The sequence below is a fragment of the Sphaerodactylus townsendi genome, linkage group LG16 (assembly GCF_021028975.2).
Source record: "Sphaerodactylus townsendi isolate TG3544 linkage group LG16, MPM_Stown_v2.3, whole genome shotgun sequence".
NCBI classification, from domain to species: domain Eukaryota; kingdom Metazoa; phylum Chordata; class Lepidosauria; order Squamata; family Sphaerodactylidae; genus Sphaerodactylus; species Sphaerodactylus townsendi.
In genome coordinates this window covers 6,012,374-6,153,813 of record NC_059440.1, presented here as the reverse complement: position 1 = coordinate 6,153,813, position 141,440 = coordinate 6,012,374, and the positions used below count along the sequence as shown (strand labels likewise).

Below are 141,440 nucleotides of genomic sequence, written 5' to 3'. Positions count from 1 at the left end.
AATGACACACTTATCGTTTGCAACAGCTTTGTTCAGAATCAGCCCCACTAATTGATTAATTAGTGGGTCAATCGTCTGGCTGAATTGGGCTTGGCTTGCCTCATGAAAGTTCTACTGTTACTGTCATGTGCTACTGTTGGCAGCAGCAAGTAACGTCTTGTGTGCTTTGCTTCCTATTCGTCATCATTTCTGACTGAAGCCTCTTTGGTGTCCCTTTGAGGTATGCGTCCTTTAGATCTAGCCCTGGAGGTTTGAGCTTTGCCCCGCTTGTTTGTGAAACTTGCCTTTCTCTTTCCGAACTCTTTGTCTCATCGAAGCGCTACGTAGAAATGACACAAGGACCAGAACCTCTAAAATTGGGGCATGGTTGTTTTCAGACCTCTTCTAAGAACATAAGAACAAGCCAGCTGGATCAGACCAGAGTCCATCTAGTCCAGCTCTCTGCTACTCGCAGTGGCCCACCAGGTGCCTTTGGGAGCTCACAGGCAGGAGGTGAAAGCAGTGGCCTTCTGCTGCTGTTGCTCCCGAGCACCTGGTCTGTTAAGGCATTTGCAATCTCAGATCAAAGAGGATCAAGATTGATAGCCATAGATCGACTTCTCCTCCATAAATCTGTCCAAGCCCCTTTTAAAGCTATCCAGGTGAGTGGCCATCACCACCTCCTGTGGCAGCATATTCCAAACACCAATCACACATTGCGTGAAGAAGTGTTTACTTTTATTAGTCCTAATTCTTCCCCCCAGCATTTTCAATGGATGCCCCCTGGTTCTAGTATTGTGAGAAAAAGAGGAAAATTTCTCTCTGTCGACATTTTCTATCCCATGCATAATTTTATAGACTTCGATCATATCCCCCCTCAGCCGTCTCCTCTCCAAGCTAAAGAGTCCCAAACGCGGCAGCCTCTCCTCATAAGGAAGGTGCTCCAGTCTGAAGGGGAATTGCTTGCAAATTCCTTTAATATCAGACTTGCTCTTTCCAGAAATAGAGGGAGGCAGGAAGGTCACAGGGGAGAAAGACTTTGTCAGGTTTCCCTTTGGTGACCAGCCTTCCTCTTGCCCAGATTTATGCTTCGCCCCAGGATTCCTAATGAATCAAATTCCAGTCTAACCACAGGCTCCTGATGGCCCTCCACCAAGTGCGCAGCAAGCACATGTTTTGCTCCCAAGTCATCAAAGGTTTTTCTGATGAGATGCTCGATTGGTTCTCTTCCTTCCCCCCCCCTCCCCCCCCAGCCCTTTCGTTGCTGCTTGTTCTGAAAATTAGCGCGGATGCCAACCTGCTGGGACAAAGAACGGCTTGATGACAAGGCTCTTTCTCATCTCCGGCACCCTGATCTGGCTGGCTGCCCTGAGCATGTCGAAGATCGGATCAGCTTCCCTTTTAAAAAAAGAGTGAATTTCTAACTCTTAAAGTTACCCACATGCATACAAATGCCTTTATTGGCATAAGAACATAAGAAGAACATAAGAACTAGCCTGCTGGATCAGACCAGAGTCCATCTAGTCCAGCACTCTGCTACTCGCAGTGGCCCACCAGGTGCCTTTGGGAGCTCACAGGCAGGAGGTGAAAGCAATGGCCTGCTGCTGCTGCTGCTGCTCCCGAGCACCTGGTCTGCTAAGGCATTTGCAATCTGAGATCAAGGAGGATCAAGATTGGTAGCCATAGATCGACTTCTCCTCCATAAATCTGTCCAAGCCCCTTTTAAAGCTATCCAGGTGAGTGGCCATCACCACCTCCTGTGGTAGCATATTCCAAACACCAATCACACGTTGCGTGAAGAAGTGTTTCCTTTTATTAGTCCTAATTCTTCCCCCCAGCATTTTCAATGGATGCCCCCTGGTTCTAGTATTGTGAGAAAGAGAGAAAAATTTCTCTCTGTCAACATTTTCTACCCCATGCATAATTTTATAGACTTCAATCATATTCCCCCTCAGATGTCTCTTCTCCAAATCCAGAAATATAATCCGTTATAATAATTAAAAGGAGGCACAGTTGATTAACGTAAAAAAGTAAGATGAAACAGAATAGAAAACAAAATTAGATAAATACATATATGTTTTGCGGAATCTAAAAATAAAGTATCTTGTTCCTGATGACATGAAGGTTTATAGCACCCTGTAAAAAATTAGCTACACTCTCACCAGATCTGTGAAAGGGCTGTTTAATGAAAGGGACGTCAAAACTGCAATAGAGGAGCCGGCTCTCAGTGCAAGGACAGGGGCTAAGAATGTATTTGTTTGTTTGTTTATTAGATATACTGCCCCATCCCCTAATTTAGCCCGAATCTCAGCATAGAATGAGCAGAAGAATAAAATATGTTGTTCTGTTTCAGTAGTTCCTGAATCACAAGGACAGACTCTTCCTGCATATGGAACTCTCTGGAATCTTCCAGAGAGTAGGACAGATGGCATGGCATTAAAACGAACAAGAGCGTAAGCTCTGTGCTGCCTCGAATTTTTTAAGAGGGAAAGATATTCACCTATTTGGCCTGGTATGCTTGGGATTCCCAGACTCAATGGGGAGTCATTGAGGCAGCACAAACAAGGTTTTGAGCCCTAGTTTCCAAAAATCTGTTTTATGCCTCTGTAAAGAATCAGAATAGGAGCCGCATGGCACAGTGGTTAAGTGCTTGCACTGCCACTCACACGGTCAGGAGTTTGAGCCCCCTGTGGGTCAGATATTCTGGCAGCTGGCTCTTGGCCAACTCAGCCATCCATCCATTCCTTGGTCGGTAAATGAATACCTAGCTCAGTGGTGGCGAACCTTTGGCACTCCAGATGTTGTGGACTACAATTCCCACAATTCCCATCAGCCCCAATTGGCCATGCTGGAAGGGGCTGATTCCACCCCCCCCCCCCCCCGGCCCCTCCCCAAACCCCCCCCCCCCCCGGGCCCCGCCCCCCCCCCAAACCCCCCCCCCCCCCGGCCCCCCCCCCCCCCCCAACCCCCCCCCCCCCCCGCCCCCCCCCCCCCCCACCCCCCCCCCCCCCCACCCCCCCCCCCCCCACCCCCCCCCCCCCCAGGCCCCCGCCCCCCCCCACCCCCCCCCCCCCCCACCCCCCCCCCCCCCCACCCCCCCCCCCCCCCACCCCCCCCCCCCCCCACCCCCCCCCCCCCCCACCCCCCCCCCCCCCCACCCCCCCCCCCCCCCACCCCCCCCCCCCCCCACCCCCCCCCCCCCCCACCCCCCCCCCCCCCCACCCCCCCCCCCCCCCACCCCCCCCCCCCCCCACCCCCCCCCCCCCCCACCCCCCCCCCCCCCCACCCCCCCCCCCCCCCACCCCCCCCCCCCCCCACCCCCCCCCCCCCCCACCCCCCCCCCCCCCCACCCCCCCCCCCCCCCACCCCCCCCCCCCCCCACCCCCCCCCCCCCCCACCCCCCCCCCCCCCCACCCCCCCCCCCCCCCACCCCCCCCCCCCCCCACCCCCCCCCCCCCCCACCCCCCCCCCCCCCCACCCCCCCCCCCCCCCACCCCCCCCCCCCCCCACCCCCCCCCCCCCCCACCCCCCCCCCCCCCCACCCCCCCCCCCCCCCACCCCCCCCCCCCCCCACCCCCCCCCCCCCCCACCCCCCCCCCCCCCCACCCCCCCCCCCCCCCACCCCCCCCCCCCCCCACCCCCCCCCCCCCCCACCCCCCCCCCCCCCCACCCCCCCCCCCCCCCACCCCCCCCCCCCCCCACCCCCCCCCCCCCCCACCCCCCCCCCCCCCCACCCCCCCCCCCCCCCACCCCCCCCCCCCCCCACCCCCCCCCCCCCCCACCCCCCCCCCCCCCCACCCCCCCCCCCCCCCACCCCCCCCCCCCCCCACCCCCCCCCCCCCCCACCCCCCCCCCCCCCCACCCCCCCCCCCCCCCACCCCCCCCCCCCCCCACCCCCCCCCCCCCCCACCCCCCCCCCCCCCCACCCCCCCCCCCCCCCACCCCCCCCCCCCCCCACCCCCCCCCCCCCCCACCCCCCCCCCCCCCCACCCCCCCCCCCCCCCACCCCCCCCCCCCCCCACCCCCCCCCCCCCCCACCCCCCCCCCCCCCCACCCCCCCCCCCCCCCACCCCCCCCCCCCCCCACCCCCCCCCCCCCCCACCCCCCCCCCCCCCCACCCCCCCCCCCCCCCACCCCCCCCCCCCCCCACCCCCCCCCCCCCCCACCCCCCCCCCCCCCCACCCCCCCCCCCCCCCACCCCCCCCCCCCCCCACCCCCCCCCCCCCCCACCCCCCCCCCCCCCCACCCCCCCCCCCCCCCACCCCCCCCCCCCCCCACCCCCCCCCCCCCCCACCCCCCCCCCCCCCCACCCCCCCCCCCCCCCACCCCCCCCCCCCCCCACCCCCCCCCCCCCCCACCCCCCCCCCCCCCCACCCCCCCCCCCCCCCACCCCCCCCCCCCCCCACCCCCCCCCCCCCCCACCCCCCCCCCCCCCCACCCCCCCCCCCCCCCACCCCCCCCCCCCCCCACCCCCCCCCCCCCCCACCCCCCCCCCCCCCCACCCCCCCCCCCCCCCACCCCCCCCCCCCCCCACCCCCCCCCCCCCCCACCCCCCCCCCCCCCCACCCCCCCCCCCCCCCACCCCCCCCCCCCCCCACCCCCCCCCCCCCCCACCCCCCCCCCCCCCCACCCCCCCCCCCCCCCACCCCCCCCCCCCCCCACCCCCCCCCCCCCCCACCCCCCCCCCCCCCCACCCCCCCCCCCCCCCACCCCCCCCCCCCCCCACCCCCCCCCCCCCCCACCCCCCCCCCCCCCCACCCCCCCCCCCCCCCACCCCCCCCCCCCCCCACCCCCCCCCCCCCCCACCCCCCCCCCCCCCCACCCCCCCCCCCCCCCACCCCCCCCCCCCCCCACCCCCCCCCCCCCCCACCCCCCCCCCCCCCCACCCCCCCCCCCCCCCACCCCCCCCCCCCCCCACCCCCCCCCCCCCCCACCCCCCCCCCCCCCCACCCCCCCCCCCCCCCACCCCCCCCCCCCCCCACCCCCCCCCCCCCCCACCCCCCCCCCCCCCCACCCCCCCCCCCCCCCACCCCCCCCCCCCCCCACCCCCCCCCCCCCCCACCCCCCCCCCCCCCCACCCCCCCCCCCCCCCACCCCCCCCCCCCCCCACCCCCCCCCCCCCCCACCCCCCCCCCCCCCCACCCCCCCCCCCCCCCACCCCCCCCCCCCCCCACCCCCCCCCCCCCCCACCCCCCCCCCCCCCCACCCCCCCCCCCCCCCACCCCCCCCCCCCCCCACCCCCCCCCCCCCCCACCCCCCCCCCCCCCCACCCCCCCCCCCCCCCACCCCCCCCCCCCCCCACCCCCCCCCCCCCCCACCCCCCCCCCCCCCCACCCCCCCCCCCCCCCACCCCCCCCCCCCCCCACCCCCCCCCCCCCCCACCCCCCCCCCCCCCCACCCCCCCCCCCCCCCACCCCCCCCCCCCCCCACCCCCCCCCCCCCCCACCCCCCCCCCCCCCCACCCCCCCCCCCCCCCACCCCCCCCCCCCCCCACCCCCCCCCCCCCCCACCCCCCCCCCCCCCCACCCCCCCCCCCCCCCACCCCCCCCCCCCCCCACCCCCCCCCCCCCCCACCCCCCCCCCCCCCCACCCCCCCCCCCCCCCACCCCCCCCCCCCCCCACCCCCCCCCCCCCCCACCCCCCCCCCCCCCCACCCCCCCCCCCCCCCACCCCCCCCCCCCCCCACCCCCCCCCCCCCCCACCCCCCCCCCCCCCCACCCCCCCCCCCCCCCACCCCCCCCCCCCCCCACCCCCCCCCCCCCCCACCCCCCCCCCCCCCCACCCCCCCCCCCCCCCACCCCCCCCCCCCCCCACCCCCCCCCCCCCCCACCCCCCCCCCCCCCCACCCCCCCCCCCCCCCACCCCCCCCCCCCCCCACCCCCCCCCCCCCCCACCCCCCCCCCCCCCCACCCCCCCCCCCCCCCACCCCCCCCCCCCCCCACCCCCCCCCCCCCCCACCCCCCCCCCCCCCCACCCCCCCCCCCCCCCACCCCCCCCCCCCCCCACCCCCCCCCCCCCCCACCCCCCCCCCCCCCCACCCCCCCCCCCCCCCACCCCCCCCCCCCCCCACCCCCCCCCCCCCCCACCCCCCCCCCCCCCCACCCCCCCCCCCCCCCACCCCCCCCCCCCCCCACCCCCCCCCCCCCCCACCCCCCCCCCCCCCCACCCCCCCCCCCCCCCACCCCCCCCCCCCCCCACCCCCCCCCCCCCCCACCCCCCCCCCCCCCCACCCCCCCCCCCCCCCACCCCCCCCCCCCCCCACCCCCCCCCCCCCCCACCCCCCCCCCCCCCCACCCCCCCCCCCCCCCACCCCCCCCCCCCCCCACCCCCCCCCCCCCCCACCCCCCCCCCCCCCCACCCCCCCCCCCCCCCACCCCCCCCCCCCCCCACCCCCCCCCCCCCCCACCCCCCCCCCCCCCCACCCCCCCCCCCCCCCACCCCCCCCCCCCCCCACCCCCCCCCCCCCCCACCCCCCCCCCCCCCCACCCCCCCCCCCCCCCACCCCCCCCCCCCCCCACCCCCCCCCCCCCCCACCCCCCCCCCCCCCCACCCCCCCCCCCCCCCACCCCCCCCCCCCCCCACCCCCCCCCCCCCCCACCCCCCCCCCCCCCCACCCCCCCCCCCCCCCACCCCCCCCCCCCCCCACCCCCCCCCCCCCCCACCCCCCCCCCCCCCCACCCCCCCCCCCCCCCACCCCCCCCCCCCCCCACCCCCCCCCCCCCCCACCCCCCCCCCCCCCCACCCCCCCCCCCCCCCACCCCCCCCCCCCCCCACCCCCCCCCCCCCCCACCCCCCCCCCCCCCCACCCCCCCCCCCCCCCACCCCCCCCCCCCCCCACCCCCCCCCCCCCCCACCCCCCCCCCCCCCCACCCCCCCCCCCCCCCACCCCCCCCCCCCCCCACCCCCCCCCCCCCCCACCCCCCCCCCCCCCCACCCCCCCCCCCCCCCACCCCCCCCCCCCCCCACCCCCCCCCCCCCCCACCCCCCCCCCCCCCCACCCCCCCCCCCCCCCACCCCCCCCCCCCCCCACCCCCCCCCCCCCCCACCCCCCCCCCCCCCCACCCCCCCCCCCCCCCACCCCCCCCCCCCCCCACCCCCCCCCCCCCCCACCCCCCCCCCCCCCCACCCCCCCCCCCCCCCACCCCCCCCCCCCCCCACCCCCCCCCCCCCCCACCCCCCCCCCCCCCCACCCCCCCCCCCCCCCACCCCCCCCCCCCCCCACCCCCCCCCCCCCCCACCCCCCCCCCCCCCCACCCCCCCCCCCCCCCACCCCCCCCCCCCCCCACCCCCCCCCCCCCCCACCCCCCCCCCCCCCCACCCCCCCCCCCCCCCACCCCCCCCCCCCCCCACCCCCCCCCCCCCCCACCCCCCCCCCCCCCCACCCCCCCCCCCCCCCACCCCCCCCCCCCCCCACCCCCCCCCCCCCCCACCCCCCCCCCCCCCCACCCCCCCCCCCCCCCACCCCCCCCCCCCCCCACCCCCCCCCCCCCCCACCCCCCCCCCCCCCCACCCCCCCCCCCCCCCACCCCCCCCCCCCCCCACCCCCCCCCCCCCCCACCCCCCCCCCCCCCCACCCCCCCCCCCCCCCACCCCCCCCCCCCCCCACCCCCCCCCCCCCCCACCCCCCCCCCCCCCCACCCCCCCCCCCCCCCACCCCCCCCCCCCCCCACCCCCCCCCCCCCCCACCCCCCCCCCCCCCCACCCCCCCCCCCCCCCACCCCCCCCCCCCCCCACCCCCCCCCCCCCCCACCCCCCCCCCCCCCCACCCCCCCCCCCCCCCACCCCCCCCCCCCCCCACCCCCCCCCCCCCCCACCCCCCCCCCCCCCCACCCCCCCCCCCCCCCACCCCCCCCCCCCCCCACCCCCCCCCCCCCCCACCCCCCCCCCCCCCCACCCCCCCCCCCCCCCACCCCCCCCCCCCCCCACCCCCCCCCCCCCCCACCCCCCCCCCCCCCCACCCCCCCCCCCCCCCACCCCCCCCCCCCCCCACCCCCCCCCCCCCCCACCCCCCCCCCCCCCCACCCCCCCCCCCCCCCACCCCCCCCCCCCCCCACCCCCCCCCCCCCCCACCCCCCCCCCCCCCCACCCCCCCCCCCCCCCACCCCCCCCCCCCCCCACCCCCCCCCCCCCCCACCCCCCCCCCCCCCCACCCCCCCCCCCCCCCACCCCCCCCCCCCCCCACCCCCCCCCCCCCCCACCCCCCCCCCCCCCCACCCCCCCCCCCCCCCACCCCCCCCCCCCCCCACCCCCCCCCCCCCCCACCCCCCCCCCCCCCCACCCCCCCCCCCCCCCACCCCCCCCCCCCCCCACCCCCCCCCCCCCCCACCCCCCCCCCCCCCCACCCCCCCCCCCCCCCACCCCCCCCCCCCCCCACCCCCCCCCCCCCCCACCCCCCCCCCCCCCCACCCCCCCCCCCCCCCACCCCCCCCCCCCCCCACCCCCCCCCCCCCCCACCCCCCCCCCCCCCCACCCCCCCCCCCCCCCACCCCCCCCCCCCCCCACCCCCCCCCCCCCCCACCCCCCCCCCCCCCCACCCCCCCCCCCCCCCACCCCCCCCCCCCCCCACCCCCCCCCCCCCCCACCCCCCCCCCCCCCCACCCCCCCCCCCCCCCACCCCCCCCCCCCCCCACCCCCCCCCCCCCCCACCCCCCCCCCCCCCCACCCCCCCCCCCCCCCACCCCCCCCCCCCCCCACCCCCCCCCCCCCCCACCCCCCCCCCCCCCCACCCCCCCCCCCCCCCACCCCCCCCCCCCCCCACCCCCCCCCCCCCCCACCCCCCCCCCCCCCCACCCCCCCCCCCCCCCACCCCCCCCCCCCCCCACCCCCCCCCCCCCCCACCCCCCCCCCCCCCCACCCCCCCCCCCCCCCACCCCCCCCCCCCCCCACCCCCCCCCCCCCCCACCCCCCCCCCCCCCCACCCCCCCCCCCCCCCACCCCCCCCCCCCCCCACCCCCCCCCCCCCCCACCCCCCCCCCCCCCCACCCCCCCCCCCCCCCACCCCCCCCCCCCCCCACCCCCCCCCCCCCCCACCCCCCCCCCCCCCCACCCCCCCCCCCCCCCACCCCCCCCCCCCCCCACCCCCCCCCCCCCCCACCCCCCCCCCCCCCCACCCCCCCCCCCCCCCACCCCCCCCCCCCCCCACCCCCCCCCCCCCCCACCCCCCCCCCCCCCCACCCCCCCCCCCCCCCACCCCCCCCCCCCCCCACCCCCCCCCCCCCCCACCCCCCCCCCCCCCCACCCCCCCCCCCCCCCACCCCCCCCCCCCCCCACCCCCCCCCCCCCCCACCCCCCCCCCCCCCCACCCCCCCCCCCCCCCACCCCCCCCCCCCCCCACCCCCCCCCCCCCCCACCCCCCCCCCCCCCCACCCCCCCCCCCCCCCACCCCCCCCCCCCCCCACCCCCCCCCCCCCCCACCCCCCCCCCCCCCCACCCCCCCCCCCCCCCACCCCCCCCCCCCCCCACCCCCCCCCCCCCCCACCCCCCCCCCCCCCCACCCCCCCCCCCCCCCACCCCCCCCCCCCCCCACCCCCCCCCCCCCCCACCCCCCCCCCCCCCCACCCCCCCCCCCCCCCACCCCCCCCCCCCCCCACCCCCCCCCCCCCCCACCCCCCCCCCCCCCCACCCCCCCCCCCCCCCACCCCCCCCCCCCCCCACCCCCCCCCCCCCCCACCCCCCCCCCCCCCCACCCCCCCCCCCCCCCACCCCCCCCCCCCCCCACCCCCCCCCCCCCCCACCCCCCCCCCCCCCCACCCCCCCCCCCCCCCACCCCCCCCCCCCCCCACCCCCCCCCCCCCCCACCCCCCCCCCCCCCCACCCCCCCCCCCCCCCACCCCCCCCCCCCCCCACCCCCCCCCCCCCCCACCCCCCCCCCCCCCCACCCCCCCCCCCCCCCACCCCCCCCCCCCCCCACCCCCCCCCCCCCCCACCCCCCCCCCCCCCCACCCCCCCCCCCCCCCACCCCCCCCCCCCCCCACCCCCCCCCCCCCCCACCCCCCCCCCCCCCCACCCCCCCCCCCCCCCACCCCCCCCCCCCCCCACCCCCCCCCCCCCCCACCCCCCCCCCCCCCCACCCCCCCCCCCCCCCACCCCCCCCCCCCCCCACCCCCCCCCCCCCCCACCCCCCCCCCCCCCCACCCCCCCCCCCCCCCACCCCCCCCCCCCCCCACCCCCCCCCCCCCCCACCCCCCCCCCCCCCCACCCCCCCCCCCCCCCACCCCCCCCCCCCCCCACCCCCCCCCCCCCCCACCCCCCCCCCCCCCCACCCCCCCCCCCCCCCACCCCCCCCCCCCCCCACCCCCCCCCCCCCCCACCCCCCCCCCCCCCCACCCCCCCCCCCCCCCACCCCCCCCCCCCCCCACCCCCCCCCCCCCCCACCCCCCCCCCCCCCCACCCCCCCCCCCCCCCACCCCCCCCCCCCCCCACCCCCCCCCCCCCCCACCCCCCCCCCCCCCCACCCCCCCCCCCCCCCACCCCCCCCCCCCCCCACCCCCCCCCCCCCCCACCCCCCCCCCCCCCCACCCCCCCCCCCCCCCACCCCCCCCCCCCCCCACCCCCCCCCCCCCCCACCCCCCCCCCCCCCCACCCCCCCCCCCCCCCACCCCCCCCCCCCCCCACCCCCCCCCCCCCCCACCCCCCCCCCCCCCCACCCCCCCCCCCCCCCACCCCCCCCCCCCCCCACCCCCCCCCCCCCCCACCCCCCCCCCCCCCCACCCCCCCCCCCCCCCACCCCCCCCCCCCCCCACCCCCCCCCCCCCCCACCCCCCCCCCCCCCCACCCCCCCCCCCCCCCACCCCCCCCCCCCCCCACCCCCCCCCCCCCCCACCCCCCCCCCCCCCCACCCCCCCCCCCCCCCACCCCCCCCCCCCCCCACCCCCCCCCCCCCCCACCCCCCCCCCCCCCCACCCCCCCCCCCCCCCACCCCCCCCCCCCCCCACCCCCCCCCCCCCCCACCCCCCCCCCCCCCCACCCCCCCCCCCCCCCACCCCCCCCCCCCCCCACCCCCCCCCCCCCCCACCCCCCCCCCCCCCCACCCCCCCCCCCCCCCACCCCCCCCCCCCCCCACCCCCCCCCCCCCCCACCCCCCCCCCCCCCCACCCCCCCCCCCCCCCACCCCCCCCCCCCCCCACCCCCCCCCCCCCCCACCCCCCCCCCCCCCCACCCCCCCCCCCCCCCACCCCCCCCCCCCCCCACCCCCCCCCCCCCCCACCCCCCCCCCCCCCCACCCCCCCCCCCCCCCACCCCCCCCCCCCCCCACCCCCCCCCCCCCCCACCCCCCCCCCCCCCCACCCCCCCCCCCCCCCACCCCCCCCCCCCCCCACCCCCCCCCCCCCCCACCCCCCCCCCCCCCCACCCCCCCCCCCCCCCACCCCCCCCCCCCCCCACCCCCCCCCCCCCCCACCCCCCCCCCCCCCCACCCCCCCCCCCCCCCACCCCCCCCCCCCCCCACCCCCCCCCCCCCCCACCCCCCCCCCCCCCCACCCCCCCCCCCCCCCACCCCCCCCCCCCCCCACCCCCCCCCCCCCCCACCCCCCCCCCCCCCCACCCCCCCCCCCCCCCACCCCCCCCCCCCCCCACCCCCCCCCCCCCCCACCCCCCCCCCCCCCCACCCCCCCCCCCCCCCACCCCCCCCCCCCCCCACCCCCCCCCCCCCCCACCCCCCCCCCCCCCCACCCCCCCCCCCCCCCACCCCCCCCCCCCCCCACCCCCCCCCCCCCCCACCCCCCCCCCCCCCCACCCCCCCCCCCCCCCACCCCCCCCCCCCCCCACCCCCCCCCCCCCCCACCCCCCCCCCCCCCCACCCCCCCCCCCCCCCACCCCCCCCCCCCCCCACCCCCCCCCCCCCCCACCCCCCCCCCCCCCCACCCCCCCCCCCCCCCACCCCCCCCCCCCCCCACCCCCCCCCCCCCCCACCCCCCCCCCCCCCCACCCCCCCCCCCCCCCACCCCCCCCCCCCCCCACCCCCCCCCCCCCCCACCCCCCCCCCCCCCCACCCCCCCCCCCCCCCACCCCCCCCCCCCCCCACCCCCCCCCCCCCCCACCCCCCCCCCCCCCCACCCCCCCCCCCCCCCACCCCCCCCCCCCCCCACCCCCCCCCCCCCCCACCCCCCCCCCCCCCCACCCCCCCCCCCCCCCACCCCCCCCCCCCCCCACCCCCCCCCCCCCCCACCCCCCCCCCCCCCCACCCCCCCCCCCCCCCACCCCCCCCCCCCCCCACCCCCCCCCCCCCCCACCCCCCCCCCCCCCCACCCCCCCCCCCCCCCACCCCCCCCCCCCCCCACCCCCCCCCCCCCCCACCCCCCCCCCCCCCCACCCCCCCCCCCCCCCACCCCCCCCCCCCCCCACCCCCCCCCCCCCCCACCCCCCCCCCCCCCCACCCCCCCCCCCCCCCACCCCCCCCCCCCCCCACCCCCCCCCCCCCCCACCCCCCCCCCCCCCCACCCCCCCCCCCCCCCACCCCCCCCCCCCCCCACCCCCCCCCCCCCCCACCCCCCCCCCCCCCCACCCCCCCCCCCCCCCACCCCCCCCCCCCCCCACCCCCCCCCCCCCCCACCCCCCCCCCCCCCCACCCCCCCCCCCCCCCACCCCCCCCCCCCCCCACCCCCCCCCCCCCCCACCCCCCCCCCCCCCCACCCCCCCCCCCCCCCACCCCCCCCCCCCCCCACCCCCCCCCCCCCCCACCCCCCCCCCCCCCCACCCCCCCCCCCCCCCACCCCCCCCCCCCCCCACCCCCCCCCCCCCCCACCCCCCCCCCCCCCCACCCCCCCCCCCCCCCACCCCCCCCCCCCCCCACCCCCCCCCCCCCCCACCCCCCCCCCCCCCCACCCCCCCCCCCCCCCACCCCCCCCCCCCCCCACCCCCCCCCCCCCCCACCCCCCCCCCCCCCCACCCCCCCCCCCCCCCACCCCCCCCCCCCCCCACCCCCCCCCCCCCCCACCCCCCCCCCCCCCCACCCCCCCCCCCCCCCACCCCCCCCCCCCCCCACCCCCCCCCCCCCCCACCCCCCCCCCCCCCCACCCCCCCCCCCCCCCACCCCCCCCCCCCCCCACCCCCCCCCCCCCCCACCCCCCCCCCCCCCCACCCCCCCCCCCCCCCACCCCCCCCCCCCCCCACCCCCCCCCCCCCCCACCCCCCCCCCCCCCCACCCCCCCCCCCCCCCACCCCCCCCCCCCCCCACCCCCCCCCCCCCCCACCCCCCCCCCCCCCCACCCCCCCCCCCCCCCACCCCCCCCCCCCCCCACCCCCCCCCCCCCCCACCCCCCCCCCCCCCCACCCCCCCCCCCCCCCACCCCCCCCCCCCCCCACCCCCCCCCCCCCCCACCCCCCCCCCCCCCCACCCCCCCCCCCCCCCACCCCCCCCCCCCCCCACCCCCCCCCCCCCCCACCCCCCCCCCCCCCCACCCCCCCCCCCCCCCACCCCCCCCCCCCCCCACCCCCCCCCCCCCCCACCCCCCCCCCCCCCCACCCCCCCCCCCCCCCACCCCCCCCCCCCCCCACCCCCCCCCCCCCCCACCCCCCCCCCCCCCCACCCCCCCCCCCCCCCACCCCCCCCCCCCCCCACCCCCCCCCCCCCCCACCCCCCCCCCCCCCCACCCCCCCCCCCCCCCACCCCCCCCCCCCCCCACCCCCCCCCCCCCCCACCCCCCCCCCCCCCCACCCCCCCCCCCCCCCACCCCCCCCCCCCCCCACCCCCCCCCCCCCCCACCCCCCCCCCCCCCCACCCCCCCCCCCCCCCACCCCCCCCCCCCCCCACCCCCCCCCCCCCCCACCCCCCCCCCCCCCCACCCCCCCCCCCCCCCACCCCCCCCCCCCCCCACCCCCCCCCCCCCCCACCCCCCCCCCCCCCCACCCCCCCCCCCCCCCACCCCCCCCCCCCCCCACCCCCCCCCCCCCCCACCCCCCCCCCCCCCCACCCCCCCCCCCCCCCACCCCCCCCCCCCCCCACCCCCCCCCCCCCCCACCCCCCCCCCCCCCCACCCCCCCCCCCCCCCACCCCCCCCCCCCCCCACCCCCCCCCCCCCCCACCCCCCCCCCCCCCCACCCCCCCCCCCCCCCACCCCCCCCCCCCCCCACCCCCCCCCCCCCCCACCCCCCCCCCCCCCCACCCCCCCCCCCCCCCACCCCCCCCCCCCCCCACCCCCCCCCCCCCCCACCCCCCCCCCCCCCCACCCCCCCCCCCCCCCACCCCCCCCCCCCCCCACCCCCCCCCCCCCCCACCCCCCCCCCCCCCCACCCCCCCCCCCCCCCACCCCCCCCCCCCCCCACCCCCCCCCCCCCCCACCCCCCCCCCCCCCCACCCCCCCCCCCCCCCACCCCCCCCCCCCCCCACCCCCCCCCCCCCCCACCCCCCCCCCCCCCCACCCCCCCCCCCCCCCACCCCCCCCCCCCCCCACCCCCCCCCCCCCCCACCCCCCCCCCCCCCCACCCCCCCCCCCCCCCACCCCCCCCCCCCCCCACCCCCCCCCCCCCCCACCCCCCCCCCCCCCCACCCCCCCCCCCCCCCACCCCCCCCCCCCCCCACCCCCCCCCCCCCCCACCCCCCCCCCCCCCCACCCCCCCCCCCCCCCACCCCCCCCCCCCCCCACCCCCCCCCCCCCCCACCCCCCCCCCCCCCCACCCCCCCCCCCCCCCACCCCCCCCCCCCCCCACCCCCCCCCCCCCCCACCCCCCCCCCCCCCCACCCCCCCCCCCCCCCACCCCCCCCCCCCCCCACCCCCCCCCCCCCCCACCCCCCCCCCCCCCCACCCCCCCCCCCCCCCACCCCCCCCCCCCCCCACCCCCCCCCCCCCCCACCCCCCCCCCCCCCCACCCCCCCCCCCCCCCACCCCCCCCCCCCCCCACCCCCCCCCCCCCCCACCCCCCCCCCCCCCCACCCCCCCCCCCCCCCACCCCCCCCCCCCCCCACCCCCCCCCCCCCCCACCCCCCCCCCCCCCCACCCCCCCCCCCCCCCACCCCCCCCCCCCCCCACCCCCCCCCCCCCCCACCCCCCCCCCCCCCCACCCCCCCCCCCCCCCACCCCCCCCCCCCCCCACCCCCCCCCCCCCCCACCCCCCCCCCCCCCCACCCCCCCCCCCCCCCACCCCCCCCCCCCCCCACCCCCCCCCCCCCCCACCCCCCCCCCCCCCCACCCCCCCCCCCCCCCACCCCCCCCCCCCCCCACCCCCCCCCCCCCCCACCCCCCCCCCCCCCCACCCCCCCCCCCCCCCACCCCCCCCCCCCCCCACCCCCCCCCCCCCCCACCCCCCCCCCCCCCCACCCCCCCCCCCCCCCACCCCCCCCCCCCCCCACCCCCCCCCCCCCCCACCCCCCCCCCCCCCCACCCCCCCCCCCCCCCACCCCCCCCCCCCCCCACCCCCCCCCCCCCCCACCCCCCCCCCCCCCCACCCCCCCCCCCCCCCACCCCCCCCCCCCCCCACCCCCCCCCCCCCCCACCCCCCCCCCCCCCCACCCCCCCCCCCCCCCACCCCCCCCCCCCCCCACCCCCCCCCCCCCCCACCCCCCCCCCCCCCCACCCCCCCCCCCCCCCACCCCCCCCCCCCCCCACCCCCCCCCCCCCCCACCCCCCCCCCCCCCCACCCCCCCCCCCCCCCACCCCCCCCCCCCCCCACCCCCCCCCCCCCCCACCCCCCCCCCCCCCCACCCCCCCCCCCCCCCACCCCCCCCCCCCCCCACCCCCCCCCCCCCCCACCCCCCCCCCCCCCCACCCCCCCCCCCCCCCACCCCCCCCCCCCCCCACCCCCCCCCCCCCCCACCCCCCCCCCCCCCCACCCCCCCCCCCCCCCACCCCCCCCCCCCCCCACCCCCCCCCCCCCCCACCCCCCCCCCCCCCCACCCCCCCCCCCCCCCACCCCCCCCCCCCCCCACCCCCCCCCCCCCCCACCCCCCCCCCCCCCCACCCCCCCCCCCCCCCACCCCCCCCCCCCCCCACCCCCCCCCCCCCCCACCCCCCCCCCCCCCCACCCCCCCCCCCCCCCACCCCCCCCCCCCCCCACCCCCCCCCCCCCCCACCCCCCCCCCCCCCCACCCCCCCCCCCCCCCACCCCCCCCCCCCCCCACCCCCCCCCCCCCCCACCCCCCCCCCCCCCCACCCCCCCCCCCCCCCACCCCCCCCCCCCCCCACCCCCCCCCCCCCCCACCCCCCCCCCCCCCCACCCCCCCCCCCCCCCACCCCCCCCCCCCCCCACCCCCCCCCCCCCCCACCCCCCCCCCCCCCCACCCCCCCCCCCCCCCACCCCCCCCCCCCCCCACCCCCCCCCCCCCCCACCCCCCCCCCCCCCCACCCCCCCCCCCCCCCACCCCCCCCCCCCCCCACCCCCCCCCCCCCCCACCCCCCCCCCCCCCCACCCCCCCCCCCCCCCACCCCCCCCCCCCCCCACCCCCCCCCCCCCCCACCCCCCCCCCCCCCCACCCCCCCCCCCCCCCACCCCCCCCCCCCCCCACCCCCCCCCCCCCCCACCCCCCCCCCCCCCCACCCCCCCCCCCCCCCACCCCCCCCCCCCCCCACCCCCCCCCCCCCCCACCCCCCCCCCCCCCCACCCCCCCCCCCCCCCACCCCCCCCCCCCCCCACCCCCCCCCCCCCCCACCCCCCCCCCCCCCCACCCCCCCCCCCCCCCACCCCCCCCCCCCCCCACCCCCCCCCCCCCCCACCCCCCCCCCCCCCCACCCCCCCCCCCCCCCACCCCCCCCCCCCCCCACCCCCCCCCCCCCCCACCCCCCCCCCCCCCCACCCCCCCCCCCCCCCACCCCCCCCCCCCCCCACCCCCCCCCCCCCCCACCCCCCCCCCCCCCCACCCCCCCCCCCCCCCACCCCCCCCCCCCCCCACCCCCCCCCCCCCCCACCCCCCCCCCCCCCCACCCCCCCCCCCCCCCACCCCCCCCCCCCCCCACCCCCCCCCCCCCCCACCCCCCCCCCCCCCCACCCCCCCCCCCCCCCACCCCCCCCCCCCCCCACCCCCCCCCCCCCCCACCCCCCCCCCCCCCCACCCCCCCCCCCCCCCACCCCCCCCCCCCCCCACCCCCCCCCCCCCCCACCCCCCCCCCCCCCCACCCCCCCCCCCCCCCACCCCCCCCCCCCCCCACCCCCCCCCCCCCCCACCCCCCCCCCCCCCCACCCCCCCCCCCCCCCACCCCCCCCCCCCCCCACCCCCCCCCCCCCCCACCCCCCCCCCCCCCCACCCCCCCCCCCCCCCACCCCCCCCCCCCCCCACCCCCCCCCCCCCCCACCCCCCCCCCCCCCCACCCCCCCCCCCCCCCACCCCCCCCCCCCCCCACCCCCCCCCCCCCCCACCCCCCCCCCCCCCCACCCCCCCCCCCCCCCACCCCCCCCCCCCCCCACCCCCCCCCCCCCCCACCCCCCCCCCCCCCCACCCCCCCCCCCCCCCACCCCCCCCCCCCCCCACCCCCCCCCCCCCCCACCCCCCCCCCCCCCCACCCCCCCCCCCCCCCACCCCCCCCCCCCCCCACCCCCCCCCCCCCCCACCCCCCCCCCCCCCCACCCCCCCCCCCCCCCACCCCCCCCCCCCCCCACCCCCCCCCCCCCCCACCCCCCCCCCCCCCCACCCCCCCCCCCCCCCACCCCCCCCCCCCCCCACCCCCCCCCCCCCCCACCCCCCCCCCCCCCCACCCCCCCCCCCCCCCACCCCCCCCCCCCCCCACCCCCCCCCCCCCCCACCCCCCCCCCCCCCCACCCCCCCCCCCCCCCACCCCCCCCCCCCCCCACCCCCCCCCCCCCCCACCCCCCCCCCCCCCCACCCCCCCCCCCCCCCACCCCCCCCCCCCCCCACCCCCCCCCCCCCCCACCCCCCCCCCCCCCCACCCCCCCCCCCCCCCACCCCCCCCCCCCCCCACCCCCCCCCCCCCCCACCCCCCCCCCCCCCCACCCCCCCCCCCCCCCACCCCCCCCCCCCCCCACCCCCCCCCCCCCCCACCCCCCCCCCCCCCCACCCCCCCCCCCCCCCACCCCCCCCCCCCCCCACCCCCCCCCCCCCCCACCCCCCCCCCCCCCCACCCCCCCCCCCCCCCACCCCCCCCCCCCCCCACCCCCCCCCCCCCCCACCCCCCCCCCCCCCCACCCCCCCCCCCCCCCACCCCCCCCCCCCCCCACCCCCCCCCCCCCCCACCCCCCCCCCCCCCCACCCCCCCCCCCCCCCACCCCCCCCCCCCCCCACCCCCCCCCCCCCCCACCCCCCCCCCCCCCCACCCCCCCCCCCCCCCACCCCCCCCCCCCCCCACCCCCCCCCCCCCCCACCCCCCCCCCCCCCCACCCCCCCCCCCCCCCACCCCCCCCCCCCCCCACCCCCCCCCCCCCCCACCCCCCCCCCCCCCCACCCCCCCCCCCCCCCACCCCCCCCCCCCCCCACCCCCCCCCCCCCCCACCCCCCCCCCCCCCCACCCCCCCCCCCCCCCACCCCCCCCCCCCCCCACCCCCCCCCCCCCCCACCCCCCCCCCCCCCCACCCCCCCCCCCCCCCACCCCCCCCCCCCCCCACCCCCCCCCCCCCCCACCCCCCCCCCCCCCCACCCCCCCCCCCCCCCACCCCCCCCCCCCCCCACCCCCCCCCCCCCCCACCCCCCCCCCCCCCCACCCCCCCCCCCCCCCACCCCCCCCCCCCCCCACCCCCCCCCCCCCCCACCCCCCCCCCCCCCCACCCCCCCCCCCCCCCACCCCCCCCCCCCCCCACCCCCCCCCCCCCCCACCCCCCCCCCCCCCCACCCCCCCCCCCCCCCACCCCCCCCCCCCCCCACCCCCCCCCCCCCCCACCCCCCCCCCCCCCCACCCCCCCCCCCCCCCACCCCCCCCCCCCCCCACCCCCCCCCCCCCCCACCCCCCCCCCCCCCCACCCCCCCCCCCCCCCACCCCCCCCCCCCCCCACCCCCCCCCCCCCCCACCCCCCCCCCCCCCCACCCCCCCCCCCCCCCACCCCCCCCCCCCCCCACCCCCCCCCCCCCCCACCCCCCCCCCCCCCCACCCCCCCCCCCCCCCACCCCCCCCCCCCCCCACCCCCCCCCCCCCCCACCCCCCCCCCCCCCCACCCCCCCCCCCCCCCACCCCCCCCCCCCCCCACCCCCCCCCCCCCCCACCCCCCCCCCCCCCCACCCCCCCCCCCCCCCACCCCCCCCCCCCCCCACCCCCCCCCCCCCCCACCCCCCCCCCCCCCCACCCCCCCCCCCCCCCACCCCCCCCCCCCCCCACCCCCCCCCCCCCCCACCCCCCCCCCCCCCCACCCCCCCCCCCCCCCACCCCCCCCCCCCCCCACCCCCCCCCCCCCCCACCCCCCCCCCCCCCCACCCCCCCCCCCCCCCACCCCCCCCCCCCCCCACCCCCCCCCCCCCCCACCCCCCCCCCCCCCCACCCCCCCCCCCCCCCACCCCCCCCCCCCCCCACCCCCCCCCCCCCCCACCCCCCCCCCCCCCCACCCCCCCCCCCCCCCACCCCCCCCCCCCCCCACCCCCCCCCCCCCCCACCCCCCCCCCCCCCCACCCCCCCCCCCCCCCACCCCCCCCCCCCCCCACCCCCCCCCCCCCCCACCCCCCCCCCCCCCCACCCCCCCCCCCCCCCACCCCCCCCCCCCCCCACCCCCCCCCCCCCCCACCCCCCCCCCCCCCCACCCCCCCCCCCCCCCACCCCCCCCCCCCCCCACCCCCCCCCCCCCCCACCCCCCCCCCCCCCCACCCCCCCCCCCCCCCACCCCCCCCCCCCCCCACCCCCCCCCCCCCCCACCCCCCCCCCCCCCCACCCCCCCCCCCCCCCACCCCCCCCCCCCCCCACCCCCCCCCCCCCCCACCCCCCCCCCCCCCCACCCCCCCCCCCCCCCACCCCCCCCCCCCCCCACCCCCCCCCCCCCCCACCCCCCCCCCCCCCCACCCCCCCCCCCCCCCACCCCCCCCCCCCCCCACCCCCCCCCCCCCCCACCCCCCCCCCCCCCCACCCCCCCCCCCCCCCACCCCCCCCCCCCCCCACCCCCCCCCCCCCCCACCCCCCCCCCCCCCCACCCCCCCCCCCCCCCACCCCCCCCCCCCCCCACCCCCCCCCCCCCCCACCCCCCCCCCCCCCCACCCCCCCCCCCCCCCACCCCCCCCCCCCCCCACCCCCCCCCCCCCCCACCCCCCCCCCCCCCCACCCCCCCCCCCCCCCACCCCCCCCCCCCCCCACCCCCCCCCCCCCCCACCCCCCCCCCCCCCCACCCCCCCCCCCCCCCACCCCCCCCCCCCCCCACCCCCCCCCCCCCCCACCCCCCCCCCCCCCCACCCCCCCCCCCCCCCACCCCCCCCCCCCCCCACCCCCCCCCCCCCCCACCCCCCCCCCCCCCCACCCCCCCCCCCCCCCACCCCCCCCCCCCCCCACCCCCCCCCCCCCCCACCCCCCCCCCCCCCCACCCCCCCCCCCCCCCACCCCCCCCCCCCCCCACCCCCCCCCCCCCCCACCCCCCCCCCCCCCCACCCCCCCCCCCCCCCACCCCCCCCCCCCCCCACCCCCCCCCCCCCCCACCCCCCCCCCCCCCCACCCCCCCCCCCCCCCACCCCCCCCCCCCCCCACCCCCCCCCCCCCCCACCCCCCCCCCCCCCCACCCCCCCCCCCCCCCACCCCCCCCCCCCCCCACCCCCCCCCCCCCCCACCCCCCCCCCCCCCCACCCCCCCCCCCCCCCACCCCCCCCCCCCCCCACCCCCCCCCCCCCCCACCCCCCCCCCCCCCCACCCCCCCCCCCCCCCACCCCCCCCCCCCCCCACCCCCCCCCCCCCCCACCCCCCCCCCCCCCCACCCCCCCCCCCCCCCACCCCCCCCCCCCCCCACCCCCCCCCCCCCCCACCCCCCCCCCCCCCCACCCCCCCCCCCCCCCACCCCCCCCCCCCCCCACCCCCCCCCCCCCCCACCCCCCCCCCCCCCCACCCCCCCCCCCCCCCACCCCCCCCCCCCCCCACCCCCCCCCCCCCCCACCCCCCCCCCCCCCCACCCCCCCCCCCCCCCACCCCCCCCCCCCCCCACCCCCCCCCCCCCCCACCCCCCCCCCCCCCCACCCCCCCCCCCCCCCACCCCCCCCCCCCCCCACCCCCCCCCCCCCCCACCCCCCCCCCCCCCCACCCCCCCCCCCCCCCACCCCCCCCCCCCCCCACCCCCCCCCCCCCCCACCCCCCCCCCCCCCCACCCCCCCCCCCCCCCACCCCCCCCCCCCCCCACCCCCCCCCCCCCCCACCCCCCCCCCCCCCCACCCCCCCCCCCCCCCACCCCCCCCCCCCCCCACCCCCCCCCCCCCCCACCCCCCCCCCCCCCCACCCCCCCCCCCCCCCACCCCCCCCCCCCCCCACCCCCCCCCCCCCCCACCCCCCCCCCCCCCCACCCCCCCCCCCCCCCACCCCCCCCCCCCCCCACCCCCCCCCCCCCCCACCCCCCCCCCCCCCCACCCCCCCCCCCCCCCACCCCCCCCCCCCCCCACCCCCCCCCCCCCCCACCCCCCCCCCCCCCCACCCCCCCCCCCCCCCACCCCCCCCCCCCCCCACCCCCCCCCCCCCCCACCCCCCCCCCCCCCCACCCCCCCCCCCCCCCACCCCCCCCCCCCCCCACCCCCCCCCCCCCCCACCCCCCCCCCCCCCCACCCCCCCCCCCCCCCACCCCCCCCCCCCCCCACCCCCCCCCCCCCCCACCCCCCCCCCCCCCCACCCCCCCCCCCCCCCACCCCCCCCCCCCCCCACCCCCCCCCCCCCCCACCCCCCCCCCCCCCCACCCCCCCCCCCCCCCACCCCCCCCCCCCCCCACCCCCCCCCCCCCCCACCCCCCCCCCCCCCCACCCCCCCCCCCCCCCACCCCCCCCCCCCCCCACCCCCCCCCCCCCCCACCCCCCCCCCCCCCCACCCCCCCCCCCCCCCACCCCCCCCCCCCCCCACCCCCCCCCCCCCCCACCCCCCCCCCCCCCCACCCCCCCCCCCCCCCACCCCCCCCCCCCCCCACCCCCCCCCCCCCCCACCCCCCCCCCCCCCCACCCCCCCCCCCCCCCACCCCCCCCCCCCCCCACCCCCCCCCCCCCCCACCCCCCCCCCCCCCCACCCCCCCCCCCCCCCACCCCCCCCCCCCCCCACCCCCCCCCCCCCCCACCCCCCCCCCCCCCCACCCCCCCCCCCCCCCACCCCCCCCCCCCCCCACCCCCCCCCCCCCCCACCCCCCCCCCCCCCCACCCCCCCCCCCCCCCACCCCCCCCCCCCCCCACCCCCCCCCCCCCCCACCCCCCCCCCCCCCCACCCCCCCCCCCCCCCACCCCCCCCCCCCCCCACCCCCCCCCCCCCCCACCCCCCCCCCCCCCCACCCCCCCCCCCCCCCACCCCCCCCCCCCCCCACCCCCCCCCCCCCCCACCCCCCCCCCCCCCCACCCCCCCCCCCCCCCACCCCCCCCCCCCCCCACCCCCCCCCCCCCCCACCCCCCCCCCCCCCCACCCCCCCCCCCCCCCACCCCCCCCCCCCCCCACCCCCCCCCCCCCCCACCCCCCCCCCCCCCCACCCCCCCCCCCCCCCACCCCCCCCCCCCCCCACCCCCCCCCCCCCCCACCCCCCCCCCCCCCCACCCCCCCCCCCCCCCACCCCCCCCCCCCCCCACCCCCCCCCCCCCCCACCCCCCCCCCCCCCCACCCCCCCCCCCCCCCACCCCCCCCCCCCCCCACCCCCCCCCCCCCCCACCCCCCCCCCCCCCCACCCCCCCCCCCCCCCACCCCCCCCCCCCCCCACCCCCCCCCCCCCCCACCCCCCCCCCCCCCCACCCCCCCCCCCCCCCACCCCCCCCCCCCCCCACCCCCCCCCCCCCCCACCCCCCCCCCCCCCCACCCCCCCCCCCCCCCACCCCCCCCCCCCCCCACCCCCCCCCCCCCCCACCCCCCCCCCCCCCCACCCCCCCCCCCCCCCACCCCCCCCCCCCCCCACCCCCCCCCCCCCCCACCCCCCCCCCCCCCCACCCCCCCCCCCCCCCACCCCCCCCCCCCCCCACCCCCCCCCCCCCCCACCCCCCCCCCCCCCCACCCCCCCCCCCCCCCACCCCCCCCCCCCCCCACCCCCCCCCCCCCCCACCCCCCCCCCCCCCCACCCCCCCCCCCCCCCACCCCCCCCCCCCCCCACCCCCCCCCCCCCCCACCCCCCCCCCCCCCCACCCCCCCCCCCCCCCACCCCCCCCCCCCCCCACCCCCCCCCCCCCCCACCCCCCCCCCCCCCCACCCCCCCCCCCCCCCACCCCCCCCCCCCCCCACCCCCCCCCCCCCCCACCCCCCCCCCCCCCCACCCCCCCCCCCCCCCACCCCCCCCCCCCCCCACCCCCCCCCCCCCCCACCCCCCCCCCCCCCCACCCCCCCCCCCCCCCACCCCCCCCCCCCCCCACCCCCCCCCCCCCCCACCCCCCCCCCCCCCCACCCCCCCCCCCCCCCACCCCCCCCCCCCCCCACCCCCCCCCCCCCCCACCCCCCCCCCCCCCCACCCCCCCCCCCCCCCACCCCCCCCCCCCCCCACCCCCCCCCCCCCCCACCCCCCCCCCCCCCCACCCCCCCCCCCCCCCACCCCCCCCCCCCCCCACCCCCCCCCCCCCCCACCCCCCCCCCCCCCCACCCCCCCCCCCCCCCACCCCCCCCCCCCCCCACCCCCCCCCCCCCCCACCCCCCCCCCCCCCCACCCCCCCCCCCCCCCACCCCCCCCCCCCCCCACCCCCCCCCCCCCCCACCCCCCCCCCCCCCCACCCCCCCCCCCCCCCACCCCCCCCCCCCCCCACCCCCCCCCCCCCCCACCCCCCCCCCCCCCCACCCCCCCCCCCCCCCACCCCCCCCCCCCCCCACCCCCCCCCCCCCCCACCCCCCCCCCCCCCCACCCCCCCCCCCCCCCACCCCCCCCCCCCCCCACCCCCCCCCCCCCCCACCCCCCCCCCCCCCCACCCCCCCCCCCCCCCACCCCCCCCCCCCCCCACCCCCCCCCCCCCCCACCCCCCCCCCCCCCCACCCCCCCCCCCCCCCACCCCCCCCCCCCCCCACCCCCCCCCCCCCCCACCCCCCCCCCCCCCCACCCCCCCCCCCCCCCACCCCCCCCCCCCCCCACCCCCCCCCCCCCCCACCCCCCCCCCCCCCCACCCCCCCCCCCCCCCACCCCCCCCCCCCCCCACCCCCCCCCCCCCCCACCCCCCCCCCCCCCCACCCCCCCCCCCCCCCACCCCCCCCCCCCCCCACCCCCCCCCCCCCCCACCCCCCCCCCCCCCCACCCCCCCCCCCCCCCACCCCCCCCCCCCCCCACCCCCCCCCCCCCCCACCCCCCCCCCCCCCCACCCCCCCCCCCCCCCACCCCCCCCCCCCCCCACCCCCCCCCCCCCCCACCCCCCCCCCCCCCCACCCCCCCCCCCCCCCACCCCCCCCCCCCCCCACCCCCCCCCCCCCCCACCCCCCCCCCCCCCCACCCCCCCCCCCCCCCACCCCCCCCCCCCCCCACCCCCCCCCCCCCCCACCCCCCCCCCCCCCCACCCCCCCCCCCCCCCACCCCCCCCCCCCCCCACCCCCCCCCCCCCCCACCCCCCCCCCCCCCCACCCCCCCCCCCCCCCACCCCCCCCCCCCCCCACCCCCCCCCCCCCCCACCCCCCCCCCCCCCCACCCCCCCCCCCCCCCACCCCCCCCCCCCCCCACCCCCCCCCCCCCCCACCCCCCCCCCCCCCCACCCCCCCCCCCCCCCACCCCCCCCCCCCCCCACCCCCCCCCCCCCCCACCCCCCCCCCCCCCCACCCCCCCCCCCCCCCACCCCCCCCCCCCCCCACCCCCCCCCCCCCCCACCCCCCCCCCCCCCCACCCCCCCCCCCCCCCACCCCCCCCCCCCCCCACCCCCCCCCCCCCCCACCCCCCCCCCCCCCCACCCCCCCCCCCCCCCACCCCCCCCCCCCCCCACCCCCCCCCCCCCCCACCCCCCCCCCCCCCCACCCCCCCCCCCCCCCACCCCCCCCCCCCCCCACCCCCCCCCCCCCCCACCCCCCCCCCCCCCCACCCCCCCCCCCCCCCACCCCCCCCCCCCCCCACCCCCCCCCCCCCCCACCCCCCCCCCCCCCCACCCCCCCCCCCCCCCACCCCCCCCCCCCCCCACCCCCCCCCCCCCCCACCCCCCCCCCCCCCCACCCCCCCCCCCCCCCACCCCCCCCCCCCCCCACCCCCCCCCCCCCCCACCCCCCCCCCCCCCCACCCCCCCCCCCCCCCACCCCCCCCCCCCCCCACCCCCCCCCCCCCCCACCCCCCCCCCCCCCCACCCCCCCCCCCCCCCACCCCCCCCCCCCCCCACCCCCCCCCCCCCCCACCCCCCCCCCCCCCCACCCCCCCCCCCCCCCACCCCCCCCCCCCCCCACCCCCCCCCCCCCCCACCCCCCCCCCCCCCCACCCCCCCCCCCCCCCACCCCCCCCCCCCCCCACCCCCCCCCCCCCCCACCCCCCCCCCCCCCCACCCCCCCCCCCCCCCACCCCCCCCCCCCCCCACCCCCCCCCCCCCCCACCCCCCCCCCCCCCCACCCCCCCCCCCCCCCACCCCCCCCCCCCCCCACCCCCCCCCCCCCCCACCCCCCCCCCCCCCCACCCCCCCCCCCCCCCACCCCCCCCCCCCCCCACCCCCCCCCCCCCCCACCCCCCCCCCCCCCCACCCCCCCCCCCCCCCACCCCCCCCCCCCCCCACCCCCCCCCCCCCCCACCCCCCCCCCCCCCCACCCCCCCCCCCCCCCACCCCCCCCCCCCCCCACCCCCCCCCCCCCCCACCCCCCCCCCCCCCCACCCCCCCCCCCCCCCACCCCCCCCCCCCCCCACCCCCCCCCCCCCCCACCCCCCCCCCCCCCCACCCCCCCCCCCCCCCACCCCCCCCCCCCCCCACCCCCCCCCCCCCCCACCCCCCCCCCCCCCCACCCCCCCCCCCCCCCACCCCCCCCCCCCCCCACCCCCCCCCCCCCCCACCCCCCCCCCCCCCCACCCCCCCCCCCCCCCACCCCCCCCCCCCCCCACCCCCCCCCCCCCCCACCCCCCCCCCCCCCCACCCCCCCCCCCCCCCACCCCCCCCCCCCCCCACCCCCCCCCCCCCCCACCCCCCCCCCCCCCCACCCCCCCCCCCCCCCACCCCCCCCCCCCCCCACCCCCCCCCCCCCCCACCCCCCCCCCCCCCCACCCCCCCCCCCCCCCACCCCCCCCCCCCCCCACCCCCCCCCCCCCCCACCCCCCCCCCCCCCCACCCCCCCCCCCCCCCACCCCCCCCCCCCCCCACCCCCCCCCCCCCCCACCCCCCCCCCCCCCCACCCCCCCCCCCCCCCACCCCCCCCCCCCCCCACCCCCCCCCCCCCCCACCCCCCCCCCCCCCCACCCCCCCCCCCCCCCACCCCCCCCCCCCCCCACCCCCCCCCCCCCCCACCCCCCCCCCCCCCCACCCCCCCCCCCCCCCACCCCCCCCCCCCCCCACCCCCCCCCCCCCCCACCCCCCCCCCCCCCCACCCCCCCCCCCCCCCACCCCCCCCCCCCCCCACCCCCCCCCCCCCCCACCCCCCCCCCCCCCCACCCCCCCCCCCCCCCACCCCCCCCCCCCCCCACCCCCCCCCCCCCCCACCCCCCCCCCCCCCCACCCCCCCCCCCCCCCACCCCCCCCCCCCCCCACCCCCCCCCCCCCCCACCCCCCCCCCCCCCCACCCCCCCCCCCCCCCACCCCCCCCCCCCCCCACCCCCCCCCCCCCCCACCCCCCCCCCCCCCCACCCCCCCCCCCCCCCACCCCCCCCCCCCCCCACCCCCCCCCCCCCCCACCCCCCCCCCCCCCCACCCCCCCCCCCCCCCACCCCCCCCCCCCCCCACCCCCCCCCCCCCCCACCCCCCCCCCCCCCCACCCCCCCCCCCCCCCACCCCCCCCCCCCCCCACCCCCCCCCCCCCCCACCCCCCCCCCCCCCCACCCCCCCCCCCCCCCACCCCCCCCCCCCCCCACCCCCCCCCCCCCCCACCCCCCCCCCCCCCCACCCCCCCCCCCCCCCACCCCCCCCCCCCCCCACCCCCCCCCCCCCCCACCCCCCCCCCCCCCCACCCCCCCCCCCCCCCACCCCCCCCCCCCCCCACCCCCCCCCCCCCCCACCCCCCCCCCCCCCCACCCCCCCCCCCCCCCACCCCCCCCCCCCCCCACCCCCCCCCCCCCCCACCCCCCCCCCCCCCCACCCCCCCCCCCCCCCACCCCCCCCCCCCCCCACCCCCCCCCCCCCCCACCCCCCCCCCCCCCCACCCCCCCCCCCCCCCACCCCCCCCCCCCCCCACCCCCCCCCCCCCCCACCCCCCCCCCCCCCCACCCCCCCCCCCCCCCACCCCCCCCCCCCCCCACCCCCCCCCCCCCCCACCCCCCCCCCCCCCCACCCCCCCCCCCCCCCACCCCCCCCCCCCCCCACCCCCCCCCCCCCCCACCCCCCCCCCCCCCCACCCCCCCCCCCCCCCACCCCCCCCCCCCCCCACCCCCCCCCCCCCCCACCCCCCCCCCCCCCCACCCCCCCCCCCCCCCACCCCCCCCCCCCCCCACCCCCCCCCCCCCCCACCCCCCCCCCCCCCCACCCCCCCCCCCCCCCACCCCCCCCCCCCCCCACCCCCCCCCCCCCCCACCCCCCCCCCCCCCCACCCCCCCCCCCCCCCACCCCCCCCCCCCCCCACCCCCCCCCCCCCCCACCCCCCCCCCCCCCCACCCCCCCCCCCCCCCACCCCCCCCCCCCCCCACCCCCCCCCCCCCCCACCCCCCCCCCCCCCCACCCCCCCCCCCCCCCACCCCCCCCCCCCCCCACCCCCCCCCCCCCCCACCCCCCCCCCCCCCCACCCCCCCCCCCCCCCACCCCCCCCCCCCCCCACCCCCCCCCCCCCCCACCCCCCCCCCCCCCCACCCCCCCCCCCCCCCACCCCCCCCCCCCCCCACCCCCCCCCCCCCCCACCCCCCCCCCCCCCCACCCCCCCCCCCCCCCACCCCCCCCCCCCCCCACCCCCCCCCCCCCCCACCCCCCCCCCCCCCCACCCCCCCCCCCCCCCACCCCCCCCCCCCCCCACCCCCCCCCCCCCCCACCCCCCCCCCCCCCCACCCCCCCCCCCCCCCACCCCCCCCCCCCCCCACCCCCCCCCCCCCCCACCCCCCCCCCCCCCCACCCCCCCCCCCCCCCACCCCCCCCCCCCCCCACCCCCCCCCCCCCCCACCCCCCCCCCCCCCCACCCCCCCCCCCCCCCACCCCCCCCCCCCCCCACCCCCCCCCCCCCCCACCCCCCCCCCCCCCCACCCCCCCCCCCCCCCACCCCCCCCCCCCCCCACCCCCCCCCCCCCCCACCCCCCCCCCCCCCCACCCCCCCCCCCCCCCACCCCCCCCCCCCCCCACCCCCCCCCCCCCCCACCCCCCCCCCCCCCCACCCCCCCCCCCCCCCACCCCCCCCCCCCCCCACCCCCCCCCCCCCCCACCCCCCCCCCCCCCCACCCCCCCCCCCCCCCACCCCCCCCCCCCCCCACCCCCCCCCCCCCCCACCCCCCCCCCCCCCCACCCCCCCCCCCCCCCACCCCCCCCCCCCCCCACCCCCCCCCCCCCCCACCCCCCCCCCCCCCCACCCCCCCCCCCCCCCACCCCCCCCCCCCCCCACCCCCCCCCCCCCCCACCCCCCCCCCCCCCCACCCCCCCCCCCCCCCACCCCCCCCCCCCCCCACCCCCCCCCCCCCCCACCCCCCCCCCCCCCCACCCCCCCCCCCCCCCACCCCCCCCCCCCCCCACCCCCCCCCCCCCCCACCCCCCCCCCCCCCCACCCCCCCCCCCCCCCACCCCCCCCCCCCCCCACCCCCCCCCCCCCCCACCCCCCCCCCCCCCCACCCCCCCCCCCCCCCACCCCCCCCCCCCCCCACCCCCCCCCCCCCCCACCCCCCCCCCCCCCCACCCCCCCCCCCCCCCACCCCCCCCCCCCCCCACCCCCCCCCCCCCCCACCCCCCCCCCCCCCCACCCCCCCCCCCCCCCACCCCCCCCCCCCCCCACCCCCCCCCCCCCCCACCCCCCCCCCCCCCCACCCCCCCCCCCCCCCACCCCCCCCCCCCCCCACCCCCCCCCCCCCCCACCCCCCCCCCCCCCCACCCCCCCCCCCCCCCACCCCCCCCCCCCCCCACCCCCCCCCCCCCCCACCCCCCCCCCCCCCCACCCCCCCCCCCCCCCACCCCCCCCCCCCCCCACCCCCCCCCCCCCCCACCCCCCCCCCCCCCCACCCCCCCCCCCCCCCACCCCCCCCCCCCCCCACCCCCCCCCCCCCCCACCCCCCCCCCCCCCCACCCCCCCCCCCCCCCACCCCCCCCCCCCCCCACCCCCCCCCCCCCCCACCCCCCCCCCCCCCCACCCCCCCCCCCCCCCACCCCCCCCCCCCCCCACCCCCCCCCCCCCCCACCCCCCCCCCCCCCCACCCCCCCCCCCCCCCACCCCCCCCCCCCCCCACCCCCCCCCCCCCCCACCCCCCCCCCCCCCCACCCCCCCCCCCCCCCACCCCCCCCCCCCCCCACCCCCCCCCCCCCCCACCCCCCCCCCCCCCCACCCCCCCCCCCCCCCACCCCCCCCCCCCCCCACCCCCCCCCCCCCCCACCCCCCCCCCCCCCCACCCCCCCCCCCCCCCACCCCCCCCCCCCCCCACCCCCCCCCCCCCCCACCCCCCCCCCCCCCCACCCCCCCCCCCCCCCACCCCCCCCCCCCCCCACCCCCCCCCCCCCCCACCCCCCCCCCCCCCCACCCCCCCCCCCCCCCACCCCCCCCCCCCCCCACCCCCCCCCCCCCCCACCCCCCCCCCCCCCCACCCCCCCCCCCCCCCACCCCCCCCCCCCCCCACCCCCCCCCCCCCCCACCCCCCCCCCCCCCCACCCCCCCCCCCCCCCACCCCCCCCCCCCCCCACCCCCCCCCCCCCCCACCCCCCCCCCCCCCCACCCCCCCCCCCCCCCACCCCCCCCCCCCCCCACCCCCCCCCCCCCCCACCCCCCCCCCCCCCCACCCCCCCCCCCCCCCACCCCCCCCCCCCCCCACCCCCCCCCCCCCCCACCCCCCCCCCCCCCCACCCCCCCCCCCCCCCACCCCCCCCCCCCCCCACCCCCCCCCCCCCCCACCCCCCCCCCCCCCCACCCCCCCCCCCCCCCACCCCCCCCCCCCCCCACCCCCCCCCCCCCCCACCCCCCCCCCCCCCCACCCCCCCCCCCCCCCACCCCCCCCCCCCCCCACCCCCCCCCCCCCCCACCCCCCCCCCCCCCCACCCCCCCCCCCCCCCACCCCCCCCCCCCCCCACCCCCCCCCCCCCCCACCCCCCCCCCCCCCCACCCCCCCCCCCCCCCACCCCCCCCCCCCCCCACCCCCCCCCCCCCCCACCCCCCCCCCCCCCCACCCCCCCCCCCCCCCACCCCCCCCCCCCCCCACCCCCCCCCCCCCCCACCCCCCCCCCCCCCCACCCCCCCCCCCCCCCACCCCCCCCCCCCCCCACCCCCCCCCCCCCCCACCCCCCCCCCCCCCCACCCCCCCCCCCCCCCACCCCCCCCCCCCCCCACCCCCCCCCCCCCCCACCCCCCCCCCCCCCCACCCCCCCCCCCCCCCACCCCCCCCCCCCCCCACCCCCCCCCCCCCCCACCCCCCCCCCCCCCCACCCCCCCCCCCCCCCACCCCCCCCCCCCCCCACCCCCCCCCCCCCCCACCCCCCCCCCCCCCCACCCCCCCCCCCCCCCACCCCCCCCCCCCCCCACCCCCCCCCCCCCCCACCCCCCCCCCCCCCCACCCCCCCCCCCCCCCACCCCCCCCCCCCCCCACCCCCCCCCCCCCCCACCCCCCCCCCCCCCCACCCCCCCCCCCCCCCACCCCCCCCCCCCCCCACCCCCCCCCCCCCCCACCCCCCCCCCCCCCCACCCCCCCCCCCCCCCACCCCCCCCCCCCCCCACCCCCCCCCCCCCCCACCCCCCCCCCCCCCCACCCCCCCCCCCCCCCACCCCCCCCCCCCCCCACCCCCCCCCCCCCCCACCCCCCCCCCCCCCCACCCCCCCCCCCCCCCACCCCCCCCCCCCCCCACCCCCCCCCCCCCCCACCCCCCCCCCCCCCCACCCCCCCCCCCCCCCACCCCCCCCCCCCCCCACCCCCCCCCCCCCCCACCCCCCCCCCCCCCCACCCCCCCCCCCCCCCACCCCCCCCCCCCCCCACCCCCCCCCCCCCCCACCCCCCCCCCCCCCCACCCCCCCCCCCCCCCACCCCCCCCCCCCCCCACCCCCCCCCCCCCCCACCCCCCCCCCCCCCCACCCCCCCCCCCCCCCACCCCCCCCCCCCCCCACCCCCCCCCCCCCCCACCCCCCCCCCCCCCCACCCCCCCCCCCCCCCACCCCCCCCCCCCCCCACCCCCCCCCCCCCCCACCCCCCCCCCCCCCCACCCCCCCCCCCCCCCACCCCCCCCCCCCCCCACCCCCCCCCCCCCCCACCCCCCCCCCCCCCCACCCCCCCCCCCCCCCACCCCCCCCCCCCCCCACCCCCCCCCCCCCCCACCCCCCCCCCCCCCCACCCCCCCCCCCCCCCACCCCCCCCCCCCCCCACCCCCCCCCCCCCCCACCCCCCCCCCCCCCCACCCCCCCCCCCCCCCACCCCCCCCCCCCCCCACCCCCCCCCCCCCCCACCCCCCCCCCCCCCCACCCCCCCCCCCCCCCACCCCCCCCCCCCCCCACCCCCCCCCCCCCCCACCCCCCCCCCCCCCCACCCCCCCCCCCCCCCACCCCCCCCCCCCCCCACCCCCCCCCCCCCCCACCCCCCCCCCCCCCCACCCCCCCCCCCCCCCACCCCCCCCCCCCCCCACCCCCCCCCCCCCCCACCCCCCCCCCCCCCCACCCCCCCCCCCCCCCACCCCCCCCCCCCCCCACCCCCCCCCCCCCCCACCCCCCCCCCCCCCCACCCCCCCCCCCCCCCACCCCCCCCCCCCCCCACCCCCCCCCCCCCCCACCCCCCCCCCCCCCCACCCCCCCCCCCCCCCACCCCCCCCCCCCCCCACCCCCCCCCCCCCCCACCCCCCCCCCCCCCCACCCCCCCCCCCCCCCACCCCCCCCCCCCCCCACCCCCCCCCCCCCCCACCCCCCCCCCCCCCCACCCCCCCCCCCCCCCACCCCCCCCCCCCCCCACCCCCCCCCCCCCCCACCCCCCCCCCCCCCCACCCCCCCCCCCCCCCACCCCCCCCCCCCCCCACCCCCCCCCCCCCCCACCCCCCCCCCCCCCCACCCCCCCCCCCCCCCACCCCCCCCCCCCCCCACCCCCCCCCCCCCCCACCCCCCCCCCCCCCCACCCCCCCCCCCCCCCACCCCCCCCCCCCCCCACCCCCCCCCCCCCCCACCCCCCCCCCCCCCCACCCCCCCCCCCCCCCACCCCCCCCCCCCCCCACCCCCCCCCCCCCCCACCCCCCCCCCCCCCCACCCCCCCCCCCCCCCACCCCCCCCCCCCCCCACCCCCCCCCCCCCCCACCCCCCCCCCCCCCCACCCCCCCCCCCCCCCACCCCCCCCCCCCCCCACCCCCCCCCCCCCCCACCCCCCCCCCCCCCCACCCCCCCCCCCCCCCACCCCCCCCCCCCCCCACCCCCCCCCCCCCCCACCCCCCCCCCCCCCCACCCCCCCCCCCCCCCACCCCCCCCCCCCCCCACCCCCCCCCCCCCCCACCCCCCCCCCCCCCCACCCCCCCCCCCCCCCACCCCCCCCCCCCCCCACCCCCCCCCCCCCCCACCCCCCCCCCCCCCCACCCCCCCCCCCCCCCACCCCCCCCCCCCCCCACCCCCCCCCCCCCCCACCCCCCCCCCCCACTCACCCCCCACCCCCCCCACCGCCGCCCCCCCCCACCCCCCCCCACCCCCACCCCCCCCCCCCCCCCCCCCCCCCCCCCAGGGGCGCAAAATCATCCCCCCACGTGACCAGGAAGTCCTGCTGTCTCATCGTTTTCGTGTGCCTCGACACGTCCGAGGCACGCAAAAACAATGAGGCAGCAGGACTTCTGCCTTCCTGCTCCACAAGCCCCACCCCCAGCCTCAGTGCTTATACGTTAGGTCTCCGAGGTTGGGACTGCAGTCTCTTCTGGCCTGCCTGGAGGGGAGATCAGAAGAGACTGCAGGCTGCTGGCTGGGAGCCCAGCCGGCAGGGGGAGTCTGGGGGGGAGGTGGGCACCCTAGACCTTGCCCATGTCCATGGTGACATGGGCGGGGTCGAGGGCAGTGGGGGTGGAGCCTGGGGGCATCAAGGGCAGAGCAGGGGTGGGGGGCAGAGGCTGAGGGGGGGGGGCGTCCTGGAGACAATTTGTCTCCGGGCGCCATTTACCCCTGGAACGCCTCTGCGTGTTGTAAAGTTCTGTTGTGCACTGCCTAGAGCCCTTCAGGGGTAGGGCGGTATACAAAACCCAATAAGTCAGTCAGTCAGTCAGTCAGTCAGTCAGTCAGTCAGTCGGTGGATGGATGGATGGATGGATGGATGGATGGATGGATGGATGGATGGATGGATGGATGGATGGATGGATGGATGGATGGATGGATGGATGGATGGATGGATGGATGGATGGATGGATGGATGGATGGATGGATGGATGGATGGATGGATGGATGGATGGATGGATGGAAGGAAGGAAGGAAGGAAGGAAGGAAGGAAGGAAGGAAGGAAGGAAGGAAGGAAGGAAGGAAATGGGATGTGGACCAGGTGTTGAGGGACAGTTTGGGACAAGATGGATTTTGCTGGAGTCCGGCAGCAAGTCTGGGTGGCTGCTGGAAATTCCCCTTCAAACCTTTGGGAATCTGGGTGTTTTGTAGAAACGCCTGTCCATTGTGATGAGTTTTTTTCCCCTGTGGCTCTAGAACTACAGAAAACTGGGGAAAGCAACAGGCAAGCGTTTGCAGTCCAAAAAGCTACGGACGCAATCCACGCGATGCCTTTGCTAGGACAAACCCAATGGCACGTAACAAAGCGCAAGCTTTCGAGCTCTCCAGAATTCTTCGGCGAGCCAGATGCTGCAAAGGGGAAAAGAAATCAAAAGGCAGGTTTTAAGCAAATTTCTTGGCCATACTTTTAAGAACTCCTCGTGCTATTATATGGTGGACTCGTTGACAGCCAAAGAGAAAAACCAGGTTTCAGGTTCCTGCTTGCCGGGAGCTGTAAAAGGTAACAAAGCAGTGTGTTTGATTACATGCGAGACAGGAATGCCTACCACGTCCTCGGCTTGGCACCTTCTTTGAGTGAGCACAATGTCATATTTGAGTTCACTGCTGTGTAATGTGTGAAAACGGTCCTCAGGGTTCATAATTAAAACTGCTGGGTTTCTGATATCCTGGCCTAGCAAATGTCATGTTATTGACTATACACTCAGGGCAGTTTTAATCCTATTTCCTCTGGTCGGGGGAATAGGCCAAGCCTCTCTAGGTAGCCCTCCTTTTTTCCAGAACATCTCTACAGCCTGCAGGGAACTCTGCGTTTTTTGCCTGACTTCCACGGAGATCCGTGGACCGAGAGCGCTGCGCTCTGGTCACCGTGCCACGGGCCTCTGAGGCGCACGGCCCTGCGTGTTAATCATTGGCGCGCACGAGACGCTTCTGTGCCGGCACTCTGGTGAAAGCAGCCGGGGGTCTCGTCGTGTCAGCGAGCCGTAGCGTCAGGAGCTCCCGCCAAGCGGCCTGTTTGCCAGGGCGCTCGCGAGTTACGCACGGCGTGTTCTGTGCCTGGTCCCGTGCCGTTCGGTCCCCCGGCCAAAAAAAATATTACGCAGTTGCCTGTGTTACTATCAGTGGCTTGCTCCCTTGTTTACTCTTCCTGATGAAGTCTTGTCTTCCTTTAAAGAAATACAAACATGGAAAAGGAGTGGAGGAGCTGAAACCTCAGAGAGAGGGGGAGAGAGGGAGGGCACTCAGACAGGGCCGGGTTTGGGGGAAATGATGGAGTCCATCAGAGAGAAGACCTGGGATTTATTTTTTTTTCCCTGTGTGTCTCTTTTGACTTCTCTGAACCTTCGCTCGTTGTGGTTTGTCTGGCCATCACATGATTTCTCTGAAAATTCCCCCTCCCCTCCATTTCCAGTAAACTGTTTGAACAGGAATGAGTCAGAGCGAAACCAGCTTCCCTGTAACCACAGGGCTTGTTAAAGAATTTGTCAACGTGGATTCCAGAGGGGGGCATTTTTTTATTTCGTTTTATTTGTAGCCATAAGCTTTGGGGGTTAATGTTTTGCAGCAGGAATCCCGTGGCACAACTTCCTGCCCGTGAGAGGGACTCGGGACGGTTATTTGTAACGAGAAGAGATCGAGGCCATGAAAGAGAAATCTCTCTCTTTCTCCCTGAGCCTTCCGTAGAGCTTTTGTAGGAGATGACTTTCCACCTTTCAGCATGGAGTTTCTGTTCTGTTTTTTTGTTTCCTTTTAGCGGGCAGTACAAAGTACAACCGCCCCTCCCAACCGCCTTTACTTTTCTGAAGTCAGTACAGTAGGTGAACAGTCGTGAAGGCTCAACAGTCGCTCGATGGGAAGCGTGGGTCAAAACCAGTTGTTTCATAGTCCACAGCGGAATTAAGTTTCTGCCTCTCTGTGGTGGTTTAAGATTTTGTCATCTTGATTTAGATGAAATACAGACCACAAATTGTTTACTTTTTTAATAGAATAGGTTCCAGACGTCACTTCGGATTGGAGTCAATCGCTGCCAGAATCTAGCCTCTTCCACAGGGTTGTTCTCCGGATAAAATGCAAGGGAGAATCATCTACTTGCTCTGCACACATTTTCCCAGTTCTGTGTAGAGGATAAAGTATTTTGTTTATTCGAGAGATAATTCTGCTCTACCACATTTAGAGAGGCTGCGTGTTGTAGTGGCTAAAACAGGGGTCTTCAAACTATGGCCCTCCAGATGTTCATAGACTACAATTCCCATGAGCCATAGACTTCAACCCACTTGGCCATGCTGGCAGGGGCTGATGGGAATTGTAGCCCATGAACATCTGGAGAGCCATAGTTTGAAGACCCCTGGACTAAAAGCAGTGGACTCTAAACTGGAGAACCGGGTTTGATTCCTCTATCCTCCCTATGAGCAGCAGCCTCTTATCTGGCGAACTGGATTTGTTTCCCTGCTCCTCCATGTGGAGCCTGCTGGCTGACCTTGGACTAGTCACAGTTCTCTCTGAACTCTTTCAGCCCCACCTGCCTCATAAGGTGTGGGGAGAAAAAGGCAAGGAGTTTGTAAGCCACTTTGAGAGTCCTTCCAAGAGGAAAAAGTGAAGTATAAATCCAAACTCTTCTTCTTCTAGTTACTTCTATGTGCCCCCTCAGGGGCTTGCAAGCTAAATAAGTCGGTTAAAATTAGCCCCCCCCCCCAATTATTTTTTTTAGAGAAAAGACTTCTTTGAAGATGCAAACGTCAATTTTTAAAATCAAGCAGGCTCAAAAAAATGATCAAGATTAAATTACAAAATAGGCAAAGCAGGAGAGTTCTGTTCTAGTTACTGCTTCCGAGGCCAGAGAAGATCTGTATTGGATCAGCCCAGTGGTCCATCGATTCCAGCCGCCTATTTCACACTTTAGGGTTAACAAACAGACTAGGGCCTTCCCTTGATGCTGCTTCTTAGCTGCTGGGATTCAGAGGTGTGAGGTATGGACACACATGAAGCAGTGGCGTAGTGGCTAAGAGCAGGTGCACTCTGAGCTGGAGGAACCGGGTTTGATTCCCAGCTCTGCCGCCTGAGCTGTGGAGGCTTATCTGGGGAATTCAGATTAGCCTGTGCACTCCCAAACACGCCAGCTGGCTGACCTTGGGCTAGTCACAGCTTTCCGGAGCTCTCCCAGCCCCACTTACCTCACAGAGTGTTTGTTGTGAGGGGGGAAGGGCAAGGAGATTGTAAGCCCCTTTGAGTCTCCTATAGGAGGGAAAGGGGAAATATAAATCCAAACTCCTCCTCCTCCTCCTCCTCCTCCTCCTCCTCCTCCTCCTCCTCCTTCTTCTTCGTCTTCTTCTTCTTCTTCTTCTCCTCCTCCTCCTCCTCCTCCTCCTCCTCCTCCTCCTCCTCCTCCTCCTCCTCCTCCTCCTCCTCATTCTGAGTCCCAGTGGTGGGATTCAAATAATTTAACAACCGGTTCTGGTGGTGGGATTCAAATAATTTAACAACTGGTTGTTTACAAGCACCATTTTTTAACAACCGGTTCTGCCGAAGTGCTGTGAACTGGCTGACTCCCACCACTGAGTCTGACCCTTGGTCCATCAAGGTTAGCGTTGTCTGCTCTGGCTGGCAGCCACTCTCCGGGCGAAAGTCTTTCATATTACCTGATCCTGTTAACTGGAGATGCCGGGCACTGAACTTGGGACATTCTGCACACAAAGTAGAGTCTCTTTCACCGAGCTGTGCCCCCCACCCCATGTGGTTATGGAGGCAACAATGACACGTGGTTGGGGGCACGTACCTGCTCTCCCTACATGGCCCCCCCTTACCAGAAAAAGTTTAGAATTCTGCGTGGGACAAACCAGCCCCTCTTCCATTTCAAACAACTGTTTAGCAAATTGGACATCTGTGTGGGTGGGTGCCCGTCTTGGCATTGCTTAAGCCCTGTCTGGCACAGGAAACGAGTTATACGATTCTCTGGATCCCGGATCAAGAACGCACACTAGGCATTTCTGTTGCTGAAAGTAATTGTTTCCGTAATTGAGCTTCTGTTTCTGGGTTAGTGTGAAAATATGCTGCTTAACGCCCCCCCTCCCCCGAATAACGCCCTCTCCTCCCCCCCGAATAAAGACTCTTTGGTTCCCAGACAGGGTCGCCCTCTTGCCGTGACTGCTCCTTCAACCAGCAGCAGGCGTGCTTAAAATAGTTTACGGCAAGCCCGTCTCGCAAAGGGAGGAGCTGGAAAGACAATGGGAGGCTACCATGTTTGAGACAGCGAACATGTTGGTACTCTACTCCTTCCTCTGCCACCGCCCCTTCCAAAAAAACCCAAGGCCATGCCTTGGACCCAATTCCAATTACCAACCGTTGTCTGCCTTTTGGGAATGTTCCCATCATGCCATTCCCCGCTGGCTCTCCAACCCCTTTCCGTTCTTTATTCATTGTTGTCGGCATCTGGCCTCTATTGCCTCAATGGGTGGCCACCAGGAGATCTGTCTGCATGTTGTACATTCCAGAACATTGAGACATGCATTGTGCTCATGCATGGGTGGATCTGACTTAACCCTTTCATCCTTGGGCAGAAATAAGACCAAACAGCACAGGTCTGTCGTCTTTGCCCGATGGAGCCTTCTGTTGTGCCTGGCCCCAGCTGCTGCTGATAATACCCACCTTCCTGCTTCAATCATTTTATCTATTGTGCACTCCCACAGACGCCAGCTGGGTGACCTTGGGCTAGTCACAGTTCTTCGGAGCTCTCTCAGCCCCACCCACCTCACAGGGTGTTTGTTGTGAGGGGGGAAGGGCAAGGAGATTGTCAGCCCCTTTGAGTCTCCTGCAGGAGAGAAAGGGGGGATATAAATCCAAACTCCTCCTCCTCCTCCTCCTCTTCTTTTTCTTCTTCTTCTTCTTCTTCTTCTTCCTTAAAGCAGTATATAAGCAGAGGTGGGATCCAGCAGGTTCTCACAGGTTCCCGAGAGTAGGTTACTAATTATTTGTGTGTGCCGAGAGGGGGTTACTGATTGGTGATTTTGCCACGTGATTTTTGCCTTCGTTACGTCCCTCCTCTCAGCAGTAGCGCACAGAACTTGAAGCAGTCTAGCAGGAGGTGCACCGGCATGCGTGGCAGTCTGCGCCTGTGTGCATTCGTTTCCTGCCCAAGGACTGGCGCAGCGGCTGCGTCCTTGCCACAGCCCCGCCCAGGAATGCCCCACCCCCGGAATGCCCGGCCATGCCCCTGTCATGCCACACCCAGCCCCATTGGCGCTACGCCACAGTTTGAATCCCACCACCATGGGAACCTGTTACTAAAATTTTTGGATCCCACCACTGTTATAAGTAACAGGGAATAAAAATGGGGTCTTCTGGGAAAAGGGTCTTGATTTTTTCCATGCATCTAGTACCAGCTGCCAGGGCACAAAGAAGCACATTTTTGATAGCTCCCCATTTCTGAAACATCCTTCCAGTAGAGTTGCGCACTCCGGAGCCTGTGAGGAATTGGCCCGTTTTATTTGGATCAGGGATTTACGGTAGAATCCTAAACAGATTGACACTCTTCTAAGTCCATTGACATCAGTGGCTTTTGAGGGGTTTTCCTCTGTTTAAGATTGCACTTCATGGTGCCTGAGAATTAAGGTTATTTTAGTTAACGTTTTGAAACAGCTATTTAGCTAATTATTTTCAAAATATTAGACTTTTAAAACAGTATGGTTTGTTGTGAGCCAACTTGAGTGTTGGGAAGATGGTATAAGCCAGTGGTTCTCAACCTTCCTAATGCCGTGACCCTTTAATACAGTTCCTCATGTTGTGGTGACCCCCAACCCTAACATTTATCCATTTTACAGATGGAGAACACTGATGCAGAGAGTCTTAGGCGACCCCTGTGAAAGGGTCGTTCGACCTCCAAAGGAGTCGTGACCCACAGGTTGAGAACCACTGATATAAGCCCTTTATACAATGGGTCTAATATGTATGGTTGGTATCGTCTGTCCCACCCCAAAACCTATGGGGCAGCCTTCTTTACTACAGTGAGGCCTCAGTCTCCCAGGGACTAGAACATTCCGGAAGTTTTCAGTGCTGAGGTGTAGACGAGTGTAACAGACTGAGGAAGCAGACTGAAGGGCGGAAGAAGAGGTCCCTTGATATACTTGGAACGCCACAGATTATGACACCCAGGTTTAATTCCCTCCCACTCCTTTCAACAAGTTATGAATCTTGGCTCTGGTTGGGAAGGGTGGGACATGAAATAAACAAATAAATAAGTAATGTTTGTGGCTGCAACTAGCAGAGCATATGGACCCAGATGCAAAATCTAGTGACTTCTCTGGAAAAACTGACAAGATGTTTCTTAGAAAACAGATAAGAAAGTATGAGAAGGGCTGGCTAGATTTCCACTGAACTGGTTGGGCAATCCTGCTTGATGCTTAGCCTTTATATCAAACCTTTAGCCTTGAAGTGCCTCGTGTCTCTGTTCTGTCAATAATCCTTGCACTAACCAAAGGTCGTCTAAGCTTTGCAGGTGCTTCGAAGCAGAGTGCGGAAGCTTGCCTAGTGTAGAAATGCGCCCCGGGCAAAGTTGCCGAAGTTCGGCTGTGGGCTACAGATTCCCTGGGAGGACCGAATTGTGATGTTTCTGGGCAGATGTTGATAGTATACTTATTATAATCAAGTGTCTTGGGTTTGCTTCCGAGTGTGGTCCGAATTTGGTGTAAACCCCCCTGCCCTGGAATCTGTTTGGGGGTCTAGTGACAGTCAATTCTAGTTCATAGCTCAGTCTCTTTAGCCACAGTTTCAGGCGCTTCATATACCACCACACCATCACTTCCTGACCACGGTGTTTCTTACCTGTTGACGACCACCTTTTTCAGAATCTGCCCTTTCTGGCCCCATCTTTAGCCTGCATTAAAGTAGTAACCAAACATTACTTAATCTATTGTCCATCCCCCATTGTTTCCAATGGGAGCTAATAGGAGATGGGGTACCTTTCCAATGGGAGCTAATAGGAGATAGGACTACCTTTGAGGATCCATAACATTGGACCCCCTGAACCAAACTTCACCAAACCTGGATGGCATTATCAGTAGAGTCTCATGAAGATACTCTTAGATTTTGGTGCTGCTATCTTAATAATTGTACCCCTGACAACAGGCACCCCCTAAATTTCCCCAGATTCTCCTTTTAAAAATCCATCCCTTCTTGCCAATGCTTGTTTTCTTTCTTTCTTTTATTCTCTCAATGTCTAATAAAGGTGGTTGTTGTTGTTGTTGTTGTTGTTGTTGTCCAAGGGTTTCACGGCTGGATTCAACTGGTTGTTGTGGGTTTTCCGGGCTGTGTGGCCGTAGCCTGGTGGATCTTGTTCCTAACGCTTCACCTGCACCTGTGGCTGCCACCTTCAGAGGTGTATCACAGAGAGAAGTCTGTTACACACTGTGTCCACCTCTGAAGATGCCAGCCACAGATGCAGGCGAAACGTTAGGAACAAGATCCACCAGACCACGGCCGCGCAGCCCGGAAAACCCACCACAACCAATTACTTAATCTGCTCCTGAATTGTACAGGTTCCATGGAGCGCACACAGATTCCATGATTAAGGGGAAAATTTGGGTTTTCCACTTGCTCTTTTTTTTAAAGAATGCAAAATCCCAAGCCCGGCCCTTTATCATCCTGCTCCAAGGCCTTTTTAGGAGGTGCAAGGAACTATTTTTCTGTGGCTTTTTGTGTGGGGGTGGAAAATGTGTCACATTCTGAGCATGCCAACTGTTTCATGGGCTTCCAAGTGAAGCGGGTGAGTGACGAGTTAAAGCGGCGGCAGAAGTGCTGAGTAATGAATGTGTAAAAGTTTCTCCCCCCCACCCCTCCTTCTGCTGGATTTCTCCAGCTATCAGAAAGAACACGACGTTCCTGTTCCCGAGCGAGCGGGTGTTGCGTGTTCTGTTTAACACTCACACACCTGTTGGCCAATCCGAAGTGAGGGGGAAGAAGAACTGCCAGGCGGTATCGGGTTACCTTTTTTGTTAAAATGGTTTGAAAAGTTTTTTTTCCTTCTCTTGGCTGTCCCACGTGTGCGTGTCTTTAAGACATCGAACTCACCACTTCCTGGCTTATTCTGATTTGTTTTCTCGATCCTTCTCCCTCCCGCCAAGAGCCACCAAGAACTCGCACGGGGAACCTTTGGGCAGCCCCACCCTGAGAGATTGAAAGCCTTTCTGGAAAGAGAGTTTATGCTCCCAGGCTCAATAGAGATCCTTCGCTCAAACAAGCACAGCGTCTCCCAATTGCGTCATTCACGTTTCCTGCTGCGATATGTGAAGAAGCGGGGGAGCCTGAGACCGGCTCTCTGTTTAAATTCATATGGGTGCCAAATCTAGGTTGGGAGATTCCTAGAGATTTGGGGGTGGAATTTGGGGAGGGCGGGTTGGGGGGGGGCAGGGACTTCAGTGGGGTATATAAGGCTGTAGTCCCCATTCTCCAAAGCAGTTGTTTTTTCCAGAGGAATTTTATTTATTTATTTATGATTTGGATTTGCTAAACCGCCCACCCCCGAAGGGCTCTGGGCGGTGTATAATGTAACATTCCAGTTAAAAACATCATAAAACACTATAAAGCAGTGGTGGCGAACCTATGGCACTCCAGATGTTCATGGACTACAATTCCCATCAGCCTCTGCCAGCATGGCCAATTGGCCATGGTGGCAGGGGCTGATGGGAATTGAAGTCCATGAACATCTGGAGAGCCGCAGGTTGCAGACCCCAGAGAGCTTCAAAATGTCATCATAGGAACAGGCCTCTGAGGTAGATGGGTTAGCCTTATATTGGGGGTAGGATTGCCGACTTCCAAGTAGTTTCAGAGATTTCTCACTATTCCATCTGATCTCCAGGCAACAGAGGTCAATTCAGCCAGAGAAAATGACCACTTTGGAAGGTGGACTCTATGACAGTATCCATAGCCCATTAAAATTCCTTCCCTCTCCAAGCCCCACCCATCTCTCAGGCTCCGCCCCAAAATCTCCAGGTATTTCCCAAGCGGAGCTGAAAACCCCGGTTAGGAGGGCCAAGGCTGAGAGAGGGTGGCTAACTCATTGCCCCTAGTCCAGGGGTGTCCAACTCTGGCGCTTCAGATTCTCATAGTCTACAATTCTCACCAGCCCCTGCAGCAGGGGCTATTTGGAATTGTAGTCCGTGAACATCCGAAGCGCCAGAGTTGGACACCTCTGCCCTAGTCCGTCTGTGGTGGAGGGCCAGTTTGAATCGGCAACTTACCGATTCATAGCTTGGCCTGTTAGCCTCCATTCTGTGCCAACTGTTGATCACTCTGTAGTAGCTGGTTACATTGGATTAGCTTTGGCATCCATTCTAGGAAGGTGCTTTATCTTTATCTTTATTAACCTTTAATAGGCATAGATAGATCAAGATTTACACAGACACATTCTGCAGTCTCAAATATAGTTCAATAGCAAGAAAATAGTCCACATAACTTGATGGTTGACTTCAAGGGATTCAGATAACTTCAGATTTTTTAAAAAGAAATAGCCAGAGGAAATGAAGAAGAAGAAGAAGAGGAAGAAGAAGAAGAAGAAGAAGAAGAAGAAGAAGAAGAAGAAGAAGAAGAAGAAGAAGAAGAAGAAGAAGAAGAAGAAGAAGAAGAAGAAGAAGAAGAAGAAGAAGAAGAAGAAGAAGAAGAAGAAGAAGAAGAAGAGGGAGGAGGAGGAGGAGGAGGAGGAGGAGGAGTTTGGATTTATATCCCCCCTTTCTCTCCTTGTAGGAGACTCAAAGGAGCTGACAATCTCCTTGCCCTTCCCCCCTCACAACAAACACCCTGTGAGGTAGGTGGGGCTGAGAGAGCTCCGAGAAGCTGTGACTAGCCCAAGGTCACCCAGCTGGCATGTGTGGGAGTGTACAGGCTAATCTGAATTCCCCAGATAAGCCTCCACAGCCCAGGTGGCAGAGCTGGGAATCAAACCCAATTCCTCCAGATTAGATACATGAGCTTTTAAGCTCCTACGCCACTGCTCCCCTGACAGTAAATACCAGTAAATGACAGTAAATACCCCTAAACATCAATGTAAAAATACAATCTAATATAAAATTGCAATATAAATAGATCTGTTTAGCAAGTTAAAAGCAAAATAATACAGCAATAGGTATCCTACCATGCCTAAATATTAGACAGTGTGTATCAGTTAGATTGAAGAAGATACCTATCTTTTATAAGGTCTACATTTGTTTTATGTGCCATATTTGATATTTAAAGATTTGATTCTGTGCCAAATAATAATGAACCAATTTGGTTTAGTGTACTGGTATAGTATATTTTTTTAAAAAACCGTTAAAAGTAATAAAATGGGAATAAGTTAGCACTTTAAAATGGTTGTCAGGTATAGAGCTACCATACGTGTTGTATGAGCATTGTAATCTCCAAGAAGAAAACGTATGGCAGCAGTAGGGTTAGAAATTTTCCTCACCACTAATAAAGGGTGGATTAATCTGAGACGCGCATCTGCATTTATTTGGCACTCTAGGAGGACATGGGTAAGAGAGTCAATGGAGCCACAGCGACAGTATCTTTGTTGTTTTGGAATTTGGTGATACCTTCTAGGAAGGTGCTGATAGTCACAGATATTTCCTCTTCCCCCGACAGCCTTGTCTGATCCCAGGAACGCTGATTCCCAACAAGGGAACAAGCCTTACCAGGGTTAGAAAGAACTTCTGTGGGGAAGGTCCATGAGCACCGCACAAGCGGATTGCTGGATCTAACCCACTGACCTGCAGAGGAGTTTGGGAAATGTAAAATGCGAAGGCCACGAGCTGTATTATCATGCCGTTATTTCCCTTCCGCCCACCCGTGGGGCTTTGAGGTCATGTTTCATCAGGCTGTTGTGGAGGGATTTGTTTTTGAACCCCAGGTGGGGGAGTTACCGGAGGAGTTTGCCGGGCTGTTCGGGAGCACAATCTTGGTGTTGCATGAGAAAACAGGCCCAGAATCCCACTGGGTGCACTCAAGCCCCAGGGCGTACCAGAAGTATCTCTTTGGATGCAAGCCTACAAAATTAACTTTGAATGAGTCACATGACCTGAACAAGAACGAGGATGGGAAATCAGAGCGAAGGCGGCAACGCCAGCCGATGGGCTTGATAAAGAGTCTAGAATGATAAAATGCTTTCCTCTTCCTTTTGCCCCATCCTTCCTTTGATTGTCTCTCTCTTTTTTTGTGTGCGAAATTTGTCACTGCCAACTAACTTGAGTCACCCCAGTCTGCAGGTGGGGCCCTCATCAACCTTGGGGAGGGGGAAGATGTGTTTTGCATTTTTATAGTAGCCAACAAATTCCCTTTCTGAGTGCCAGTGTCATTTGTGAGTGTTGCTGACCCTGGCGGATTGGGAGGTGGCCTCCGGAGGCCTCCGGATCAAGCTTCTTTGCAAGAGATGCTTTTTTGGAGCTACCCCCGAGCTCTTCTCAATGGAGGAAGCGTTGCTGGAATGCTTTCATTACTTTTGTGCTCCTTTTCTTTTTTTCGTGGTAACGTATTCTCCTTGGTCCACGCTTTTGTTACAAGTGTTGCCTTCTAATCCTAAATTGTCAGGATGCTCCCCAGTGGTGGGATCCAAAAATTTTAGTAACAGGTTCCCATGGTGGTGGGATTCAAACAGTGGCGTAGCGCCAATAGGGCTGGGCGGGGCATGATGGGGGACGTGGCCGGGCATTCTGGGGGCGGGGCATTAATAATTTCTCTGTTACTGTAAAAACTCTTACTGTAAAAAAAAAAGTTCCTAATTTCCAGCTGGTATCTTTGTCCATAATTTAAACTCATTATAGCAAGTCCTATCGTCTACTGCCAACAGAAACAACTACTTCTCCTCTAATTGACTGCCTGTCCAATACTTAATACTTTTAAATACTTAATTTTGTTTCTATATATATATATATAAACCTTTAATGGCATAATTAAAACACAGTAGCAATATACCAGCAACAATGGCAACCTCAGTGTAATGATACAATCTCCAGTACAGTTATAACCGTTTGCTGATGACAGAGCACAAAAAGTTAGCCAGCGCTTCCAATATACTTGCAGAACCACAATCCTGCATCGTTACCACCATTGATAGATCAGTATTATCAATGGGGGTTTTTAACCACGGGTTTAGATATTTGTTCCTGGCTAAACTGCGTAACGGGTAGTGTAATATCACGGATTGATTCTTCCTAAGTTGAACTGCAGGGACAAAATCTTTCATTAAAAGGCACTTTCTGTATTCTACCCTGAGTGGTAGCTGAAGGGAGAATATTGCACCGGGCAAAGGTCAGGGCTCGTCGCAATTTGGGTTCTAAAACCAAATGGAAATATTTGGCCATGGTATATGGTTTTAACGGTATACCCAAGTGCAAGGGAGAGTAGCGTTTATTAGCCTGCTGCATCTGATGACTATACTCGAGATCATACAATCTCTTTTTGATTGTCAGCTTTAGCTCATTGGCATTCATTAAAGCCAATGCATCCAAGGATAGACCCATTTCATGGATTTTCGCCTCAACAAAGGTGAATTTTGTTGAGGCGAATTTTGTTTCTAGAAATCAAAAGAAGGAGACTTTCCTTAAACAAGGAACTTTACCGTATTTCTAAAACATGTTTTTAAAACAGCCCAAGAGGGAGAATTATCTCCCGTTTTCTACCTTCGCTAACCAGCCACATAGGAAACAACAGGACTTTATGATTTTTGGACCTAATGGAATTTCTAACGGAAAAGCAGACCCAATTAGTAACCCCCTCTCGGCACACACAAATAATTAGTAACCCACTCTCGGGAACTGGTGAGAACCTGCTGGATCCCACCTCTGATGCTCCCCTGTTTTTTCAACCTACAAACTTCCAAGAAAGGTTGGGATCCCTCTGTTGAGCATAGCAAGGGGCTAGGGGAGACCAAACACTGGCTCTGTGCAGACCTTGGTTTGCAGAACCTCAGTGATGGGACCCCCCAGTCTCTTCTCCTGGGTAATTCCCTGCTTTGTCTTCTCTTGTTTCCTTGAAATCTAGCGCTTAATTGCATGTCAATTAGGGTTTGAAGCAAATTAGAAAACCGTGTTCAGCATTAACTGAGGCTGCCATACGTGTGGGTATGGTTTTTTGTTCGTTTTGCTGTCGGGCAAGTTGCAGCTGACTCATGACGACCCCTGGTGGGATTTTCATGGCAAGAGACATTCAGAGGTGGTTTGCCATTACAACTTTGGCGCTCCTTGGAGGTCTCCCGTCCAAATACTTACCAGGGTCAACCCTGCTTCTAAGATCTGATGAGATTGGGCTAACCCAGTGGTTCTCAACCAGTGGGTCGGGACCCCTTTGGGGGTCAAACGAACCTTTCACAGGGGTCACCTAAGACTCTGCATCAGTGTTCTCCATTTGTAAAATGGATAAGTGTTAGGGTTGGGGGTCACCACAACTTGAGGAACTGTATTAAAGGGTCGCGGCATTAGGAAGGTTGAGAACCACCTGGCTAGCCTGAGCTACCCAGGTGAGGACAGGTACAGTACTAAGGATACAGGGATATGTACTGTGGGGCAGGGGGAACAGCATCTCATTCAGCTGTAAGTTGATGGCACAGATATATGCACTGACTTGGACGAACCCAGGGTTATAAGGCAGCCTCATGTGTACCTTAAAAAAACCTTGCCATGTCAAAGACTAGTTGTCACAGTGAAAGGTTGTCTTTGGCACGCAGCTTTCCTATTTGGGGGTTGTGTGTATATGTTTAGGGGGGACATTTCATCCTCCTGAGCCCCCTCCCTTGCAACTGGAAGTAGTTAATTCTAGGCTGGAGAGAACAAGATGGTACAACCCTCAAGACCTTGAAAAGTGTTATTTCGTAAGCTAATGATCTTTCAGCATCTCCTGGATCTGGAACTTCGGGATGGCCAACTCCCCCATATAAGAGCAGGATTGTTAGGGCCTTGGTGTAGAGGCCAAAAAGCACAATTCTGCCAGCCAAGTGGGAAATCGGAGGCTACGGTTTGAATTTGGTTCACACCAGGAGCTTTGTATGATTTTAAGGAAAAATATTTGCCTGTTTTATCAACGTCTGGATTTGTAAGACTGGCCCTGTATCTCAGAGGCCCAGGCATGGCACAGCTAGTGTGGAAAATTAATTTCGCCATTGTGTGAACAAACTGGGCGGGGGGAGAATCGTTGGGCTCCTGTTCAGCAGTGCCAGCAAACCATAGTTAGTTGCTCCAAACATACATTCAGAAATGATTTTCCAATGAAATAGCCAACTGTGGGGAGTTTGGAGAGCACTCTTGTGCTAGAATGGCCTTCCAGTCTCCAAGTTTGAGCTTCTCCCTCAATCCCTTCCTTCTGTTTAGAGGCTTTCATTCCTTCTTTTTCATCCCTTGAGTCTCCTTCAATGTGATGGACAGCACTAAATTGCTGTTCCCCTCTAGTCCTGCTCCGGGCACCCCCCCTGCGCCCCACATTGCTGGCTGGGCACCTTTGTCTCTTCTCCAGAGGTGGAGGGGCGCCCGGCAGCAGCCTGGCAAGGCGGGGCTTAGGGGAGGTGTGTGGGGGCAATTTTCTACCCGTGTGACCAGCTGGCGTGTGCCTGGGGACATGTGACCTCAAGTTTTGCCCCGGGCACCATTCCGCCCCCGCTAGCCTCTGCTCTTCTCCTAGCAGGTTTTTCCCCTTAAACCCAAAATGGCACCCTCATTCCGAAAGTTCTCACATTGTTCATGAGAAAGACTTCCAGAAACTACTGAGCAAATTTCAAACATCTCTTCCCCTCTAAGCTTTTGCCTGTTTAAGCTTAAACGGCCCCATGAAACCCTATTTTTCTTTCTAAACTCCCTTAAGAACAAAGCAACTACGGGCTTGCAACTCCAAACTTGTGAATCAGATCTTATTCCAGCATCCTTTTTCATTTTTTGAAGATGTGTATTCCCAGCAGTTTTTGTGACTCGATGATTAATCTGATGAAGTAATAACTAATCATTTAACTATTCCTGTCCGGTTCGGCACGGCTTTGGTGACAGGAAGCCTTTTTTCCAGGCCTAAAACAGTCATCCTTTTGATAGAAACACTGAACAGTTTTTATTTAGATATAATAAAGAAAATGAATCACAGTAGCCAGGAAGAATGGAGAAGAAAATCTAAAAAATTTTATTTGGGGGAAAATATGTTTTGCCTGTAAGTAGCTTCAATGTTTTAATATATTTTTTTCTTGAAAACTGTTAGGTTACTTGTCACTATATTTGATGAAACCTTTAGAGAACTTGACAAATATATTTCCCAGGGTGAAATATTTTAACCTCTTTGTGTTTTTAAAATAGGATAATAGGTGTGAAATTAATGGTTTGTAACATCTGAGAAGTGAAACTTTGAAAGGTCTCTTTTAGAGGGGTGCTTTTTAAAAAGTAGATTTCCCTTCATAAAATAAATTCAGAGCAACGTGATGATTTTACTGTAAAACATTTTTGGTGGAAAAGCTAAAAAAAAAATTAAGGACTCAAGGAAGTTCAGTAAGTTTTCACCTCTGTGGTCTTTGTTATATACCTTTTCTGACTTTTGAACTAAAGTTTGAACTAAAGTTTGAACTAAAAATAAAATAAATTTAGAGCAACATGATGATTTTACTGTAAAACATTTTTGGTGGAAGAGCTCAAAAAAAAATTAAGGACTCAAGGAAGTTCAGTAAGTTTCCACCTCTGTGGTCTTTGTTATATACCTTTTCTCTATATGCCATTAAAGGTTAAAATGAAATGAAATGAAAAATACACCTTTTCTGACTTTTGAACTAAAGTTTGAACTAAAGTTTGAACTAAAAATTTCAGCACCTCTCATGATTTCTTTTTAACTAGTACATATTGTAAGATCCTGAGGAAACGGCTGATTGAAAATGAGAGTCCATCCCTTAGATGAGCCAATTTGACCTTAACTTTTAATCATTGTTCTTTGAACTATTAAAATGTATGATAAGGCATATACTGCTTCTAAAATAGACGAGTCCTTGGTAAAGTAATATTGGTGAAACTGAGAGAAAAAAGGTACTCAAGGTGTGGAAACTTTCTAAAAACTGATACTTGGATTTTATTCACAAAGGAAAAAAACCCTGCTGGGGCAAATTTACTTTTCTGTTAAAAAAACAAACAGAAAAACCTTAGTAGTTTCAGTTCCTTTTCTAGATGAGGATTTCTGAAAAATAAAAGGTGCTTTTTCATTCATTCTTTCCTTCCTTGTGTGTATGATTGTCTGTCCTCTCTACCTTGAACCAGTTTGCATAGGAGTATTTCTCATAAGTAGAGTTCCAAAAAATGCTTTTAAGATCAGGCTCCCTAGAAGCAGATTTTTTTTTCTCCCAAACGGTAGAAAATTTTAATTGTGTCTTTGGGGTGGGGACTGCCTTGTTCTTTTTCCGTATCATCCATCTTTTTTATGACTTTTAAGTGTAATAGTGGTGTTCTCCAAATTTTTTATTATATGTTAAATATGTGAATCCTTTTTTTTGCCAAGGTAGAGGATTGAATTCTGGGTTATTAAAACATACAAAAGCCAAAAGGAAATTCAGTCCCATTTTTAAAATACTGTCATTCATACCTGTGCAGTTTTAATATCCTATAAACTTGCTTTTAACTGTACTCTACAAGTCGGTTTTTACAGCCCAACCAAAGAGTTTTTTGCAGGTTTATTCAATTTAAAATGTTACTATAATTCATGTGTCTTGTGAAATAGGTTTGGCAAAATAGGAACTGAAAATATAATGTTCAAATCTACTATTGCAAGACAGACAACATAAGGAAACCTCTTATGAAATCTCTGTGCAGAAGGAAATATTCTCTCCCTTTAAATAATAATAAAAGGGGCCCTGATCCAGCAAAGGGGAGTGCAGTCTGCATATAGACTGTTACATAAAACACGTGGTTATTTCCTACTTTAGGCAGCACCAATTGTGGATAAGACTGTGGTCCCAATCTGCAGCCTGGCTTTGCTACTGGACTTGTAAGGCTTCTATCTGCCCCTCTACTGCTATAGGGAACCCTTTCTCCATTCATGCTTTAGGTTTTACTGTGGTGGCCACTTTGAAAATGCTCTTAATTTCTGGATTTCGAAACCTAAGACAGTTTAAGGAGGTGGGCAAATTACATATCCAAGTAATCTTTCATAAATAGGATCTCACTCGACCCTTTTTGACATTTGTTCGACAACCAGAGGAAGCCCACTTACCATTTTCTCAGATCTTTGCTTCCACTGATAATTTAGTTTAATAACTGGGGTCCCGAGATGCTCAAAGGAAAGGTGTAGATATAAATATTTTAAATGACTCCTGATCATGGTAACAAAAATTCCCTTTTAGATCACTTTGGCGGATGTCGCATGTCTGCTTAGATTATGTTATGTATCCGCAGGGCACACGCAATAAGTGGAATGCTCTAACGTACATATAACATTTCTGTAGTCTTACACCAAGGTTAATTGCCAGAGCACGTATGCACACATGTTCCATTAATGTGTCATGTAAGTACTTGCTTCAGTTTGTTCCGGTGGTTCCAGACTTCTGCTGTCTTAATGCTTGGGTTTCTCGAATGTCCCATTTTGTGTATTCCACCTTGCGCCCCTATGAGGAAGGTGGACTATAAATTTCAAAAGTAGAAATTATCCATCACATAAGAGGAACCGTGCAGGATCAGGGGTACCAACTAAATAGTCCAGAAGTACTACCCCGGTTACTGAGGCGAAGGTCTCTTCCTAATGTGAAGGTCCCTGACCAACAAGAAAGATACTTTCTATTTTCAGTAGAATGTTCAATCTCACACGGTGCTTGGAACAGCATCCTTTTTATTGGCTGGCATGGCAGGTTTTTAGGCAGAAATTGTAATACCTGTGTGCTTGCTAACACTTAAAAGTTCCCACAGAATCTGCCCCAAAGGTAAAATAGAGATAGTGATTTTAACAGGACCAGCAATAGAAGCAAGAGGCTGTTCCTGATAAAACAAACCATTACAAGCATATCCTGGTAATATAACATATACGTATCCACCCACATCTTAAAGCTTGTAGCCGGAGAGACCCATCGCACAACAAATATTTCTTGCTCAAAGTTTGTCTGAAATGAATCAACGTATTTTCTGCAGCGAGTTTTTTTTTTACAATGTGGTTAACACAATTAAGTAATTAAAAGGTGCAATTTTCTACTTGTTCCATTCATTTTCATAATTTCCTGCGATTTAAAAAAAAAAAAACTTTACTGACACAATGCTGTCTCAATCTAGCCATTAAAACCATGAATATAAATATATATGATATAAAGTGTTCCATTCATACAGAAAATGGTCAAAATCTTTTTCTGTAAATGCAAGTATTATTCTTTACCTGCATCTAGAGAAGTCACTTGGTGGATCAAACTAAATTCTCTTTGTGCCAGGACTTTATTCCATTGAAACTAAGAAAATAATGTTTTTAATATACTACTTCTTGTAGACCTGCTATCAGAATTCTTTCAAGTGTTTTAAATAGAGTAATATTCTAATGATAAAAATTTTAATTCATTTTGGCAAATTTGATTGAATTTTTATAAGTTATTGTGCTTATTTTTTTTAGCAGAGCTGACAGAGGCTTGGATTTGGTTATCAAGTTTAGCTCATTTTCATTGACATAATATTTGGCAGCTTTTACTGTCAATCTTGCATTTTAATAATAAAAATAAACTCATCAATGGATTTGAGTTATACTATTTAACCTCAAGCCTCTGCTTTTTCTATTTTGTTCAAAGTACAAAGCATTTTATTTCCATAGGAAAAATTTTCTCTGATTTGAGGATAAGATCCATTTTTTTTGACGTTTTAAATTCTATATTTGGGGTAGAAATAAATGTTGAATGTAGTCTGCCTAACATATTTTTCTGAAGGGGGAAAAGTTTACCGGATTACTTTTAGAAAATCTAAAAGTGATCCTCTTTTTAAAAACAAAAACAAAACTTGCTGACATTAGTATAGATGATTCACGACCTTTATATATAGATTGTTTCTACCAAATGATTTTGAGGATCAGAAATTTTTTTAGAAACTTGCCTATCTGTCCACTGCAGCTAAGCTGTGTGCCCTTTATCAGTAAGAATCTTGTGTTCTCTTTCTGTTACTCTGAGCAATATTTCCAAAAGAAAGAAAAGTACCGGGCAACAAAATCATAATAGTGGGCCACCAAAAATAAAAATATGTTTCAGTACATTTTAAATGCTGAGCTTAAATTCTTTTCTTAACTATTTTCATATTCTCAGTCACTTCCCATGTAGTAATTATATTTTACACTACAAAACCATAATAGTGGGCCACCAAAAATAAACATGTTTTTCAATATATTTTAAATGCTGAGATTAAATGCTTTAGATAACTATTTTCATAGTCTCAAAGCAGTAATTATATTTTACACTTCTACAAGAAAGAGGTGTGTTGATGGTTTTTCCAAAATCAGATTTAAAATGTGAAAATACTCAGCCTTGGGTTATATGGTTATAAATGAAATTTGGCCATCCTAATTTATTTCAAATGATCTGTTTGTGTTTCGTTGTAGTTTTGAAAGGCAGCCTAGTCAGCTAAGATGTCAATTTGGTGACCAATTCTCATAACTAGGTTATGTCAAATCTCTCTTGCAACATTTTTGTTCTTTTATCCGTTTTAAAAGTAATGCTTTGCCAGTGAACTTGGCCAGTCATTTCTCAGAGTTTGTTTAATTGTATTTTAAGTCATCATTCCATTTAACAGTTCACTTTGCGAAATGACAAATTCATACTTCATGTCTGTTGTATTTCTGTTCAGTATGTAGTTAAAGTTGAGAATCCATAAAATTTCTAACATATAAGTATGTGATTTATCCCCAGAGATACATACACACACACACACCATTTGTATACTGGAAGAAATTTATAAGGTATCTTTGTATAGCTTAAAGTAACCATGTTTGGGAATTTCAGCAATAGTACATCTAATTATTAAACTGTTTCTTCTTTCAGTGAAGTAGAATTTATGTAGACTTTATTTGGGGGTGTATGTGAGAAATTCAGAACTCTGATTTTATGTCCTTCAAGTTGATATCACAAAGGTTCTCACATAGAAACTCTAATAGTAACTATATCAAGCCAAGTTTCTAACTTGTAAATCCCCTAATAACAACTGGGGTGGGGGTGGGGGGTTGGTTGGTGAGTCACAACCCCCCCCCCCCCCCCCTGGGTCACAGCCTAATAATTAGCAGGTTGCATAAGTAGCATTCCAGTCATCTGTTGGAGATGGGAGAAGAAAGATGGGAGTCAAAGTAAAGGCAGGATAGATCTGGATATCTACATAAAAAAACATAAATTATATATCTAAATATTAGTAGTTAGATAAATGTGAAAGAAGGCCTGCCCTGGTTCTGCTAAGGTTAAAGGCCACGGTCTCAGATCAACAGAATTGCCACAGTCTGACTCTGATTCTTATCTCAGTTATCCATGAACTACATGGTTGTGGGCATTGTTAATCTCCAGGCTCAATCAAAAGTTTCCATCCATATATACCACCAAAGCACCCCATTAAAACCCCCAAGTGGTTGCTTCTCAGCTCTGGAACTTGTTTTGAGGTTTACACTCTCCTGGAAAGATCAGGTGTGTATATTGGGATCCAGTATTGTTTCTGGACGCCCAGGTGAAAGCTGTGGTCCAAATGCTGGAGCATCGTTCCCGGCTTGGTAAAAGCCATGATAACTGACTGGCTGAACTACCATAGCCTGTTTTACTTGGAGCTGTATTCCAAGACTGTCTAGAACCGTGGTGGCGAACCTTTGGCACTCCAGATGTTATGGACTACAATTTCCATCAGCCCCAGCCAGCATGGCCAATTGGTTGTGCTGGCAGGGGCCGCATGGCGAATCTGTGATAGTCCATAATCATCTGTAGATACAAAGGTTCGGCCACCACTGATCGAATGCATAGAATTCAACTAGAATCCCAGTGCCTTTCAGATGTTCATGGACTACAATGCCCATCAGCCAATTGGCCAGGGTGGCAGGGGCTGATGGAAATTGTAGTCCATGAACATCTGGAGAGCCGCAGGTTGTAGACCCCTGGCCTGGAAACTTTAGCTAGTACAAAATGTGGCCACCTATTTATGAGAGCGAGCCGAAAGGAGCCCTCTTCATCCATGCCAAGCTGGCTAAGATGTTTCATTTAGGGGACAGTTCAGAGTGGACCTAGGTTACCCCGGAGAGGATCCTGTCCTTGATCAGTTTCTCTGTACAGTGACAGAGTCAAAAGAAGCCCTGTTCTGAACCCTCTTTTTTGCCTTCAGGGATGAGGTGCAGGGCATCCTAACCAGTGCCCCCCCCCCTTTAGAAACCCCTCTCCAGGGAAACCCACCACCAAGCTCTTTTCACACCACCCTCGGAAATTAAAAATTGAGAAAAATTGAGTTCTCTCTTGGGCCCCTTCCGCTGACACGCGAAAAAAATAATGGGTAAGCGTTTTCAAACCACTTTTCAAAACTTTGTTTTGCAAGTGGATTTTGACATTCCCGCACAGCTTCAAAGAGCACTGAAAGCAGTTTGAAAGTGCATTATTCTGCATGTGCGGAATGAGCCTTAGAGAACTCTTTCCCGTTTTGTGGGTAGGAGCTGTAATGACTGTTTATACATTTAGAAATGTATAAAGGATTGTTTAAGCGTATTAAAATATGTATTTAATCACCCGGGTCTCATTCGTGTGCTCTTGCTTCCCCGAGGGGCCCACTTTGGCGGGACGTAAATATATAATACATTAATCTGACTGTCTTCCAGAGGTGATGTAAAAATGTTCTACCCGGGATTAATGGTTCCTTTTCATACCGTGTCTCTTATTGTGTGTGTATGTTATGGATTTATTTTGTATTGTGCAAGCTATATTTTTGTCATAAAAGCTTTTATGGTAACGTTCTTTGCAATAACACTGTGTGTTATAAATTGTTACCAGCCCTTGTGAAGAGGGTGACGATTATAAATCTATGGCTTATTTATTAAATGTTTTGGAACTTGCTTCGTTCTGACACATAAGAGACTCGGTGTAAATAATTGCCGAGTGTTCTGATTTTGATCACGCCGAGGAATTCAGAATACAGTAGTGTTCATCACTAGAGATGTTCACTTTCCCTCACAGAACCCAAATTTTTTTTGCTTGTTTTTACCTTGCAAAAGAAAGAGGGAAAGAGAGAAAAAACTCAATCTGGCCCCTTCCGCACAGGCAGAATAATGCGTTTTCAAACCACTTTCGCAACTGTTTGCAAGTGGATTTTGCTATTCTGCACAGCTTCAAAGAGCACTGAAAGCAGTTTGAAAGTGCATTATTCTGCATGTGCGGGAGGAGCCTCAGAAGAGCGTCTGCTATATCTTTAGGAAGTTAAAGAGAAGCTGGGCTTCCTCACCAATCCATAAAATCCCAGTTCATAAAAATATTTTGCCGTGACCCATTTACAGTTTCTTAGTTTATGTTCTGCATTAGAACACGTAGTTTGCATGCAAAAGATCCCAGGTTCCTCTGGATCTCTGATAGCAGGCCTGGTGAAGATCCTGGCGTGAAACTTTGGCTCATTCCGCACATGCAGAATAATGCACTTTCAAACTGCTTTCAGTGCTCTTTGAAGCTGTGCGGAATAGCAAAATCCACTTGCAAACAGTTGTGAAAGTGGTTTGAAAACGCATTATTTTGCGTGTGCGGAAGGGGCCTTTGACTGTTGCTGCGAGTCAGAGAATTTTAAATCTAATATTGCAAAAGAACAGAATCCCAAATGGTGTGATTTTATTGTACTACCTCATGCCCATCCTGGAAAGGTCGTGTCTACATATTCTGGCTTGTTTGTTTTTTTCCCTTCAGAACAACCAAATTAATGATACAATTTGAATTTATGTTTCAGATGTACCCTATAAGACACATGAATTCTAGGAAATAGGGCAACCCTCTAAATCCCAATTCTATTAGATTTTCTTAACTAGAATTCCTCATTAGAGAATCACCTCATTCTTCAGAAAAAAGTAGACTCCGCCAGCTTCGTATGTGGAGCTGCCCAGTAACGGCATCCGACGCACTCGTCTTTTCAACTCAGTGCTCTCAAACTTTTCCAAGATGGGGTATGCACTTGTTTAATCCCGATCTGCGGATTAAGCCCAGATGTATATTTGCTTGAGACTTAGGCCCCTTCCGCACACGCAAAATAATGCGTCTTCAAACCACTTTCACAACTGTTTGCAAGTGGATTTTGCTATTCCGCACAGCTTCAAAGAGCACTGAAAGCAGTTTGAAAGTGCATTATTCTGCATGTGCGGAATGAGCCTAAGGCCTCTTCCACACAGCACTGGGAGAGCAGGTTGCAGGCAGGATAAAGTAACCCACTCTCCCACTGTCCTGTTTGTATGGCTCCGCGCAGGCAGCGAATGGAGCCTACGGAAGCAATGGGGGCTGCCATCACACCTTTGCACAGAGGTGTGTCTTTTTAAAAAAGAACTCCCCTCCCATGCTGTGTAGTTGCATGGGGAGGACCTTTAAAAACAGCCATTTGCTTGGGAGCTGCTGCACCCAACATTAAAACAAGAGAATTGCAGATAGTGCGATTCCTGAATAACCCGTTTTTTAGGGGACGTAGGGCAGCGTCGCTTTAGGGGAGGGAGCCGTGCGAAGATCCCCCTGAAACGGGGTTTCCCCAGCCCCTGCCCAGGTTTATTGGCCCGTGCGGAAGGGGCCTAAGCAGTGGTGGGATTCAACTAATTTAACAACTGGTTTTATACAAGCATCATTTTAACAACCGGTTCTGCCGAAGTGGTGCAAACCTGCTGAACCCCACCTTTGGGCCCAAGTCTGTGTGTCATCCTCCCACCATCTCTTTTTAAAACAAGAGGGGGGTCAGTCCTTCAGATCAAGTAGTGCCTCCCAAGACCCACCAGTTGAAGGATCTCGCTTGGTAGCTTCAAACTGAGAAACCATGCGATGCCTTGGGAAAGCACCAGAGGTTCTTGGTCATTGAGAAGGTCACCAAATTGGCAGAAGGATTTACCGCACTGCCTGTTCGTCCCTGGTGACTTCCAATCCCCAGCCCGTCTGCTGAAAGTTATGCTCTCGGCCTTCCTTTTGGCTCTTTGTGGGTTATAAGCAGAGGTGGTATCCAGCAGGTTCTCACCAGTTCCCGAGAGTGGGTTACTAATTATTTGTGTGTGCCGAGAGGGGGTTTCTAATGGGGTCCGCTTTTCCATCTCCACACCCCTCACCTCCCCGAGAGAGGGGCATCCTGCAACTTTTGAACGTGAAGGTTCCATATATAGCAATTAAGCGACTAATAATGTAACTCCCTGAACTAAGCTAATCCCGCTTTCAGGTACTGCAATTCATTGATTTTCAGCCTTTCGTACCTTTTATCTCACCAGTCTCTATCAAAGAACCTGTGTGTTTCACCATTGCTGTGTTCAGATTTGTGAGTTGGGGCATTTTCTATAATGTGATGATGATTTAGAAATGATCTGGTGCAAAAAAATTTGGGGGGGTCGTGGTGGGGTGGCTGCCCATGGGGGGGGCATCCAACTCAGGTGTTGCCCAGGGCTCAGGGTTTGCCTAGGTACGCCTCTGCCCCCTTTGCTGAGGGGGGGCTGGTGAGGGAACCTGTTACTAAAATTTTTGGATCCCACCACTGGTTATAAGTGCAAAGTCAGGTAGGTCTGGCCCATGCCCTGTAGGAATGCAAGTGTGTACTATAAATGTGCCTCAGAATCACCCACAGCATGCAGGCGTTCCTTTGGAGGCATCTCTGCAGCAAAGGGCTCTTTAGATACAGACCAGATGATACATCTATCAGTGGCTATCAGCACTCCTGCTCCGAGATCATGTGCTTGGTGTGCCCAGTTACTGCTGGGGAAGGCTATGGTCTTCATGCCCTTGTTGTGGCTTATGAGAGGTAATCAGTTTGGCTACAGTAAGAAGCGGGGTGCTGGAGAAGAGTGGTCCTTGGTCTCGTTCAATAGTGGTCACGTCCCCATGTTAAGTGTAGAAAGGTTGGGAAATAATCTAGCTCTGTGCTGTTTCTTTTGACTAGTCAGGGTCTGCAACCTGCGGCTCTCCAGATGTTCATGGACTACAGTTCCCATCAGCCCCTGCCACCATGGCCATGGTGGCAGGGGCTGATGGGAACTGTAGTCCATGAACATCTGGAGAGCCGCAGGTTGCAGACCCCGTCACTAGCAGAAGTGGCATCTCTGATTTTAGCTCCTTGAAATCCTTTTACCCAGCGATGCCTGAGATTGAAGCTTTGCGTTTTATACAGAGGTCGAAGCTAGCCTGATCTGATCAGATCTTGGACGCTAAGCAGGATTTTAACACTTGGATGTTTAATACTTGGATGGGAGACCTCCAAAGAAATCCAAGGTTGCTGTTAAGAGGAAGGCAGTGGCAAACCACCTCTGAATGTCTCTTATCCTGACCACTCTATGGGGTCTTCCTAATGACGGTTGTGGCTTTCCCCCACCACTTTATGTACGCCAGCCACGAGATGTACAACTGGATCATAGACTCAAGAGCCATTCATGCTTTTGTGTGAGCATGGTCGATCTCTGTAGCGGAGGTGTGTGCAGAGCAGAGGGCTTCACGGAAACCCTGGCTGAGAACCGTGGTTTTTTTTCCAAAAAAAGTTCAGACATTTTGCCCGTGGCTAATTGCAAGTAATTAGCTTTGGAGTGCCAGGCCGGGGGTGGGGGAGAGATACTGGGAGGTTTGTTGGGTTTTTTTGAGTGTTGAGCTGTGTCACGACACTTGGAACGGTTCAGAGGCAAACAAGCGTCTGCGAATGTTCACGATCCCAACTTGATTCAGCCTGCCGGATGTGTGGTTCACCAGCGTGTCAATTCTCTGTCTGTGTGTGTGTTGTTTTTTTATTTTCCTAATTAAACTTGCCGGCATAATACTGAGTGGAGAAGAAGAGGGGGGGGAGTCAGTAATGCCCCGCTGGTGTCATCCTTTGTTACTGAACTGGCTCTTTTCCTTGTTTGCAGGACTTCGCCTCCCGTGCGAAGCTGGCGGTCCAGAACCTCGTCCAGAAAGTCGGGTTCTTTGGCATCCTGGCGTGTGCTTCAGTAAGTTCTCTCCGGCGCGAAAACAACTTCGGGATCAATTAATCAGCGTTTATTGGCTAGCTGTAAAAATATCCAAAGTGGCTTCCAGGAAATAAAGCAACGCCCAGACAACCACAGATGCAAAATAATAAAAATAAACTTGGGGGAAGAAGGGACAGAGGATGAAACATCAATGAAGTGAGCCCATTCATTGGGGAAAAGGGCATTCTTGGGTCCTTATCCCAGAGACTAGAGCAGGGGTCTGCAGCCAATTGGCCTTGCTGGCAGGGGCTGATGGGAATTGCAGTCCATGAACATCTGAGGTGAGGTGGACCGACTGCTCTCATGGTGCAGGGAAAATAACCTGGTTCTTAATACTAGCAAAACAAAGGAGCTTATAGTGGACTATAGAAGGAATAGCTCAGAAATTCAGCCCTTGACTATAAATGGAGATCAAGTAGAGCGGGTGGCTAGTTTTAAATTTCTGGGCGTCATGATTAAAGAGGACTTGACCTGGGGCGTACAGACTGCCGCGGTGGTTAAGAAAGGCTCCAGCAAAGTCTGTGTACTCATCTGAGAGACTTCTAAAGGAAACAACAACTGAATGGAAAACTCCTGGTGTCCTTTTACCGCTGTGCTATAGAGAGTGTCTTAACCTACTGCATCTGTGTATGGTTCTCCAGTTGCACAGTGGCAGATAGGAAGGCGCTCCAAAGGCGCTACTGCACAGAGGATTATCTGCTGCCCTCTCCCCTCCGTGGAGGAACTCTATAATTCCTGAAGCCTAAAGAAAGCCCAAAATATTCTGACGAGCACCGCGGCTCTGCGTCCAGCACACTCTCTTTTTGAACTGTTACCATCCGGCAGACGATGCAGGTCTATCAAAACTAGGACAAAGAGGCTTAGAGACAACTTCTACTCTAGAGCTGTGGCTATGCTGAACTCTGCGGCTTCATGTTGATGTGTTTGGGGCTGTGTAGGGATGGGTGGAGGAAGGGGAAAGGGAGGATGGGGTATGAGTCTGAAATTGTGTGCATCGAGGAATGCTGCTGTAAATTTCGTTGTGCGTGCACAATGACAATAAAATGCTTATGCTTATCTGGAGAGCCGCAGGTTGCAGACCACTGGTCTAGAGCAGTGCTGACTTCAGGGTGAGGAGTGCGGGGGGGCTTTAGTAGGACACTTCAGAGGAAGTCTTTGACCCGATACAAAGTGGTTTTCAGAGTGTTAAACCTTGGCTGATCTTAGGATCCTGCCAGGTCCCTGACTCCTGCCCTCTGGAGCTACCTGTGGATGCTGTATACACAGGTGTAGTGGGGAGTTCTGGAACCTCAAGGAAAACATGGAGGCAGAGCTATTGTAGCTGAGAGGTCCACATGGATGCGTATCTCCACCATGGTACTCTTGGCACATTGGTGGCCACCCCGAGGGCAAAGAGAAGATTGTGTCCACCCGGCTGCTCGAAAAGGGCCTTTGAAGGTCACCTTTTTGCCTGTACCATCATGTGACTCATTGGGAGTGAAATGTCAAAGATAAAGATCTTTCATATTGCCTCGGGCCGCAGTGCTTTTGAAGTTGAGTCATTTCGCACCTTTTGCTACAACTCATCAGTTATCGGAGGACTGAGCATTTGGGATACGCATTTGCAACTACCTTGAGAGCTAGTCCCACCCAGGTGCTGGAGGTGGCAGACATACATAACTTGGGCGTGTCTGGATTAATCCCCAGCAACCCCATGACCCTGAAATCAGCGTTATGTTTTTAGCATGCCCTTCCTGCAGGGTGCTTGCACTGAGGAGGAGGGGGGGGAGGAGGAGGAGGAGTTTGGATTTATATCCCCCCTTTCTCTCACGTAGGAGACTCAAAGGGGCTGACAATCTCCTTGCCCTTCCCCCCTCACAACAAACACCCTGTGAGGTGGGTGGGGCTGAGAGAGCTCCAAGAAGCTGTGACTAGCCCAAGGTCACCCAGCTGGCGTGTGTGGGAGTGCACAGGCTAATTTGAATTCCCCAGATAAGCCTCCACAGCTCAGGCGGCAGAGCGGGGAATCAAACCCGGTTCCTCCAGATTAGATACATGAGCTCTTAACCTCCTACGCCACTGCTGCTCCTCAACTGGTGAATCAACTGGTTCTCTGAAGTTCTGTCATCCTCACACAATCCCGACCAGGACTGACTGAGAGGATGACGGACCCAAGGTTACTCAGTGAACTTCACGGAGGAACAGGGTTTTGACCCTGGGATTCTCTGATCCTAGCTGGATGCTCTAACCGTCTATAAATGGCTACATTTGCCCACTGTTCTGGGAATTGCCTTCTGTCATTTGAGCACATGATGCCACCTTCCACTGAGTCAGACCATTAGCACATCTGACTGGAAACAGCTCTCCAAAAACCTCAGATTCCTTTTTCTTCTGCACTGTGCTGTACCAGGGCTAAATTGACCGCCTCCCCACCCTCCCGCGCCCCCCATGGCTCTCCGCTCCCTGCATTCCCACTTATGGGCCAGGGAGGCTGGGAGAGGCCTAGCACGTGCAGAATAATGCACTTTCAATCCACTTTCACGACTGTTTGCAAGTGGATCTTGCTATTCTGCACAGCAGCAAAGTGCACTGAAAGTGGATTGAAAGTGCATTATTCTGCATGTGACTTCTTCCTTCAATCCCTTTTGGACTTGCATGACATCGGCCATCGGTAAACATATCCATGTCCGATGGGGAGAGCTTCTCAGGGAGCACGGCGTTGCCTTCCTCACAATGTCCTTCCCTCTGGGGCCTTCAGTCGGCCAAGCTTTTCTCTGTTCCTTCTGCTTTGGGGGGGGGGGGTTGCTTTTGTGTTTCCAGTGTGGCTTTGCTTTGTCTAGCTCTTCTCAGTTGCTCAACTCAGCTAAGCCGTTGCTGGCACGCGGTCCCTGGTTCTGACTCACCTCCTCCCAGTCACTCTCTCATGAGGCATCTCTGAATAATCTGACTTGAGCCGACAAGGGATAACTGGAAAGCCTCTTGCCCTCCCCACCCCCTCCCACTTTGGTGCTTATTAGAGTCTGTATTGGCGTGGTTTGCCGGCGCTCGTTTTTGCTTCTGGGTGTCACATAAAACCCCTCTCATCTTGCTGCGTCCGGAGCAGCTTGCTTAAAAACGGGAATTAAAACAGAAGCCCGTGTTCCTTTTTCCCCGAAGCATATAGTTTGCGCAGGAGGGTGCTGACAGAGACGCTAAACTGAATCGCCAGGAGCTTGCTAGAGATGTAAGCCAGACTCTGCTTTTTTGTTAAACCGATGTCTTCGCAGCGTGTGAAAAAATAAAACCTAACGTTGACGGAACTGGCATTCCTTGCTTGTTCACGTAACATAAAAGAGACCAATCTCGTCCGTAAGAAAATCACAGCCTCCTGGACTTGGTCCTGATGAATATGTCTCTCTGGTAGCTGGTATGGCATAGAGGCTGTTTTGGATCAAGGGAGGGTTTGGATTCGAATCTCACCCTGCCACTAACTCAGCAGCAGGTCCATGACAAAGCCCTCCATCTACAGTATTGGAAGAGGATTATACTGGCCTATCTGTTGTAAAGGAGCCGCGTGGCGTAGCGGTTAAGTGCTTGCACTGTCGCTCACACGGTCAGGAGTTCGAGCCCCCTGTGGGTCAGCTATCCTGGCAGCTGGCTCATGGTCAACTCAGCCATCCATCCATTCCTTGGTCGATAAATGAGTACCTAGCACATAGCTAGGGGGTAAAGAAGAGCCGGGGAAAGCAATGGCAAACTACCCCACAAAAACGGCTTGCCTGTGAAATCTCTGCTTGCAGTGGTACCCCGGGGTCGGACACAACTAAAGGGGAAACTACCTTTATCTGTTGTAAGGATCAGGATAAAATAATGTCCACGAATCCCTTTGAATGCTGGAAGTTCTGCCTGTAATGTTGAGTAGTAATATTATTGCTCTTAATATTTTTTCATAAGAACCACCCATCCACAGGACCTCTAAAAGGCAGGCGGAGCGTCACTTTGTAACATTGCGAATGCTTGAGAAAGTTCAGCTGTGTGGTTGGCAGTTGTGTTTTTCCCAGGAACATATAAAAATAAGAGCTACCCTGGTGAATGTATAATGGGGATAATCAGGAAAGGAGTTGATAATAAAACTGCAAGGATTGTCATGCCCTTATATAAAGCCGTGGTGCGACCGCACTGGGAGTACTGTGTCCAGTTCTGGTCACCACATCTCAAAAAGGATATCGAAGAGATAGAAAAAGTGCAGAGAAGGGCAACGAGGATGATTGAAGGACTGGAGCACCTTCCTTATGAGGAGAGGCTGCAGCGTTTGGGACTCTTTAGTTTGGAGAGGAGACGTCTGAGGGGGGATATGATTGAAGTCTATAAAATTATGCATGGGGTAGAAAATGTTGACAGAGAGAAATTGTTCTCTCTTTCTCACAATACTAGAACCAGGGGGCATCCATTGAAAATGCTGGGGGGAAGAATGAGGACTAATAAAAGGAAACACTTCTTCACGCAACGTGTGATTGGTGTTTGGAATATGCTGCCACAGGAGGTGGTGCTGGCCACTAACCTGGATAGCTTTAAAAAGGGCTTGGACAGATTGATGGAGGAGAAGTCGATCTATGGCTACCAGTCTTGATCTGCCTTGATCTCAGATTGCAAATGCCTTAGCAGACCAGGTGCTCAAGAGCAGCAGCAGCAGAAGGCCCTTGCTTTCACATCCTGCATGTGAGCTTCCAAAGGCACCTGGTGGGCCACTCCGAGTAGCAGAGTGCTGGACTAGATGGACTCTGGTCTGATCCAGCAGGCCAGTTCTTATGTTCTTATGTTCTTAATGTAAAGCGGGCTTAAAACCTGTAATGTCCTGTATAGGAGATGAATAGTTGGACCCATACAAGCATTTGAAATCCATCTGCCTTCACTAATCATGGTCCTGGGGCTCCAAAGGGCTGGCCAACTTCTGTATTGCTGGAGAATATGACACTTTTCTGATCCACACAGTTGGGCTTCGTAACAACATTGCCGCTGTCTTGCAGAAGGGGCTTCTTGTCCACTTGGGTGTTTTCAGGTCCTCCAGTTGGAAGAGGAGGAGCACGAATGCCAGAACCCATCACCCCGGGTCAATGGGCACATCCACACGGAGGCAAATTGTGGGGGGGGGGGATGGCGCCTGGGGATAACACCTGCCCCAGGCGCCCCCCTCCCCGTGCTCAGGGGCAGCTTGGATGGACACCACAGCAGCAGGCCAGCGCCTAGGCCAGTCTGCTGCCGCAGTGTCCATCAAAGCCGCCCCCGACACTGTCCGAGGGCCTGGAGAGGGCAGGAAGTGGCCTGCTTCCGAGCCAGGTCAGCGCAGGGGAGGAGGGGGGTGGGGACGATTTTGCGGGCCCCCCCCCCCGACTGTTGTGCCTGGAGACATTTGACACACACTCCTGGTTCCCGTTGCAGATACGCCATTGCATCCTTTCCTTTCCAGAATGAGCCTGAAATAGCAATGTGCTAACATTTCTACCAAATGTGCATAGCTGTTCATTAGTTTGGTTCCTTCCTTTTGTCAGTCCTTCAGTGAAAGCTTTGGTAGGGCTACCAGGGGCCAGGTCTGAGGTTGGCTCTCTCCGCCTTGTAGACCTGCTCTGGAAATCCATGGCAGAGCTTTCTCTGAAAACTGCAGATCCAGTTCGCAAAGGAGGCGGCAGAACTTCTGCTTTCCCGGTTGTGGGACTTTGAGTCGAGTTGAGCGGGGGCTTGAAAAAGGAACCTCCGATCCGACACGTGGTCCAGTCCGCCTTCCTTTTTCCCCTGGACGTTTCGACATCCGACGCTCAATCTACAGGGCGCTCGGTGCTCCTTCAGAAGACCTCCTCCGAGTGGTGCTTGCAGTAGCTGTGGATTCGTTGCCGTCTTCTCTGACCTCCCCCACCACATCAGGGCTGTGTCATGACCAATACAAATAAACGTGGGATGGGCGTGGCAGAACGGGATGTTTTAAAAGGACTGTGGGATCGTCTGCTGCCGCTTACCAGTGTCCTTGCTTGAATTGGGAGCAGCAGTGGCGTAGTGGCTAAGAGCAGATGCACTCTGATCTGGAGGCACTGGGTTTGATTCCCAGCTCTGCCGCCTGAGCTGTGGAGGCTTATCTGGGGAATTCAGATTAGCCTGGGCACTCCCACACACGCCAGCTGGGTGACCTTGGGCTAGTCACAGCTTCTCGGAGCTCTCTCAGCCCCACTCACCTCACAGGGTGTTTGTTGTGAGGGGGGAAGGGCAAGGAGATTGTAAGCCCCTTTGAGTCTCCTACGTGAGAGAAAGGGGGAATATAAATCCAAACACCACCACCTCCTCCTCCTCCTCCTCCTCTTCTTCTTCTTCTTCTTCTTCTTCTTCTTCTTCTTCCTCCTCCTCCTCCTCCTCCTCCTCCTCCTCCTCCTCCTCCTCCTCCTCGGCGATGTTCGCTTACAACCTCCTGCATTTTGGATGGGCAGATTGTATAGCCCATGGGTCTGCAACCTGTGGCTCTCCAGATGTTCATGGTCTACAATCCCCACCAGCCCCTGCCAGCAATTCCCACCAGCCCCTGCCAGTGTGGAGGTTGCCAGTTGGCCATGCTGGCAGGGGCTGATGGGAATTTTAGTCCATGAACATCTGGAGAGCCACAGGTTGCAGACCCCTGGTATGGCCAGTCCACCATGATTGCTTCTGCTCCCTGCTAACATGGCAGAAGGTTTTGCTGGGATGTTGCTCGTTCCTGCTCCTCTCTCCCAGAAGGGAGCAGGCACTGTTGTAACCCTGAATGGCCCAATCTTTGGGTTTGATCTAACTTATGGGGAGGTGTTTTGGACGATTTGGACTAAGTCTGGGGTTAGGGATTAAGAGTTAAACATTGCATGATTTTAACGTGTTTTAAACACCGTGCAGATAGATGTGGTAGTTCATATTTCATGATGGGCAGTTTGTTTCAGTGGCGTTTCAGTGATTGGAATCAGTACATGCTGATCCCGCCCTTCTTCTAAGGAACTCGGGTCTCTCTTGTCCTTGCCTGGATCGTCATAGATTTCATAGCCCTTGCCTGGATAGCTTTTCTTCTCCTTATCGGTATCTGAAGCTCAGCTTGCCAAAGGTCCTGTAGTAACCAAGTAAAGCTCCTCTAGGTCCGTCAGTGGTGTACTGCTAATGGGGACATGGGGTATCCCATGACCCCCGGCACACACCACCGAGCCCCACCCCCTGGCCTCCCTGTAGGCTGGCTCGAAGCTGGCCTGCAAGGAGGCCGGGGGCGGGGTTTGGCGGCAGGTGGCTATGGAACCCGCGTGGGCTGCCCACCGCTGAGCCCTGCCTGGCCTGTCGCTGCAGTGCCCATCTGAGCCACCTCCAAGTCCCGGCCTCCCCCGGCCGCCTTCTAGCTCCTGCAAGTGGGACACCGGGCGGGCGTGGGGAGCCAACCGGGAATTGTTATTGGGGTGGGGAAGGCGGAGGTTCCGCCGGTGCCATATTTAGGCCCCGATCATCGCCACTGAGGTCAGTCAGGGCAAGATTCTTCAAAGCTTCCAAGCAGTTTTTCTTTCTAAATAGCAGTGATAGAGGGTTATCTGGGGTTATCTAGGAGCAGCAGTGGCGTAGGAGGTTAAGAGCTCATGTATCTGGGGAATTCAGATTAGCCTGTGCACTCCCACACACGCCAGCTGGGTGACCTTGGGCTAGTCACAGCTTCTCGGAGCTCTCTCAGCCCCACCTACCTCACAGGGTGTTTGTTGTGAGGGGGGAAGGGCAAGGAGAATGTCAGCCCCTTTGAGTCTCCTGCAGGAGAGAAAGGGGGGATATAAATCCAAACTCTTCTTCAAACTCTTCTTAGGGTTTGGGACCCCAGTGCTGCAGGAGGGGGGCTGACCCTGAAATAGAGCTCCTTAAAGGTGGAAGGTTTTTCCCCCATTTTTTCAGCATGCACAAACAGCAATAAATACCAGATTTCTAATATCCATACCTATACAGCTACATTCCCACCCTTTGTTTCAGACGGTTCACAAGAGAACAGTCTGAGTGGCTGAGTCACCGGGCCAAAACACTTGCTGGGGGAGAGTGTTTGATATATTGCTTTAAAATGGCTGACTGTGGTTTTTCCTGCATTTCATATGGGAGACGTCTGTTAGCTGTTTCTAATCTAGGGATAAGAACAGAAAACCGGGCAGAGTCTGTTGTTTGTCTGAGACATTGTCTAGCTGAAGCCTCCCTTTTTAAAATTTATGTTCTGAAATACACCATTCTTGGGTATACAACAAAAATTTTGAGAAAGGAGGCTTCATACATATTTTTTTCAAAGGATTTATTGCTGAATTAACTACAGTAGTAAATGTTGCATCTCTTCTACACCCCCCCCCCTTTTTTTTAACTTCCCAGATTCCAAACCCTCTCTTTGATCTGGCAGGAATAACATGTGGACATTTCCTGGTGCCATTCTGGACTTTCTTTGGTGCCACCCTGATTGGAAAAGCAATAATCAAGATGCACATTCAGGTAATTTCACTTCCTTTCTTCATAGGTTTTCCTTCCTTTCTTCGCAGGTTTTCCTTCCCTTTCACAGCACCACTCAGTACTTCTTTTCTGAGTAAATACTTTTCCCCAACAATCGCTGTTTCTCCTCAACATCACTAAAAAGGCAGTCCTCACCCCAATAGTTGACCTCTGGAAAACAGACTCTCCATAGTTTTGGATGTTAAAATGATTGATTGAGTACTACGTAACCCAGGGTGCAGGGTGTCCAGCACAAGCAAATGGTATATTGAGTACTACGTAACCCAGGGTGCAGGGTGTCCAGCACAAGCAAATGGTAGATTGAGTACTACGTAACCCAGGGTGCAGGGTGTCCAGCACAATTAAACAATGTTCAAGGCACTGGGACCTCCCTCACTGGCTCCTGCCACCGGAAACGTATTACTTAACAGTAGCACAGTAATAATAGACATAGGTCGGGGGGCACTTTTCGAACCCATTATCCCCAGCATATACTGCCTCATCTCTCTGGTTTCTGAGACCAGTCATACCCATACAAATGCCATGCAAATGAACTCCACGCAGATAAATGCAAATAGACCCGCTAGAGAGGGATAAAACAAATATCCAACTACTCCCTGATAGGTGTGTTGAAATATTTGAAGGGATGCCATATCAAAGAGGGAGCAAGCTTGTTTTCTGCTGCCTTAGGGACTAGGTCACAGAGTCATAGATTCAAGGTGCAGGAAAAGAGATTCCACCTAAACATTAAGAAGAACTTCCTGACCGTCAGGGCTGTTCGACAGTGGAATTCACTGCCTCGGAGAGTGGTGGAGTCTCCTTCTTTGGAGGTTTTTAAACAGAGGCTGGATGATCATAGGTCAGGAGTGCTTTGATTGTGTGTTCCTGCATGGCAGGGGGCTTGGACTTGATGGCCCTTGGTGTCTCTTCCAACTCTGGTGTCTCTTCAACAAGGGCCAGGGCAGTAAAAGCCCTGTAGAACGGAGGGCTCTGTAGAACGGAGGGCTCTAGTAGGGCAGTACGGGGAGATGCGATCCCTCAGATATTGGCCATACTGGCAGGGGCTGATGGGAATTGTAGTCCATGTACGTCTGGAGCACCATAGGTTGGCCACTCCTGCCCTATTGTACTCCCACCTAGCACTGTAAGTAAGTACGCCCCAGACTAAGTAGTTTTTTATCCCATGTTTGAAAGCTTGTGCTTTGTTTCAACTCTGTTTTAGGTTTCTGTTTGCTTTCAGATTTCTGCAGTCCAAACTCTATTGTACTATTTCTTGGATGCCCCATTCTGTTGGTTGTACTTGGCTGACACCACGTAATCTGCCTCGAGTCTCAGCGAGAAAGACAAACCACAGATAAACAAATAAACAAATAAATGCCTGCAAGAGGAGTGGGCCTATGTGAATCGGGGAGGGAAAGGTTGTGTAAATCTTAAACAGGCAAAGCAAGCCCATGACCACAAATTCGTTGTCCGCTGCTAGCATCTGTTCAGAGGTCCCCACCACGGCAAGGTTAAAGAGAAAGAATGTTTAACATTTTTGTCAGTCCTTCCCCCCTTTTATGTGAGCTGGAGAAAAAACCCCGCCCTTCAAATTAAATTGTAATGGGAGGGCGACAAGAAAACGTATTGAAATTGGCATTCAAGCTGTTCATCCTTTAATGCTGTTCAAGAAACTGAGAGTTAGTCAAGGAGAGATTTTGCCTGAATCATGTCTGTGATTTTCCAAACGGAAAAAAATGCCACATAGTCATAACGAATGTACCTTTTTTTTTGGTAACATCCTCATGTACTCATTTTTGTACTACTCTGATGATAGCTTTTACTCACTATAGCCGACCGGGAGGTGGAATTCCTTGCCACATGAACTGTAATTAACTAAAGCAAGTCCTTTTTACAAAAAAAATATATCCTCTTCTCTGTGAACACAGGACAGCTTAACACAAGTTTTGAAAGAATCAGCAGAGCTATGTGTCAGTTGCAGAGATGAAGAAGCGGAGTTGGTTTTTATACTCTGTTGTTCTTTTCCTTTAAGAAGTCTCGGAGTAGCTTACAATTGTCTTGCCTTCCCCTCCCCACAACAGACACCTTGTGAGGCAGGTGGGGCAGAGAGAATTCTGAAAGAACTGGCCCAAGGTCACCCTGTAGGCTTCATGTGCAGGAACAGGGAAACAAATCTGGCTCACCGGTCTGCCACTCTTAACCGCTGTACCACACGGGCACAATGAAGAAGAAGAAGAGTTGGATTTATATCCCCCCTTTCTCTCCTGTAGGAGACTCAAAGTGGCTTACAATCTCCTTGCCCTTCCCCCCCTCACAACAAACACCCTGTGAGGTAGGTGGGGCTAAGAGAGTTCAGAAGAACTGTGACCAGCCCAAGGTCACGCAGCTGGCGTGTGTTGGAATGCACAGGCTAATCTGAATTCCCCAGATAAGCCTCCGCAGCTCAGGCAGCAGAGCGGGGAATCAAACCCAATTCCTCCAGATTAGAGCGCACCTGCCCTTAACCACTACGCCACTGCTGCTTGAGTTCACTGAGTTCAAACACTGCTTGAGTTAATTGCACTTAGATCAGCAAAATACACTGTAGTATTTTGAAGACCCAAAAGATGTCCTGGGGCCGAAACTTTTGCAAACTCTTGTCAGGTGCAAGTCTCTCTTGATTATGGCTCACAAGTCCTACTGAAGCAGAATAGTCAGGTGCCAGTTTTCTCTAACAAAGTGGGCTGCAGTTGTAAAACTGAACAACAGACAAAGTCAACGTTAAAAAGAAGAACTTTATTGATTTGGGTCGCCCTAGCTACAGGGTGCTGGAACTTAGGATTCTTGTCCTTAGTTCCAGTACTTATTCAATTTACAAAAACAGACAGCAACCAATCAGCTTTTCCCCTCTGCCCCGGTCCCTGGTCTCCCATTGGTTCTGACGGAGCTACGTAGTTTCGTTTTGCCGTAGGTCCCCAGTTTCCCGCTCTAACACAAAAAGGTGGGAGCTGGTGATCGCTAGGAATTGTTGCCCTGACATTGTTGCCCCACAAGCTCATGCCAAAGGAAAACTGGTATTCTTTACAGTGCCCTAGTACTGTACTGTGCTGTAGTTTTCACCCTTTCACACATTTTATTAACAGTTCAAAAACACAATAAAGGAAACTGCCGGAAGTCCCTAAGGAAGACCGGGAGAAGAAGAAACAATACATAAAGAGAATGATGCCTGTAGCAATTGTGTGTAAAGTTCCCTCAAGTCACAGAAAACTTACAGTGACCCTATAGCAGTGGTGGCGAACCTTTGGCACTCCAGATATTATGGACTACAATTCCCATCAGCCCAATTGGCCATGCTGGCAGGGGCTGATGGGAATTGTAGTCCATAACATCTGGAGTGCCAAAGGTTCACCACCACGGCCCTATAGGGTGTTCAAGGCAAAGAAGCAAACAGGTGGTTTGCCTTTGCCTGCCTTTGAACCTCTTTGGTGATCTCCCATCCAAATATTAATCAGGACTGACCCTGGTTCGCTTCAGAGTCGATCTTGCCAGCTTCAGCAATCCAGGTTAGAGCACATATAGCAGTTGGTACAATTGAAATAGTAGGAATTTTGTATGTGTTAAGAAAATATCAAACAACATCTCTTGTTGCATCCTTCAGCAGAGGGTAAAATTACAGTTTACGTATTTGCTTGCTTCATCTATAGGTATATCTGCCTTTCTCGCTGCGACTCAAGACAGAATAGAACCAAAGTCATGCACTAAGAGCAGTAGAACAGTATTAGAGAACAATGCACTAAAGTCCAGTGGTGGCGAACCTTTGGCACTCCAGATGTTATGGACTACAATTCCCATCAGCCCCTGCCAGCATGGCCAATGGGAAATGTAGTCCATAACATCTGGAGTGCCAAAGGTTCGCCACCACTTCACAAAACACTAAAATACAGATGATGAAGCAGGGTCCCAAGATTGCAAAACAGTGCAGCAAACTGTTACGTTATATACAGTCAACAGTACAATAAGTCTGGATTGTAAAATTAGAGAACAGTGCAATAAAAACAGCATAATACAGAACAACAAAGACCGCCGCTTATTTCACAAACTAGGACCAAATGGCTACTCTCACTTATAGCTCTGGGAAGTATCTTGTCAAATGTAAGAAAAATAAATAAGATGCACTTTTCTGCCTAACCCCCTTAAGCGATTTATTATGATTCTTACCTTCAAAGTCTTCCGTTATCTCCCTTCCCCCCAATTTCCCTGCTCTTGTGGCGCTCCCCTGCAGGTGACCTTCGCCGTTCCGCTCCGCCTCCCTCAGCTGTCCAAATGCCTCCTGCTCTCTCAAACAGCTTTCCTGCCAGATCTCCTTTCCTGCCCCCATGTCTGGAATTGCCTCCCAGAACAGCCAGGTGTAACATCACCTCTCACTGGAGGCCACGCCTCAAAACAACACCTTTCCCTCGAACCCTCTAACACAAGGGCTTCCAACACTGGTCCTTCAGATGTTCATGGACTACAATTCCCATCAGCCAATTGGCCATGCCCAACGCTCTACCTCCAGCTATGCGGGCCCTGCGGGATCTTAATGAATTTCGCAGGGCCCGCAAGACGGAGCTGTTCCACCGGGCCTTTGGGGAGTCCGGCCGCTGATGCCCCCCCTTTCTATAACATCTGTGGACCCTGCCGTCCCCTCCCCCCCTCTTCTCAGGGGATTTATTAGTAGGACGCCATCGGTATACCTTTCCTGCCCCCATTTTAATGGGGTTGGTTTTACTATATATAGAGCCACTATTTAATGATTTATTTAAATCTCGATATTATTGATTTTATTTGTGCTCTATCTATTTGTTTGTTCACCGCCCTGAGCCCTCCAGGGGAGGGCGGTTTATAAATATAATAAATTAATAACAACAACAACAACAATAACAACAATAGTAATAGTAGTAGTAGTAGTAGTAGTAGTAGTAGCAGTAGTAGTAGTAGTAGTAGTAGTAGTAATAATAATAATAATAATAATAATAATAATAATAATAATAATAATAATAATAATAATAATAATAATAATAATAATAGTCCATGACCATCTGAAGCACCAGAGTTGGACTCCCCTGCTCTAACACCATCCCTCAACTTCTGAGCTTATATGATTTGAACAAACATACTGCCTTCCCCTACTTATCTTTTCCTCCACTTCCCTCCTATCCTTTTTCCCCCCATCCTTTTTAAAAGTTTACAGATAGATCCCTGCCCCAAGACGTTTACTGTCATATTTCTTCCGTAACGCACCATTTATTGGCTGCGCTGGTGCTGGAAAATGCCAACAAGTCACAGCTGACTTATAAGGTTTTCAAGGCGCAAGGTCTTCACGGACTGTGTGCCACTGTCTTCATAGCAACTAGGTTTTCGTCAAGGTCTCCCATCCAAGTACTAACCAAGGCCGACCCTGCTTAGCTTCCAAAGGCTGTTGAGATCAGGTGAGCCTGGGCCATCCACGTGACTGCCCTAGATCAGCTATATTAATATTGGGTCACATGGAGGGCTCCCAGCCATTTCTCACTGTCCCTTCTCTGGCTGCCTCTCCATCTTGGCTGGTCCGCATTGGTTCTTGTGCAGCATTTGAGATTCTTCCAGCAACCTGAAATGCTACTCAGAGCGCAGTCGCTCATTTTGAACAATATTGTGCATAAGTGTTTGGGGATCCAGCTTGGTGTAGCACAGGGGTCTGCAACCTGTGGCTCTCCAGATGTTCATGGACTACAATTCCCATCAGACCCTGCCAGCATGGTTGGCCAGACCCCTGGTGTAGCGGAGCAGCAGTGGCGTAGGAGGTTAAGAGCTCGTGTATCTAATCTGGAGGAACTGGGTTTGATTCCCCGCTCTGCCGCCTGAGCTGTGGAGGCTTCTCTGGGGAATTCAGATTAGCCTGTACACTCCCACACACGCCAGCTGGGTGACCTTGCGCTAGTCACAGCTTCTGGGAGCTCTCTCAGCCCCACCCACCTCACAGGGTGTTTGTTGTGATGGGGGAAGGGCAAGGAGATTGTCAGCCCCTTTGAGTCTCCTGCAGGAGAGAAAGGGGGGATATAAATCCATACTCCTCCTCCTCCTCCTCCTCCTCCTCCTCCTCCTCCTCCTCTTCTTCTTCTTCTTCTTCTTCTTCTTCTTCTTCTTCTTCTTAAGAGCAGCGATGTCTAATCTGGAGATCCAAGTTTGATTCCCTGTTTCTCCACATGCGTGGCAGAGTCTTATCTGGTGAACTGGATTGGTTTTCCTACGCCTCCACGTGAAGCCTGCTGGGTGACCTTGGGACGGCCACAGTTCTCTCAGAACTCTGTCGGCCCCACCTACCCTCACAAAGCGTCTCTTGTGGGGAGAGGAAGGGAAAGATATTTGCGAGCCGCCTTGAGATTCCTTTCAGTCGGGAAAAGTGAGGTATAAATCCAAGCCCTTTTTCCTCCGTCTCTTTCTAAAAACAGCTCGAGAGACCTATGGAGTGGCTGTGGTTGAACTTTGCTTTGTGGGTTTGGCCAGAGCCGTGCAGCGATCAGCTCCCAACTCTCAGACAAGTTGAGCACTCATGAATTATTATTACCAGGTGCCTCCTATCCTGTCACCACCCCGCCAGCTGCAGCCCTCGGTGACCTATTGTATACCGTCCCGGAGGATCCTTTGTCACTCGGGAGCTGCTTTTAGGAGGACTCAAGGAGGCAGCAGCTGGAATGAGGCAGGAAATCTCTGTTGCCCGTGGAGCTCTGCGAAGGGTGCTTATTTGTGTGGGGTTTAAAATAAACCATAAACGCTCCACAGGGAGTGTTCCAAAAAGCAAACAAAAACACGTCCCTGGTCAAAGAGAAAAAAAACAAAATGCAGCAGAGTAGAAAGTGAGATCTCGTTACACAAATGTTTGCGGCCTCTGTGCATGAATGCCGCTTGTTTGCATCTTCCCGCGGCTCCTCCCCCCTCTCCTTGCACGCATTGCTCTTGTGTGGACGCATCCTGGTTTTGTTTGATTGAGCGCCAGTTTGCAGTGACATCCACACACGGAAGTGTTCAACCTCTATGTGCCGGAGGAGGAGGCAGGAGCAAAGAACCTGTTGACCCGCAGCAAACAAAGCTGTGCCCTCGTCCATCGCTGGCACCATTCTTGTTTTGGTGTCTGGTTGCCGTCTAGAATATGCGAGGGAAGATATAACATTTCCTGATTTCGAAGGTGCTTAGGTAGTGCCCAGATACCATCTCCTCCCTTTGGTAGAAGGGGATGACCAAGTTGCGGGTTGACTAATGCCAGCTCAAAGGCACAGGGAGTTATAGCTGTCCAGGTGGAGAAGGAAACCCAGCTAGAAACTGGCTGTTCTGGGTTTTTCAGGCTGTGTGGCCGTGGTCTGGTGGATCTTGTTCCTAACCGTTTGCCTTCATGTGTGGCTGGCATCTGGACACAGTGTATAACAGACTGCTCTCTGTGATACACCTCTGAAGATGTGAAACGTTGAATCTGGCCGTGAAAGCCTCTAGCTAGAAAACTTTTTTAAAAGTTCTGGCAATTGATTTTTAGGAAAAAAAAGTTTCATTAGAGGGTGGTTTTTAAATTGTCTTCTTCCAAACCCTGGGGTTTCATGGAGACATGCTCATCCAAGGGTCTTCTGTTAGGACAGTGATGGTGAACCTTTTTGAGACCGAGTGCCCAAATTGCAACCCAAACCCCACTTATTTATTGCAAAGTGCCAACCCGGCAATTTAACCTGAATGCTGAGGTTTTAGTTTAGAAAAAAAACAGTTGGCTCTCTCTTCCTCCGCCCCACCCGCTCGAGCAGGGGCCAGCCTGCTGTAGGATCCAGCACTGCTCTGTGCCTCTCTAGCATCTCTGCCCCCTCTGCGCCCCCCCCCGAGCAGCAGCCACCCGGGGCACAGGCACCAGACCCGCCAGCCGAGTCCTCCCTGCTCACCGCGGTGCACACACGTTGTGCTCAGTGGCCCAGGCCAGCCTAGATGGGTGTGTGTGTGTGTGGGGGGGGTGATTTTCCACCCCCACATGACAAACTCTACGTGTGCGTGCCCACAGAGAGGGCTCCGAGCGCCACCTTTGGCACCCGTGCCATAGGTTCGCCATCACTGTGTTAGGAGAATGTTGATAACTGATATGCTGTGGTTCAGTGGTAGAACACGCACTTTGTAAGCGGGAAGTCCCAAATATTAAATCCCTGGGATCTCTGGTGAGAGGCTTTCCCGGAGCCTTTCCCGGAGATCCTGAAGAGTCACTGGCAGTCAAGAGTAGGCAGTACAGGACTAGACGAATTGAACATCTGATGTGGTGCGATGGGGGTTCATATGAAGAATAAAGAATCAGGGACGCTTAATTTTTAGGGAGGGAACTGTGACTTAGTCCTGGACCACACTTTTTACTCTCTGAAAGTCATTGGACGATGGCTCTGACTCTGCACAAGTCAACTTTGTATGTTAGCAAACTTCTAGTAAGGGTTGTAGGGTACAGATGCTTGTGGTGATCTACGGGCCAAACTTAGCTGTTCCTTTTTCTCCCCCACGAGTCCGGCCTGGGTTTTTATTGAGCCAACTCTTCAAAACTTCCAGGTGCTCCGCAGGTGCCCGCTTTAGATTCGGTCTGTGGAGGGGGCTTCTGCTTTTCCCTTGCTCTGTTTTGGTGGCAAACGGTACCGGGGAGTAGAGGCTAAAGCAGATCTGGGCATTATACGGCCCAGCGGGCCGGATGACCCTGACTGGCCCCCGTGCCGTGCTGGGGAGCGAGGCGCCTTTGACAGCCCCGCAGAAGCCGATTGCCTTGGCTGCCGGCTTCTGCGGGGCTTTCAAAAGCGCCTCGCCCCCCTGCCTTGCTGGGGAGCGAGGCGCCTTTGACAGCCCCGCAGAAGCTGGTTGCCTTTTGGCCCGGCCCTCCGCAATATTTTCTGTTTCTTGTGCGGCCCCATGGAAAAAATAATTGCCCACCCCTGGGCTAAAGGTTCTGACCACACACAAACGAGCCCAATCCAAAATGGGCCCCTGCGGCGCTTGGGAACAACCTCCGCCATCTGATTGTGCGTGATTAAGATCCAGCTCCCGGGAGAACCCAGACCTGACTCGCGGGAAAACGTCACCTCCAGCTTGGCCCCGTGAGCGTGACTCCAGGGTGTTCCTCTGGAATGCTACAGCACACAGAGATTCCATCGTGGTTTGCTAGAAATCTGAAGGGTTCTCTGAGGATAATCTCCGGTCTGGGGAGATAAACCTTGGAGGACGTGCTGTTCTGCAGCTGTTTTTAAAAAAGGGCTGTCATTTCTAATGAATGCCCACATGTGGTTTAAGCAAAGAAAACCCAACCGGCCACATTCCCCCCCCCCCCTTCTCCAAATGTTCCACACGGAGTAAATCTGTGTCATAAATATAAGTATCATCATTCCTCCTCCCGTCCCAACAAACCGGACCTATATTTTGCATGTCTTCATTCAAGTACATTGTGGTGCAATATCTTGATTTTTTATTTTTTTGGCCTTGCGTGTGCCTCTGTGTTTCTTTCCTACTGTCATTGAGAAGTTTAGGAAACGTAGTCCGTGACTGACGATGAAATCCCCTGCCCTCAATCCCAGGCAGGAAGCTCCTGGCCCTGTCACAGTAGTCCGTTTTACAGTTGTGTTTAATTGCCCTTATAATATGCCCCACAAAAAGTTTACACAATCTTCCTCTTCTCGGGGTTTTCGGACGGGTTTTAATCGATTTCGAATACCTTTAATGGCATATAAGTAGTTTAACATTAACATTGCGAGATAATAACAGCCTTTACAACTTCTGGCGAGTTAAAATAACACCATTTAAAAGTTTAGCCACCGCTTCCAACAGCTCGTAGTTGTGGCTGTTTAAAAGATATATAACCTTCTGTTTATCTGTAATTCCTGCACGTCCATGCAGGAAGGGGATTGGGTTTTAATCACACATGTGCATTTGAATTCATTCATTGTCTGCCTTCCTCGGAGAGGCATTTTGCGCTGAATGACAGAAGAAGGAAGAATTCGTATTTCAAGGAGGAGTTGGCAACCCATGAGTTTCTAGGCATTTATTTGAAGAGTTATAAAGAAATCCTCCGCTTTACTAATCAGGAACTCCTTTTTAGCGGATTACAAGGTCTTTAATCCATTTAGTAGACAAACCACCGCTGTTTTATATGGGGCATATTCTTCTGCGGGTCAGATTAGTTGAAAGCCCGGCCACGGTTTGGGGTTACGTGAACGAACCTCCCTCTTGTTCACACGTTCCTCCCCTTCCCGTGTTTCCTGTCTTTCAACGAAATATGGTTCGCAGCTCCCCTCCCAATACAGATTGTGATCTTGCAGGGAACTTCGCACCAGTCAGTCAAGTATTTATTGTTTGAGCCATTGGCTATAACAATACAGAGATGCATGCAGTTAAAACATTTAAATTAAAACAATAACTTAGTTTTACATTAAAATATACATTATTTGTATTCGCAATCTCTAAATTAAAATGCCCCATCAAATACTTTCCACGCCAGATGTTTTTGCAGCTCCTTCAGCTAGTCTAAGGCTCATTCCGCACATGCAGAATAATGCACTTTGAAACTGCTTTCAGTGCTCTTTGAAGCTGTGCGGAATGGCAAAATCCACTTGCAAACAGTTGTGAAAGTGGTTTGAAAACACATTATTTTGCATGTGCGGAAGGGGCCTAAGTTAACCTCCAGTACTTTGGAACATCAGTTCAAACAGTGCTTTAAGTACTTTACTCGTAATTTCCTAGCCGCCAGGGCAAAGAGAGCCATCTTTTAAGAAACATAGGAATCAATATCAGATAGTAAGAAAATCAGTTTCTCATCATCGGACAAAAAGGCTGTCCTAGGTAGTATTGGCTCCAAAAACCTTTTCCTTATTTCTGAATATAAAGGACAGGAGAGTATATAATGAAAGAGATCCTCAGGCTCTTGTTTTCCACAGATACAAAAGCGCTGAGAAAATGGTATTTGTGTGTATCTACCACTAAGCACCATACTTTGCTCATTTGGTAAAAAACAGCAAACTGATTTGTCAGCTTGCAGAAGCATAGGGGAAGGATTGAGCAAGTAGGTTGTGGTGGGTTTTCCGGGCTGTGTGGCCATGGTCTGGTGGATCTCGTTCCTAAAGTTTCGCCTGCATCTGTGGCTGGCATCATCAGAGGTGTATCACAGAGAGAAGTCTGTTATAAGAGAAGTCTGGACACAGTGTGCAACAGACTTCCCTCTGTGATACACCTCTGAAGATGCCAGCCACAGATGCAGGCGAAACGTCAGGGACAAGATCTACCAGACCACGGCCACTTGGCCGGAAAACCCACAACAACCAGTTGAATCTGGCCGTGAAAGCCTTTGACAATACATTGAGCAGGTAGTTCTAGGCATTTGATCCTCTTTGATCTGAGATTGCAAATGCCTTAACAGTCCAGGTGCTCGGGAGCAACAGCCGCAGAAGGCCATTGCTTTCACCTCCTGCATGTGAGCTCCCAAAGGCACCTGGTGGGCCACTGCGAGTAGCAGAGAGCTGGACTAGATGGACTCTTGTCTGATCTAGAACCAGATGTCATATTCCTAGAACCAGGGGGCATTCATTGAAAATGCTGGGGGGGAAGAATTAGGACTAATAAAAGGAAACACTTCTTCACGAAACGTGTGATTGGTGTTTGGAATATGCTGCCACAGGAGGTGGTGATGGCCACTAACCTGGATAGCTTTAAAAGGGGCTTGGACAGATTTATGGAGGAGAAGTCAATTTATGGCTACCAATCTTGATCCTCTTTGATCTGAGATTGCATATGCCTTAACAGACCAGGTGCTCGGGAGCAACAGCCACAGAAGGCCATTGCTTTCACCTCCTGCCTGTGAGCTCCCCAAGGCACCTGGTGGGCCACTGCGAGTAGTAGAGAGCTGGACTAGATGGACTCTGGTCTGATCCAGCTGGCTTGTTCTTATGTTCTAGTTCTAAGGAACTCGTGCATGATCAAGGCTTGGCTTTGGGGAGACTGATTTTTTCCCCCTCCTTGCCTTTTCCTTGCTCTGCTGCTCTCTACATTAGATCCCTTCTGGGGCAAGCCCAGTCCTTTTTAAAATCAATAATAATAAAATAAAAGTAAAAACCAGTAAAAATGAAAAATACTGCAATAATAAAGAAAGAAAAAAGGATCATATCTTAATTACAGTTCTGGGCACAGGGAGCGCTAACATAATTACACCAAATAATCTTCTATGGTATCATAAATTAATCAAGATATTTACAAAGATTTCAGAGGGAGGTAAAACTACACAATGATTTTGAAAGGTAGGTAAGAGTGAGCCAAATCCCGAACTGGCTGTTTTTCAGTGGGTTCTACACACACAGACCCCTCACCCATACATACACACATACACACTTCTGGTCAATTTAGTAAGTCCCGATTTTTCTGCATACCTGGGGAGTCCCCCAAGTACAAAAATATCAACGTAAGTGCTGTCACATCACAGCCAACTTCTGTGAAGCCCAGCACGGGGCTTTCAAGGTAAGTGAGAACAGAGGTGGTTTTCTCAGCAGCGTCTTCCTTGGTCTTCCCATCCAAGTAGCACCTTTACTTAGCTTAAGAACATAAGAACAAGCCAGCTGGATCAGACCAGAGTCCATCTAGTCCAGCTCTCTGCTACTCGCAGTGGCCCACCAGGTGCCTTTGGGAGCTCACGTGCAGGAGGTGAAAGCAATGGCCTTCTGTGGTTGTTGCTCCTGAGCACCTGGTCTGTTAAGGCATTTGCAATCTTAGATCAAAGAGGATCAAGATTGGTAGCCATAAATCGACTTCTCCTCCATAAATCTATCCAAGCCCCTTTTTAAAGCTATCCAGGTGAGTGGCCATCACCACCTCCTGTGGCAGCATATTCCAAACACCAATCACACGTTGCGTGAAGAAGTGTTTCCTTTTATTAGTCCTAATTCTTCCCCCCAGCATTTTCAATGAATGCCCCCTGGTTCTAGTATTGTGAGAAAGAGAGAACAATTTCTCTCTGTCCACATTTTCTACCCCATGCATAATTTTATAGACTTCAATCATATCCCCCCTCCGACGTCTCCTCTCCAAACTAAAGAGTCCCAAACGCTGCAGCCTCTCCGCATAAGGAAGGTGCTCTAGTCCCTCGATCATCCTTGTTGCCCTTCTCTGCACTTTTTCCGAAATCAGATGACATTGGGCTAGACCACACTGCTTTTCCCTGTTATTTGAGGGTGTCCTAACCTGGAGATTTCAACACCCATGCAGGGGCCAGCCTGTATACTGTCAAAAATCATGCTTGAGAAGAGCTTTTTCTGTTTGTTTGGTCTGTCGATTCCTGAGGAAGCCTCCAGCGATCCACTGCAACAGTAAAATAATACCAATAATCTGAAATTATTATTTTTTTTAAAAAACACACAAGGACCATTTATCACATATCTTTATTATCCTCAAAAAAATAAGGCCATTTTATCGTCAGAATCAACAATAATGAAAGAAGAAACTGTTAGATAAATATTATATTTGGGAAAGGGGAAAGATCAGTGAAAATTCAGCCGTCTCAACTTCAGGCAAATCAGTCGAGGCAAGGAATCCCACAATCAAGTACCACAGCAGGGAAGACCCTATATGTTTCTCAACCATGTTTCTTTAAGCCTAGAGGAAAATTCTAGAGGGTGGTCTGTATTTTCATTGCTTATCATCCGCCTTTCTCACTGAGCCTCAAATCAGATTAAAGAATGTAAACCAGTGTAGTTAATAGGATGTCACATCTAATATAAAATATAATAAGACAAGGAATTGTGGAAATTTGAAACAGAGGTGTCCTCTGAACAAAATATAAGTATAGGGCAAGTCATTTCACCACACACAAGAGTTGTCTGGAAGATCAGAATTTCCCAAAACATCTTTCTCTTCCTGTCTCCGTGCTGCCATGGTAGGAAAAACTCCATCTGTATTACAGCATTGGAAAAATAAAAGCCCTCCTCCAGTGGTGGGATCCAAAAATTTTAGTAACAGGTTCCCATGGTGGTGGGATTTAAACTGTGGCGTAGCGCCAATAGGGCTGGGTGGGGCACGATGGGGGCGGGGGCGGGCATTCCGGGGGCGGGGCTGTGGCAAGGACGCAACCGCTGCGCCAGTCCTTGGGTGGGAAAACGAATGCGCGCAGGCTGCCACGCACGCCGGTGCACTTCCTAGACTGCTTCAAGTTCTGCACGCTACTGCTGAGAGGAGGGGCGTAACTAAGGCAAAAATCATGTGGCCAAATCACCAATTAGTAACCCCCTCTCGGCACACACAAATAATTAGTAACCTACTCTTGGGAACCTGTGAGAACCTGCTGGATCCCACCTCTGCCCTCCTCCAGTAAATCAATGGATTGAGGACCTTAGAATTTTATTGGTATATGAATACATGGCATATAGATGGCAGTTGTGCATGGACTTATTTGTAGATATTTGGAAATCATTTACAAGGACTTGTATGTAAATACACCACCACTGTTACATTTTTGCCTTTATGGATATGTTTTTAAAGGGTTTTTTCCCCTTGCTTTCCTTTTTTGGAAGGATTTTTTAAAATGAAAAAAACTTCCATTTGGTGGGGTTCTCCTTTCCCTAAATTTTTTTGAAAAAGGGGATTTCTGAGATGGACCCAGCCAAATTTGAGCTTGTTTGATTTGTCCTCTGTCTTGTCCACAGCTGCCCTCTGAACCACCCGCTTCATACTTTACAGGGTGGATGGTCCTCACAGCCCCACCAGTTACATACAAGTTCAATGCATGCGTCCGTTCATCCCATAATAAGTAATGGAAACACTGAGGGGAGGGCAGACTGGAAGGTGGCCCAAGCCACTGAGTTGCTCAACCTTGATTTATGGGAGCTAATCTTCTTGTGGTCGTATCTGTCACTGAAATACTATTTTCCATTTTTTCACGTGTTTTTCTCCTGTTGTTTGAGCTACGGTGTTTCTGAAAAGCCGGAAATGGGGACTTAAGTGCAAGAACAAAAAATCAAAACTTGGTTACTCAAGTTGAGGGGATCTCTGGAATAACAGCTCGCCGGGTGTCAAAAATGGGCCGCGTCGGTCCCGTTCCATACTGCCGCTTATTTGAAGGCCCCCTCTGCTTAGAAAACTGGATGACAGAGAAGGAGCCCTAACCTAATCTTTGTAGGTTTTCTGTGTGACATGGTATGTTCCATGCGATCACCCACCTGCCCTATAAGCACAAACTTCTCAGAGAGCTGGTCTGGAACTCTGGACAGGGTGTGTAACAGACTTCTCTCTGAGATTCACCTCTGAAGATGCCAGCCACAGATGCAGGCGAATATGTTAGGAACAAGATCTACCAGACCACGGCCGCACAGCCCGGAAAACCCACAACAACCAATGCTCTGGAACTCTTCGTACTTCCCTGTCCTGGGCAGATTTTGGTCCTTAAAATGCTTAATAACTAAAGCCAAGCTTGGAGCTTTGAAGGTGCAGTAGATTTCATGATGGGGGAATTGTGTGTTCCATAAATTAGTAGGTCTTGCAATGTATCCATTTATTTATTTATTCCCCTTCAAGTGATTGATGTTTTTAAGTGATCTTCTGTCTTCTGGTATCCACTGGTTTGAGATTTCATAATTCTGGAACCCACCCCGAAGAGAAGATGGAAACCATTATGGAACAGAAGGGTGTTTTGTTTTGTTTTAATAATGGAATAACTTTTTAATCATTGGTTTGGGATGGAATAAAAGGCCTTTGTGTGGTTTTGTGCTAAAGAAGAAGAAGAAGAATTTGGATTTATATTCCCCCTTTCTCTCCTGTAGGAGACTCAAAGGGGCTTACAATCTCCTTGCCCTTCCCCCCTCACAACAAACACCCTGTGAGGTAGGTGGGACCGAGAGAGCTCAGATGAACTGTGACTAGCCCAAGGTCACCCAGCTGGCATGTGTTAGAGTGCACAGGCTAATCTGAATTCTCCAGCCCAGATAAACCTCCACAGCTCAAGCGGCAGAGCGGGGGATCAAATCCGGTTCCTCCAGATTAGAATGCACCTTCTCTTAACCACTACGCCACTGCTGTTCCATGTGTCTAGGTTCCCTCAGCCCCCTTCCTCATAATGTTCAACATGGTGCCCCCAACACTTTTTCTGGTGCCCACTGCATGTTGTTGGAAAGTAGGGCAGGGCATGATGGGACTTGTGCTTGGCAGGACTTGTGACTGCTGATAAATAGAACTTTTGCCTTAAAAAGTGGAGGAATTACTGTGAGAGTTGTGCCTCACTCTCTGACGTGTCGGTGGCTGTTCTCACCATCTCTTTTGGCGGCCATTTTGTTCTTGTGTCCACCACCCTGTGTCAGAATTCCGGCCCTCTGCAAGCTCATTGGCTGTTCTGCTAGATGTTCCAAAAGGAGAGGAGAGTGCTTGCCACGCAGCCTCCATTTCCATAAGAACATAAGAACTAGCCTGCTAGTCCAGCACTCTGCTACTCGCAGTGGCCCACCAGGTGCCTTTGGGAGCTCACCTGCAGGACGTGAAAGCAATGGCCTTCTGCTGCTGCTGCTCCCGAGCACCTGGTCTGCTAAGGCATTTGCAATCAGAGATCAAGGAGGATCAAGATTGGTAGCCATAGATCGACTTCTCCTCCATAAATCTGTCCAAGCCCTTTTTAAAGCTATCCAGGTTAGTGGCCATCACCACCTCCTGTGGCAGCATATTCCAAACACCAGCAGCAGATGTGTATTTTAGTTGAACATATAGTTTTGCCCTGGAATTGGAAGGGAAGTCACGGGTCCCAGGGCAAAGGTTGAAGGCTCGTGATGCGGCAGCGTTGCTGGAATCGAAAGGGCTTGGCCTCATCAGTGGCCTGAAAGGGAGACCCCCTGGGAATCCTGTTTGCTGCCCAAAAATTCCACAGAAGGTGGGATTTACAGTGATGATGAAAACATACACACACACGAGGCTGATTAATTGCACGAGGGCACAGGTTGTAGTGCTGTATTGTCCCCGTTTCCCCTTCGGATCAGCGTCTGACTGATGTTTTCCTTCCTACAGAAACTTTTTGTGATCATAACATTCAGCAAACATATAGTGGAACAGATGGTGTCTCTAATTGGGTGAGTAATTCTATAGCTGCTTCTCTCCGTTAAGCTGTGAAATATTGCTATGAACGTTTGTTTAATGCCAATGATTTACAGTGCCGGGCCCTGGGCGGAGGCTGCGCAGGTCGGTGCCACCCTCGGCCAGACAGTTTATAATCAAGGAAGGGGCTAGTCGAGGCTTTCAAAACACACACGCCTCAAAATCTGAGTTGAAGACAGAATTGGCTCTGTGTGATTTAAACATTTCTGCATTGAGTCCGTTGAAAGGTTGCCTTTGATTTGACTCATCAAAGAGCAGGCCGTAGGGCTGTTCAGGAGAACCAGAAGAGGCAGCAAGCCAAGAGACTAACTAGGGAAGTCGAGGGCCGGGCTCCGGTGCGTTTAACAGCCTCACATAGTTTGCAGCCGTGTGCTGCTCTGTGTTCAGGCTTGGTTTTTTTAAAAACCTAGAGCAGCCTAGATGTTTATGGACTGCAATTCCCATCAGCCCCTGCCAGCATGGCCAATTGGCCATGCTGGTAGGGGCTGATGGAAGTTGTAGTCCACGAACATCTGGCGCACCATAGGTTGGCCACCCCTACCCTATTCTCTTCCATAGCTGTTTCTTTCATTGGGGGTTGGGCAGGATAAATGTGGGATGGATCCTGAACTTTCTGCTGTCCTAAAGGGGGTCCACAGCCACGGGAAATCTTGATGATGGGAGAGGGTCATTCAGGTTTTCTGCCTCAGGCCAGCTCTATCCACACCTGTCCTCACCTTGTAAGACTTGAATGTAGATAAGATGATGTTGGAATCCAAGAGGAGGTAGGAACAATCGGGCAGGTGCAGTTGGCTTTCAGGGAACTTCTGGTATGTTTAAGCAGTGGATTGATTGGTGGCCTCCGGCCTCGGTCTTCTGCCTGTAAACTGGTACGAATTGCTGTGTCGCAACTGTGTGCTCGCTCTGCTAACTGTCACGGCTAAATGCCCATGAAGCACTCTTCTTTCTTTCTTTCTTTCTTTCTTTCTTTCTTTCTTTCTTTCTTTCTTTCTTTCTTTCTTTCTTTCTTTCTTTCTTTCTTTCTTCTTCTTTCTTTCTTTCTTTCTTTCTTTCTTTCTTTTTTTCTTTGCCTCCTGCCTTTCTAAAAGAGCTAGTGTTTGGTTTTGAGTACTCAGAGAAATCTTTGAACATCTCAGTCTGTCAGCATTTGGTATCGGGCAAAGCAGTCTTTCTGCTTATGTCTTTTAAAACCAGAAAAGTGGATTGTTAGCTAAAGTCAGCTTGGAAATGCTGTAACTAACATCTGGTGAAATCTCAGGAGCCGGAGAAGGATGTACGTTGTGTAAAGCTTCCTTCGTCCAAGGGTATGCTGTTGGTGTCCCGCCATTCCTCCCCCTGGTTAGCTACAGTTGTGTCTAAATCAAGACAGTATGTGCCTTGAAATTTATCAGGTGAACTTGGACCAGTTACCCCCTCCCAGCCTGTCCTACCTCACAGGATTGTCGTGATGAATTGGAGGAAGGAGAACCATGGATGTCTCTCTGAGCTCCTAGGTCTAGGAAGAAGGGCGGGATAAAAGCACACCAAAGATTTTTCTGTGTTTTCCGGACATTTTACCATTTGGTTGTACAAGATTTTTCATGGTACAAAATTCTGGCCTTTCCCCCCCTTTCAAACAGAGTACAAACAGTCCTATACGCTTAACCCTAAACAGTGTGGCTCCCAGCGAAATGGATTAAACGAGCTAATATCCTTAGTTTGCACTTCTGGTATTTCTGGAGGGGAAAATTTGTCTCAAAGATACATTTCCAGGCTTGGAATGTCTGGAAATAATTACTGTGGAAGTATGTAAACTTGACATGGGTAGCAATATACAAAGTCGGAATGACTGAAGTTACATTCTTGAATGCTTCAGTGTTGGAACAAATCTGGTTTTTATAACTTCCGGAGCTTCAAAATGCATCTTTCTTGTTGCTTTAAAAAAAAAAAATAGTCAATTCATACCCATCTTTTAATGACCGTTCGCATAGCGAGCAATGTTTGCTTTCTACTTTTGAACAGAGCTGACGTCTGCTGAGCAAGCTGCGTTCTGAAAAACATCACACTTTGGGCCAAAATGACTTGTATTTCCCCAGTGATTATTCACCGGCTTTTCAAAAGGTTCCCCCTTCCCTTGCTTTGTCTCTTCATGTATTTGCAAAACCTCCAATGGTTTCAGAACTTTGTTAGACAGTTGATGTCAGGGTTCAAAAATGTTCTGGGAGATGAGAAGATTTTTTGGAATGCCCTGGTATCTTTGGACTCGATTTTCTTTCTCAAAATGCTCTCTCCAGCATTACCTCATCAATCTCTCTCCAGAGTAGCACATCAAAACATGTGCAGCCAACTACTAGAATCAGAATTTCTTGCTCATCAAACACAGAACAGAAAACATATTTCCACTGTCTGTGAAAAGTTATCTTGGTAGTCCTATTAATTTAAGACTGCATGGGCAATATCTAGCACTTGAACACATTTTCCACTAAAATCAGTGAGATTTGAAAGTGCTTAACTTTGACTACATTGTGTTCTATATTCTGCTCACCGTTAGCACCAGTCCGGGAAAACATTTATGAGGCAGTTGGTCAGTTTAAGCATTACTGGAAGATGGCCTGTCAGTTCACAGAGAATGAAATTGCGAACGTAAAAAGAGTCATAATACTGGATTAGTCCAGTTGTCCATCTGCATCGTTTCAAGTGTCCTGCTTGTTTGTTTTGTTTAAGTAAATGTTTATGACCCTCGTTTCTCCGCAAAGTGGCGTATGCTGTATAAATCCAATGTATATAAACACATCCGGGGTGGGGGGACCAGACCAGCCAGATATCTCCTTGGAAGCCCCTCAGCAGATCAATAGCGTGACAGCTGTCTTTCTGCTGCTTCCAAGCAAACCAGGATTCAAAGGTAGACTGCTTCTGCACATGGAGTTTCCATTCAAGTTCCTCCTCCTCTTCCTCTCCCCTTGGAGCTGTTCACGAATTTTCCAAATCCTCTTATGGAACCATTGGCCTTCACACAGCAGTGAATTCTGTAAGAGAATTCTGTGTTTGGGGCAGAAGGAAATTCAGTCAGCATTGAATCTCCAGCCCATAAATGTCACTGCATGGATCTGGGTTGGAGTATCATAGGACAGGACAAAGAAGTTTCTGCATCTGTTTTTACCCCACTGTGTCAAACTCTTGTTTTAGAAGATGGCAATTTACAATACAACAACCTTTATTAGGCATATTAAAATAGGCTCCAGAGCATTACAGACATTTCTGAAGTACAAATCAAAAGTACATTCAAAACACAGACAGATAAACTGTATCTAGCATTGGACGTTACTTAGAAAATTCTGTCACTTGTAAAAGAAATGTTGCTCCTTTTTCCAAGAGTGTGGCCTCTGTGTTATTTAGCAAAAGCTCCACAACAGAGTTGTCAGAGTCTCTTTCAGATTTGTCTAAGACCCGCCCAGGAGAGAAATTCCTAATACTCACATATCTCGGACAGTCAAGTATAATGTGAGCAAGAGACTCCACTTGGTTTTTACAGTGGGGACAGACCCGATCCTGGAGAGGGATAGATAGGTAGCGACCCTTTGTAATGGCCGATGGAAAAGTATTGCATCTGGCCCTTATAATAATCCATCTCTGTTGGGGTTCAGTTAATAGTTCAAGATGGCTATCAATGGCTAGGTTTAATGTTCTGCCTTCAGCGCTGCTGTATGGTAGATTTTTAAAAATAGAGGGTGCAAAGAGATTCTGCTCCTGTAACTCAAATCAACTGGAAACTTTAGCCCAGGGGTCTGCAACCTGCGGCTCTCCAGAGGTTCATGGACTACAGTTCCCATCAGCCCCTGCCATCTGAGTTGCCCCTGCCATCAAGATGGGAATTGTCGTCCATGAACATCTGGAGAACCGCAGGTTGCAGACCCCTGCTTTAGCCCATTCCCTCTTCTGTTGCACTGAATACAAGGGAGTTAGGGGGAAACATGCAAATACTCTTCTTTGGAGCTGTGATAGGATATCAGATACCCAAAAGGTCTCATTCTTGTTAAATAGCTCTGACCTTGCAGTTTGTGAATCGGTGGCCAAGTTTGTACTAGAAATCATACACTTCAAAAGCCCTCAGCTCTTAAGATGGTATATCAATGATTGGATGACATTGACTACCAAAATGAGAATGCCTCATTTCCTGCTATATATAGACCATTGAAATCTAGTAGTGGTACAGTAATGGCCCCCTACATTCAACATATTACCATAGCCAAATATCGATGGGCCTTTTCTAGAGCACGGGTGGACGCATTTCCATCATCTATGCTGATAGGCAGATTTGGGGAAATCCCTTGGCATTTGAGGAAATGTGTTTGTAACTCTGGGGACGTTGATTCTATGACACATATCTTGTTATACTGCATGCTGCATAAGGCAGAAAGGGAGCTCTTTATTTTACCTCTGCTTGTGCAACACAACTTGATAATTGCAAAGGATTCTGGCCAAGAGTTTAGGAAAATGCTGTTGGAAGACAAGGATGCAACCATCTCCCAGCAGGTAGCAAAGTTCTGTGCATTGGCTTATAAAAAACGCAAGGTCCTACTTAATCAGGGATGAGCTGAAAGCCAAACATTCATGTAAATGGTTAGCTGTAATAATTGTTGTAATTTGCTGTTGTGAATGTGTGCAGCTGTTTTGTTTTGTTTTGTTTTTGCTGGCCTTTGGCCGTATTAAACTATTTATCTATCTACACTTTAAAAGATAGCTCTGTTCTTTCTCATGTTGTAGTGTCATTAAGAGATTCTTTGCCACTGTTTTCTTTGGGGAGGATGTATTATAACTATGCCAATAAAGGCTCTTGCATTGTTACTGAACCCCCACGGTGCATGACTTAAATATGCCTCTGTCACAAAAAGGCCAAAATTTTTTAGCCTTTCCTCATGTTCAACCCTGTCCTCCCTCATCTGTGCCCGCCCTGTCCTACATGTGAGCATAAGGCAGGGGTGGGCAATTATTTTTTCCATGGGGCCGCATAAGAAACAGAAAATATTGTGGAGGGCCGGGCCAAAAGGCTGAACTCAGTTCTGCATAATAGGGGCTGATAAGTGACAGACAGGTGCACAGATCAACTTGGAATCAGTGGCAACAGTTCTGCATACAACACTATTTGGCACAAAGAATCACAGGCTTAACCTACCTGCATAGTTGTCCACTGTGACAATCAAGCAAGTGGGGAGACTTAAGTCCCTTGACCTACTTTTTTCATCGACTGGTGCTTTTGAAACCCCCCCAGAAGCCGGTTTGCGCTTGGTTGTCGGGCTTCTCTTGGCGGGGCTTTCAAAGGCGCCTCGCTCCCCAGCAAGGCAGGGGGGCCAGTCAGGGTCCTCTGGCGGGCCGGATGTGGCCCGCGGGCCGTATAATGCCCAGGTCTGGCATAAGGGTTACAATACAATACCGTTTACAATACATATGTAATCTGCAGTATTATTTTTCGGAGGTTTTCCAGGGGATGTCTTAGGTGCGTTTTGGGGTTTCTGTATAAGACAGATGGATTGTCCACCTGCGACAGATCTTCTCTGTCTATAAAGTCTATAAAATTATGCATGGGGTAGAAAAAGTCGACAGAGAGAAATGTTTCTCTCTTTCTCACAATACTAGAACAAAGGGGCATACATTGAAAATGCTGGGGGAAAGAATTAGGACTAATAAAAGAAAACATTTCTTCACGCAATGTGTGATTGGTGTTTGGAATATGCTGCCACAGGAGGTGGTGATGGCCACTAACCTGGACAGCTTTAAAAAGAGCTTTGACAGATTTATGGAGGAGAAGTCGATCTCTGGCTACCAATCTGGATCCTCCTTGATCTGAGACTGCAAATGCCTTTGCAGACCAGGTGATCGGGAGCAACAGCCGCAGAAGGCCATTGCTTTCACATCCTGCACGTGAGCTCCCAAAGGCACCTGGTGGGCCACTGCGAGTAGCAGAGTGCTGGACTAGATGGACTCTGGTCTGATCCAGCAGGCTCGTTCTTATGTTCTCAGATTATATTTGGAAAGGGAGTCATTCTGCCAGCTTATGAATTAGGCCAGTGATGGTGAACCTTTTCGGGCTTCTGAAAACTAATATCAAAATTCAGGAAATGCCCTAAATTGACTCTGCTGTGATGTCAAATCCCACCTCCCGTCCATGAACAGCATCCAATCAGGTCTGAAAGTGCTATGTATTTACATAAGAAACATCAGAGAAATACAAAAACGGATTCAAACTCAAGCAGGAGAATAGTCATTGCCGGGTGGTTGGTGAACGCTTCGGCTTGTCACCCAAAACACCTGCGGCATGTCACCTTTGACATGAGCGCCACATTCCACAGTTTTTAGACTGTATGAAGCAGCCTCAGTAGACCACTCTCTTCAGAGCTTGGAAGCCTAGCAGGGGCTGTCACAGTTAGTACTTGGATAGGAGACCACCAAGGAAGTCCTGAGACACTACAGAGAGGAAGGCAATGGCAAAACACCTCTATTCATCCCCTGCCTTGAGAACTCGATGGCCCTGGGGTCACTGTGAGTTAGTTGCACCATGAGTTAGGCACAGAGGTGGGATCCAGAAGGTTCTCAACACCAGTTCCCCGAGTAAGCTACTAACCATTTGTGTGTGCCGAGAGGGCTTTACTGATTGGGTCCCCGCTTTCCCACCTCCACTGCTTTCGCCTCCCCTGAGTGTATCCTGCCTTTGAAAAAAAATGGAAGGTTCCATATAAAGCAATTGTGACTAATAATGTAACTCCCTGAACTGGGTTAATCCCTTTCAGGTACTGCAATTCATGGATTCTCATCCTTTCGTACCTTTTATCTCACCAGTCTCTATCAAAGAACCTGTGTGTTTCACCATTGCTGTGTTCAGATTTGTGAGTTGGGACATTTTCCATAATGTGATGATGATTTAGAAATGACCTGGTGCAAAAAAATTGGGGGGGGGGGGTTGTAGTGGGGTGGCTGCCCATGGGGGGGCATCCAACTCAGGTTTTGCCCAGGGCTCAGGTTTGCCTAGGTACGCCTCTGCCCCCTTTGCTGAGTGGGGGCTGGCGAGGGAACCTGTTACTAAAATTTTTGGTTCCCACCACTGGTTAGGCACATTCTGTACTCACAAGTGACAATAAATTTTAAATTGGGGTGTTGTGGGGTTTCCGGGCTGTGTGGCCGTGTCCCAGTAGCATTTTCTCCTGACTTTTCGCCTGCATCTGTGGCTGGAATCTCCTCAGATGATTCTGGCCGTGAAAGCCTTCGGCAAAACTTTAAATTGTTTTCATGGAAACCTCTTGTACAGTGTGGAATTAATTTAGGTGCCCACACTGGTCCGTTAAAGTCTTGTCCTCCAGGCTGACCTTGTAACTGGGCATTAGTAAGATTCTCAATTGTGTATGAATGGGCTGGTCTTGTGTAGCAGTTTTCATATTCTTTCTAAAGAGAGATGGTGTCAATCTAATACCTGCCATAGCAATAACCAGACAAATCCCCTCAGGTGGATTTTAAAAATGTGTTGCTTTTTATTTGTTTGTAGGATATGTTGTATGCCCTGTGTTTTCTTTACTGTTCATAAGATTATATTTAATCTTGCATGCCTCTGAAAATGCATGTTGCAACTTCTGCACATCTACTCGGCTCTAGTGAGGATGTCAAGAAATGATGATGAACGACATATTTTTTGCCTGAGTTGGAGGCCAAAATTAATACCCAAGTAGATTTTAATTAATATGCTTCAAGTCAATTTTTGTGTGCGTGTGTGATCTCTTTCCCTTGACTTCCGGCTGTGTATACAATCAGAGTGTTGGCTTTTAAAGACGATCGTGTTTGGTTTGGAAGTGTTGTGGGCTGAGGAATCCCCAGCCATTTTTCAAAGCAGAACAAGAACTGAAGTTTGGCAGGCAATACCCCTTGTCAAATTAAGCCTCCCTCTTTCCCCTCTCTCTCTCTCTCTCTGTGTCATCCTGCGCTTAATGAATGTCTGGAGGTTGGTTATCAAAGGAGACGGAGAGACGCAAAACATCCCCTTTACAACCATTTTAGATTCCCATTGGCAAAGTTCGAGCTGATTCCGAACTTTCATAAAGTGTTACGTGATGTTAAGCAGATGAGGAAGCTTTTTAGCTGCCTAAACACCGCCCCACAATGAATGGATCTTGAAACAGGTTAGGAAAATATTGGACACCTTTCCGTGTTGGTGTCATGGATTTTAGCAAACCTGCGGGCCATCTGGTAGCAGATCCGGATAGGCCCAGCTTCATGTCAGCCTGGTCGTCGTCAGTGCTAAGTCCGCCAGATGAAGCAAATTTCTACAGCCTCTGCAGCCTCTTCAAGATCTAAGGAAGCGTGGTTGTGGCGGTGCGTGGCAAGCCCCATCGTTTCTGCGGTGTTCCGTACCTTCTTCCTCTGACACAAGCGAAGTGGATATCAAATCAGTCAGAGGCCGTTTCCGCACAGCCATGGTGGGGGTTGGGTTGGCGTACATGACGCCGACTCAACCCCCCTGGGACCGTTCACACGAACGGTCCCAGAAACTACCGGGACGACGGCGCTGCGCTTCGCCATCTCCCAATCGACGTACCTTCCCTGCGACTGTCTGGCGCGTCTGGAGCCTCTGGAGTCGCAGATCAGAGGGGGCGTGTCCCCCGGCCTTAGTGACGCGCCGGACGGTCGCAGGGATGGTAAGTCGATTTGGAAAGGGGGGAGGGATGGCGCCTTCCAGCTGCTGCCGTTCGCACGGCAGCGGTTCGCATGGCAGCAGTTGGAAGCCGCTGTTTCCCAAAAACCTTGCTTGAGGAGCGAGGTTGGGAAACAACGGCTTCGAAGCAGCTGCGCCCCCCCATGCGAACAGCTCCCTGGGGACGGCGTTTTTGCCGTCCCCAGGGCGCTGCATTTGGCCCGTGCGGAAAGGGCCAGAGTTTCAGCTACCCCATACAAACTTTCAGCCTCCACAGAGTTCTTTAGAGAGCTCCAATCACCAATTATTGCTACCCAGGCTAACATTTCATCCATCAGGGTTCTGGATCGAAGGAGTTGAAAGACTTGAACTAGAGGCATGTTAACTAGATTTGGCTTTTTAAAAATAAAACCTCACACTGAAGTGTTACATAATTCCCCTATTGGCTGTAGAGTCTCCTAAGACATAAGTGACCATTTACAGTCAGGCAGCTGCTGTCTCTCATTATCTGAAAGGATTTATCCCGTTCCCTCCTCTCCGCCCTACAAGTATATGCGAAACCATTGAACTTGTATGTTCATAATATAGCCCTGTAGACAATAGGGCAACTTTGGCAGAAAGACAGGAAGATCTTTATTTTTTTATTGAAAAGGAAGCACAGATGTGAAGGAAATTCTAGAAGTGTTGGTCTCTAAACCTTTTAAAACGAATCACAACAGAACCATAATAGCAGGTTGAAGAGGCCCAGCAGGGTTTAATAGGGCATTATCCAATGCATGTTCGAAGGCTGCATGCTTTTTTTAAAAAGGCATAATCTTTCGACAGGGGCTAGCTTCCATTAGACCACAGGTGTCAAATTCGCGGCCCTCCAGATGTTATGGACTACAGTTCCCATAATCCCCTGCCAGTCCCCCCCCACCCCCCCCCCCCCCCACCCCCCCCCCCCCCCACCCCCCCCCCCCCCCACCCCCCCCCCCCCCCACCCCCCCCCCCCCCCACCCCCCCCCCCCCCCACCCCCCCCCCCCCCCACCCCCCCCCCCCCCCACCCCCCCCCCCCCCCACCCCCCCCCCCCCCCACCCCCCCCCCCCCCCACCCCCCCCCCCCCCCACCCCCCCCCCCCCCCACCCCCCCCCCCCCCCACCCCCCCCCCCCCCCACCCCCCCCCCCCCCCACCCCCCCCCCCCCCCACCCCCCCCCCCCCCCACCCCCCCCCCCCCCCACCCCCCCCCCCCCCCACCCCCCCCCCCCCCCACCCCCCCCCCCCCCCACCCCCCCCCCCCCCCACCCCCCCCCCCCCCCACCCCCCCCCCCCCCCACCCCCCCCCCCCCCCACCCCCCCCCCCCCCCACCCCCCCCCCCCCCCACCCCCCCCCCCCCCCACCCCCCCCCCCCCCCACCCCCCCCCCCCCCCACCCCCCCCCCCCCCCACCCCCCCCCCCCCCCACCCCCCCCCCCCCCCACCCCCCCCCCCCCCCACCCCCCCCCCCCCCCACCCCCCCCCCCCCCCACCCCCCCCCCCCCCCACCCCCCCCCCCCCCCACCCCCCCCCCCCCCCACCCCCCCCCCCCCCCACCCCCCCCCCCCCCCACCCCCCCCCCCCCCCACCCCCCCCCCCCCCCACCCCCCCCCCCCCCCACCCCCCCCCCCCCCCACCCCCCCCCCCCCCCACCCCCCCCCCCCCCCACCCCCCCCCCCCCCCACCCCCCCCCCCCCCCACCCCCCCCCCCCCCCACCCCCCCCCCCCCCCACCCCCCCCCCCCCCCACCCCCCCCCCCCCCCACCCCCCCCCCCCCCCACCCCCCCCCCCCCCCACCCCCCCCCCCCCCCACCCCCCCCCCCCCCCACCCCCCCCCCCCCCCACCCCCCCCCCCCCCCACCCCCCCCCCCCCCCACCCCCCCCCCCCCCCACCCCCCCCCCCCCCCACCCCCCCCCCCCCCCACCCCCCCCCCCCCCCACCCCCCCCCCCCCCCACCCCCCCCCCCCCCCACCCCCCCCCCCCCCCACCCCCCCCCCCCCCCACCCCCCCCCCCCCCCACCCCCCCCCCCCCCCACCCCCCCCCCCCCCCACCCCCCCCCCCCCCCACCCCCCCCCCCCCCCACCCCCCCCCCCCCCCACCCCCCCCCCCCCCCACCCCCCCCCCCCCCCACCCCCCCCCCCCCCCACCCCCCCCCCCCCCCACCCCCCCCCCCCCCCACCCCCCCCCCCCCCCACCCCCCCCCCCCCCCACCCCCCCCCCCCCCCACCCCCCCCCCCCCCCACCCCCCCCCCCCCCCACCCCCCCCCCCCCCCACCCCCCCCCCCCCCCACCCCCCCCCCCCCCCACCCCCCCCCCCCCCCACCCCCCCCCCCCCCCACCCCCCCCCCCCCCCACCCCCCCCCCCCCCCACCCCCCCCCCCCCCCACCCCCCCCCCCCCCCACCCCCCCCCCCCCCCACCCCCCCCCCCCCCCACCCCCCCCCCCCCCCACCCCCCCCCCCCCCCACCCCCCCCCCCCCCCACCCCCCCCCCCCCCCACCCCCCCCCCCCCCCACCCCCCCCCCCCCCCACCCCCCCCCCCCCCCACCCCCCCCCCCCCCCACCCCCCCCCCCCCCCACCCCCCCCCCCCCCCACCCCCCCCCCCCCCCACCCCCCCCCCCCCCCACCCCCCCCCCCCCCCACCCCCCCCCCCCCCCACCCCCCCCCCCCCCCACCCCCCCCCCCCCCCACCCCCCCCCCCCCCCACCCCCCCCCCCCCCCACCCCCCCCCCCCCCCACCCCCCCCCCCCCCCACCCCCCCCCCCCCCCACCCCCCCCCCCCCCCACCCCCCCCCCCCCCCACCCCCCCCCCCCCCCACCCCCCCCCCCCCCCACCCCCCCCCCCCCCCACCCCCCCCCCCCCCCACCCCCCCCCCCCCCCACCCCCCCCCCCCCCCACCCCCCCCCCCCCCCACCCCCCCCCCCCCCCACCCCCCCCCCCCCCCACCCCCCCCCCCCCCCACCCCCCCCCCCCCCCACCCCCCCCCCCCCCCACCCCCCCCCCCCCCCACCCCCCCCCCCCCCCACCCCCCCCCCCCCCCACCCCCCCCCCCCCCCACCCCCCCCCCCCCCCACCCCCCCCCCCCCCCACCCCCCCCCCCCCCCACCCCCCCCCCCCCCCACCCCCCCCCCCCCCCACCCCCCCCCCCCCCCACCCCCCCCCCCCCCCACCCCCCCCCCCCCCCACCCCCCCCCCCCCCCACCCCCCCCCCCCCCCACCCCCCCCCCCCCCCACCCCCCCCCCCCCCCACCCCCCCCCCCCCCCACCCCCCCCCCCCCCCACCCCCCCCCCCCCCCACCCCCCCCCCCCCCCACCCCCCCCCCCCCCCACCCCCCCCCCCCCCCACCCCCCCCCCCCCCCACCCCCCCCCCCCCCCACCCCCCCCCCCCCCCACCCCCCCCCCCCCCCACCCCCCCCCCCCCCCACCCCCCCCCCCCCCCACCCCCCCCCCCCCCCACCCCCCCCCCCCCCCACCCCCCCCCCCCCCCACCCCCCCCCCCCCCCACCCCCCCCCCCCCCCACCCCCCCCCCCCCCCACCCCCCCCCCCCCCCACCCCCCCCCCCCCCCACCCCCCCCCCCCCCCACCCCCCCCCCCCCCCACCCCCCCCCCCCCCCACCCCCCCCCCCCCCCACCCCCCCCCCCCCCCACCCCCCCCCCCCCCCACCCCCCCCCCCCCCCACCCCCCCCCCCCCCCACCCCCCCCCCCCCCCACCCCCCCCCCCCCCCACCCCCCCCCCCCCCCACCCCCCCCCCCCCCCACCCCCCCCCCCCCCCACCCCCCCCCCCCCCCACCCCCCCCCCCCCCCACCCCCCCCCCCCCCCACCCCCCCCCCCCCCCACCCCCCCCCCCCCCCACCCCCCCCCCCCCCCACCCCCCCCCCCCCCCACCCCCCCCCCCCCCCACCCCCCCCCCCCCCCACCCCCCCCCCCCCCCACCCCCCCCCCCCCCCACCCCCCCCCCCCCCCACCCCCCCCCCCCCCCACCCCCCCCCCCCCCCACCCCCCCCCCCCCCCACCCCCCCCCCCCCCCACCCCCCCCCCCCCCCACCCCCCCCCCCCCCCACCCCCCCCCCCCCCCACCCCCCCCCCCCCCCACCCCCCCCCCCCCCCACCCCCCCCCCCCCCCACCCCCCCCCCCCCCCACCCCCCCCCCCCCCCACCCCCCCCCCCCCCCACCCCCCCCCCCCCCCACCCCCCCCCCCCCCCACCCCCCCCCCCCCCCACCCCCCCCCCCCCCCACCCCCCCCCCCCCCCACCCCCCCCCCCCCCCACCCCCCCCCCCCCCCACCCCCCCCCCCCCCCACCCCCCCCCCCCCCCACCCCCCCCCCCCCCCACCCCCCCCCCCCCCCACCCCCCCCCCCCCCCACCCCCCCCCCCCCCCACCCCCCCCCCCCCCCACCCCCCCCCCCCCCCACCCCCCCCCCCCCCCACCCCCCCCCCCCCCCACCCCCCCCCCCCCCCACCCCCCCCCCCCCCCACCCCCCCCCCCCCCCACCCCCCCCCCCCCCCACCCCCCCCCCCCCCCACCCCCCCCCCCCCCCACCCCCCCCCCCCCCCACCCCCCCCCCCCCCCACCCCCCCCCCCCCCCACCCCCCCCCCCCCCCACCCCCCCCCCCCCCCACCCCCCCCCCCCCCCACCCCCCCCCCCCCCCACCCCCCCCCCCCCCCACCCCCCCCCCCCCCCACCCCCCCCCCCCCCCACCCCCCCCCCCCCCCACCCCCCCCCCCCCCCACCCCCCCCCCCCCCCACCCCCCCCCCCCCCCACCCCCCCCCCCCCCCACCCCCCCCCCCCCCCACCCCCCCCCCCCCCCACCCCCCCCCCCCCCCACCCCCCCCCCCCCCCACCCCCCCCCCCCCCCACCCCCCCCCCCCCCCACCCCCCCCCCCCCCCACCCCCCCCCCCCCCCACCCCCCCCCCCCCCCACCCCCCCCCCCCCCCACCCCCCCCCCCCCCCACCCCCCCCCCCCCCCACCCCCCCCCCCCCCCACCCCCCCCCCCCCCCACCCCCCCCCCCCCCCACCCCCCCCCCCCCCCACCCCCCCCCCCCCCCACCCCCCCCCCCCCCCACCCCCCCCCCCCCCCACCCCCCCCCCCCCCCACCCCCCCCCCCCCCCACCCCCCCCCCCCCCCACCCCCCCCCCCCCCCACCCCCCCCCCCCCCCACCCCCCCCCCCCCCCACCCCCCCCCCCCCCCACCCCCCCCCCCCCCCACCCCCCCCCCCCCCCACCCCCCCCCCCCCCCACCCCCCCCCCCCCCCACCCCCCCCCCCCCCCACCCCCCCCCCCCCCCACCCCCCCCCCCCCCCACCCCCCCCCCCCCCCACCCCCCCCCCCCCCCACCCCCCCCCCCCCCCACCCCCCCCCCCCCCCACCCCCCCCCCCCCCCACCCCCCCCCCCCCCCACCCCCCCCCCCCCCCACCCCCCCCCCCCCCCACCCCCCCCCCCCCCCACCCCCCCCCCCCCCCACCCCCCCCCCCCCCCACCCCCCCCCCCCCCCACCCCCCCCCCCCCCCACCCCCCCCCCCCCCCACCCCCCCCCCCCCCCACCCCCCCCCCCCCCCACCCCCCCCCCCCCCCACCCCCCCCCCCCCCCACCCCCCCCCCCCCACCCCCCCCCCCCCCCACCCCCCGCCCCCCCAACCCCCCCCCCCCAACGCCCCCCCCCCCCCCCACCCCCGCCCCCCCCCACCCCCCCCCCCCCCCACCAGCCCCCCCCTCCCCCCCCCCCCCCACCCGCCCTCCCCTCCCGCCACCCCCCCCCCCCCCCCCCCCCCCCCCCCCCCCCCCCCCACCCCCCCCCCCCCCCCCCCCCCCCCCCCCCCCCCCCCCCCCCCCCCCCCCCCCCCCCCCCCCCCAAACCCCCCCCCCCCCCATCTTCTTCTTCTTCTTCTTCTTCTCCTCCTCCTCCTCCTCCTCCTCCAAAGAGCTGCTTCCAGCAGTGATGAAGGGAGGGGAAACTGCACCCAGAACATGAACTGCCCCCACCCACCCGACACGCCCTGCCCCCCGGCTCCCCACATGACTGCAATGGTGGCACCCGGGGTGAGCTGCCCCAGATGTCCCCATAGCAGCTATGCCTCTGGCTGCCAGTCAGCCTCAACCGTTTTGGGCTCAATGGGCCAGCGCTTTCCTCCAGCAACAGTGAGCTCCTTTAGCTCGGAAATAGCCGTCTCTTTCCACTCCCACGATCACTGTCCAGATACCACTTCCTTGCATTGGGAGAGGAGACATCCCGCCGGCATCGCACATGTTCACCGGGCCTGATAATCACTTTGCCAAAACATCAAGATCATAGGTGTCAAACTCGTGGCCCTCCAGATGTTATGGACTACAGTTCCCATCCTCCTCCGCCAGCATCATGCTGGCAGGGGATGATGGGAACGGTAGTCCATAACATCTGGAGGGCTGCGAGTTTGAAATCTGTGATCAAGATATTTGGATCCGTTTGGGCCCAAATGAGATGCCGTGTTGGAAGACGCCCTTGTTGAAATCTGAGCTATGCCGAAGTCGCCCATGAAATGGGGACCGCACGTTGGCTTTTGGAGCTTCGGGGCAGGGGAGCGTGGGCGAGGGATGCGAATCTGCCCCGTGTGCACCACTCACCCCATTCAGGATTCCCCCTCGAGCCCTTTTCTCCTGCTCACTGTACTGGGTCTCAGTTGGGGTCACCAGACCGGGGGGGATGCCAGTATCACAGATTGGGGGGATATTTCCACCCCCTTGGCGACACACTCTGAAAATCGGACTCCCGATGGAGGCCGGCCTGACTTTAAATAAATGGACTTTTCCTACTGTGGCACCTGGTTTGTCCCCGAGGTTTTTCAGCCTGTCAGAGAATGACCCACCTGGAGCTTTGCTTTCAGACTGGGAGGTAAATCCTTCAGCGCATTCCATACCATACGTTCAGGTGTTTCGTGGAACCTGTCCTGGGAGGCCACACGTGCATGGGACAAGAAGAAGAGGAAGAAGAGTTTGGATTTATATCCCCCCTTTCTCTCCTGCAGGAGACTCAAAGGGGCTTACAATCTCCTGGCCCTTCCCCCCTCACAACAAACACCCTGCGAGGTGGGTGGGGCTGAGAGAGCTCCGAGAAGCTGTGACTAGCCCAAGGTCACCCAGCTGGCGTGTGTGGGAGTGTACAGGCTAATCTGAATTCCCCAGAGAAGCCTCCACAGCTCAGGCGGCAGAGCTGGGAATCAAACCCGGTTCCTCCAGATTAGATACACGAGCTCTAAACCTCCTACGCCACTGCTGCTCCGATAAGTGAAAACTGTGACCCACAATGCCGTGCTTATGCCTGTTTATGAGCAGAGCTGATCTTTACAAAGGGGTAATTTTGTGCAATAAAACAATCTAGTGTAGGCACTGTGTCCTTTAGGGCCAGGGGAATGGAACTTGTGGAATTTATTGAAGATATAGGAGCAGGGCTCGTAAAGCAGGGTGCTGAGGAGAAATCCCGCTGGCTAGGAGAAGCCCAGACTAACCAGCTCCTCTTTACCATTTGCTTTGAGCCTTCAATGGACATGGGCATCACCTCCTGTTTTCCTTGTTCCTGAGGACTCACTTCTTTTTAAAAACACTTCCTTTTAAAAACACACTTCTTTTTAAAAGGAGCAGCAGTGGCGTAGTGGCTAAGAGCAGTGGCCACTCTGATCTGGAGGAACCGGGTTTGATTCCCCGCTCTGCCACTTGAGTTGTGGAGGCTTCTCTGGGGAATTCAGATTAGCCTGGGCACTCCCACACACGCCAGCTGGGTGACCTTGGGCTAGTCACAGCTTCTCGGAGCTCTCTCAGCCCCACCTACCTCACAGGGTGTTTGTTGTGAGGGGGGAAGGGCAAGGAGATTGCAAGCCCCTTTGAGTCTCCTTCAGGAGAGAAAGGGGGGATATAAATCCAAACTCTTCTTCTTCTTCTAAAAGCAGAAGCCCTCAGTAGCATGGCAGAAGCCCTCAGTAGCATGGCGGTAGCATGGCAGCTGGATTGTGTTGGCCCCAGAGAATACAATCCCGAAACGAAGTGTCTCCTAATGTTAGTGAAAGCGACAGGATTTGCTGAAAGTAACAGAATCTGTTCTAAAAGTCCAGCAAGTTTTGGGTCAGGATGGAGCTGTCTGACTTTTAAACAAAAAAATCAGAAGGGTTGACCGCATGCAGAATTAACTCCACGGTCGAGTTAACTGTTTGGAACTGTTTGCTGGGTGTCAGTCGGTCGAGACAATCAGGGCCACTGACCCATTTGGCTGTTAAAATGTAGGATGGCGTCCCAAACTCTCACCAGCTGACAGTAACAGTTTCCAAATGTCTGTTCGGGAAGCATTCGGCGGTCTCTCTATCCCCTTGATGCACTTCGCATTTGGAGGGTTCAGTCGTCAGAAGAGATTTCTCTGCGGCTACATCCAAATGTACATCATCTAATGATTGCAGCAAGGAATTAGAACATGTAAGAGAATCATGCACATTTCCATGGAGAGAAGGAAGGCAGAAATCGAAGCCCGTGGAAATTATGCTTTCATGCTCATAGAAGAAAGAGAAAAACTTTACAAATTAAGAATTTGTGTGGAACCTGGAGCTGTTCTGGTGGCATGGTTGGGTTCAGACTGGTTCAGATCCACATCTGAATGACTTCGGGCCACTCGCTCTCCCTACAGAGTAGTTAGGGTGAAATGTACGTTGCCATAACTCCTTTTGAGGAAGGGTGAGAAAATGAACAAAACCAGTGTCTAGGGCTGTGATCCACAACATGATGGTGATCTATCCTTTGGGAGAGGTTTATAAATTGTAAATTAAAAAAAAAACTGCTAGTCTTTCTCAGCAGTTCATCAAACATTTTTAACTGTGTGCAAAGAATTAAAACTAAATATGGGATGTGTGCATGTGTTAGGAACACAGAAGAAAATAGCAAAGCTTTTGAAAGATACATGCCCCAAAACTGCAGTACATGAAAGCGATTTTTCTGAATAGGATCTGTTTAGGTTATTGTCTCTTATGCTGAGGAAACAGATTCTGAAAAATATGTATTTGTAATGGGTGACCTTTACCATTGCATAATTCTAAAGTGTAAGTTGGGCAAAAATTGCAATACTTAGGATTCTCTGCTCAATTCTTTACTGGCGCTCTGTAATAATCCTTAAATATAAAGTTGAGAAAACATTGGAAAATTCAAGTGTAACATATAGCGATTTATTTTCTTTTATTGAGAAAATCGGAGCGGTTCCAAAGAGTTTTATTTATTTGTAAAACCATTAATTTTTATTAAGTTCTTAGATATCTCTAAAATGGAGGAAAGAATGCTGTAGATTTCAGTAGTCTGAATGTATTGAACATTTCCACATCGTGGGGATACATTTTGTTTTTTGGAGTGAAATTGAATTATTAAAAGCCCCAGTTCATACGCTGAAGGGATGGTTAATTCATTAAATCTTACCAGTTTCAATAAGAAAATTAAGAGCCTACTTAAATACCGTCCAGTGTAATCACTTGGGCTTAAAAACAAGAAGTTATCTGACCTGTTCTTTGGCATTCTCGGGACAATAAAATGAAGACAGTAAAACGGATTATGTTATTTCTAGGATATGGAAATTTTCCTCCAGTATGACTTTGTCATTCCCAATGCAAAAGAGATTTATTTATTAGCCATGAGGATGTTTTGTAGATAAACACACACACACACACACAGCAAGCAAGCAAAGCAAAGCCTTTATTGGCATACATAGAACAACGGCAACAAAACACAGCAAACATAAAAATTTTAAAAGGCAAAAAGGATAACCTCAGATATATACATATTATTAATGGCTCTGGATTATTACTATAACAAAGCTTGCACACACACATATATGTTATCTATACTTAATTGTTAGATTTCTCCCAAAGCAAGGTGAAATTTTGAAACGCTGACCAATTAAAGCCGGGGGCGGGGCGGGGGGGGGGGTTCCAAGTCTGCTGAAAGTATTTTAATGAGTTGAAGAAGGAAAATCTCCGTAGGATTATGAATATTTCCAGTTCTAACGTTGATCTCGAGGTGTTGTGGTGTTTTTTTTTAATGTAGTTTTCTGCAGCTCCTAATGAAGGTCCTCCGATCCTTAGTAAGTGACATGAATAGAAATAATCGTTTCTTTTTCTTTGCTGTGAAGATGAGAGAAAATACTTTGGCAGGGATGTAGAGATTTTCCAAGTAGAAAGCAGGGAACCAGCCCTTTGACTTTTCGGCTAGTTTTGCTGTCAGTTCTGTGACTTTATGTCTAGAAAGCCGTGCTACCCAGCAACCCAAACAATGCTTATCCGTCCCTGGACGGCGCACGTTAGTGATGCAAGCCATTTGCATTGCTTCGGTCACAGCTGCGCCCAGCAAAAGCCGATTCCTTGAAGTCACATCTGTAATGGCTGCCACATGAAGGCAACATCTGTAGCTTTATCTGAAATTTCACGAAATTTGTCTTGGAAAAGAACTCAACTGCTAAGCCGATGGAGCTTTTACAGTCCCGAACCTTTACTCTGGTCTAGTTGTACGTTTTTGTATTTCTGTAAAGCAAATTACGAAGAAGCTGCTTCCGTTTCATTCTGGGATAATATTGTTGGGAAATGAGGAATAAGTATAAAACTATCCAAATCTTAGATCGTTAATTAATAATCCAAAATAATTAATAAGAGTTCCTGGGAGATAACCACATTGTGTGAACAGTAGCTATAGCTTGGGACCCCCCCCCCCCCATTTTTGAAGGTCATTGAACAAAATTTTTCCTTTCTGTTAATAAAAAAAACTTACATTCTCAATTTCCTGAACAAGCTGTAAGGTTATGTAATTTCTTAAACAGTCCCAGAGCCCCCCAAGACAGCAAAATTAACTTATTAAAAATTATATTGCACAGTAGATTTGCAAGGCTATCCTTTGGCACCATTTTCTGTTACGGGAAGACAAGAATGTAAGAAAGAGAGAATGAAACAAAAGTTTGAATGGCTCAGAGAAAGTCTCCAAATCCTGAAAGCTATAACCTATTTTTGGCAATCAACAGAGCTAGCCTCTACAATTAAAAGAACTGAGCTATTCTGGTCAGTCATCTGACTTCTCCTTGTCAACACATTTATTATAATTTAGAGGTTTTTACAACAGAAAGTTACCTCTCAGTCGCTTTTTCTTTGTCAGGGCTTCTGTGTCATCGAAAAACTGAACCTGAGTGCGATTTTTCTGAAACCGGTGACTCATTTTGCCGGGCGAGTCATTCCCGAGAATTTCCGTGGGGTGATCAGTCTTGGTTTGGCCGATACAACCCTTTATCTTAATGGAGACAGGCGGACCTTAACTTGCAAAATCTGTTGTTTGAGAAACCTCGTAATTTCCAGTTCTGAAGCTGGTTCCGGATCGGAACAGTGTTGCTCTTCAGTTCTCGAAGAACGAGTTTCCTAAATAATTACTTCACAGAATGCCAAGTTTAAAAACAGTTTGAGAGCAAATGTTGAACATATTGAAAGTTGGGTACACATCCAGCAGATTTTTTTTAGAAGCAGACTATGTAAATGTTGTAGAGAAACAACTAAAATCCTGGGTGAGTGGATGGATAGATAGATAAAATATATTTCCGTGATAGTTTTGTATAAACCACAGGTAATGTTTTAAATTAAGAAATGGTAAAGTGCCATCCCCTCTTAGCTACAAGAGCGTCGCACAGAGAATGGAATGTTCACAATCATTCTTTGCGACACCTAATTTTTAATAAACATTTTTATATTGCTTTCTATATCTCTTGGCCTACCTACCCTGTGCCAAGCTACCGAATGTATGTACGTTGCTTTTAAGGATGAATGGGACAGGAAACAATGTAGGAATTCATAAGATCCTATCCTTGATTAAGTGAGACGGGGCAGGTAAAACCGAAAGCCCAACTGATAAACATTGCTCTCAGTCCTTACAACGATCCTTTGAAAGAGATTCTCCTTTCAATTTTTAAAATCGTATCCGTTGAATGAACAACGATTCAAATACGTTAGCGGTCTGTGTGAAAGACTTCTCCCCTCCTTCCCCCCAAAAAGAAGGGTCCAGAATCTAGTTTTGGACAATAGTCTGTGGACCATGACATATGGCACTTTTCAGTTCTAGGTATTTATCTAAAAGAAAAAGAAATGTACAGGTGTTCCCTTGATTTGCCCACATGGTTTAATTCTTGGCTTTTTTTTAATTTGAAGAACCTTAAACTCAGATCTATTTTTACATCCATTTGATTTACATTTTTTTGTAGCCTGCTGCTTTCCAAGGAGCTGACGCCTAGGCAGTCTCTCCCCCATCTGCTCCAAATTTTATCATCACAACAATCCTGCAGGGTAGGCTTGACTGAGAGATAGTGACCAGGTCGAGATGAGCCGCAGGGCTGAGTGCTGGTTTGAGCCCAATTATCTCGCCAAACTGGGAGCCTTTTGAGTTCAGACCAGTAGAAATTCCTAGCCATATGGTACTTCTCACTGTAGACGGTGCTGTGCTTTCAGGGCAACTGACCTTGGGTGGATTCTCCCAGACACAACTTTCCTTTTCCATGCCTGCCCTGGGATTTATTTCTTAAACACATCTGAAGTGTCAGTACTTAGATGTGCTTTCCTCCTTCTGGGCTCTGTGCTTAGAGCAGATGCAAAGGGGTACCCAGTTTTGGCCTGCCGAGTGACTGTCACGGAGACCTTTTACCCACCCACCCCAATCCTCTGATGAAGGTGTGATATCTGGGCTCCCCTTCCTCCCTTTCCAAGAGCTCCTTTGGATTGGAAAAGGACTGTCGCTTCTCTCCCTGACCCCCACCGCCCTTTTCCTCTTCGGGGAAACCAGAGGGCTCCATCAGGAAGGCGTTATCAGTGTTCCGTCTGCCTCCCGGGGCGAGGGGTATTTATGGACTGCAGTTTCTTTGCACAGTCATCGGCCATAAAGCCGGCAGTGACTCAGAAGCAGCCGGGGTTCGACTCCTCCTTGGTCCCTTCTCCCTTTTGTTAACTGCCTACTTTCTTTCTTTCTTTCTTTCTTTCTTTCTTTCTTTCTTTCTTTCTTTCTTTCTTTCTTTCTTTCTTTCTTTCTTTCTTTCTTTCTTTCTTTCTTTCTTTCTTTCTTTCTTTCTTTCTTTCTTTCTTTCTTTCTTTCTTTCTTTCTTTCTTTCTTTCTTTCTTCCTTTAAAAAAAACCTCTGTCTCTTTTTCCTGGTGGGAGGTGTCTCTGGAATGGGCCGCTGCCTTCTCTTTGGGACTCAAATGACGCAGGAATTGCCCTAATAAGGACCTGGTTTGAGCCAGGAGGGACCTCCCTCTCGGAGCCGATGGGGGCAAGTCACAGGGGTGGGGTGGGGTGGGGGAGGCGGGCAAGGTCCTTTTTAAACTGGGGCGGGTGACACCAGCCCCAGTCATTTCCTTGCTCCCTCAGTTCAAACCGGTTCTTACAGGAACCCTCGGTGATAAATGGCCGGGACTTCTGAGAAGTCAGGGCACCCGAGCTCCCTCCCGGCACTGTCCTGGTGCTAGGAGCACCACTCGCCTTAGCTTTCAGGAAGTGCGCTGGCCAGCTCGGCATATAAAGCCTCTCTCCCTCTCCTGCCTCTCATCCTCTCGGCAGCCACTTGGCAGCCGAGGAGCTCTTCTGCATTTTTTGGCTCTTTTCTCCCTCTTCTATTTTTGGTCCTTCCATGCCAACGGCACATGTGCCGGGTCTCTTGTTTCTCTCTCTCTCCCCTCCCCCTCTTTGGTTCTCCCACATGCCTTTAATACAGGGGGGATTTTTCCCCCCCCTTTAGCTGTGATTTAAATTTTGGCGGTAAGTTTATTTTTAAATCATCTTCTTCGCACGTGTTCCCTTTCCCCCTCCCTCCCTCCCTTCCTCCTTCCCCCTCTCCCTTTTTTTGCTTTCCCAAATCTTCCTCCTCGGGATGGAACCGGCGCATCAGTGCGGTCCCCGGCGTCGGTCCTTCTCTTCAAAAGCCCTTCCGAGAATATCTGGAAGCCCAGCGGATGAAGCTCCATCACAAGACAGATGGAGCTGCCCAGGTAAGAGATCTTTGCCTGTTTTCCGTGCCCCGGGGTCCCGTCCCCTTCCCCCCCACCCCCCCCGCAAGAAACCCATTTTCTAGCAGAAGAAGAAACCATGTTTTGAAGTCTGGCAAAGTTCACATGGAAGGAAATGGGGCGTCTCAGTAATAACCGGGATTTAAAATATTGTCATTTCAGTGCCTAAGTTAATGTATATGTGTATTAGGAGGGGCGGGCGCAGTTCCTTGCCGTACAAAGCAAGCGGTTTCTTGAAGTTGACAGTGGATTTTAAAACCGTCCAGTTTACATCATTTCCTGAGAAATGAGACCTTTACAGAGAAACTATTAGAGGCGTAACTGGCTAAGATTAAAATCTGGAACCCTCCGGTTGAATTAACTGAATGATTTCTGTTTGAGCCTTCAGAGGTTTTGGTGACCTGTAAACTGAGCTCCTTAAGAATATTGCGCACAAATACATTTTGAGCTGGTCTTCTGGACCCAAGGGGTTGCCCCCCCCCCCTCCCCGCTAGCCAGTCTTGCCTTAACTCACCCTAGAAAGGTGGGTGGCCCAGGGAGAAACAGACCGCGAAAAGAAACCCGATTTGCAGAGGGAACTGGGTGAAAGTGTGAATGAATGTGCTGCTCGCTGCTGCCGTCTTTTGACCAGACGGAAATGCAAGCAGTTCTTTTCCCCCGAAGCTTTCAAAGCAAAAGCTGCTAGTAGCTGCTTTTCTGCTGCGTCAGTTGCGGGTTGCACAAGGAGCGCTCACCGGAACATGCAGCAAACAAATTTTAAAAAAACTTCCCGAAGGGGATTGGCCTTCGGAGAAACCCATTGGCCTGCCAAGGATTGCGTTGTGTTCCGGGTGGTGGTTGGGTAGCTGTTCCTCTCCCCTGTCCTGAGCGTGAACTCTTTGAATCCCTGCCAGAGAGCAGGAGCAAGGAGGAATACCAGCTCACTCTTAACCCTTTACGGACTATTCGCAATTTGAAACCTCTCTTGCCGAGCTGCACTTCCTCGGCGGTTCCGGGAGAGAAGGCGGCAGGACACTTTCGCACCAGGTGGTTTGTCCGGCCTGACTATTTGCACCTGAGAGAATCCCATACAGCTTTCTGCTCTCAGTTTTCACGTGCAGCAAAGAGAGGTGCTGGGCAGGCCTCGGATATTTCCCAGACCTTTTTGCGACACCGAAGGGCCACAGAAGATCCGAGTAGGAAACGTTCCCTGGCACTAGACAGAACTGCCGAAATGCTGAAAACGTTTTAACGCTTCTCTCTCCGATTTGCGGTGAATGTCCGATTGCGTTTTCGCTAACCTGTGTTTATCCCTCTTTCTCTTTTTGTCTCTTGCCCGTTGGGTTCTGTGCATCTGCAGGGTGAAAACTGGCTCTCGTGGACGTTTGAAAAACTGGTCATTGTGATGGTGTGCTATTTCATCCTGTCGATCATTAACTCCACGGCTCAGAGTTACGCCAAGCGACTCCGGCAGCAAATGCACTCCGAGGAGAAAACCAAATGAGCCGTGGAGGCAGAGGGAGGGGAGGGCTGAACCCCAAACATAATTTGAACATCCAGCTTCACTCCGCACTAAAACCAACAAACAAGCAACTGGCATTATTTGAGAAAAGGGGGCGGGCAGGGGGGGGTCACCCTTTAGTCATCCCGGGACCTCTTACGGATGATTTTTAAAGTAATTCTGCCGTTATCACAATTCTCCTTGATTGACATTTGCCTGCTCAAGGTAACGTATGTGCTTTTGTTCAGATTTTGTCCAGGTTGAACCGTTAACGGGGAATCTTTGAGCTTTTCTTTTTAACATAGTTGCTGGCCGCTCCGGCTACTTCCAAAAGCACTGATTTTTTTTTTTTAAACAGTGTGAGACTTTACCTTAACGACTCACATGCCGCGAAGCTTAACGTTGAAGGTCGGCATTTCCATCCTTCCATTTGGACGTCAAAGTCCATCAGAATCTTACATCAGAATAGTCTTAGAGTTGCTGCTTTGGTGTGCATGTCCGTCCGTGGAAACACTGTAAAATCTGATCTCGGTTCCTGACATTCTCCATCTCATTTGTGTTCGTTTTTTGGGCGGGGGAGGGAGCACGGAACATGGCGGGGGAACATTTTTAAACTTCGTAACGGTTGTGAGCAGAGAGGCAGTAGATGTCAAACTGCTGTCTTTTTTTAAAAAAAAAATCCTGTATACTTAGAATGAAGTTGAGCTGATAAAATTTATAAAATCACCTTGGATCATTCCAGACCTTTTTGTCTTGGTCTTTTAAAGCACACCCCCTCCGCCTCCTACGGTCTCCTATCCCTTCTTCTGTTCTAGTCACGCCAGAGGTTTCTTTGCAAACCTTTATCATCCCCCCCCGTAAGTGAATGCTTTCTGTCATCTTTCAGGAGTTCTTGAATTTTCCCAAGAATGAGCCGAAAGCAGCAGAAAGCTCGACTCAGTTAATTTCATTTATTTAACTGAAAATTAGTAGTGCGTGTGTGTGTGTGTGTTAAAGGTTCGGTTCTTACGATGTTTGCATAGCATCGTTCGCAAATACACAAGATGCTTTTGTCCGGTGCGGGAAAGGTAAAAAGAATAAATAGAATTCAAATATATATTTTTAAGATGCCTTTTCTTACCTTGGTGTAAAGCAGCGTGTGTTTTGGTTGTGGTGGTTGTGTTTTGTTTTTGTTTAAATTCATCGCTTTTGTTCCAACTCCGCACCTTTTCTATAGGTAGGAGAGAGTTCTGATAATTACCCAGAATGCCTCTGGAATGCACCTGAAGGAAATAGCATGCCCTTCAGCACTGTCCACTTGGTTTTAGAGACTGCATTGACTGCTGTCCATCCCCCGTCCCCGCCAGCTCCCTGACAGCCTCTTGTATTCTGTGTGCCTTCACGGGTGTTCACTTCTTTTCAGTGTCCATAAATCATACTCTGTTCCCTATTCCAAGTCATTCTGTTGATATGGAACAAGTGTGAGCAACCTCTCTATCACTGGTTATCCTTAACAGTTCCTAAGAGATCCTCTGGGACAAAACATGAGGATCTCTTCCTACCTGCACCCCTGTCTCGAGAATATATTGCTTATAAAAGAGCTGTTTGCTGTAAAAGCCTGTTGGTGGGTTGAGAGTAAACCCCTTCTTAAGATTGGGTTCTTTGGACAGCGTTCACTCTTTTTGATGGTAGCCGCAGATTTCTAAAATCCTGATTATTGAATGTCCCATTTTTGTGCTTGTACTGGCTCGCTATGGGTAGCCCACCTTGAATCCCTGTGAGAAAGGCAAACTATAGATAACATAAAATAAATAAATACAATTTTCTAGATAAAGGCCCAGGGCACTACTCCATCTCTAAACTGTTTTAGGTGTCCCGCACATTGAATTTTCCAGTGATCAGATCGACTGCCTTTATTTGACTAGGGAACGGCACACTGAAACACCCCCTGGTTTTCTTGTTCATCTTGTGTTGACTGGTCTGTCGAGTGAATTTTGTCGTCCTCGTGTGATTTGTTCACTCCTGCTCATGTTGCCCGCCCACCTACCATCGTGACATCGTCGTGCCGTGTACCTTTCTGTCGGATAGCTTATCAGACTGATGTTGACTGTTGGATCTCATGGCAACAACAGTCGGTAGGCTGTCTGACATTTTGGTATCTTTCATCGTGACTGTTGTGTTCGTCTCCAGGCGCTGGTTGTTGAGCTCCTGCCGTTGGCTGCTCAGGTCTGCTTTCTCAGAGGGGAAAGGACTAAAATGGAAATCCTGTCTCCAGACACCTAAATTTTCCCCTCCAGGGGAGTTGCCGGTGCCCTTGGAAGATGGTTTGGGTAACATTCATGAAACTGTTCCTTCTGCTAGGTTTTCATGGGGCTGGGGGCAAACTTTCTGGGGGATTTCACCAGGATCCCCTAACCTCAGCCCCAACAAGGGCTTTTTTTTAATAGAAAAGTCCCCTTCTGCATTTCAAAAGCCTGTTCAAAAGCCTGACTCAGTTTCTTTAAAGGCAATTGTTAAACAGCAGGATCAACAAACTGTGTTGTTTGGCTGCAAACCCCCAAATCCCTACCCCAAGACTTTCCGTCCCCCAGAAGGCCCCGTGGGTCTTGCCCAGGGATCTTCAAACTATGGCCCTCCAGATGTTCAAGAACTACAATTCCCATCAGCCCTGCCACCTGGCCATGCTGGCAGGGGCTGATGGGAATTGTAGTCCATGAACATCCGGAGGGCCATAGTTTGAAGACTCCTGGTCTTGCCAGCCGTCATATGTGACGCCCTTCGCTATCTGCGTGTGGTGAGCGCACGAAAGCTGATTGTGTGTGTGGAGGGGGGGCGGGCGGATGGTGTGCGTGTGCTGAGCTCACTTCTGCCTGTTGCTGTGTTGTGTGCTCACCTGGGCATTGTCTGGCCCCGTAGTAGGAAGGAAACCGGCCTAATTACAGCGGCCAGCTTTCACAAGAGACTCTTCTCCTTAGCGGCCCAGGGGTGCGGGAGTTACAATATTGTCAGGCTCCGAAACCACAAAGAATGAAGGGCGGGAAAGAGGCTGCAGGGGAGAGCGAATCACAACCACTCCTGCCTCAGTGCAAAGCCCTCGCTGCATATGCACCCTCTCTCCGTAGCACACACATTCACATCCGTCCGCAGACCTAGGTTTGGGGAATTGACACCTGCTGACGCGACCCATCCTTCTGACCCAAGCCAGTAAATCTGGGGACCTCCTTTACACAGCAGCCTTTATTTTGGCAATCTTTCCAACAATATCCTTGGGTTTTCTGTTTCATGTACCTCGTTCTCGGTCATACAGCAAGTATACTTTTATTGAAACTTTATGGTCCGCCCCCTCCCCCGCACCTTTACCAAAGGCGTAGAGTTGAAGCACCGCAAGGAAGCCCTCTTAGGACCGTTTAGTCCTCCCTTTTTCTTTCTAGAACAGACCTGGGCATTATATGGCCCGCGGGCCACATCCGGCCCGCCGGATGACCCTGACTGGCCCCCCTGCCTTTTGGCCCGGCCCTTCACAATATTTTCTGTTTCTTATGCGGCCCCATGGAAAAAATAATTGCCCACCCCTGTTCTAGAAGGATCTCTGCTGACTGGTCTGGTTTGAAGACCTTGGGACATCATGAGCCCATGAAGCAGTGCATGATGGGACGCGATGATAAGCACACGGCCACGGAAGCCGAGCAATTAAGCCCTTCCCAAATTAATGGCTTTAGTTTTATTGCTAGCAGTAAATACGCAAGAGGAAAATCCCACTCTTTCTTTCCTCTTCCTCGTAACAGAGGATAAACTTGAATGTGAACAGCTTTTGGAGTTCAGCAACTCCTTACAGAAAAAACAAAACAAACCAGTTGTTGTTATTGTGCGCGTGTGTGTAAATATATGTGTCTTTGTATGCATAATTCAAAATTCACATATCCCTCTGGACCAAGGATAAAATCCTCAACTTTTCAAGAAGGTATCTCATTTTTGCTTTATTTTTAACTCCTTGAATCTTCCTTCTGTGCCTCTTTCGTAGCCCCCATCTTCAACCCCCCGGGTGGGTGGGAAATGTATTACTTTATGACCACTTTTTTTATTTAAGCGAAAGATTCAAAACTAAAATGTGTATTGCGAATCAATGCCTTATTCGGTTGGTCAGATGAAAAAAATAAATAATTCTGGTTGGCAAAATATTTCTCTTGGATTCTTTTTCAAGCACACTCAGTTCTGGATCTGCCTTTCGAGACTGTCTTGGTGGTTCCTCTTCTACTCCATCATTCACCCTGTCTGAAGCATTCTTTATTGACTGGATGTGACCCATTCCAACCCAGGGGTTCAGGATGCTGCTGTTCTATAGTATTCCTGCCTACCACTGAATTAAAAAATGCACGCTTCCTTGAAACTGCTTTTGCCGAAGTTTCGGCAAGTCTCTGAGGAAAGACCGTCACCCTCTGTTGCCATTAATCTGAATGGACAAAAAGCTAGATCCAGCATCAAAGTCACAGCGATGGACTCCTGGGTCTTCTGAGAGTCCAGATCATCTCAGGTTTCCATTAGTTCTGGTCAGCACCTTAAACTCATTCAGGAGTATTCAGTCATCAATGGGGACTCCCTCCCATCTGGCTGTTACCATCAGCCAAAAACTCAAGTTTCTAGCAAAGATGATTTTTGTGGAGATATAATTTGTACCAGGATCAGTAGTGATGGTGCTCGTCTCAGACTTTGTGATGGATGCAGATGGCCATTTCACTCGCAGCAGTGGCGTAGGAGGTTAAGAGCTCGTGTACCTAATCTGGAGGAACCGGGTTTGATTCCCAGCTCTGAGCTGTGGAGGCTTATCTGGGGAATTCAGATTAGCCTGTACACTCCCACACACGCCATCTGGGTGACCTTGGGCGAGTCACAGCTTCTCGGAGCTCTCTCAGCCCCACCTACCTCACAGGGTGTTTGTTGTGAGGGGGGAAGGGCAAGGAGATTGTAAGCCCCTTTGAGTCTCCTGCAGGAGAGAAAGGGGGGATATAAATCCAAACTCTTCTTCTTCTTCTTCTTCTTCTTCTTCTTCTTCTCTCTCAAAGAGTTTTCAGTTACTTAAGCTTTCACACAAACAGGTTTCTGGCTTCTTAGCTGTTAAACATAAGAACATAAGAACAAGCCAGCTGGATCAGACCAAAGTCCATCTAGTCCAGCTCTCTGCTACTCGCAGTGGCCCACCAGGTGCCTTTGGGAGCTCACATGCAGGATGTGAACGCAATGGCCTTCTGCGGCTGTTGCTCCCGAGCACCTGGTCTGTTAAGGCATTTGCAATCTCAGATCAAGGAGGATCAAGATTGGTAGCCATAAATTGACTTCTCCTCCATAAATCTGTCCAAGCCCCTTTTAAAGCTATCCAGGTTAGTGGCCATCACCACCTCCTGTGGCAGCATATTCCAAACACCAATCACATGTTGCGTGAAGAAGTGTTTCCTTTTATTAGTCCTCATTCTTCCCCCCAGCATTTTCAATGGATGCCCCCTGGTTCTAGTATTGTGAGAAAGAGAGAAAAAGTTCTCTCTGTCAACATTTTCTACCCCATGCATAATTTTATAGACTTCAATCATATCCCCCTCAGCCGCCTCCTCTCCAAACTAAAGAGTCCCAAACGCTGCAGCCTCTCCTCATAGGGAAGGTGCTCCAGTCCCTCAATCATCCTTGTTGCCCTTCTCTGCACTTTTTCTATCTCCTCAATATCCTTTTTGAGATGCGGCGACCAGAACTGGACACAGTACTCCAAGTGCGGTCGCACCACTGCTTTATATAAAGGCATGACAATCTTTGCAGTTTTATTATCAATTCCTTTTCTAATGATCCCCAGCATAGAGTTTGCCTTTTTCACAGCTGCCATGCATTGAGTTGACATTCCCATGGAACTATCAACTAAGACGCCTAAATCCCTTTCCTGGTCTGTGACTGTTAGCACTGACCCCTGTAGCGTGTATGTGAAGTTTGGATTTTTTGCCCCTGTGTGCATCACTTTACATTTTGCTACATTGAACTGCATTTGCCATTTCTGAGCCCACTCACCTAATTTATCAAGGTCCGCTTGGAGCTCTTCGCAATCCTTTGTGGTTCTCACCACCCTACATAATTTGGTATCATCTGCAAACTTGGCCACCACGCTACCCACCCCTACTTCCAGGTCATTTATGAACAGGTTAAAGAGCACTGGTCCCAACCTGCACTTTCTAGCATCTATAGCTTTTTCATCTCCAGAAGCAGTCCTGGCTTTCTGTCTGTTGGGCTCCTTCCACACATGCAGAATAATGCACTTTCAAACTGCTTTCGATGCTCTTTGAAGCTGTGCAGAATAGCAAAATCCACTTGCAAACAGTTGTGAAAATGGTTTGAAAACGCATTATTCTGCGTGTGCAGAAGGGGCCTCGGTTTCAGTTTCACGCTTTCTAAAAAGGGATCTCCTGAAAGATTCAGTTTCATGCTTTCTGAAAGGGATCTTCTCCAGGTGTTTCACCTGAACTAAAACATGAACCAGCACCCCAAAGTATGTGGTGTGTGCATTTCCTTCCCTGTGTGACTGTCCAAACATAATTGTGGATTTATAGGAAGACGTTCCCGACAAACTGCAGCTTCTACATTTTGTATTATTTTTAAAAAGCCCAAAGCAAAGCACTAATCCCAATCTAAGAACATAAGAACTAGCCTGCTGGATCAGACCAGAGTCCATCTAGTCCAGCACTCTGCTACTCGCAGTGGCCCACCAGGTGCCTGTGGGAGCTCACCTGCAGGATGTGAAAGCAATGGCCGTCTGCTGCTGCTGCCCTGAGCACCTGGTCTGCTAAGGCATTTGCAATCTGAGATCAAGGCAGATCAAGATTGGGAGCCATAGATCGACTTCTCCTCCATAAATCTGTCCAAGCCCCTTTGAAAGCTATCCAGGTTAGTGGCCATCACCACCTCCTGTGGCAGCATATTCCAAACACCAATCACACGTTGCGTGAAGAAGTGTTTCCTTTTATTAGTCTTAATTCTTCCCCCCAGCATTTTCAATGGATGCCCCCTGGTTCTAGTATTGTGGGAAAGAGAGACAAATTTCTCTCTGTCAACATTTTCTACCCCATGCATAATTTTATAGACTTCAATCATATCCCCCCTCAGTCGTCTCCTCTCCAAACTAAAGAGTCCCAAACACTGCAGCCTCTCCTCATAAGGAAGGTGCTCTAGTCCCTCAATCATCCTCGTTGCCCTTCTCTGCACTTTTTCCATCTCTTCGATATCCTTTTTGAGATGTGGCGACCAGAACTGAACACAAAACTCCACGTGCGGTCGCACCACGGCTTTATATAAGGGCATGACAATCCTTGCAGTTTTATTATCAACTCCTTTCCTAATTATCCCCAGCATACTTTTTCACAGCTGCCATGCATTGTGTTGACATTCCCATGGAACTATCAAGGCCCAAATCCCTTTCCTGGTCTGTGACTGATAGCGCTGACCCCTAGCTCATCATAGCGAACTCAAACCAATCACCAACACATTCTGGAATGATTCTAGGGAGGGTTGTTGAGGGGCCATTTAATGGGTGTCTTGGCAAATTAAGGCAGCTGGCTTATGAAGGCCCGCGTGGCCAGTTCACGGGAGTCATGCAAACAAATAACCAATTTATTGTTGAAGGCTTTCACGGCCAGATTCAACTGGTTCTGGTGGGTTTTCCGGGCTGTGTGGCCGTGGTCTGGTAGATCTTGTTCAGACATAGTATGTAACAGACCTGTCTCTGCGATACACCTCTGTAGATGCCAGCCACAGATGCAGGTGAAACGTTAGGAACAAGATCCACCAGACCACGGCCACACAGCCTGGAAAACCCACCAGAACCACTTGTTCCTAACGTTTCGCCTGCATCTGTGGCTGGCATCTTTACAGGTGTATCACAGAGAGAAGTCTGTTACACACTGTGTCCAGACCACGGCCACACAGCCTGGAAAACCCACCACAACCAAATAACCAATTGCTCTCCAGTGACATCAAATTAGTATTAGATTGGTCTTTGAATATCCCTCCCATGCAAAACCGTCTCTCTTCCCCGCCCCTTTCTTAACAGAAGTTTCCTCCATGCTTCTGTTAAAGTTATCCAGAAACATTTTTACGAACTAGAAATGCAAAATGTGCAGTAGTGATATGTATGACTTAAACGTCATATAAAATGTAACAGGTATCTGTCAATTTTTTAAAAATTGGCAGCAATGGAAATCATGCAAACGAAACCAGACAGCGACAGTGTACAAGACACGGTCGTATCTGCTTACTTCCAGAATAGCTCTTTCAATATTGGGGAGAGAGATTCTTGGATATTGTCGAAGACTTTCATGGCCGGAATCACTGGGGTGTTGTGGGGTTTCCGGGCTCTGTGGCTAGAGAACATCTAACTATCTTATGGCACCATGCGAAGGAGTGAACAAGGATCCACGCAAACACACCCAAATCTGAAGTAAAGATGCGTAATCCCCCATAAACAGCAATATTCATTTCAGCAGAGAGGAAAAACGGTAAACATAATCCCCCGCCTCCCGTGTTTGGTTGGATTGGGTTACTCATGATGGTGATCTGAATCCACAGGTCTCAGGGACACGCACGCACGCACGCACGCGCACACCCTAAAATGCTGACAAGCGCTGACATTTTTCACAACTTCCCCCAAAGGAATCTGTGATGTGTAGTTCCAGGTTTTTTAAGAAAGTATTCTCCTAACAATACCCTGGTTCCCATAGATCACAGGTGTCAAACTTGCACCCCTCCAGATGTTATGGACTACAGTTCCCATCATCCCCTGCCAGCATGATGTTGGCAGGGGATGATGGGAACTGTAGTCCATAACATCTGGAGGGCCGCGAGTTTGACACCTATGCCATAGATTTTCCAGAAAAACACACAGATTAATCCACTTCGGAGTCATCTGAACTCTAAACAGGATAAGGCTCGGCCTTTTATTGTGACAGGTAATACAACAGAAGAAACTTTTGGGTTGGCCAGAGAGACACATTTGATTGGTTGACGTTGGCGTGTTGAATATTTCCTTTCGGGCGGAGCCTCGGAGGTGGTAAGGTTCATAAATTGATCGGTTCTGCACACCCGTGACTGCTGCCGTGGCCTTACCCACGTGTCTTTCCCGTGGCTGGCTCTCTGGCCACGCTCCCCAAGCCACTGTCGAAAGTGGCACAGCGTGGAAGCCGTGGATACCTGGCTGCTATCAATGTAATGAAAGGGAGCAGGCATCACCACCCGCCCTGAACCGACCCCATGGGGATAGGGCAGGATAAAACTCCAATAAAAATAAAATAAAGGCCCCGCTGCTGCCGGCAAAAGCCAAGCCCCCGTGGCATTGCCACAAGGACGTGGCAAGGATTTAGGTGATGGGGGCGCAAGTGGTCTGCTCGTTTTTGCTTCTGTGGCTGGCATGACGCGGGCGAAGCGTTGAGAGCAAAAATTACCAGACCACGATGTGGCCATGGAAAACTCACTACCCTTGACTATTATGCTTATCTGGGACACCTTTCCAGAGATTATTTTGTTTGGCCACCTTTAGAAAGGGCTATAGAAACGTGTCTCTTGGTTTCCCCCCCTTAAAAGGCTTTTCTGGATTGATTTCCTAGGTCAGTGATGGTGAACCTTTTCGAGACCGAGTGCCCAAATTGCAACCCAGACCCCACTTATTTATCGCAAAGTGCCAACCCGGCAATTTAACCTGAATGCTGAGGTTTTAGTTTGGAAAAAAACGGTTGGCTCCCTCTTCCTCCGCCCCACCTGCTCGAGCAGGGGCCAGCCTGCTCTAGCCTCCAGCAAGTCCTGCGCACACCGCTCTGTGCCCCTCTAGCATCTCTGCCTCCTCTGCACCCACCCCCCCCCCGGCAACAGCCCCCCAGAGCACAGGCACCAGGCCTGCCAGCCGAGTCCTCCCTGCTCACTGCGGTGCGCGCACATCGTGCTCAGTGGCCCAGGCCAGCCTAGATCTGTGTGTGGGGGTGGGTGGGTGATTTTCCGCCCCCCCATATGGTGAACTCTGTGTGCATGTGCCCACAGAGAGGGCTCCGAGTGCCACCTCTGGCACCCGTGCCATAGGTTCGCCATCACTGTCCTAAGTGCTGTCCCATTTGCTGGGCTTTTGAGTTCCCTTGGATGTATTTTGACGGTATAGACATGTGGAAGGTGCAGAACATAAAGGAAAAGTTTTAAACTAACTATTAAATGATTGTGAGAAGGTGACTCTGGGGATAAATCTTGAGTCGTTTACTTTTCTGCTCTTGGAGTTATTGGATTAAATGGCTGGGTGAGTCCTCGTGCCTCTCTATGCGTTGCCACGAACACCTGTCCCAGCCCACCTGTCAGGTCCACCCTATATAATTTGCAAACCGCAGGCTTTGCAGGCCTGAAATCCCTGTTGTGTTAATTTGTTTGAAACGAATCTGGATCTTATTACCAGCTGAACTGGTACCCAGATAAAGAACCTGCTTGGCGGAACTGAGAAGTAAATTATAGGTGACAAATGGACAAGGGATGAGTTTTGGCCAAAGAATTTCTCAAGCCAGTTTTATCAGCGGGCAGTTCGACGGTGGTTTTCAAACTTGTGTTCCAAAGAATGTCGGAGCTTAACTTGGGCTCAGTAATGGCAGGCCAACTTATCCGAAAGATGGCTCCCGAGTTCCCCGCTGCAAGGTGCATGTGTGTTTCAGGTAGGGTGGCCGACGGATAAAAAAATCCCTGTCCCTTTCATAGAGTTCTAATGTGTGGAAATGATCCGCTGAAGCTTTCATGGCGTAGAGGTGAATAACAACCCATTAAACCCCAGCTAAAGGCACAGGATATTTTTATGTTCCCATCAGTTGACTTCCCTAGTTTTCAACTACATCAGGGGTCTGCAACCTGTGGCTCTCCAGATGTTCATGAACTACAATTCCCACCAGCCCCTGCCAGCATGGCCACTTGGCCATGCTGGCAGGGGCTGATGGGAATTGTAGTTCATGAACATCTGGAGAGCCACAGGTTGCAGACCCCTGAACTACATGATCTGTTCTAAAGCAGTGGTGGCGAAACCCAAACGCCTCACCAAATAATCCCTGTGAACGCTGTATGACCTGGAACAACAGGAGGAGAATTTGTTTTTCCCCCTATTTTCCCAACCGTAAGGAGTCTCAAAGTGGTTTACAAACTCCTTTCCCTTCCTCTCCCCACAACAGAGGTAGGTGGGGCTCAGAGAGTTCTAAGAGAACTGCGACTGATCCAAGGTCACCCAGCAGGAATGAAGGAGTGCGGAAACACATCTGGCTCACCAGGTAAGCCTCTGCCACTCAGGTGGTCACCCAGCAAGCTGCATGTGGAGGAGTGAGGAAGCAAACCCAGTTCTCCAGATTAGAGTCTGCCGCTCACGTGAAGGTGTGGAAAAGCAAACCAGCGTCTCTCCAACTCTTGTGTTCCTTCAGGAATCTTTCCATTTCTTTTAAATAGCATGTTAAATTCTCACTCCTGCATCGGTTGATTGTGAAAGCCAATCTTGTCACTAAAATAAATATGATTATTATGCTTGTTAACTGTATATTTACCTTCTTACAAAATTACTACTCTAAAAATATAGGGTGGCACAATTTTAGATTCCTGTCAGGTGCAAAATTAGCTAGTTCTGTCTCTGTCATCCAGCCTTGTATTTAGTCATGGAATCGATTCGATTTCCCTTTACTGTTTCCACATCAAGTGTGGGATTTTGCCGTGGAGACACCCTTGTGGTAACGGAGAGCTTTGATATTTGCCCTTCTCCTTTCCGATCGAGTGGCTCCGTGCGGCTGAGTAATCGGATTGGGCTGCCCGTGGGAAGGCGTGGGGCTGCCGCAAGCACAGAAGACGGAAGTTCTTCACAAAAAAGGATAACACACACACAAAAAAACCCCCCCTGAATTGTGTAAACAAATGTGTATGATTGACTCGACAAGCAGGCCCGGGAGGTTATGTTTAAACTTGCCTTATGCCAACGGAGGCCTTTGTCCTGAGCAACTGTCAGTTTCCGGATGACTCAGAAGGGCCCTGGAATTACTGTAGCCCTAAACCAAAGGTCATCTTTTTTTTGTTGACGTCACTTCGTAAGGCGTTGACTCTGGAACAACGAACCCCTTACAAGGCGGCACTCGGTTGCGTGCCATTGAGGCAGGGACGCTTTCCGGCCTTCTCCTTCCTCATCTCCCCCTCTTTGTTCTAGCAGTCCAATCCTTGGGTTTAATTTCTAGAGTTTCTAGGTTGGTGAGGAGGGGTGAGGGGTTCCCTTATTTCTTTTCAGGTGAGAGGAGGCGAGAGGTTCATCGGGCTTCAGGGGTTCTAGACTCCAGGCGGACTTGCAGGTTCTCTAGAACTTCCCGACCGCAGGAGATTACTTCCCTTGGAGAATAATGGATGCTTTGGAGGGTGGGGTCTGTAGCATTGGACCGCATTGAGGTCCCTGCCTTCCCCAGGTTCCACCCCCGAATTTCCAGGAGTCCCCCCAAGTGGAACTGGTAACTCTACCCATTTCTAAGTTGTGTCCAAGGAGCAGAGGCTGTGTAGACCATAGGTCCGTGGTGGCGAACCTTTGGCACTCCAGACATTATGGACTACAATCCCCATCAGCCCCTGCCAATTGGCCATACTGGCAGGGGCTGATGGGAATTGTAGCCCATAACGTCTGGAGTGCCAAAGGTTCGCCACCACTGCCATAGGTGTCAAACTCGCAGCCCTCCAGATGTTATGGACTGCAGTTCCCATCATGCTGGCAGGGGGTGCTGGGAACTGTAGTCCATAACATCCGGAGGGCCGCGAGTTTGACACCTGTGGTGTAGACATTCTCAAACCCTGATAGGGCTGCCAGGTCCCAGGGTTTGCCGCCTCCGCTCCTTGGACACATCTTAGAAGTGGGTGGGGGGAATTATCAGGTGAAATACAGAAATTGTCAGGTGAAATCCAAATGATGATGTTCGTTTAGCTACAGAAATGTGCAGATATGGGATGTTGTGTGGTTTCCAGGCTGCATGGCCGTGTTCTGGTAGCATTTTCTCCCGACGTTTTGCCTGCAACTGTGACTGGCATCTTCAGAGGATCCTGGGGAAGGCAGGGACCTCAAAGATGCATCACAGATGCAGGCAAAACGTCAGGAGAAAATGCTGCCAGAACACGGCCATGCAGCCCGGAAACCACCCAACGCCCCAGAGATTCTGGTCACGAAAGCCTCCGACGACACAACGTGCGGATAAGTTTCCCTGCCTGGTCTCTCCCCTTCCTCCCACCCTGTGTTTGCATAAGAACCAGCTTTCTTCGTTTCTCACTTCCTCACCTGAACTCGGCGTTGCGACACCCGCTCCGTGGTGGAAAGAGCCAGGACCTTTGTGTGAGAGAAGGCCTCTAGGTGGGGAATGAGTAACAGGAAGAGAAAACGGAGAGCCGGTTTTTATGCAAAGCTCTGAGCAATAAAAGCACCAAGGGACAATGTTATCTCGGGCAGGAGGCTGTTTTCCTTTGAGTAACAGGTGCTGGCTGAAATAGTAACAGCCTGTATCCTCTTAGGCCGTGGGAGGCCTGCAGAGGAGTCGAATTGCCTCATTTTCTCATGGGGATAGGTGTGCAAGGGTCCCGTGTCCTTTTAATAGCGGCACGTCAGGCACGCATTCAACCAGCACCGTTTTTCTGGTTCTAAGCAGCTTCGGTGGTGAAGAGGAGGAGCTGTGAACTAGGAGTTTCCCCAGTCTTTGCCACAAGCTCCCAAAAGGTGCACACAATTCAAGCCCTTCTGTTGCCACATGCCTGGTTCTGTAGACTTTATGCGTGTAAACTTGGATGCACGGTGTGGGTGTAAATGTGGACGGATGGCCGCAGGGCAGTGGACTGGACCCCCCCCCCCCCCGGTTATCATCCCCCATATTTCTGTTCGGTGCTTTCTCCAACAGCAGCCAGTTTCCTTCCATTTTGCACCAGGAGTGACAAGGTAGTGGTCTGCAAGGAATCTTGGAGGGGTATGGTTGCCTTTAAGGTGCCTGGAGATGTCCTGGAATTTCAACTGATCTCTGGACTACGGTTCCCCTGAGCAAAAGAGCTGGTTTGGAGGGTGAATTCTATGGCGTTAGACCAGGGGTATCCAACTGCCATGCCACCAGGGGCTGATGGGAATTGTAGTCCATGAACATCTGAAGCACCCGAGTTGGACACCCCTGCATCAGACCCTACAGCGTGGGGAGAGAGCCAGCATGTGTAGTGGTTAAGAGCAGGTGGACTCTAATCTGGAGGTTTGATTCCCTGCTCCTCCCCCTGAGCAGTGGACTCTAATCTGGTTAACCAGTTTGGTTTCCCCACTTTTACATTCCTGCTGGTTGACTTTGGGCTAGTCACTGTTGGTTCAGAACTCTCTCAGCCCCACATATCTCACCACGTGTCTGTTATGGGGAGAGGAACGGAAGGAGTTTAAGCTGCCTTGAGTCTCCTTAGAGGAGAGAAAGGGAAGGTATAAATCCAAACTCATCTTCTACAGAGGTCCCCTAAGATGTGTCCAAGGAGCAGAGGCTGTGTAGACCACAGGTGTCAAACTCCTTGGGGTCCACCTCCAAATATCCAGGAATTTCCTGACCTGGAATTATCAACTTTACTAGAGATAATAATCAAAATGGGCCTGTCCCCCAACTTGCAAAGGTTTGGAGATGGTTCTTTTAACAATCTTGATCAGCCGTGTGTGAATTCTCCATTTTGCATTCATCTCCAACGACAGAGGAATGCGAGAATTTTTCGCCCAGTTTTTTCAGTCAGGTTTTAGGTTTAGGTTTATTAAACTTTTAATCAACAGCATAGTTGTGAGCCCTTTTGTAGAGGGAGTATTTGGTTTACGTTTCTTTGTGTCGATTATCACGCAGTCATAAGCCTGTGTAGATTTTGTTTATGTTGTTAATCTTTAACACAGTAAAAAAAAGGGTTTATAATTGTTTAAGTGTTTATTGAATATTAGAGATGCTGGTACATGAATACCATTAGCCATACAGGTGCTTGCTTAGATTGTTAACCTCCAAGTGGAAGCTGGAAATCTGCTATGACAATTGATATCCAGGAAACGGAGGTGAGTTCACCTGAAGAAAATGGCTGCTTTGGAATGTGGACTCTATGGCATTATACCAGGGGTGGAGCGAGGGGGAGCTGCGTGTGGGGCATGCATTAGCCCTGTGCCCCTGCCACAGCGTCGCCCACCCTTTCCCGGAATGCCCTGGCCATGCCCCCGCTTCAGTGTGCGCCAAGGGCATTGCACCCCCTGTCCCGTTGGCGCTACGCCACTGCATTATACCCATTGAAGTCCTTCTCCTCCCTAAAACCCGCCCTCCTCAGGCTACACCCCAAAAATCTCCAGGTATTTACAGGCCCAGAGTTGGTAACCCTAGTTCTGAGGCCTCTGCATTTCAGGACTCTTTTCTTGCATCCGTCATCTAGGCTGCAAGCGTTCTCCCCACCCGGGCCTGTTCTCTCTCCCGCCCTTCCGGCCCTCACTTTCCTGATGGCATCATGAGTCAACCTGTGAGTCAGCAGAGCCCCAGTAACCTTCCCCAGAAGGGTAAACAGCTGCTCTTGGGGTGCGGCAGCAGGCAGGTGCTTCGCAGAAAAAGCCAAGAGGAGGCCATGAGATGGAGGGGGGGGGGGGAATACCTCTGGCTCCAATTTTACCTTTTCATTGTCATGCCAAGAAGTAACAGCCATGCTGCTCTGCGTAGGTGTACCTTTCCCCACCTCGTGAGCAAGTAAGAGCATATGAAAAATCTGCCCAGGGCCGTGACTTCAAACCATGCTGCCAAATAAACCAGGCCTAGTTCCCCACTCCTCCACCTGAGCAACAGACTCCCATCTGGTGAACTGAACTGGTTTCCCTGCTACTCCACATGTAGTCTGCTGGGGGACCTTGGGTCAGTCATAGTTCTCTCAGAGCTCTCTCAGCCCCACCTGCCTCACAAGGTGTCTGTTGTGGGGAGAGGAAGGGAAAGAAGTTTGTAAGCCGCTTTGAGACTCCTTATGATTGAGGAAAGTGAGGTATAAATCCAAACTCTTCTTCCAAACTCTCTAGGTCCGGGTTGGCGAACCTTTGGCACTCCAGATGTTATGGACTACAATTCCCATCAGCCCCTGCCAGCTTACCCCCCCCCCCCCCCTCCCCCCCCCCCCCTTCCCCCCCCCCCCCCCCCCCCCCCCCCCCCCCCCCCCCCCCCCCCCCTCCCCCCCCCCCCCCCCCCCGCCCCCCCCCCCCCCCCCACCCCCCCAACGTCACCCCCTCCGCCACCCCCCCCCCCCCCCCCCCCGCCCCCCCCCCCCCCCCCTCCCCCCCCCCCCCACCCCGCCACCGCCCCCGCCCCCACCACCCACCACCCCCCCCCTGCCCCACCCCCGACCCCCCCCCGCCCCCCCCACCCCCACCATGCCCCCCCCCCCCGCACCCCCCCCCCCCCCCCCACCCCCCCCCCCGCCCACCCCCCCCCCCCCCCCCCCCCCCCCCCCCCCACCCCCCCCCCCCCCCACCCCCCCCCCCCCCCACCCCCCCCCCCCCCCACCCCCCCCCCCCCCCACCCCCCCCCCCCCCCACCCCCCCCCCCCCCCACCCCCCCCCCCCCCCACCCCCCCCCCCCCCCACCCCCCCCCCCCCCCACCCCCCCCCCCCCCCACCCCCCCCCCCCCCCACCCCCCCCCCCCCCCACCCCCCCCCCCCCCCACCCCCCCCCCCCCCCACCCCCCCCCCCCCCCACCCCCCCCCCCCCCCACCCCCCCCCCCCCCCACCCCCCCCCCCCCCCACCCCCCCCCCCCCCCACCCCCCCCCCCCCCCACCCCCCCCCCCCCCCACCCCCCCCCCCCCCCACCCCCCCCCCCCCCCACCCCCCCCCCCCCCCACCCCCCCCCCCCCCCACCCCCCCCCCCCCCCACCCCCCCCCCCCCCCACCCCCCCCCCCCCCCACCCCCCCCCCCCCCCACCCCCCCCCCCCCCCACCCCCCCCCCCCCCCACCCCCCCCCCCCCCCACCCCCCCCCCCCCCCACCCCCCCCCCCCCCCACCCCCCCCCCCCCCCACCCCCCCCCCCCCCCACCCCCCCCCCCCCCCACCCCCCCCCCCCCCCACCCCCCCCCCCCCCCACCCCCCCCCCCCCCCACCCCCCCCCCCCCCCACCCCCCCCCCCCCCCACCCCCCCCCCCCCCCACCCCCCCCCCCCCCCACCCCCCCCCCCCCCCACCCCCCCCCCCCCCCACCCCCCCCCCCCCCCACCCCCCCCCCCCCCCACCCCCCCCCCCCCCCACCCCCCCCCCCCCCCACCCCCCCCCCCCCCCACCCCCCCCCCCCCCCACCCCCCCCCCCCCCCACCCCCCCCCCCCCCCACCCCCCCCCCCCCCCACCCCCCCCCCCCCCCACCCCCCCCCCCCCCCACCCCCCCCCCCCCCCACCCCCCCCCCCCCCCACCCCCCCCCCCCCCCACCCCCCCCCCCCCCCACCCCCCCCCCCCCCCACCCCCCCCCCCCCCCACCCCCCCCCCCCCCCACCCCCCCCCCCCCCCACCCCCCCCCCCCCCCACCCCCCCCCCCCCCCACCCCCCCCCCCCCCCACCCCCCCCCCCCCCCACCCCCCCCCCCCCCCACCCCCCCCCCCCCCCACCCCCCCCCCCCCCCACCCCCCCCCCCCCCCACCCCCCCCCCCCCCCACCCCCCCCCCCCCCCACCCCCCCCCCCCCCCACCCCCCCCCCCCCCCACCCCCCCCCCCCCCCACCCCCCCCCCCCCCCACCCCCCCCCCCCCCCACCCCCCCCCCCCCCCACCCCCCCCCCCCCCCACCCCCCCCCCCCCCCACCCCCCCCCCCCCCCACCCCCCCCCCCCCCCACCCCCCCCCCCCCCCACCCCCCCCCCCCCCCACCCCCCCCCCCCCCCACCCCCCCCCCCCCCCACCCCCCCCCCCCCCCACCCCCCCCCCCCCCCACCCCCCCCCCCCCCCACCCCCCCCCCCCCCCACCCCCCCCCCCCCCCACCCCCCCCCCCCCCCACCCCCCCCCCCCCCCACCCCCCCCCCCCCCCACCCCCCCCCCCCCCCACCCCCCCCCCCCCCCACCCCCCCCCCCCCCCACCCCCCCCCCCCCCCACCCCCCCCCCCCCCCACCCCCCCCCCCCCCCACCCCCCCCCCCCCCCACCCCCCCCCCCCCCCACCCCCCCCCCCCCCCACCCCCCCCCCCCCCCACCCCCCCCCCCCCCCACCCCCCCCCCCCCCCACCCCCCCCCCCCCCCACCCCCCCCCCCCCCCACCCCCCCCCCCCCCCACCCCCCCCCCCCCCCACCCCCCCCCCCCCCCACCCCCCCCCCCCCCCACCCCCCCCCCCCCCCACCCCCCCCCCCCCCCACCCCCCCCCCCCCCCACCCCCCCCCCCCCCCACCCCCCCCCCCCCCCACCCCCCCCCCCCCCCACCCCCCCCCCCCCCCACCCCCCCCCCCCCCCACCCCCCCCCCCCCCCACCCCCCCCCCCCCCCACCCCCCCCCCCCCCCACCCCCCCCCCCCCCCACCCCCCCCCCCCCCCACCCCCCCCCCCCCCCACCCCCCCCCCCCCCCACCCCCCCCCCCCCCCACCCCCCCCCCCCCCCACCCCCCCCCCCCCCCACCCCCCCCCCCCCCCACCCCCCCCCCCCCCCACCCCCCCCCCCCCCCACCCCCCCCCCCCCCCACCCCCCCCCCCCCCCACCCCCCCCCCCCCCCACCCCCCCCCCCCCCCACCCCCCCCCCCCCCCACCCCCCCCCCCCCCCACCCCCCCCCCCCCCCACCCCCCCCCCCCCCCACCCCCCCCCCCCCCCACCCCCCCCCCCCCCCACCCCCCCCCCCCCCCACCCCCCCCCCCCCCCACCCCCCCCCCCCCCCACCCCCCCCCCCCCCCACCCCCCCCCCCCCCCACCCCCCCCCCCCCCCACCCCCCCCCCCCCCCACCCCCCCCCCCCCCCACCCCCCCCCCCCCCCACCCCCCCCCCCCCCCACCCCCCCCCCCCCCCACCCCCCCCCCCCCCCACCCCCCCCCCCCCCCACCCCCCCCCCCCCCCACCCCCCCCCCCCCCCACCCCCCCCCCCCCCCACCCCCCCCCCCCCCCACCCCCCCCCCCCCCCACCCCCCCCCCCCCCCACCCCCCCCCCCCCCCACCCCCCCCCCCCCCCACCCCCCCCCCCCCCCACCCCCCCCCCCCCCCACCCCCCCCCCCCCCCACCCCCCCCCCCCCCCACCCCCCCCCCCCCCCACCCCCCCCCCCCCCCACCCCCCCCCCCCCCCACCCCCCCCCCCCCCCACCCCCCCCCCCCCCCACCCCCCCCCCCCCCCACCCCCCCCCCCCCCCACCCCCCCCCCCCCCCACCCCCCCCCCCCCCCACCCCCCCCCCCCCCCACCCCCCCCCCCCCCCACCCCCCCCCCCCCCCACCCCCCCCCCCCCCCACCCCCCCCCCCCCCCACCCCCCCCCCCCCCCACCCCCCCCCCCCCCCACCCCCCCCCCCCCCCACCCCCCCCCCCCCCCACCCCCCCCCCCCCCCACCCCCCCCCCCCCCCACCCCCCCCCCCCCCCACCCCCCCCCCCCCCCACCCCCCCCCCCCCCCACCCCCCCCCCCCCCCACCCCCCCCCCCCCCCACCCCCCCCCCCCCCCACCCCCCCCCCCCCCCACCCCCCCCCCCCCCCACCCCCCCCCCCCCCCACCCCCCCCCCCCCCCACCCCCCCCCCCCCCCACCCCCCCCCCCCCCCACCCCCCCCCCCCCCCACCCCCCCCCCCCCCCACCCCCCCCCCCCCCCACCCCCCCCCCCCCCCACCCCCCCCCCCCCCCACCCCCCCCCCCCCCCACCCCCCCCCCCCCCCACCCCCCCCCCCCCCCACCCCCCCCCCCCCCCACCCCCCCCCCCCCCCACCCCCCCCCCCCCCCACCCCCCCCCCCCCCCACCCCCCCCCCCCCCCACCCCCCCCCCCCCCCACCCCCCCCCCCCCCCACCCCCCCCCCCCCCCACCCCCCCCCCCCCCCACCCCCCCCCCCCCCCACCCCCCCCCCCCCCCACCCCCCCCCCCCCCCACCCCCCCCCCCCCCCACCCCCCCCCCCCCCCACCCCCCCCCCCCCCCACCCCCCCCCCCCCCCACCCCCCCCCCCCCCCACCCCCCCCCCCCCCCACCCCCCCCCCCCCCCACCCCCCCCCCCCCCCACCCCCCCCCCCCCCCACCCCCCCCCCCCCCCACCCCCCCCCCCCCCCACCCCCCCCCCCCCCCACCCCCCCCCCCCCCCACCCCCCCCCCCCCCCACCCCCCCCCCCCCCCACCCCCCCCCCCCCCCACCCCCCCCCCCCCCCACCCCCCCCCCCCCCCACCCCCCCCCCCCCCCACCCCCCCCCCCCCCCACCCCCCCCCCCCCCCACCCCCCCCCCCCCCCACCCCCCCCCCCCCCCACCCCCCCCCCCCCCCACCCCCCCCCCCCCCCACCCCCCCCCCCCCCCACCCCCCCCCCCCCCCACCCCCCCCCCCCCCCACCCCCCCCCCCCCCCACCCCCCCCCCCCCCCACCCCCCCCCCCCCCCACCCCCCCCCCCCCCCACCCCCCCCCCCCCCCACCCCCCCCCCCCCCCACCCCCCCCCCCCCCCACCCCCCCCCCCCCCCACCCCCCCCCCCCCCCACCCCCCCCCCCCCCCACCCCCCCCCCCCCCCACCCCCCCCCCCCCCCACCCCCCCCCCCCCCCACCCCCCCCCCCCCCCACCCCCCCCCCCCCCCACCCCCCCCCCCCCCCACCCCCCCCCCCCCCCACCCCCCCCCCCCCCCACCCCCCCCCCCCCCCACCCCCCCCCCCCCCCACCCCCCCCCCCCCCCACCCCCCCCCCCCCCCACCCCCCCCCCCCCCCACCCCCCCCCCCCCCCACCCCCCCCCCCCCCCACCCCCCCCCCCCCCCACCCCCCCCCCCCCCCACCCCCCCCCCCCCCCACCCCCCCCCCCCCCCACCCCCCCCCCCCCCCACCCCCCCCCCCCCCCACCCCCCCCCCCCCCCACCCCCCCCCCCCCCCACCCCCCCCCCCCCCCACCCCCCCCCCCCCCCACCCCCCCCCCCCCCCACCCCCCCCCCCCCCCACCCCCCCCCCCCCCCACCCCCCCCCCCCCCCACCCCCCCCCCCCCCCACCCCCCCCCCCCCCCACCCCCCCCCCCCCCCACCCCCCCCCCCCCCCACCCCCCCCCCCCCCCACCCCCCCCCCCCCCCACCCCCCCCCCCCCCCACCCCCCCCCCCCCCCACCCCCCCCCCCCCCCACCCCCCCCCCCCCCCACCCCCCCCCCCCCCCACCCCCCCCCCCCCCCACCCCCCCCCCCCCCCACCCCCCCCCCCCCCCACCCCCCCCCCCCCCCACCCCCCCCCCCCCCCACCCCCCCCCCCCCCCACCCCCCCCCCCCCCCACCCCCCCCCCCCCCCACCCCCCCCCCCCCCCACCCCCCCCCCCCCCCACCCCCCCCCCCCCCCACCCCCCCCCCCCCCCACCCCCCCCCCCCCCCACCCCCCCCCCCCCCCACCCCCCCCCCCCCCCACCCCCCCCCCCCCCCACCCCCCCCCCCCCCCACCCCCCCCCCCCCCCACCCCCCCCCCCCCCCACCCCCCCCCCCCCCCACCCCCCCCCCCCCCCACCCCCCCCCCCCCCCACCCCCCCCCCCCCCCACCCCCCCCCCCCCCCACCCCCCCCCCCCCCCACCCCCCCCCCCCCCCACCCCCCCCCCCCCCCACCCCCCCCCCCCCCCACCCCCCCCCCCCCCCACCCCCCCCCCCCCCCACCCCCCCCCCCCCCCACCCCCCCCCCCCCCCACCCCCCCCCCCCCCCACCCCCCCCCCCCCCCACCCCCCCCCCCCCCCACCCCCCCCCCCCCCCACCCCCCCCCCCCCCCACCCCCCCCCCCCCCCACCCCCCCCCCCCCCCACCCCCCCCCCCCCCCACCCCCCCCCCCCCCCACCCCCCCCCCCCCCCACCCCCCCCCCCCCCCACCCCCCCCCCCCCCCACCCCCCCCCCCCCCCACCCCCCCCCCCCCCCACCCCCCCCCCCCCCCACCCCCCCCCCCCCCCACCCCCCCCCCCCCCCACCCCCCCCCCCCCCCACCCCCCCCCCCCCCCACCCCCCCCCCCCCCCACCCCCCCCCCCCCCCACCCCCCCCCCCCCCCACCCCCCCCCCCCCCCACCCCCCCCCCCCCCCACCCCCCCCCCCCCCCACCCCCCCCCCCCCCCACCCCCCCCCCCCCCCACCCCCCCCCCCCCCCACCCCCCCCCCCCCCCACCCCCCCCCCCCCCCACCCCCCCCCCCCCCCACCCCCCCCCCCCCCCACCCCCCCCCCCCCCCACCCCCCCCCCCCCCCACCCCCCCCCCCCCCCACCCCCCCCCCCCCCCACCCCCCCCCCCCCCCACCCCCCCCCCCCCCCACCCCCCCCCCCCCCCACCCCCCCCCCCCCCCACCCCCCCCCCCCCCCACCCCCCCCCCCCCCCACCCCCCCCCCCCCCCACCCCCCCCCCCCCCCACCCCCCCCCCCCCCCACCCCCCCCCCCCCCCACCCCCCCCCCCCCCCACCCCCCCCCCCCCCCACCCCCCCCCCCCCCCACCCCCCCCCCCCCCCACCCCCCCCCCCCCCCACCCCCCCCCCCCCCCACCCCCCCCCCCCCCCACCCCCCCCCCCCCCCACCCCCCCCCCCCCCCACCCCCCCCCCCCCCCACCCCCCCCCCCCCCCACCCCCCCCCCCCCCCACCCCCCCCCCCCCCCACCCCCCCCCCCCCCCACCCCCCCCCCCCCCCACCCCCCCCCCCCCCCACCCCCCCCCCCCCCCACCCCCCCCCCCCCCCACCCCCCCCCCCCCCCACCCCCCCCCCCCCCCACCCCCCCCCCCCCCCACCCCCCCCCCCCCCCACCCCCCCCCCCCCCCACCCCCCCCCCCCCCCACCCCCCCCCCCCCCCACCCCCCCCCCCCCCCACCCCCCCCCCCCCCCACCCCCCCCCCCCCCCACCCCCCCCCCCCCCCACCCCCCCCCCCCCCCACCCCCCCCCCCCCCCACCCCCCCCCCCCCCCACCCCCCCCCCCCCCCACCCCCCCCCCCCCCCACCCCCCCCCCCCCCCACCCCCCCCCCCCCCCACCCCCCCCCCCCCCCACCCCCCCCCCCCCCCACCCCCCCCCCCCCCCACCCCCCCCCCCCCCCACCCCCCCCCCCCCCCACCCCCCCCCCCCCCCACCCCCCCCCCCCCCCACCCCCCCCCCCCCCCACCCCCCCCCCCCCCCACCCCCCCCCCCCCCCACCCCCCCCCCCCCCCACCCCCCCCCCCCCCCACCCCCCCCCCCCCCCACCCCCCCCCCCCCCCACCCCCCCCCCCCCCCACCCCCCCCCCCCCCCACCCCCCCCCCCCCCCACCCCCCCCCCCCCCCACCCCCCCCCCCCCCCACCCCCCCCCCCCCCCACCCCCCCCCCCCCCCACCCCCCCCCCCCCCCACCCCCCCCCCCCCCCACCCCCCCCCCCCCCCACCCCCCCCCCCCCCCACCCCCCCCCCCCCCCACCCCCCCCCCCCCCCACCCCCCCCCCCCCCCACCCCCCCCCCCCCCCACCCCCCCCCCCCCCCACCCCCCCCCCCCCCCACCCCCCCCCCCCCCCACCCCCCCCCCCCCCCACCCCCCCCCCCCCCCACCCCCCCCCCCCCCCACCCCCCCCCCCCCCCACCCCCCCCCCCCCCCACCCCCCCCCCCCCCCACCCCCCCCCCCCCCCACCCCCCCCCCCCCCCACCCCCCCCCCCCCCCACCCCCCCCCCCCCCCACCCCCCCCCCCCCCCACCCCCCCCCCCCCCCACCCCCCCCCCCCCCCACCCCCCCCCCCCCCCACCCCCCCCCCCCCCCACCCCCCCCCCCCCCCACCCCCCCCCCCCCCCACCCCCCCCCCCCCCCACCCCCCCCCCCCCCCACCCCCCCCCCCCCCCACCCCCCCCCCCCCCCACCCCCCCCCCCCCCCACCCCCCCCCCCCCCCACCCCCCCCCCCCCCCACCCCCCCCCCCCCCCACCCCCCCCCCCCCCCACCCCCCCCCCCCCCCACCCCCCCCCCCCCCCACCCCCCCCCCCCCCCACCCCCCCCCCCCCCCACCCCCCCCCCCCCCCACCCCCCCCCCCCCCCACCCCCCCCCCCCCCCACCCCCCCCCCCCCCCACCCCCCCCCCCCCCCACCCCCCCCCCCCCCCACCCCCCCCCCCCCCCACCCCCCCCCCCCCCCACCCCCCCCCCCCCCCACCCCCCCCCCCCCCCACCCCCCCCCCCCCCCACCCCCCCCCCCCCCCACCCCCCCCCCCCCCCACCCCCCCCCCCCCCCACCCCCCCCCCCCCCCACCCCCCCCCCCCCCCACCCCCCCCCCCCCCCACCCCCCCCCCCCCCCACCCCCCCCCCCCCCCACCCCCCCCCCCCCCCACCCCCCCCCCCCCCCACCCCCCCCCCCCCCCACCCCCCCCCCCCCCCACCCCCCCCCCCCCCCACCCCCCCCCCCCCCCACCCCCCCCCCCCCCCACCCCCCCCCCCCCCCACCCCCCCCCCCCCCCACCCCCCCCCCCCCCCACCCCCCCCCCCCCCCACCCCCCCCCCCCCCCACCCCCCCCCCCCCCCACCCCCCCCCCCCCCCACCCCCCCCCCCCCCCACCCCCCCCCCCCCCCACCCCCCCCCCCCCCCACCCCCCCCCCCCCCCACCCCCCCCCCCCCCCACCCCCCCCCCCCCCCACCCCCCCCCCCCCCCACCCCCCCCCCCCCCCACCCCCCCCCCCCCCCACCCCCCCCCCCCCCCACCCCCCCCCCCCCCCACCCCCCCCCCCCCCCACCCCCCCCCCCCCCCACCCCCCCCCCCCCCCACCCCCCCCCCCCCCCACCCCCCCCCCCCCCCACCCCCCCCCCCCCCCACCCCCCCCCCCCCCCACCCCCCCCCCCCCCCACCCCCCCCCCCCCCCACCCCCCCCCCCCCCCACCCCCCCCCCCCCCCACCCCCCCCCCCCCCCACCCCCCCCCCCCCCCACCCCCCCCCCCCCCCACCCCCCCCCCCCCCCACCCCCCCCCCCCCCCACCCCCCCCCCCCCCCACCCCCCCCCCCCCCCACCCCCCCCCCCCCCCACCCCCCCCCCCCCCCACCCCCCCCCCCCCCCACCCCCCCCCCCCCCCACCCCCCCCCCCCCCCACCCCCCCCCCCCCCCACCCCCCCCCCCCCCCACCCCCCCCCCCCCCCACCCCCCCCCCCCCCCACCCCCCCCCCCCCCCACCCCCCCCCCCCCCCACCCCCCCCCCCCCCCACCCCCCCCCCCCCCCACCCCCCCCCCCCCCCACCCCCCCCCCCCCCCACCCCCCCCCCCCCCCACCCCCCCCCCCCCCCACCCCCCCCCCCCCCCACCCCCCCCCCCCCCCACCCCCCCCCCCCCCCACCCCCCCCCCCCCCCACCCCCCCCCCCCCCCACCCCCCCCCCCCCCCACCCCCCCCCCCCCCCACCCCCCCCCCCCCCCACCCCCCCCCCCCCCCACCCCCCCCCCCCCCCACCCCCCCCCCCCCCCACCCCCCCCCCCCCCCACCCCCCCCCCCCCCCACCCCCCCCCCCCCCCACCCCCCCCCCCCCCCACCCCCCCCCCCCCCCACCCCCCCCCCCCCCCACCCCCCCCCCCCCCCACCCCCCCCCCCCCCCACCCCCCCCCCCCCCCACCCCCCCCCCCCCCCACCCCCCCCCCCCCCCACCCCCCCCCCCCCCCACCCCCCCCCCCCCCCACCCCCCCCCCCCCCCACCCCCCCCCCCCCCCACCCCCCCCCCCCCCCACCCCCCCCCCCCCCCACCCCCCCCCCCCCCCACCCCCCCCCCCCCCCACCCCCCCCCCCCCCCACCCCCCCCCCCCCCCACCCCCCCCCCCCCCCACCCCCCCCCCCCCCCACCCCCCCCCCCCCCCACCCCCCCCCCCCCCCACCCCCCCCCCCCCCCACCCCCCCCCCCCCCCACCCCCCCCCCCCCCCACCCCCCCCCCCCCCCACCCCCCCCCCCCCCCACCCCCCCCCCCCCCCACCCCCCCCCCCCCCCACCCCCCCCCCCCCCCACCCCCCCCCCCCCCCACCCCCCCCCCCCCCCACCCCCCCCCCCCCCCACCCCCCCCCCCCCCCACCCCCCCCCCCCCCCACCCCCCCCCCCCCCCACCCCCCCCCCCCCCCACCCCCCCCCCCCCCCACCCCCCCCCCCCCCCACCCCCCCCCCCCCCCACCCCCCCCCCCCCCCACCCCCCCCCCCCCCCACCCCCCCCCCCCCCCACCCCCCCCCCCCCCCACCCCCCCCCCCCCCCACCCCCCCCCCCCCCCACCCCCCCCCCCCCCCACCCCCCCCCCCCCCCACCCCCCCCCCCCCCCACCCCCCCCCCCCCCCACCCCCCCCCCCCCCCACCCCCCCCCCCCCCCACCCCCCCCCCCCCCCACCCCCCCCCCCCCCCACCCCCCCCCCCCCCCACCCCCCCCCCCCCCCACCCCCCCCCCCCCCCACCCCCCCCCCCCCCCACCCCCCCCCCCCCCCACCCCCCCCCCCCCCCACCCCCCCCCCCCCCCACCCCCCCCCCCCCCCACCCCCCCCCCCCCCCACCCCCCCCCCCCCCCACCCCCCCCCCCCCCCACCCCCCCCCCCCCCCACCCCCCCCCCCCCCCACCCCCCCCCCCCCCCACCCCCCCCCCCCCCCACCCCCCCCCCCCCCCACCCCCCCCCCCCCCCACCCCCCCCCCCCCCCACCCCCCCCCCCCCCCACCCCCCCCCCCCCCCACCCCCCCCCCCCCCCACCCCCCCCCCCCCCCACCCCCCCCCCCCCCCACCCCCCCCCCCCCCCACCCCCCCCCCCCCCCACCCCCCCCCCCCCCCACCCCCCCCCCCCCCCACCCCCCCCCCCCCCCACCCCCCCCCCCCCCCACCCCCCCCCCCCCCCACCCCCCCCCCCCCCCACCCCCCCCCCCCCCCACCCCCCCCCCCCCCCACCCCCCCCCCCCCCCACCCCCCCCCCCCCCCACCCCCCCCCCCCCCCACCCCCCCCCCCCCCCACCCCCCCCCCCCCCCACCCCCCCCCCCCCCCACCCCCCCCCCCCCCCACCCCCCCCCCCCCCCACCCCCCCCCCCCCCCACCCCCCCCCCCCCCCACCCCCCCCCCCCCCCACCCCCCCCCCCCCCCACCCCCCCCCCCCCCCACCCCCCCCCCCCCCCACCCCCCCCCCCCCCCACCCCCCCCCCCCCCCACCCCCCCCCCCCCCCACCCCCCCCCCCCCCCACCCCCCCCCCCCCCCACCCCCCCCCCCCCCCACCCCCCCCCCCCCCCACCCCCCCCCCCCCCCACCCCCCCCCCCCCCCACCCCCCCCCCCCCCCACCCCCCCCCCCCCCCACCCCCCCCCCCCCCCACCCCCCCCCCCCCCCACCCCCCCCCCCCCCCACCCCCCCCCCCCCCCACCCCCCCCCCCCCCCACCCCCCCCCCCCCCCACCCCCCCCCCCCCCCACCCCCCCCCCCCCCCACCCCCCCCCCCCCCCACCCCCCCCCCCCCCCACCCCCCCCCCCCCCCACCCCCCCCCCCCCCCACCCCCCCCCCCCCCCACCCCCCCCCCCCCCCACCCCCCCCCCCCCCCACCCCCCCCCCCCCCCACCCCCCCCCCCCCCCACCCCCCCCCCCCCCCACCCCCCCCCCCCCCCACCCCCCCCCCCCCCCACCCCCCCCCCCCCCCACCCCCCCCCCCCCCCACCCCCCCCCCCCCCCACCCCCCCCCCCCCCCACCCCCCCCCCCCCCCACCCCCCCCCCCCCCCACCCCCCCCCCCCCCCACCCCCCCCCCCCCCCACCCCCCCCCCCCCCCACCCCCCCCCCCCCCCACCCCCCCCCCCCCCCACCCCCCCCCCCCCCCACCCCCCCCCCCCCCCACCCCCCCCCCCCCCCACCCCCCCCCCCCCCCACCCCCCCCCCCCCCCACCCCCCCCCCCCCCCACCCCCCCCCCCCCCCACCCCCCCCCCCCCCCACCCCCCCCCCCCCCCACCCCCCCCCCCCCCCACCCCCCCCCCCCCCCACCCCCCCCCCCCCCCACCCCCCCCCCCCCCCACCCCCCCCCCCCCCCACCCCCCCCCCCCCCCACCCCCCCCCCCCCCCACCCCCCCCCCCCCCCACCCCCCCCCCCCCCCACCCCCCCCCCCCCCCACCCCCCCCCCCCCCCACCCCCCCCCCCCCCCACCCCCCCCCCCCCCCACCCCCCCCCCCCCCCACCCCCCCCCCCCCCCACCCCCCCCCCCCCCCACCCCCCCCCCCCCCCACCCCCCCCCCCCCCCACCCCCCCCCCCCCCCACCCCCCCCCCCCCCCACCCCCCCCCCCCCCCACCCCCCCCCCCCCCCACCCCCCCCCCCCCCCACCCCCCCCCCCCCCCACCCCCCCCCCCCCCCACCCCCCCCCCCCCCCACCCCCCCCCCCCCCCACCCCCCCCCCCCCCCACCCCCCCCCCCCCCCACCCCCCCCCCCCCCCACCCCCCCCCCCCCCCACCCCCCCCCCCCCCCACCCCCCCCCCCCCCCACCCCCCCCCCCCCCCACCCCCCCCCCCCCCCACCCCCCCCCCCCCCCACCCCCCCCCCCCCCCACCCCCCCCCCCCCCCACCCCCCCCCCCCCCCACCCCCCCCCCCCCCCACCCCCCCCCCCCCCCACCCCCCCCCCCCCCCACCCCCCCCCCCCCCCACCCCCCCCCCCCCCCACCCCCCCCCCCCCCCACCCCCCCCCCCCCCCACCCCCCCCCCCCCCCACCCCCCCCCCCCCCCACCCCCCCCCCCCCCCACCCCCCCCCCCCCCCACCCCCCCCCCCCCCCACCCCCCCCCCCCCCCACCCCCCCCCCCCCCCACCCCCCCCCCCCCCCACCCCCCCCCCCCCCCACCCCCCCCCCCCCCCACCCCCCCCCCCCCCCACCCCCCCCCCCCCCCACCCCCCCCCCCCCCCACCCCCCCCCCCCCCCACCCCCCCCCCCCCCCACCCCCCCCCCCCCCCACCCCCCCCCCCCCCCACCCCCCCCCCCCCCCACCCCCCCCCCCCCCCACCCCCCCCCCCCCCCACCCCCCCCCCCCCCCACCCCCCCCCCCCCCCACCCCCCCCCCCCCCCACCCCCCCCCCCCCCCACCCCCCCCCCCCCCCACCCCCCCCCCCCCCCACCCCCCCCCCCCCCCACCCCCCCCCCCCCCCACCCCCCCCCCCCCCCACCCCCCCCCCCCCCCACCCCCCCCCCCCCCCACCCCCCCCCCCCCCCACCCCCCCCCCCCCCCACCCCCCCCCCCCCCCACCCCCCCCCCCCCCCACCCCCCCCCCCCCCCACCCCCCCCCCCCCCCACCCCCCCCCCCCCCCACCCCCCCCCCCCCCCACCCCCCCCCCCCCCCACCCCCCCCCCCCCCCACCCCCCCCCCCCCCCACCCCCCCCCCCCCCCACCCCCCCCCCCCCCCACCCCCCCCCCCCCCCACCCCCCCCCCCCCCCACCCCCCCCCCCCCCCACCCCCCCCCCCCCCCACCCCCCCCCCCCCCCACCCCCCCCCCCCCCCACCCCCCCCCCCCCCCACCCCCCCCCCCCCCCACCCCCCCCCCCCCCCACCCCCCCCCCCCCCCACCCCCCCCCCCCCCCACCCCCCCCCCCCCCCACCCCCCCCCCCCCCCACCCCCCCCCCCCCCCACCCCCCCCCCCCCCCACCCCCCCCCCCCCCCACCCCCCCCCCCCCCCACCCCCCCCCCCCCCCACCCCCCCCCCCCCCCACCCCCCCCCCCCCCCACCCCCCCCCCCCCCCACCCCCCCCCCCCCCCACCCCCCCCCCCCCCCACCCCCCCCCCCCCCCACCCCCCCCCCCCCCCACCCCCCCCCCCCCCCACCCCCCCCCCCCCCCACCCCCCCCCCCCCCCACCCCCCCCCCCCCCCACCCCCCCCCCCCCCCACCCCCCCCCCCCCCCACCCCCCCCCCCCCCCACCCCCCCCCCCCCCCACCCCCCCCCCCCCCCACCCCCCCCCCCCCCCACCCCCCCCCCCCCCCACCCCCCCCCCCCCCCACCCCCCCCCCCCCCCACCCCCCCCCCCCCCCACCCCCCCCCCCCCCCACCCCCCCCCCCCCCCACCCCCCCCCCCCCCCACCCCCCCCCCCCCCCACCCCCCCCCCCCCCCACCCCCCCCCCCCCCCACCCCCCCCCCCCCCCACCCCCCCCCCCCCCCACCCCCCCCCCCCCCCACCCCCCCCCCCCCCCACCCCCCCCCCCCCCCACCCCCCCCCCCCCCCACCCCCCCCCCCCCCCACCCCCCCCCCCCCCCACCCCCCCCCCCCCCCACCCCCCCCCCCCCCCACCCCCCCCCCCCCCCACCCCCCCCCCCCCCCACCCCCCCCCCCCCCCACCCCCCCCCCCCCCCACCCCCCCCCCCCCCCACCCCCCCCCCCCCCCACCCCCCCCCCCCCCCACCCCCCCCCCCCCCCACCCCCCCCCCCCCCCACCCCCCCCCCCCCCCACCCCCCCCCCCCCCCACCCCCCCCCCCCCCCACCCCCCCCCCCCCCCACCCCCCCCCCCCCCCACCCCCCCCCCCCCCCACCCCCCCCCCCCCCCACCCCCCCCCCCCCCCACCCCCCCCCCCCCCCACCCCCCCCCCCCCCCACCCCCCCCCCCCCCCACCCCCCCCCCCCCCCACCCCCCCCCCCCCCCACCCCCCCCCCCCCCCACCCCCCCCCCCCCCCACCCCCCCCCCCCCCCACCCCCCCCCCCCCCCACCCCCCCCCCCCCCCACCCCCCCCCCCCCCCACCCCCCCCCCCCCCCACCCCCCCCCCCCCCCACCCCCCCCCCCCCCCACCCCCCCCCCCCCCCACCCCCCCCCCCCCCCACCCCCCCCCCCCCCCACCCCCCCCCCCCCCCACCCCCCCCCCCCCCCACCCCCCCCCCCCCCCACCCCCCCCCCCCCCCACCCCCCCCCCCCCCCACCCCCCCCCCCCCCCACCCCCCCCCCCCCCCACCCCCCCCCCCCCCCACCCCCCCCCCCCCCCACCCCCCCCCCCCCCCACCCCCCCCCCCCCCCACCCCCCCCCCCCCCCACCCCCCCCCCCCCCCACCCCCCCCCCCCCCCACCCCCCCCCCCCCCCACCCCCCCCCCCCCCCACCCCCCCCCCCCCCCACCCCCCCCCCCCCCCACCCCCCCCCCCCCCCACCCCCCCCCCCCCCCACCCCCCCCCCCCCCCACCCCCCCCCCCCCCCACCCCCCCCCCCCCCCACCCCCCCCCCCCCCCACCCCCCCCCCCCCCCACCCCCCCCCCCCCCCACCCCCCCCCCCCCCCACCCCCCCCCCCCCCCACCCCCCCCCCCCCCCACCCCCCCCCCCCCCCACCCCCCCCCCCCCCCACCCCCCCCCCCCCCCACCCCCCCCCCCCCCCACCCCCCCCCCCCCCCACCCCCCCCCCCCCCCACCCCCCCCCCCCCCCACCCCCCCCCCCCCCCACCCCCCCCCCCCCCCACCCCCCCCCCCCCCCACCCCCCCCCCCCCCCACCCCCCCCCCCCCCCACCCCCCCCCCCCCCCACCCCCCCCCCCCCCCACCCCCCCCCCCCCCCACCCCCCCCCCCCCCCACCCCCCCCCCCCCCCACCCCCCCCCCCCCCCACCCCCCCCCCCCCCCACCCCCCCCCCCCCCCACCCCCCCCCCCCCCCACCCCCCCCCCCCCCCACCCCCCCCCCCCCCCACCCCCCCCCCCCCCCACCCCCCCCCCCCCCCACCCCCCCCCCCCCCCACCCCCCCCCCCCCCCACCCCCCCCCCCCCCCACCCCCCCCCCCCCCCACCCCCCCCCCCCCCCACCCCCCCCCCCCCCCACCCCCCCCCCCCCCCACCCCCCCCCCCCCCCACCCCCCCCCCCCCCCACCCCCCCCCCCCCCCACCCCCCCCCCCCCCCACCCCCCCCCCCCCCCACCCCCCCCCCCCCCCACCCCCCCCCCCCCCCACCCCCCCCCCCCCCCACCCCCCCCCCCCCCC

General features: G+C 63.4%; 1 protein-coding gene across 1 annotated transcript; it reads left to right on the top strand.

The window, feature by feature from the left end:
• Positions 1–59,553: 59,553 nt before the first annotated feature.
• VMP1 (vacuole membrane protein 1) lies at positions 59,554–110,515 on the top strand. The gene is made up of 5 exons (XM_048518970.1): positions 59,554–59,657; positions 68,019–68,135; positions 85,149–85,210; positions 107,822–107,921; positions 109,279–110,515. The coding sequence occupies exons 2-5, from the start codon at positions 68,124–68,126 to the stop codon at positions 109,420–109,422; spliced, it is 318 nt and encodes a 105-aa protein (XP_048374927.1). The 5' UTR covers positions 59,554–59,657; positions 68,019–68,123; the 3' UTR covers positions 109,423–110,515.
• Positions 110,516–141,440: the final 30,925 nt, after the last annotated feature.

Bases quoted from the DNA above. Each gene is read 5' to 3' on its own strand.
- VMP1 (XM_048518970.1), top strand. The intron at 85,211-107,821 runs GTGAGTAATTCT...CCGGCGCATCAG, and splicing joins CAGATGGTGTCTCTAATTGG to TGCGGTCCCCGGCGTCGGTC. The intron at 107,922-109,278 runs GTAAGAGATCTT...GTGCATCTGCAG, and splicing joins AGACAGATGGAGCTGCCCAG to GGTGAAAACTGGCTCTCGTG.